Source organism: Miniopterus natalensis, chromosome 3 (genome assembly GCF_054644295.1).
Source record: "Miniopterus natalensis isolate mMinNat1 chromosome 3, mMinNat1.hap1, whole genome shotgun sequence".
Lineage (NCBI taxonomy): Eukaryota > Metazoa > Chordata > Mammalia > Chiroptera > Miniopteridae > Miniopterus > Miniopterus natalensis.
In genome coordinates, this window is record NC_142083.1 from 72,969,081 (window position 1) to 73,088,798 (window position 119,718).

Below are 119,718 nucleotides of genomic sequence, written 5' to 3' on the forward strand. Positions count from 1 at the left end.
GTTTGGCTCAGTGGCTGGAGAATTGGCCATGGACTGAAGGGTCCGGGGTTCAATTCTGGCCAAGGGCACGTACCCGGGTTGTAGGCTCCATCCCTGGCCCTGGTTGGGATGTGTCAGGGTGCCTGTGGGAGGCAACTAATGGATATGTCTCTCTCTCCTCTTCCTCTCTTTCTCTTCCCCCCTCCTCCCTAGAAGTCATTGTCCAATACAATTAGACAGGAAAAAGCAACTAGAAACCTACAATTCTAAGAGGAAAAATAAAACTGGATCTATTATGTACCTAGAAAACCCAAGAGAATTTATAAATAACTACAAACCATAAGATCCAGTAATGTGGCAAGTTATTAAACTAACATACAAAAATCAATAACCTTCCTATATTCAAAATTCTTGTAATTTATAAATGAGACTTCTGGAGTCCATTTTGAATGAGGTTTCCCCTTTTTTCATTTTCACGGTTGTTGTTTAAATAACAGCATTCATGTATTAGAAAAGTAAGTAACTCCAAATAATCTAATTTCAGATAAACACCATTTTTATATTTTTATGTTCAAGTAATAACACATACGTATAATCAACAAATTATGGTTTTTTTGGTCGGGTTTTTCCAGGGTTGGCTAAAAGGTTAGTCACTCTACATTACACTCACAAGAAGAGGTTTTAAAAACACCCAGTTGCTGGAGGGCCCATCCCTAGACATTATGATGCAGGTGGTGTGGAAGGAGTAGGTCTCAGAGAATTTTTAAAGCGCCCCAAGCGATTCTTGCTACAGTTTCAGGGCCGCCGCGGGGCGGGGTCTGGAAGTCTTGTCGATTGGCGCAGCCAGATGCGCCCGGCGCTGGTGGCTTCAGGCAGCTGTACAATCATCTCAACCATAGAGTTGCGAAGCCTCCGCGGTTTCTAGAAGGTACGCAGAAGAGGATGCTCTACCCCGCACGCCCGAGTGGGCGAGGGAGAAGCACGGGAATCTTCCGCTTTAGCACCCTTAGTGGGGGATTAATGGAGGCGCAGACCAGGTCCCGGGGCGGGCCCAGATCCTGGAGAGGGGAGCCCAGCCCACGAGGTCGCTGCCCGTGGACACACAGGCCTGCCTGGGGCAGGCGCCGAGCAGGTTTGGGGAGAAAAAAGCCCGTGTGATGGGAGCGGTGGGTGCCGTGGGGAAGTCCCGGTGGCTCCGCCACGGAAGGTGTCAAGCTCGGGAGTCCCCCGCGCGCCTTCCGGCCTTCCGGGGAAGTCGCAGGGCATTTACCTTCGTCTTCCTGAAGACGGCAGCGTTTGAATATGTTCCGCTCTGTCACTTGTTTAGCATTAAGGAGGAACAGAGTCTGGCGATCGATTGCCTGGTTGATACTGTTGTTTAGTTTGGTTACTTATAGGGGCAAACGAGATGTTAAAAGTTCAGGGGTTCACATTATTGTGAAGTGGCTCTTGAGGTTCTGAGTGCCAGATGTTCAGCGTTCACAGTAGTGAGAAGGTCGAAGTCCCTTCCCCAACCTTGGAGCAGCATCAGGACGTGTGTTGGAGCGCCTCCCTGCTTAAGAGGCAGAGGGTCTTCTTACACGATGTTTTTAGGGAACGTGAACGGTGTGTGAGGGACTTTCTTTAAAATGCACTCACACAAAAAGCAAGGTTCACCGGTAGCCAGAAAAGCACAAGAAAGAAATGAAAATCACGCGTATTCCATCACGTGTGTACACCCTGAGAGTAACAATATTGAACTTATAATGTTAAAGAAAAGCTAAAATGGAGGCCACAGTTTGAGTATAACCCTAGGCCAACCACCCGTAGCTGGGACCCCAAGCTTAAACTGTACTAATTTCCCCCAAAATGCTGACTCTGTCCTTAAATGAAAGTTAAGCTTTCTTCATGCTGGGGTGACCTTGTATCTTCTTAGTCAATCAGCTACAAAGAAGTAAACTTGTACATTACTACTACTCTAAAAGGAATATAAGTTTCTAGTAACCAATCACAGTAGGAAACAAGGTACTTATTCATTCATGTCTATGGGGGAGAAAAAAAATTTTCTCTCCCCTTTCTGAGTTCTTAGCTGAAACCCCTGCAATAAGAGATTAAGACAGGTTTATTAACGTGTACCTCATGAATATACAGGAGATACCCAGGGAAAAATGAGTAACTCCTGGATTGGCTTAGAATTCAGTTCTTTCCCATCTGAATAGGGAAAAGAGATGGAGAATGTAGGCCTCTTAGGAGAGTAAAGTGTTCTTAGGAAAGATGAACGGGCTCTTAGAAAAACAGATGGGAGGTCTAATAGTTTGTGTCTGAGTGTGGTATTGACTTCCAGTCTCATCTCCTGTGATAAGAATCAGTCTTCTCTGGTTGATGAAACTGCCTGGGATTGATTTGTGACAGCTGAGTTCCTTTTGGAGGATCTGTCCTTAGGCAGATAAAGGGGGTTCATAGAAAGCTTCTCTCTGCATTTGCTGTTTTTCAAGTTCCTGCAACTAAAAATAATCAGTATTCCAAAGAAGCATATTTTGGGGTGGTGTATTCTGCTAGCCCACACATGCTTTGTAAGCTGAGCAGTAACTACCGAGAGCCCAGTTTCTTAACACTTTGAGTTTTAAAGTCTCCTTGTTTGCAGTTTGTTTCTTGCTCAATAAAATATCCATATCAAGTAAAGCTGAATTTCTTTTTGACATTAATTGCCTCTTTGTGTATAATATGTTGCCTGAAATCTGATAACTGCCCTAAAATCATTTTTACATTCTCTGAGCTGATTCTGTATGATGTAGAAATAAACAGAGGCCACTCAAATGAGAACAAGCAAGGGCTCTTTATTCAGAGTGTGCTATATCAAGGGAGTCAGCCACCATCACTTGTTTTTGGCAGAGACTCACAGGTAGGGAGGGGAAAGCTTTATAGTGGAAAAAGGGAAAGCTGAAAAAGGTTGTCAGCTTGAGAACCCTGGAGCAGATTAAATGAATAGAAGTGGGACATCCTATGTGATTGGGCAGCGAGAAGCATGTTTGGCTTTCTCTGTTGATCCTTCTCTGTTGAAGAAGGAGCATAAATATTAGGGATAAGGTGGCAATTATTGACCAAGTTCTGATTTGGGGCCTAATGCTCCATTGGTTGGGGTTTGAGTCCTGGGCTGATTTCTGCAGGTTGCAGATCAGAGTGCTATTTTTATAATGAGGTACTACAGAACATGTTCTGGGGAAAAGGGGAGGGCAGGGCCACGGGTTCTTTAGGATATAGCTTTGAAAATGGATCTAGCTTCAGAAATTACTAAAAAGACTATTCTAGTGTCTCCTTTCATTTTATCAGATATTCCAACACCAAACACAGTGGCTTTGTATTAGTTGAGGTTTTTGGTTCTGTTGAAATTGCTTGTCCCAGAGTTGCCTAGTGAGAGAGGTTCAAATTCGGACTGGCCTCTCTCAGTATCTTTTTTTCTCCTTCAGCTTAGCCTGGTGGCCAGGATCCCGCCCCATCTTAGAAACCAGGCTATGGAAGCTGTGTTTCTGACAGCTCCGAAGGTAAGCTGGGTTCTCCTCCGCTTCCTCAGTATAGTCCCTGTGGCTGGGTGATGGCTTTAATGTGACTTTAACATCTTTGTTCAAGTTGAGCGATCTTTATCAATTTGGGGATTTTTCCTTCTTGGAAGGTGATGTAAAGACCTTAAACTCTGGAGCTCAGACAAGTTCAAATCCATGTTCTGTTTTAGATGTGTTACCTTCAGCAAGTTACATAAGCTCTCTGGGCCACTTTTCTTATGTGTAAAATGGGATAATGCTAGTACCTATAGCAAAGAGTTGTGAAGATTAAATGAAATAAGGTATGTGGAGTACTTTGCCTAGTATCTAGTTACATTTTAAGCACTCTGCAAGTTTTAGCTATTGTAACCATAATTTATTGTTTTTGTTAGTGAGCATTATTGTGTATGTACTGCATACTTTATGCTGGGAGATAAACTCTTACCTGAAGGAGCTGATGTTTGTAAAGGTAGATATGTAAAATCTTATAATACAGGGATAAATTCTGTTCTGTTAGTATAAAGGATATAATGGAAGCCTAGTTACGGAATTTGTGACATTATGGCTGGTGATTATAAGAAATTGAGTTTAAGTAAGGGACACGTTGGGAAGCCATTGCAACAATTTTATTTATTTTTTTTGTTAATCTTCATCAGAGAATATTTTTTCCATTGCTTTTCAGAGAGAGTGGAAAGGAGGGAGGGAGGGAAAGAGAGAGAGAGAGAAACATTGATGTGAAAGAGACACATCGACTGGGGGCAGGGAGCGAACCCACAATCCAGATTCGTACCCCTGACCAGGAATTGAACCCATGAACCCTTTGGTGTGCAGACCAACGCTCTAACCACTGAGCAGCGCCAGCCAGCGCAATTGTAACAATTTTAAAAGAACAGTCTTGATCAGGAAGGAGGGAGTTCAAATTGTAGCAGATGGACCATATTGCTCTAGCATGTCTGCATTTTCTAAGGGATTCTGAAACTCTGCCTGTGTTCTCAGCTTTATTTCCAGCCTTTCCCCACAGCCAGAAAATCTGCACACAGGAATGCATAATGGTCTTTTGTTCCTCCATTCTTTTGTATTGTTCTCCCTGTCCACAGGTTAATTCACTTATTCATATTTTAAGAGTCAACTCAAAAATCATCTCTAAAAACTTCTCTGACTTCCTGCATTAACTACTTTACTCTTGCCTGTGTACCCAAGTAGGCACTCATGGGCAGGGTAGGGGGGGGTAGAGGAGGGCAACAAGCTTAGAAAAATAGTTTCAGAGGAGCTGTGGGGGCCTAATCCAGATGGTGGGTTGTGGAGAGATTGCAGGTGAGTGTGTAGTTTTCTTTATAGAAGCTGGTCCAATAAGGGAAAGAGAAAGAATGGAAACCAGAAGGGATGATAGGTTTACTCTTCGGCTCCTCTCCTCTCAGTTGGGGGGTGGAAGAGGTCTGAAAGTTCTAACCCTCTAATCCCATGGTGGTTCTCCCATTTTTAGGGACTTTCTAAAGTTCATCTCGTTAACATACACTCAGGTGTGGTGGAAGAAAGTTATGAGTAACAAGACATTCCTTTCACCTTTATGGCTCTAGAGCTATCTCAAAAATTGAGGACCAAAGACCAGATATTAAAAGATGCTCATTTGTTGTAATTCCTTTAGGAAATTTTGTGCAGGGAACGAAGACCAAATACACATTTTTAAATTTTTTTTTACTGTAAATCACAATATCACAAGGGGAAAGAGGGGAAAGATATAGAAAAAGAAGACTCATCATCTTTGGATTCAGACCCTGGAAGAGACGGGAGAATGGAATTGGTGACAGAGGAGGAGGGATTACTGGAAGGGCACCTCTTCCTCTGAAGGAGAGGGATGAGCAGAAATGTAGGTTAACAACTAGGGGAGTATGAGGGGGGTTAAAGAGCATGTGCCCCATGGGCTGTTTTCTGGGACTTAACGGGCAGTGCCTTCTGAAAGGGAAGGTGAGCTCCCTGTCCTCACAGCCCCCTCTGACCACCTCCCACAGGATATTGACCGCTGGGTCATTACCATGTTGATTTCTCCATCTTCCTTCACTGGATCTTTCACTTCCTGAAGCAGAGACCAGGACTGCGGGGTTGTACAGTTATGCACTTGGCAACTCTAGGGGGCCCCCTCGCACCTCTGTGATGTGAGTGGTGTCCTTAGAGTTGAGCGGTGCACAGACTGAGTTGTAACTTTTACTTTTATTACTGGCCAATAGCATGAAGGTTAACAACTTATTGGTGTTCAGTTGTTTCTTAAAGAAACAAGAGTGATAAATACATAGAGTACCACTGGTGGGGAATATGAGAGTAAGAGTTGCTGAGGATCATTAAGGGCCCAACTGTAAAACCAAATGCACAGAGATAACTCGATGGGAGGTTAAACCATTTCATCCCCTACCACCTGTTAACCTTCACGTAGATGCAGAGAATGCAGACGGCTGAGTTGGTCAAGTTCAGGAGACAGTAAAAGGAGGGACATTCAGGATGGTGGCGAGAGAGAGCTTGAGGAAGTCATGTTCAGTAGGGAGGAAGGAAAGGCCATGTAATTGGGGAGATTCTGATGTCTGTCTCCAAAGGGGAGCTGTGGGAAGCTTCTCAGGATGGGGTTGGTGTTCCCTATTACTGAACACCTTTGTTCTGCACAAATACCCCCTGAATGTCTTATAAGAGAAGGGAGTGTGGTGGGCACACAGCCAGGGCTCTGCTCCAAGAGTTGCAATAGCATATGAATCAGACATTCTGTTCTCTGCCCACATGAGGTGAACACACATTTGCAAATGGGAACTTCTACCGCATACATTGTGCTGAACACTTGATCCCTCTGGATATACTTTCCACCCTTCCCCACCTTGGTCTGTGCTCTGGGAGGCTGGCCTTTATATTTGCTATCAGGGGGCTTCCTTGCCCTCTGGCTTCTGATTGGCTTTTGGCAATGCAGTGGTGGGAATCGGGGGACCAGAGGCTTGAAAGAAATTAATGTCAGGTGCTTTTTCCCACAGCTTCCTTCCTGCTGGGCTATCTGATGACAGTGGTTGCATTTCTCCCAGGACCTGATTTCAGCCTAGTTTCCTCTCCAGCAACTTTTTGGATTCTAATAATCCCTCCTCTGCCTTTCCCTTCAGACCTAGTGGGTAATGATTCCCCAGCAGAGCCAGCCCCTGCACACTTCAGCAGGCCCTGTTGGAAGCCTGTCCATTCTTTTGTGACTAGCCTGCCCACTAAGCTGTCCTCAGTGACCTCATTTGAGTATGCTGTCTCTTCCCTATGTGAACCCAGGCAGAAGAAATATATCATTTGTAAAAGGAAGTGTTGTATAAAGCAGGGTTCGTCAAGCTGACTTGGAACTGGTAGTAAAGCTTGTTTTGAACAGTGATGCCTGTTGTTTTCCATGGCTTTCTTTTGTGCTACTGTAGTAGAGCTGAATAATTGCAGCAGAGACCAAAGGGCCTGAGAAGCCTAAAATATTTACCATCTGGCCTAAAGAAAAAGTTTGTTGACTCTAGCATAGAAAAAAGAACATGTCTGGCTTGAGGGTGATCTACTTACTAATTGAATGGGCTTGGCCAAGTCATTATCTCATCAAACCTGACCTATAGAATAATAATAAGAGCTCACAAAGTGATTGTCAGAATTGAAGCTATAATTAGTCGCTGTGTTTTCAGGAGTCGCTGTCCTTTGAGGATGTGGCTATGTACTTCACCAGAGAAGAGTGGAACAAACTTGACTGGGCTCAAAAGGACCTCTACAGAGATGTGATGCTGGAGAATTACAGAAACATGATTTTGTTGGGTAATTACTTGGCTTAAAGATTTGCCTTTGAGGGCTCTGAGTGTCTACATGAATCCTCAATCCCTTTTCTGCAATCCCAAAATCAGAAAAAGCTCTGGAAACCAGAAATGTTTTCATAACTCATTTGCTACAAGATCCAACTTAAAGTCATCCGGTGGCCGAACCTGACTTCATCCTACAGGAAGCTATTTATCATTCTTATTTTTCCTGTTCAATCTTTGTATCTGTATATTTAGCATTAGAAATATCAGTGTGTTTGATTAAAGGTACAATTCCAAACCTTGTTGGGGCTTGGGGTAGTATACAATAGAAAGTCAGCTTTGTAAAATCTGGAAAAATTCTGAATCCTGAAGCTCATCCGGCTTCAGGGTTTCAGATAAGGGATCAGGAACAAGGAAATTTCCTTTTGTTCTAGAGTTCATTTCCCACCGCCACTGGCTGCCTCTACGTCTGTAAAGCTTTTTGGAGTTGAAAAGATTGTAGCAGATTGAATTCCAAGGCTAGCTTCTTACTCTCGTGAAATGTCTTATTTCTTTTCTCTGGAAATGAGTTCCTTCCTTGTTTGCAACATCACTGGTTGCCCAGGAAATTATTCTTAACCAACTTTATTTCTGAACCTTCACTGCTACTTTCTTCCCAGGAGCCAGCCTTTTTCTTAATCCAATGCTGAATGTCCTATGGTGGAAGTTACCTGTATAAATAGTTCTCTTTCTGGAGACACATTTTTGATCCATTGACAGTCTTGATACACTGTCTGTCACAGCATTATCTACCCACCTCTGGATTTTTTAATGTTTCTTTTTCTTTTAAAAATTACAAGAGCATATTTGAATACATGGACAGTACAGAAAAGCATGAAGGGGAGGGGAAAACATTCAGGGGTAACACTTAATATTTTGAAGTATTTCCTTCCAGCTTTGTTTTTTCCTCTCTGCTTTTAAAAATGTAGCTGAGCGCCCTGGCTGTGTGGCTCAGTTGATTGAGCATTGTCCCATGCACCAAACGGTCGCTGGGCCGTTTCACCCCGGTCAGGGCGCATACAGGAGGTGACCCATCAATGTTTTTCTCTCACATCGATGTTTCCCTCTCTCCCTCTTTCATCTTCTCTAAAATAAATAAAAACATATTTTTAAAAAAATGTAGCTGGGCATATTCTTTGTATAATTCTGTAAGCATATTCTTTGTATAATTCTGTAATCCCTTTAAAACTTAATATTATAGCGCTAGCATTTTCCCTGTGTTATTAAATGCCCCCATAAATATAGTAAATGATCTTAATGTAAATCTATTGTATGATCCATAATATTTACTTATTTTCCCACTTAGGAATGTTAAGCTTGGCTTTGCTTTGTTTGTTGGTTCTCTTGTGTGTTTATCATTTTTTATATGATAATGTTCCAATGAGTATTTCTGACTATAAATCTTTATATGAATTCCTGATTATTCTTCAAGATATATTCCTGGGACTGGAATTTTGGAGTTAAAGGGTATGGTACTTTTAAGTCTCCTAATATATAATTGAATGATTTTTCAATAATAAAGTAGAAAATAAAAGTCATCTGCAGGTGCAGAAATAACTTGTCAACATTTTGGTTTACTTTTTCCTAGTCTTTTCATATATATGTATACTTATGTACATATACACACACATAGTTTTAAAATAAAAAATGTGGATCATACTTTACATGAGTTTTGAATTATACTGTACATGAGTTTTATATTCTGCTTTTAAAATGTACAGGAAACACTTTCTGGTTTTAATAAATATTTTTTGAACACTTGGATTTTTAATATGTGCCTAATACATTTTCCTTTATTATATTAATGTGCTATACTTTAATTATTCCCCTACTAACATTTATTTCCAGTTTTGCATGGTTATAAATCTGCTGAACAGCTCTGGAACATTAATTTTTTCCTTAGGCTGTAATTCTAAAAGTGAATTTACCACATCCAAGGGTGTGAATATCATCAGGCTGTCAATAACGATTGCCAGATTTTCACAAAGATTGTGCAGATTTCTATTTTCAGGAGCCCTTTTTATTATTGTCCTTACCTCCTTGCCACTGTAGACCCAAAGGGGTTAAACTGAGCTCTAGGGCCTCTCTCTGTAACTCACTAACCACCCCGTCCCTTTTACTTCCCCATGAGTAGGTTTCCAGATTCCTAAACCTGAGGTGATCTGTCAGCTGGAGCAGTGGGAAGACCCATGGATCCTGGATCTTCCAAGAGCTGGGACTAGAAAGGCTTCCAGTAGTGCTTGCCCAGGTGGGTGAGAAGATCCAGTGAAGCAGAAACCGTAAAGAGGAAGGGAAGTCACATTAATGAAGCCCCTCTGTGTCCCAAATCCTGAGCCAGGTGTTTAGCATATATTCTCTCACTTCATCCCTACTGCCCCCTGAAGGTAGCGGGAAGACCATCAGTGCAGAGACTGATAGATGAAGATATCACACAGAAGACTGCTCGTTGGGATTTGATTTCCAGTCTGTGAAGCTCATTCTCTTTTGCACTAAAGTACTTCTCTGAAGCAGCTGATCTGGTGTTTTCTGACAGCTTTTATGCCATCCTAGCTACTGCTTTATTCTATCCTTATTACTTATCCTTTCTCTGTATTTTCTCTTGTTCCCTTGCTTTCATTTTGTTTTCATATTACTTGGTTTTTCTTGATGTACCTTCTTTTTCCTACTTACTATGTCCTTTTGCTGCTTCTACCCTTTTCCACATCCCTCTACTCCAAGGTTTCTCAGTTGAGGCACTTTGACATTTTGGCTGGATAATTCTTTGCTGTTGTGGAGCTGTCCTGTGCACTGTAGGATGTTTAGCAGCGCTCTTGGCTTCTACCCACTAGATTCCAGTAGCTCCACACCAGTTGTGACAACTAAAAATGTCTCCAGGAAGTAAAACCACCCCTGGTTGAGAACCACTGCTCTATTTTGTTGGCTTTTGTACCTACTTCTCTCTGGTTCCTTTTCTATTCTATCTTATACTTTCTCCAGTTTTAAGTTCTTTCTCCTAGAATTATTTAAAACATGCTTATCTAGATAGTATAAGATGCTCTCCCGCCTACATTTATGCAACACTACTGAGCACCTACATTAAGTTGCTTTTTCAGTAATGGTGATGGGTTCATTCGGTTCTCACATTCTCTCACACACCCTTGTGCATTTTTTAGTCAGCTGATGTCAAGAACTCTTTCAGTTATAAAATTTGAGAGTCCTATGAAAATCCGAATTTTGGCCTCTTTAGTATGATGATGTAACTGAGCATTTTTTAGCCTCATTTCAATGTCTTATATCACAAACAGCTTCTTTTCTCTTTTTCCTTCTGTGGTGGACAGGTCACTTATATATTTTCTTTTTGTTTCGCTAGGTTCCGAAGCCAGATACCAGATGATAAAGCTAACTCCAAAGCAGAAAATTTCTGAAAATTTAGAATCATGTAAGATAGCGGTGGTAAAGCAGAAGACAGCCACGACACCTTCAGAAAAGTTAGTTAAATTTAACAAATTTGTGGACATTTACAGAGTTGCACTCCCTAGTGTTGATAATGAATGCAACCAGGACTTCCTTCAAAACGTCAACCTTTTTCAAGATCAGAATGCTCAAATAAGTAAGAAGCAGGGCAGATATGAAGAGTATGGTAAACCCTTCAATCAGAGATCATTGTTTTCGAGGCATAAGCAAATTCTTACAAATTCAAAGTCTTATGAGTGCAGTGAATGTGGAAGAGTCTTCAAACGTCAGGCAAATTTTGTTCGACATCAGAGATTTCACACTTCAGAGGATCCCTTTGAGTGCGACATATGTGGGCAAGCCTTCAAACAGAAGTCTGCACTTACTGTTCATAAACAGTGTCACTCTCAAGAAAAGCCATATGAATGTCATGAATGTGGAAAATTTTTCCGTCAGATGGCATATCTTGTTGAACATAAAAGGATCCATACCAAAGAGAAACCCTACAAATGTAGTGAATGTGAAAGAACATTTAGTCAGAATTCAACCCTAATTCGACACCAGGTAATCCACAGTGGAGAAAAAACCCATAAATGCCTTGAATGTGGAAAAGCCTTTGTTCGGAATTCAACGCTTAAAAGCCATCAACAAATTCACAGCAAACCGAATGCTCACAAATGCAGTGAATGTGGAGAATCCTTTGGGCGGAATATAGATCTCGTTCAGCATCAGAGGACCCATACTAAGGGGAAATTATTTGAATGTAGAGATTGTGGGAAAACTTTTAATTTTAAGTCAAATCTTCATCGACATGAGGTCATCCATAATGGAGAGAGACCCTATAGATGTGACAAATGTGGGAAATGTTTCAGTTGGCGCACCAGTTTTATTAAGCATCAGGGTACTCACAGAGAGCAGGTATCTGTGTGACTAATGGGAAAAGCTATAACTTAAAGACCATAGCTTGCCACTATTGCAAGTATGTATCATTAGATTGTTTTATGAAAATTAATAAACAGGAGCCAAGCTTTATTTTTCCGTGAGGCCCTCATTTTGTAGGTGACCTTGCTGTAGTCCAGAATTCATAGAAAATGTGATAGGCTGTTGTGTTCGATTTCCTGTGAGTCCCTATGCCTTCATTCCCCAAGTCAAGTGAAGGCAGAAGGGAGGCCTGGAAGCTTTGCTCTATGGTCCCCAGGCTGGACACCATTTAATAAATTGTGAATGATTTCAGATTCCCTTTCTTGGTTTCACACAGAATAATGACCTGATACTGATGGCTGTTTAAAAGTAAGTGCTACTTGCTAGTAGCTAGTGAGGTATTAAGAATTACTTAAACTTTTTTATAAAATTAAATTAGTGTGCTACTACAGCGATTTTCAACCTTTTTCACCTCATGGCGCACATAAACTAATTACTAAAATTCTGTGGCTTGCCAAAAAATATGTTTTTGCCGATATGACCAAAAAAAAAAAAAAGTATAATTTTGATTCATTTGCACCGGACAGCTATTGTTGTGTTGGCTGTGGTCATTTTTTTTGTTTGACAGTCTAAGGGAAAAGAGGTCAGTGCCCCTGACTAAATAGTCAGGTATTGCATGTTTTAAAAATTCTTTCAGCACACTGGTTGAAAATCGCTGTTTCTACTGAGAGTTTTTCATCAATGTTTATAGCAGATGCTGTTGGTGCCCTGCTCCTGCCCCTCTGGCCTTACCCCTTTTGTGTGTTTTATCTGTCTTGCACTGTCTTCATCTCTTGGTCTGCAGGCTTTTTCTAAAACCATGAAAGGCCACTGCTCTGTGGGGGTAACTAGCACATCCTGGGAGCAGGCCTTATACAATGCTTGATGGGAATTTGATATAAACTAGATCTCCCTCCCCTTGGGTGGAATATCTCTGAAGCATGTGTTGTATACTGGTTTCAGATCTTCCCATGGGATTACACGCATTTACTCACAATGGCAGCTGTGTTATCAGCTGTCTTCCCTTACTTGTGTCTCTTCACTCCCCTACCAGTGTTTCAGCACCTCTACCTGCAAGTAAATGACTTGTACTCAAAAGTGTCGACTATAGTCCTTGAGGAGCCATATCTTTTTTATTCCCACAGTTATTCCAAGCACATTCTTTGTTTGTTTAAAAAAATGGTTTATCGATTCCAAATTGTATAAAGCTCATGGGAGGAACCTAGCCAGTCAGTACACTGTTGCCACATGGAAAGGTACTTTTATCAAACTTCAAGTTTAAGAACGTACACATGTTCCTTTTACCACGTTTATAGTAATTACCTATGCTTTTCCACTTAAATTTTTATTTTTATTTTTTAAATGTTTTTATTGATTTTAGAGAAAGAGGAAGGGAGAGGTAGAGAGAGAGAAACATAGATGAGCCTGGCCGGGCGTGGCTCAGCGGTTAAGCATCGACCTAGGTGATCAGGGTTCGATTCCCAGTCAGGGCACATGCCCGGGTTGTGGGCTGCAGCCGATCAATGACTCTCTCATCATTGATGTTTCTCTCTCCCTCTCCTTTCCTCTCTCTGAAATCAATAAAGATATATTTAAAAAAAAAAAAAGAAACATAGATGAAAGAAACATCAACATCTATCAGCTGCCTCCTGCATGCCCCCTGCTGGGGATCGAACCCGAAACCCGGGCATGTGCCCTGCTGGGGAATTGAACCAGCGACATACTGGTGCATGAGTCAACGCTCAACCACTGAGCCACACCGGCGGGGCTCCATTTTTTAAAAGTCCACATATCCCCATTATTGTTTCTTTCCCATTTACAGTACAATGATGGGAGGAAAGGGTTGGTTAAAACAACTCTCTAAGTTTTCTGTGGCCCCTTCTTTCCAGTCAGAGACTTGTAAATGTGAGGGATACCACCCCCTTCCCCCAGCTGTAGTAGCCTTGAGTCCAACTCATCATCGCTACCTATCGTAAGCTGCAAGTGACGTGGAGTGATCTGCTTTCCTTTGAGATCCTGGGAAGCATTACCTGCCAGCTCCAGCACCTTAGCAGTGAGGTACTCCAGGATTTCAGCACTATACACTGCAATAGTGACACTGACCATTCCCAGGTTTGTGGTGTGAGTCTTCAGATGTCTGTGGATGCAGCCATGGGACACTTTAGTGAGCTCTCAGTGAGTGAGACACTGCCTTAGCTTTGGCCTTCCCACTGTCCTTTCCAGGTTTGCCTCCTTCCATGGTTTCAGCCACTTGTGCCAACCCACCAGCCACCACTGCCTCTGCTGCTCCTGCAGCACCAACCACAAGCACATTCTTATATGCAGGTTATACTGGTTGAGCTGACTGTATTATGTATTACTCTTCCCTATAGCTCACCAATACAAGAAACCCATTTGAAATTATAATATCCAAACACCCTAGATCTGCATTGAAATTCACTGCTGTTTAGACCCTGTCATATTATTCAAGTCCCCTCTAGTTTATTATTTTCTCACACCCACCAATTCCATTATTTCTTACCCAGTATATAAAAACAAAAAGTGCTAATGATACTGAAAAGAAAACAAGTGGCATCCCATAAAATTGAGGAATCTTAAGCCTTGCAGGATGAAAATATTGATTATTGTTAGATTGTATATTGGGTTGAAAAATACCTAATTAATATATTTGTATTGGTCATCATGAATTGGCTAAAAGAAAGGGCTGCCAAATTATTTTTCCCTAAGCAAAATTAAGAAGTTGAGACTTCTGCCCTGGCTGGGAGGCTCAGTTGGTTAGAGCCTTGTCCTGATAAGCCAAGGTTGCAGGTTTGATCCCTGGTCAGGGCACATACAAGAAGCAAGCAATGAATGCGTAAATAAGTGGAACAACAAATCTCCCTCTCCCTTCCTCTCTCTAGAATTGATAAATAAAAATTAAAAACTGATGAGAAAATAAGCCAATAAGAAATAAGTTCCCTTTAACACAACCTTGGGAGATGGGTACCTATTGAAAACCAGATCCAAGCTTGAATACACAAAAGTCTGGCCCAGGCCATTAAGTCTGTTCTGTTCAGATAATGTACAAGCTTCCAGCTTTCCAGAACTAAAGGCTCCAGGGTTAACATGAAACACACCTACAATTGGCCACATCTGTCCCAAAGGGAAGAAAAGATCTGCACTGTTCAATATGGTAACCAGTAGTTACCAAATTAATATTAAAACCCACTGGCGTGGCTCAGTGGTTGAGCATAGACCTTTGATCCAGGAGGTGGCTGTTTGATTCCTGGTTTTGGGCTCGATCCCCAGTAGGGGGCATGCAGGAGGCAACCTATCAATGACTCATCACTGATGTTTCTATCTATCCTCCTCTTCCTTCCCCTCTCTGAAATCATTAAAGACATCTTTAAAAAAACATTAAAACCCATTAAATTCCTCAGTCAAAACCCATATTTCAAGGTCACAGATTTAGAACATTCCCATCATCACAAAGTTTGATTGGACAGCACTATAGAGAGCCTGTAGGACTTCTTATGGAGACACAAAGGAGCTTGTGTTTGGTGCTACTTCCTTCTCTACAATGAAATTGACTTCTTTTCCCTATAAAATGATCCCTGTAAAATGTTTGACTTATGTTTGAAAATATTTTTTTTCAGTCGAATTTCTGGGACAGAAAGTTGAGAGAGATGCTGCTGCTCTGGAAGCCTTGCTGAGCTAATTTGCTTTGGGAGAAAGGAACCCCACACCTCAAGAATGTGAGTGCAAGTTAGGCTTTCTGCCTTCCCCATCAAGCTAGACAGTTTGAAGGCCAAGAACACAATATTAGCAATGTCAGTGTCAGTATATGGTTGTTCTTGTTAACAAGTAAGGCGAGGACTTTAAGCTAGTCCTCCAGAGAAGGTAATGGGGAAGAAATGCTCAAGTTTTGGCTTTCATATTTGGCTAATGGGCTGGGCCCATTGTCCTCCATGCCTCAGTAGACTGAGCAACCCTTGGCTCAATCAATGAAGGTTGGGGAATCTGGCAAGTCTAGACTATTCTACCACACTAGAAAAGGCACATCTTATCTTGAAGATTTTTTCATATTTAAATCAAGGAAAAAAAAATAATAATACAAGTGTTAATTTGCTTACTTTAGCTAAAAATGCTAAACTAAAATTTAAAAAAATAGGGTGTGTTGTCCAGCCGGCATGGCTCAGTGGTTGAGCATCAACCTATGAACCAGGAGGTCACAGTTCAGTTCCCAGTCAGGGCACATGCCTGGGTTGTGGGCTCGATTCCCAGTGGGAGGCATGCAGGAGGCAGCCAGTCAATGACTCTCATCAGTGTTTCTATCTCTCTCCCTCTCCCTCTCTCTGAATAAAGACATATTAAAAAATAAATAAAAGTGTAGTGGTGAGCCTTGGCCAGGTAGCTCAGTTGGTTAGAGCATCGTCCTGATATGCCAATGTTGCAGGTCCAATCCACAGTCAGGGCACATACAAGAAGCAACCAATGAATGCATAAGTAAGTGGTACAACAAATCGATGTTTCTCTCTCATGTCCTTTCTCTCTAAAGTCAATAAATAAAAGTAATGCCATACTGTTTTCTATAATACATGTAACAATTTATACACCCAACAGCAATAGATGAGAGTTCCCACCACTCTATGTGTTTATCAATACTTGGTTCTGACAGATTTTTAAAGATTTTATCATCTGTAAGGAATGAAATAGTATTTAATTGTGGCTTAATGTGCATTTTTATTATTACTAATATAATTGAGCAGCTTTTCATTATCATGGGCTATGCTTTCAATTTTGTCTTTTCCTAGTCTTCATGTGGTTGAATTTATCAGCTTTTTCCTTTATCGATATAGTGCTTTATGAGTCTTGTTTCAGATTGCTACCAATTTTTCAGAAATTTGTTTTTGTTCTTCCTGGCACACGGCTAGATCACATTTCACAGCTTGTATTGTTGTTCAATGTGTCTAGGTGACCGAATCCTAACCAGTGGAGTATGAGTAGAGATGATGTGTGCCGCTTCTTGGCTAGGCCTATGAAAGCTCTCTCACCCCTCCATGCTTTTCTCCCTTCCAATTGACTAGGTTAGAAAACCCCAGGCATCTTGGAAGCCGGGTGTCAAAGACAGCAGGGCTGCCATCAGACTGACAGCTTGGAGGAGAGCCACCCTGCCAGGAATGTATTATGTACCTTAAACTGTTACAAGAGTGAGAAATGAACAACTATACCTCTTGGGGTCTATTTTTTAGAGCTGTTATCGTTAAGCACACTTAATAAATGTTTAAGATACTCTTCACTAATTTGAGATCAGAAAAATACCTTCTATATTTTTCCAACAGATTTGAAGTGTTTCAGTAAAAAATTGAATGAATTATTGAACAAATAACTAAGCTTGGTCTTTTAGCTCTTTCCATTATGGGTTTAGTTGTGTCTTCACCCCAAAAAATGTATATTTTGAAGTCCTAAATCCTAGTACCTTGGAATGTGACTGTATTTGGAGATAGGGCCTTTAGGAAGTGATTAAGTTAAAACGAAGTCACTAGGGTGGGCTGCAATCTAATCTGACTGGTGTCCTTATAAAAAGAGGAAATTTGGATACAGATCTATGCAAAAGGAAGACCGTGTGAAGACATAGGGAGAAGACAGCGATGTATAAGCCAAGGAAAGAGGCCTCAGAACCAACCTTGCCAACATCCTGGAGTTCTAGCCTCGAGAACCCTAAGAAAATAAATTTGTTATTTATTGACCCAATCTGTGGTATTTTTTTATGGCATCAGAGCAAACTAAGACACTTGCCCTTTATAATGATGGCATATACACATTAACTTACTGTAATAGTAGTTTGCATGGTAAACAATAAAACCTACAGATAGTGTTAGTAAAGAAAACGTTTTGGGGTAGGATAATTGAGAAGTAAAAATTTTAAACTGTTTTATGAGTGGAGTTTTTCCTTTGTTATTTGTGATTTAGGGGCTGAAGAAAGGGAGCTGGGATTAAAGCAGAGTAAGCATCTCGACCAAAGGCATATATGTGGGAAATTCAAGTAGTATATGGGTAATAGTAAGTGCCTGTAGAAGGTAGAAGAGGAAAAGAATGGAGGAAAACTAAAATTGGAGAGAGAATAGTCCATTCTAAGTTTGCAGTTACTATAGTAAAAAGAACACTAGGATCGTAACCTTACCAGATTTATACAGGGTGGGGCAAAAGTAGCTTTACACTTGTTCATATGGAAGATAATTCAATAATTAATACATAATACAAGAATAAACTCTGTTCTGCACACTCACAGCTGTAAACCTTCTTTTGCCCCACGCTGTATATGACTATCACTTGCTAGCTGTCTGACCTTGGGCAAATAACCTTGATAAACTTGGAGAAAACACCAGTGTGATACAACTCATGGCCTTCTTAAACTTTTACCATCACTTCACCCTCAGCCCAGTTTTCTTAATACTAAATCTCATTTAAATAAAAGTTAAATGCCCCACACGATACCCCAAAAGTCTGAATGCACCTAGGCCAGCCCTCTCACAGTCCCTCCTGTTGGTTACAAGGAGGGTCAAAGGAAGAAGTACACACTACTATTCTACCATGTCCAAGATAAAGGTGGTGAGTTTTGAAAGGCAAGCAATTGGGTTTTGTTTTTTGTATATTTATAAAAATTAATATGAGGTGAAAGTGGCAAGGCTAAAGTAGAACTCTCATTATAGACTGTAATTGGCTTTTGCTTCAGGGGAAATTGGGAAGGTGCATTAAAAGCCCAAAATAGCTCACACACTCATCAAAGGGAACCTAGCCTTAGATTCTAAAGAACAATCCAAATTATGCTCAAATTGCATTGATATTCACTACAGCCTTGCTTGCAACAATAAAAAATGAGAAATGCCTGAAATTTCCAATAAAAGGAAAATGGCTCAATTGTTACATCCACTTGATGGAATATGATGCAGCCATTGCATAAAGGTTATGAAAATCATGTAAATTCCTTAATAATATTAAAGATATGAAATATAAAAATGATTTTTATTATATAAAAATATGCACACAAAAAATATCAGAAGGGATACCGTTGACCATCGAACAACACAGGTTTAAACTCCGTTCAGTTATATAGATTTTTTTCAATAAATATACAGTCAGCCCTCTATATCCACAGGTTTCACATCTGTGGATACAACCAACCTCGAATGGAAGACAGTGTTTTCAACCTGTGGTTGGAAATCTGCGAACATAGGAGACTGATTGTGTACATTTTTCTGCACCATTTTATATAAGGGACTTGAGCATATGCTGATTTTCGTATCTGAAAGGGTCCTGAAACCAAACCCCATGGATACCTAGGGATGACTTATTGGGGGAGTCAAAAGTTGTATGTGGATTTTTGACTGTGCAGGGTGTAGGCACCCCTAACCCCCATGTAGTTCCAGGGTCAACTGTAAATGCCAGTAACAGATCAAGTGTGGGTGATTTTTTTCCTCTGTTGTTTTCCCAAATATCCAATAATGCGCTTATATTTCCTTAATTAAAAAAAGGTTCATAAAGAATTTAGATGCAATACATGTCACCAATGTGCAGAACTAGAAAAAACTAAGATTTAGGTAGGCTCTAATCCAAGTTTTTAGTTGTGCCTACAATTTAACATAATAGGGAAAGAATGGGAAAGAGGGACTCTGCAAAATTAAAAGTCAAAAATATAAAATGGCTCTTGTATGCACTGAACTATATGTATGAGGTGTTTTGGATGATAAAGTATTTGAAATCCTCTCTACCACCTAAGTAGAAAGACACTTCTAAGTTACTAAAATGAATTCTTGGGGAAGTAATTGGAGTGCGCAAGATCTGGTCCAAGAGCAGCAGAGGTAGGAAGAGTGGAGACAAGGACAGAACTGTTGCATGTCAGCCCTCACCCTTCTCAGAAGTCTCCTCCACAAAACCATCTGGTGGAGGGGCTCCCAACTTACACGTTTCTCCTTCATAGCAATACTCCATGAACATATGTCTTGAGACTAAGTCAGACTGAATCTATCTTGGGTGTGATGCCCAAGGAAATATGATCCACGACTGACTGTAATGCTCCAAAAGCCGGAGAATGTAGTTTCAGGGCAATGGTACAAAGAAAAGAAATAAATAAAACAGCTCACGCAGAAGCATGTCAAAATCATGGGACTTTATTTCTATGGATCCTTTGGTGTCGGATAAGGTGTGGACTCTGTCTAAAGCTTTCCCCACATTCAAGACATTTATAAGGTTTTTCTCCAGTGTGAGTTCTCTGGTGTATGATGAGGGTTGTACTCTGACTGAAGCATTTCCCACAGACAGAACATCCATAAGGCTTCTCCCCGGTGTGGATTCTCTGATGTTTAGAGAGGTCAGAGCACCGTTTGAAGCTCTTCTCACATTCTTCACATGTATAGGGTCTCTCCCCCTTATGAATTCTCTGATGTCTAAAACGGTTGGAAATGCGGCAGGTCTCCCCACATTCGGTACATTTATAGTGTTTCTCTCCTATGTGGATTCGTTGATGCCGATTGAGATGTGAGCTCTGTCTGAAGCTGTCCCCACATTTGGGACATGTGTACGGCTTTTCCCCTGTATGTGTCCGCTGGTGTTTAATGAGGGCAGCACTCTGACTGAAGCTCTTCTCACATTCTTGGCATTTATAGGGTTTCTCCCCAGTGTGGATTCTCTGGTGTTTCAAGAGGTCGGAACGATGTTTGAAACTCTTTTCACAGTTATCACATTTATAAGGTCTTTCTTCACGGAGCTGCCTCTGGGTCTCAAAAAGGCCTGAAGTACAGAAATTTTTCTCACTGTCAATAGATTTATGAGGTTTCACCATTAGAAGTTTCACCATTTCTAACCTCTGTCTGCACTTGTTGCCATGTTCACTGCCATTAACAGACCTCTCTGGTGACAGGCCATGCGGACAAAGAACCAAGTTTGAACTTCTGGCACTGTTCCCAATCTCATTATTTTTGGAGTCTTCCTCTTCTATAGGACCATTCTTGAGATCTGAGATTCTGGTGAGTCCTTGCTCTTCAGGAGAATTTTCAAGTTTCAGCAATGAAGGATTTCCTGAGTGCTTTTCTACAGTCTCCTCGTGGGTATCACCATCCTGGGACAACAGGAGAGCCTTCCCCTGGGACACTTTCTGTAGCTGCATCTGTGGCTCTACTTCTAGAATTTCTTGCTTTGGAATCAACTCTTTGTTCTCTGTTTTGGTTTCCAAACCTGAAATATTAAAATACAAATTGCTGACATTTCATCTTTACAGGAGTGAAAGAAATAAGTGCTAGCAGAAAAACAGCCCCCCCCCATGAACTTTTTAATCTCCATGAAACCACTCCTGAAGTTAAATTGTTTTAGATGTGCTCACATTTTCCTGTATAAACCCTGTTTCTTTGCTTTTATATTTATACCTGCACCCACAAACCCATGTCTTGTCCCTCTGCCCCATTTCACTGTTCTATGAGTCATCATATTATGACAGGCAAATCTGGAAGAGCTGTCATGAGAGGTGGTAGAGCTTTTATCCTATGTCTGAAGTACGGTTTAACAAAAAATTCTATTCTTGTGATGAGTTACAGTATTAGACATACCAGGTGCCTCCAATGTCTGAAGGCAGGGTCAGTGTGGGAGGTAAATCTAGGACTGACTGGAAGTCCATAAAGGAACAGTCAAGACACTGGATTCCACCCCCAATCCAGAATTCTTACAGTTTACTGTCCAGGAAGGCTGAAGCAGATAAATTCTGGATCAGTGACATCAGACCAGCTAAGAACAGGCAACAAGTACTACTACCATATCAGGGCAATCAAGTGAAAATTGACACACTAACTGGTACAACCTCAATGTACTATCCTCTCCTCAGGCTCAAACTATTGGCTCCAAAGCTTATATCCTCCAGGCAGAAATTTTTATAGTGGGAATTTTATAGCCTTATTTCCTATTGTATCCCCATCTAGAATGGCACCTGGCTTACTGCAGACACTCAATAAAATATTTGTTGAATAATCTCTCTACGGTAAAACTTACCAGCCCAGGCCAAAAGACCTAGAGACACTGACAAAAAGGAATTCTCAAGTATAACAGAACCTGATGTCCAACCCTACACTGAAGATCACCACAGTTCACGAGTCCTACCCCGACAGATTCCAGTCAGAATTCTTACATTTATTAAATACAAACAGAAAGTAAAAGACCACCAACATTTCAAGAAAACCTTGAACAGAAATGCTAATGAAACATGCAATGAGATTCCAAGATGGCAGGGACTGAGTGGAAGCTACAGTGACACTCTCCCAGGACCAAACTGAAATTACAACTAAAATATAGAAAAAACATCCTGAATAATCAACTTAAGATGAGCTGGAGAGCACCCTCATACCCAAGGATGTAAAGAGAAGATTGCATAGAGACTGACAGGAAGTGCAGAGGTGCGAGAGGGCTGGCTGGGCTCTGACAGGCAGCAGCTGAAGGTCCAGAGGGATACCTCAGCTGTAGGGGCTTCCCATTGAGGACTCTGGGGCCTAAACCCCAGGCTAGGCTTCTGGGCCAAGAGCACCAGAACTGAGAAAGGTGCCCACATAACATCTGGCTGTGAAAAGCAGCTGGGTTTCTGTCTCCCAGGAAGAGGCAGCTATAAATGCAGGCACCCTCTTAAAGAGCCAAAACACAAAGTTTCATGTGCAGCCACTCCCCTTGGGCTCTGGCAGAGGGAAGGCAGAGTAGACTAGAGCTATATGAGGAGAATCCAGGGTTGCTGGTTTGGGGTATGGAGATCAGAGGGCATCTGGATTTCTGTGCTGATTCATTCTCCCATAAGGCAGAGAACATCTTTCTCAGGCAGACCCTTACCAGCCAGGCACCTTTTGCCTGGGGCGGGGGGGGGAGTCATTCTGTCAGAAAACCTCTTGCCCCACCCTGTGGAGTCTCTACAGCCTGAGGTTCATTAAGAGACTGATAACAATCAGCCACCCCAACCTTGAGCATCCTTACAGTCAGTATTCTGAACTCTATAAAGTCTGAATAACAATCAGCCTCTGGGTGCTTTGCGTATTTGCCTGATTTGCTTCTGGACCTAAGGCTTGGAAAAGCAGACCTTGGTGTACATCCTGGTCCTGTCCAAAAACACTCAGCCCCAGCAGAGAACACCATAAGCTGTGGAGTTCAGAAAACTTCAAACAGGGTATTCAAGGCCAGTTACAAACAGCGTATGATATTGGCCTGTACCAGAGACCATCCAAAAGACTGGGAGTCCTAGCAGATTTACCTAATACATAGAAACAAATTCAAACAGGCAGCCAAAATGGGAAGACAAAAAAACAGAAACAAAAAACAAGCCCCAAATGAAAGAACAAAAGAATTCTTCAGAAGAAGAGCTAAATGAAATGGAGATAAGCAATCTATCAGACATAGAATTCAGAATATTGACTGTAAGGATGCTTAACAGCATGCAAAAAGATGTGAAAACTATGAAGGAAATTAAGAATGACATAGTAGAAATAAAAAAAAAAATCTGAGGGAATAAACAGCAGATTAGGGGAAGCTGAGGACCTGATCAGTGAATCAGAAAGAAAAAAATCACTCAGAAAACCAAAAAGAAATAATTAAAAAACAGGAGGACAGCTTAAGGGAGCTGTGGGACAACATGAAACGTAACAATATTTGCATCACAGGACTGCCAGAAGAGATCAAAAGTAAGCAAGGCTTAGAAAACCTGTTCGAAGAAATAATGGGAGAAGACTTCCCTAACCTGGTGAAGGAAAAAGTCATACAAGTTCAGGAGGCACAGAGAGTCCCAAGCAAGAAGAACCCAAAGAGGCCATAGCCAGACACATCATAATTAAAATTCCAAAAATTCAAGACAAAGAGAGAATCTTAAAGGAAGCGAGAGAAAACCAATCTATTACCTACAAAGGAGCTCCCATAAGGCTGTCAGCTGACTTCTCATCAGAAACTCTACAAGCCAGAAGGGAATGGCATGAAGTATTCAAGGTAATGCAAAACAAGGATCTGAAACCAAGACTACTCTATCCAGCAAGGCTATCATTCAAAATAGATGGTGAAATAAAAAGCTTCCCAGACAAAACAAGGCTAAAGGAGTTTATCACCACCAAACCAGCATTGCAGGAAATGTTAAAGGGACTGCTGTAATAAGAAGTTGAAACAGAAAGGATGAGAAACATAGGCATAAAGAAATAAAATGGCAATAGATAAGCACCTATCAATAACCTTAAATATAAGTGGATTAAATGTCCCAATCAAAAGATAAAGGGTAGCTGAATGGATAAGAAAACATGACTCAAATATATGCTGCCTATAAGAGACTCACCTCAGAACAAAGGACTCACACAGGCTGAAAAACAAAAAAACAAAAAACAAACTTCTGGAGGACTTTAAAGGAGAGATTGATAGTAATACAATCATAGTAGGGGACTTTAACACCTCGCTGACTTTACTGGATAGATCTTCTAGACAAAAAAATCAACAAGGAAACGGTGACTCTAAATGACACACTAGATCAGATGGATTTAACTGACGTTTACAGAACATTTCACCCCAAAGCTGCAGAATATGCATTCTCCTCATGTGCACATGGGACATTCTCAAACATAGACCACATGTTAGGACACAAAACAAGTCTCTAAAAGTTCAAGAAGACTAAAATCATATCAAGCATCTTCTCAGACATTTATACCATGGAATACTATGCAGCTGTAAGAAAGAAGGATTCCCCCCGGCCAAGCATGACTCAGTGGTTGAGCATCGACCTAGGATCCAGGCGATTGGGGTTCTATTCCTGGTCAGGGCACATGCCCGGGTTGTGGGCTTGAGGCAGCCAATCAATGACTCTCTCATCACTGATGTTTCTAGCTCTCCCTCTCCTTTCGTCTCTCTGAAATCAATAAAGATATATTTAAAAAAAAAAAAAAAAAGAAAGAAGGATCCCTTGCCCGGCCAGACATAGCTCAGCAATTGAGCATCAACCTAGGATCCAGGAGATCACGGTTCGATTCCTGGTCAGGGAACGTGCCCAGGTTACAGACTCAATCCCTGGTGGGGGTGGTGCGGGAGGTAGGCGATCAATGACTCTCTCTCATCATTGAAGTTTCTTTCTCTCTCTCTCTCTCCCCCCCGAAATCAATAAAAACACATATTTTTTAAAATAAGTAGATAAATAAAATACTATAAAAAATTCCTTACAACTCAAAGATATTAGTGTCTATATTATAAGGGCCTACCAACCAAGAACAGTGAATGGGGAAAAAACAACTTCACACTAAGCCACATCTATTGTGAAATTTCGTAGTAGCAGGAATAAAGAAAAGTTTCTAAAGGCTTCCACACAGGACCAACAGATTGTACACCAAGGATAAAATATCACAGTGACTTAAGATTTCTCAATAACAACATGGGAAGCTAGCTAGAAAATTCATAGTCTTCAAAATTAAAACATTATTTCTAACACAGAATGCTATGTCCAGCCACACTATAATCCAAATGTAAGAGAAAACTAAAGATATTTTCTGACATTCACAGTTTCAAAAAATTTAGCTCCCAAGTATATGCTCTCTGGAACACACCAGAAGAGTGCTCCATCAAATCAAGGGGGTAAAACCAAGGAAGAAAATGGTATGGGATCCAGGAAAGAAAAAAGGAATTCCCAGAGTAATAATGAAGGAGAGTTCTAGGAGAACAGCTGTGTAACAAGTCTGGAGAAGAAGCCTATTCACACTGGAGCAGAGAGAGCTTCAGGGGAATCTCTCCAAGGGGATATGAAAATGACGGAATATCTGATGTATGTGAATATGCTGAGAGGAGTTTTATATTTCTAACAGAAAGCTTGTGGGTGAACTAGTGTTCACTAGGAGGCGGCACATGCAAAATGAAACATTTTTAATTCCAGGGAAAACTGTAAAAGGAAAGTGTAAAAGCTGTAAAAGAAAAGTTATTCAGTATGTGGGTGAATATAGATAGTATTTTGTTTTTTAGACTCAATTGTTGATAGAGATATGTATTTACTGCCATTGTATTGTTCACATATATATTTTTCTTCTTCTTTCAAAAGGAATACTTGGGCTACTGTGTTAAGACATCATGCCATCAGCTGAACACCAAATGTTGACAAGGAAGTGGAGAAAGAAGAATTCCTGTATACTGCTGGTATCCTTTTGGACAGCAAGATGGGCAAATGTCACTAAGTATATTCTTGTCAGAAACTCCTACACATGACCATAGGGAGAAGGACACAAGAATGTTCAGTGTAATACTGTTTGTAATTGGTGAGAAACTTTCACCAATGTCCACTGACAGGAGAATGGATAAATGAACTTTGGAATATTCTACAATAAATATATGGATGTTAAAATGAATAAACTAGAGCTACATGTATCAACATGGATCATCTAAAAAGTGTAATGTTGGGAAAAAGGCAAGGTGCAAAAGAACCATACAGTAATACAATTTTATATACCATAAAAACATAAAAATAGTATATATATATGTTTTTATATATTTACGTGTTTATACACCTCTTTAGATACACACACACAGAGGGAGAGAGTGTATGTATGTATGTATGTGTGTGTGTGTGTGTGTGTGAATGTGGCTACATGAATATGTAAAAGAACATAAAACACACATGGAAATGATAAATACCACAAGATACTGGTTACCTCTGGAAAAGGAAAGAGGGGAATAGCTTTCAGGGAGGGTACACATACAGCTGTAACATATTTTTATTTAAAAAACATATGGCCCAGCCTGCATGGCTCAGTGGTTGAGCATTAACCTATGAACCAGGAGGTCATGGTTCGATTCCTGGTCAAGGCAGATGCCCAGGTTGCAGGCTCCCCAGTACAGGGAGTGCAGGAGGCAGCTGATCAATGACTCTCTCTCATCATTGATGTTTCTCTCTCTCTCTCTCCCGTCCTCTCTCTGAAATCAATAAAAACATATTTTAAAAAACATTTTTTTAAAATAAAAGTAGAAAAATAAAAAAATATGAAGCCAATATGGCTGATATTACAATTTTATAAACCTGGGTGGTAGATACACAGGTGTCCATTATATTTTTTTACACTTTCTGTATGTATTTTATTAAAAATGAATCGAAACAAGAAGCTGAATCTATCACCTAACAATACAGAAGAGAAAGGTCTTACTTAAGGTCACAAAAGAGACTCTAAGGCTCTCAACCTATGTCTGTGAATGGCAGTCTGGCTCAGGGATCAAACTGAAGCAAGCCCTTCACAAATGACACACAGCCAGATAAATGCAAAGTCATAGCACTTACTTGACAGGACTGTGTTCCCATAATCCTTCAGCGCGCTCTTCCTGTAGAAGTCCCTCTGAACTGGATCCGCATGCTCCCACTGCTCCCAGGTTACAGGCACATCCTTGACCTTCACCAATCTCTAAAACAAAAGATGACCATCCCTCAGCACCTGCTGTCCCAGGATAACCTTACTAGTCTCAGGATGAGGCCAGACTCCAGAGAAGAGTCAGCACTGAGAATGAAGTAACAAATAGCTGTTGCGTTTTTACCAGTGAATCTTATACTGATGGGGGAGTTTCAAAATGACCAAAGACAGAGGCTGCCATTCTCTTGCAATCCTGAAAAGCCCTTCTGTGAACTAATTTGGGGTAAGAGCAAAATATTCATTTGAATTACATCACTATGATTTATCAAAATGGAAATCTGATATAGATTAAAAATGTACAGATAATCACAAAGTCCTAAACTTCTCATGTGTGAAATACAGATATCTGTCTTAAGATAAAGGTATTTCATCAACAGCAGGTACTCAATAAAATTTCCTTTCCCTTCCTTGACCTTTGCACAGTAAGATTACCCAACAAGATGATCTTTTGAGATGGCTTATCTAAATGTAAGTTGACTATTCACAGAAGGTAAAGCCACACTTCCTAGAAAGGGAAGGTTCTAAAACTGGTACAGGGAGATGGTTGTCTCTAGATTCCAGTGATGACACACAAACTGACTCCAAGGATCTCTCACTCAATGACAGGGAAGGGAAATATTTGTTTTTTTAAAATTTTCTTTTATGTTTTGACATCTTTAAAAAAGAAAAAACTTTCTGGCTGGGGGGACTGCCCTTCCTGGGGCCAACCAATTCTTAGAGAGCAAAGGGCTCAGCTGAGACTGGTTAATCCAGAGCCATATCTTTTCTATCTGGCCTGGGTGTACCCCAGGAGGCAAGATTCCTCTGCCTTAATCATCCCAAGGCCAGGTACCAGGCAACTAGGAACCACCACTATAATTTACAGCTGATTCAAATTACTTAACCAATCCTATTGTTTATCCTGCCATGCCTTTCCTTTCCCTCTGAAACTCCAATTTAGGCTCTGACCTAACTTTTCCCTAGCTCCTGTCATCTGCCTCCTGTCCACCTGGTGTCTTTCCCATGAGGTTCTGTGCAGCATGTAATTCCTATGTCCAGGACCTGAGTGTAGTACACCCCGCCCCCAGCCTCTCCTCTGTCTCTGTGTGAAGGAAAACCACACTCCTGTGTGTCTTCTCTACTCTTAATACTCTGAATATTTCATTACAAACTACTTCACTTCTAACACCAGATGTGTGTTTCCACATGTCAAGCAATTCTCCAACAACAGCTGTGTCCTACAGTTTAACTCAATTCTGACACTATGGAGTTGGGCTCAGATTCCACAGGTTAAGGGGTCAGTCCTACAAGACTACCCCCTCCCCAACTGCAGATGCTAAGTGCAGGTCCACAACCTGTTTCTGACCAACCAGCTTTAGAACAGAGGTTCCCTCGACCCCTCTCTTTGGGTTCAAAATTAATTTCCTAGAGCAGCTCCAGAGCTCAGGCAAACAATTTACTTATTAGACTACCAATTTAGTATAAAAGGCTATGACTCAAAAACAGCAAGATAGAAGAGATGCATAGGGCAAGGTCTGGGAGGGTCCCAAGCTCAGAAGTTTCTGTCCCCATGGAGCTGGGGTGTGTTGCTCTCCCACTAAGTGGATGAATTTAATAAACCTGGAAGCTCCCTGAACCCCATACAATTGGGACTTTTATGGAGGCTTCATCACGTAGCTATGATCAATAATTAACTCCACTTCCAGCCTCTCTCTCCTCTCTGGAGTACTATTATCCACTGTGGGAGGAGAGAGTCGCCAAACCCTTAAAAAGTAAAAAAAGATCCTCACATTCAAAGTGGCAGGGAATTGCTGTTCTAGCATCCTGACATCTTTCTTGCCCCAATAATCTAGTTGGACAAAAGGGTGTATCACAATGGGTAAACAATACTCTCCAGTAGGTTTTGTTCTGAGAGATCTCTAACTCAAGGATCATGCCCTGGATGGATTTGTCAGTTTCCTACGAAAAGGAAAAAGTTTGTGTGAACATTCTAAAGTTCACACAAAATGTAATAAAGAAGAAAAATACTTCTGAAATTCATACACCTCCCGGACACCTCCATTCCCCACACTCCTACCACCAGCACACTCACTCCTGACCTGGAGTGAGGTCCCACCAAGCGCTCTCTGAAGAGCCCGCACTACGGCCGCAGCCTGGTCTCCGCTCCTGGGGTAGTGCTTCTGCACGCGGTCCTGGAGCTCCGGGGGCAGGATGGTTAGGAACTGCTCCAACACCAGCAGCTCCAGGATCTGCTCCTTCGAGTGCATCTCAGGCCTCAGCCACCGACGACAAAGTTCCCTGAGCCGGCTCAGCGCCTCTTCGGGCCCAGCCACCTCCTGATAACGGAACCGCCTAAAATACTGTCGACAAGTTTCAGGATCCAGACAGTCCACAGGCAGGTCGGACTCCCGAACTCCGGGTGAGTCGTCTTCCACTTTCACTACCAAGAGTCCATCATGTAGGGGCGGCGTGGCGACCCTGGCCCCTGCAGCCACCATCCAGGCCCCCGCCTCGGCGTCACAGCCTTGACTTACGATCAAGCTCGAACTCATCTTTCTCCAATACGTGCCGACTTTCCCGGAGTTTTGCCTTCAGGTGAGAAGAGAGGAAACCGTACAAAAAGCCGCGGAACTCATCGTCCCTCTTTAAGCAGAGGCGCACCCCACCTGTCCCCCTGCAGGAGTCCTGCCCGCAGCTATTCCACCTAGGACCGGCCTCGTCCGGTGACAAAACATCCACAGAAACTCTTAATCCAGGCCGGAAGTGCGTCACTGACTCCCTGCGAAACACCCTCCCGGCTATTTCCGGGACCTCTCTAGGCGCCGTGGAGGACTGAGATGAATCTTGGTGGTTTGTTGTCCCTCCCTTCCAGGGATACTCTTGTGTACACCTTGTTTTGTGGATATTGTGGATATTATAATCTTTCAGGTTACAGAATTAATCGATACTCTTCTTTTAAAACGTGAATGTCATTCTTTAACCCAGTCTGTGAATAAAGTTTGTCAGTTTTGTTTTAGTAAAAAATCCAACTGTATGAGTCGTAAACACTCATCCATGTGGTATTCATTTATACAAAAAAGGTTTGTAGAGTATCTTCCACATGCCACAGCATCGTGCTTGACACCATAGATACAAAACTGATGATGACATAGTCCTTGTACTCAAGTTGCTCACACTCTCCTGGGACAGACTTTTAAATCCTTACAAGAGAGTGTGGTAAATGCAATACTTTGGAGTGTATACAGTGTACATTTATAGAACCAGAGGTGGACATACACCATCCCTGGTAGGGGAGAGTACAGTGAAAGACATCACAGGGAAGATTAAAGCTTAAAGAGTCCATGTGGACTGAAAACATATTTCAATTCAAACATGGTTTACATTTTTTTAAAAAATGTATCTTTATTGGTTTCAGAGAGAGGAAGGTAGAGAGGGAGAGAGAGAGTTGAAACATCAATGATGAGAGTCGTCACTGATAGCCTGCCTCCTGCACACCCTCAACTGGGGATTGGGCCCATAGCCTGGGCATGTGCCCTGACCGGGAATCCAATCACAATCTCCTGGGTTCTAGGTCAATGCTCAACTGCTGAGCCATGCCCGGTCAGGCTCTCCCCCTTTTTAAAAACGATCAAGTTGAGAACACTCAGGTAGACACCCACAATGCAACCCTGAACAAATGTGCACTTTCTTTCTCCAGTCCTCCTTGGCAACGGGAAGGCCCCCTATTCAGTAGCAGGAGGACACAATCATGGGTCAAGACGTTCTGCTTCATGGGGAAACCTTGTTTGTCGTTTCCACCACTGATTCAAACCACGTAACCCTTCCATTCTTCACCCAGAGTGTCAGCAGCAACTTCTGTGGCCATATGCTTCTCATAAAAGGTAGAAGTTTGTGTTCATCATCCACTTCAATGAATTTCTGGCAGCCAGTGTCTGAGAAAGAAATGTTCAGCTTCATCCCAGAGCAGCTACTGCTTCCAAGGCACCACAAAAAAGAGCTCCCTTTCCTTCACTTTTAAGTATCAGCATGGACTCTGTGATCCCACCCTCTGCCTCCTTTCTATGCTTCAGTGTGTTTCTATTATATTTGTTTTTTAGCCTAAGGTTGAATATACAAATAAATCACTCTCTGAAGAACTTGGAGGTATATACATATGAACCACCTCTTCTTTATCCAATCATCTATTGATGAGTACTTGGTTGCTTCCATATCTTGGCTATTGTAAATAATGCTGCAATGAACATAAAGAGGTATATATGTTTCAAATTAGTGTTCTGGATTTCTTTGGATATATACCCAGAAATGGAACTGCTGGGTCATAAGGTAGTTCTATTTTTAACTTTTCGAGGAACCCCCATATTGTTTTACATAGTGGCTGCACCAAATATGGAATCCCACCAACAGCGTAGGAGGATTCCCTTTTCTACACATCCTCACCAAGACTTGTTTGTTGATTTATTGATGATAGGCATTCTGATAGGTGTGAGGTGATACTCACTGGAGTTTTAATTTGCATTTCTCTGATAATTACTGATGTTGAGCATCTTTTCATGTCTATTGGCCATCTGTATGGCCTCTTTGGAGAAATGTTTATTCAGGTACTCTGCTTATTTTTAAATTTTTATTTTTTAAAAAATATGTTTTTATTGATTTCAGAGAGAGGAAGGGAGAGGGGAGAGAGAGAGAAACATCAATGATGAAAGAGAATCACTGATCGGCTGCTTCCTGCGTGCCCCCAAATGGCGATAAAGTCTGCAACCCAGGCATATGCCCTGACCTGGTTCATGGGTCGACGCTTAAACAATGAGCCATGCCAGCTGAGCCATATTTTTGTTTTTATATATTTATTTTAAAAATTATCTTTATTGTTGAAAGTATTACAGATGTCCCCTTTTTCCCCCCATTGATCTCCTCCACCCCCCATGCACCCCACTCCCAGGCCTTCCCCATAAAGATGTCTGTGTCCATGGGTTATGCTTATAGACATATAAGTTCTTTGATTAATCTCTCTCCTCACACTCCCCCTCCCCACCTTCCTTCTGATATCCCTAAGTCTGTTCCATGCTTCTATGTCTCTGGATCTATTTTGCTCATCAATTTACTTTGTTTATTACATTCCACATATGAGTGAGATCATGTGGTACTTGTCTTTCTCTGACTGGCTTATTTCTCTAAGCATAATACTCTCCAGTTCCCTCCATGCTGTCCCAAAGGATAAGTGATCCTTCTTTTTTTACAGCTGCATAGTATTCCATGGTGTAAATGTACCACAGCTTTTTTATCCACTCATCTACTGATGTGCCCTTGAGAAGAATGTATATTCTGCAGCTTTGGGGTGGAATGTTTTGTTAATGGCAATTAAATCCATCTGATCTAGTGTGTCATTTAGGGTCACTGTTTCCTTGTTGATTTTTTTGTCTGGAAGACCTATCCAGTGAAATCAGTAGTGTGTTAAAATACACTGGTATGACTGTCTTGCTGTCAATCTCTCCCATAAAGTCCTCTAAAAGTTTTTTTATAAATTTAGGTGCTCCTATATTATTGGGTGCATATATATTTATCAGGGTTATATACTGTTGTTGGATTATATCCCCCTTAGTATTATGTAGTGACCTCTCTTGTCTCTTGTTATGATCTTCATTTTGAAGTCTATTTTATCCAGTATGAGTATTGCTACCCCAGCTTTTTTTCCCCATCTCCATTTGCATGGAAACTTTTTTCCCATCCCTTTACTCTCATCTTGTGTGAGTCTTTTGTTTTGACATGGGTCTCTTGTAGACAGCATATATTTCGGTCACGTTTCTTATCCATTCAGCCACCCTATGTCTTTTTATTGGAGCACTTTCTCCATTTATATTTAAGGTTATTATTGATAGATACTTATCTATTGCCATTTTAATTCTTTATGCCTATGTTTCTCTTTCTTTCTATTTCTTCTTCTAATTACAGCAGTCCCTTTAACATTTCCTGCAATGCTAGTTTGATGGTGATAAACTCCTTTAGCCTTGTTTTGTCTGAGAAGTTCTTTATTTCACCACCTATTATGAATGATAGCCTTGCTGGAGAGAGTAGTCTTGGTTTCAGATCCTTGTTTGGTATTACCTTGAATACTTCATGCCATTCCCTTCTGGCCAGTGGAGTCTCTGATGAGAAGTCAGCTGACTGCCTTATGGGAGCTCCTTTGTAGGTAACAGATTGCTTTTCTCTAGCTTCCTTTAAGATTCTCTCTTTGTCTTAAATTTTTGGCATTTTAATTATGACATGTCTGGGCATGGCCTCTTTGGATTCTTCTTGCTTGGGACTCTCTGTGCCTCCTGAACTTGTGTGACTTTTTCCTTTACTAGGTTAGGGAAGTTTTCTTCCATTATTTCCTTGAACAGGTTTTCTAACCCTTGCTTATTTTTGACCTCTTCTGGCAGTCCTATAATGTGAATATTGTTACATTTCATGTTGTGCCACAGCTTCCTTAAACTGTCCTCCTGTTTTTTAATTGTTTTTTTTTTCTTTTTGGATCTCTGATTTTTTTGTACCCTGTCTTCTAGTGCACTGATCATTCTCAGCTTCTCTTAATCTGCTGTTTATTCTTTCCAATGTATTATTTATTTCTGCTATATCATTCTTAATTTCCTTCATAGTTTCCACATCATTTTGCATGCTGTTGAGCATCCTTACAATCAATATTCTGAACTCTATATTTGATAGATTGCTTATCTCCATTTCATTTAGCTCTTTTTCTGGAGACTTCTCTTGTTCTTTCTTTTGGGGCTTGTTTTTTGTTTGTTTGTTTTGTCTTTCCATTTTGGCTGCCTATTTGGGTTTGTTTCTATGTATTAGGTAGGTCTGCTAGGACTCTCAGTCATTTTGGTGGGTCTCTGGTGCAGTCTAATATCAGACACAGTTTGTGATTTGCCCTGAGTACTGTTTGGAGCTATCAACAACCCACAGCTTGAGATCTCCAGGTCTCCTCTCCTAGGGCTGAGTATATTTGGACAGGACCAAGATGCACACCAAAGTCTGCTTTACCAAGGCCTGGGTCCAGAAGCAGACCAGGCAAAGACTCAACGCTCTCTGAGGTCTCCCTCTGCCTGCAGGCTGATTAATCTGATTCTCTTAATGAGCCTCAGGCTGTAGAAACTCCATGGGGTAGGGTGAGAGGTTTTCCAGCAGGGTGGGGCAATTACTGCCCCCGCCTCAAGGCAAAAGCAGTGAATTGTCTGCCTGAGAAAGATGTCCTCTGCAGCATGGGGGAATGACTCAGCACAGGAACCCAGACAGGTGCATTCTGATCTCAATCTCCAGAGCCCACAAACCTAGGTTCTCCTCACATAGCTCTAGTCCACTCTGCCCTCCCTCTGCTGGAGCTCCAGGTGAGTGGCTACACACGAAACTTTGTGTGTTGGCTCTTTAAGAGGATGCCTACATTTCTAGCTGCCTTTTCCTGGCAGACAGAAACCCGGCTGCTTTTCACAGCCAGATGTTATGTGGGCACCTTTCTCAGTTCTGGTGCTCTTGGCTGGGAATTCCAGCCTGGGGTTTAGGTCCTGCAGTCCTCAGTGGGAATCCTCACAGCTGAGATATCCCTCAGGACTCTCAGCTGCTGCCTGTGGGAGCCCAGACACCCCTGTTGCACCTCTGCACTTCCTACCAATGTCTATGCAGTCTCCACTTTCCCCCTTGGTTATGAGGGTGCTCTCCAGCTCGTCTTCAGTTGATTATTCATGATGGCTTTTCTATATTTTGGTTGTAATTCCAGTTTGGTCCCTTGAGAGAGTCTGTAATTTCCACTTAGTCCGCCTCCATCTTTAATCTTGGTAAATTCATTTTTTTTAAAAAAATATATCTTTATTGATTTCAGAGAGAGGAAAGGAGAGGGAGAGAGAGATAGAAACATCAATGATGAGAGAGTCATTGATCAAGTCTGCAACCGGGCATGTGCCCTGACCGGGAATCAAACCCCAATTGCCTAGATCCTAGGTCGACGCTCAACCACTGAGCCACATCTCAGCCGGGTGGTAAATTCATTTTTAAAATTTGTTTATTTAAATGAGTAAAATTACTGTCCTTATTTATGAATGCAAAGTCCCAGGTAGGATAAGAATTCCATATGACATCTCTATGGATTAAAGTTTAAATTATCAATTAATGATTTATGCAAAAGTGCAAAAGCACAGGTAGACAACCCCTACTTTAGGTTTTAGCAGCTAAGTGGTTGTATTAGTTTTTGTGATCTCTTTTGATTAGATATTAGTAAGATATGAAACAAGCCAAGGCAGATTTTTCAGGATTAATTTTTTGACAAATCCACTTCTAGAGAAACAAATTCACTACTCTCAAAGCTCAGATTTGTCATTCTAGAAATTTGGAGCAGCCCTAGCTGGCTTGGCTCAGTGGTTAGAGTATTGGCCCATGGACTAAAGGGTCCCAGGTTCAATTCCGGCCAAGGGAACATACCTCGGTTGTAGGCTTGATCCCCAGCCCAGTGGGGGTTCATGCAGGAGGAAACCAATCAATGTGTCTCTTTCAAATAGATGTTTGTCTCTCTCCCTCCCACTCTCTCTGGAAAGCAATGGAAAAAATACCCTCTGGTGAGACTTAAAAAAAAAAAGAAAAGAAATTTGGAGCAAAATGTAATAATTAATGATATAACTTGTCAAATGTTTATGTCTGATCTCTCCAAGTGTCTTGAAAGTCCCTGGAGGGCAGAAACTTTGCACAAGTCTACTTATTCATCTGTGAAGGAACGCTATCATAATTTGGTAGGAAAAGTTCTTTTCCCTGTGCTGCAGCACAGACTTCAACTAGGTGGGCAAGGAAATTAAAGGCAGGATGCAAATTCATAAGTAACAGAACCCTTTCCAGTACAGGCAAACCTTGCTCCAAAATAGTCTACCTATATAACTAATTACAGATCTAGAAGAGAATACCAAGTACTGAGGGCACTATAAGCCTTTTTCTTTTCCTTCCAGCAAGAGAATCTGCAGGTTCTGTCTACTCACCAGCTGATTATCAGTCTGTCTCCGGGTTGTGTTATGCACTCTAATCATGATATACTGTTTTTCTCAGCTCTTATCTTCCTCTCTCCACTAATGTAACTTTTCCTTTCACCTGCTCTCACTGATATCACGGAATAGCACACTTCTGCTTTCCTAATGCTATTTTTGGTGCTTTGTACACAGAGTTAATTGAATAATGTTAGTTGTCTCACCTTTAAAAATAATTGAGAAAATAATTAAGTGAGAAAAGGAAAATAGGGAGGATAAATAAGATGGATCTGGGGATAAAATGGGATTTGAAATTGCTTCCAGTAAGCTCCTATGTATTGGCAAAACAACAGCCCACAATTTGGCTCTTAAAAGCATCAATAGACAATGCAAGAAAAAAAATCAGTTACATGATTTGTAGGGTATTTTCAGGGGGAAAGTGAACTATTAATAGTGGCTTAGGAGAAATCCAGCTATTCTTGGTACGAAGAGGGAAGAGAAATATCCCTCGAGTGCCCAGGAAAAGGACACTGTAACATAATGGACAATATTTTCGCAAGATCTCCCAAGTAAATAAGATTAATGGATTTTACTGCCCCTTCAATGCTAGCTGATGGGAAGTATCAAAGCATGATTCAAAAAAAATGATTCCGTGATGAAAGAAAAAACTGTGCTTTAATATAAAGACAAAATTTAAAATGACTGGAGCAGCACTTTCCAGACCTTTTGCCATGCATACAGGCTAATGGTTATGTGAAATCCATTCCCATAACTACCTGGATCATCACCTTTTCTCTCTTCTTGAGATAGTATATCTTATTGTGGTTTATTGCAAAAACAGCCACAAAAGTAAAAGAAAAAAGGTAAAATGTTAGGAATACACTTTGTAGTTCCTCCTGTCAAAAAGTTGAGTATTTCCCCATCTTTTGAATTTGGGCTGGCCTTATAACTTGCTTTTATAACGTAATGTGGCAGAAGTGACACTGTCAGTTCTGAGCCTAGGTATTTCTGCTCTCTTGCTCTTGGAACCCATCACCATCAAGTAAGCATGTCTGAGCTAGCCTGCTGGATGATGGGAGGCATGTGACCCAGTTGCCTCCCGTCACTGCAGTTGACAAGCAACCAATGCCCAGCAGAACTGCTTAGCTTACCAGCAGTTGACTATAGACAAAAGAAAGAGCCCAGCAGAAGAGCCACCCAGACATGTCCAGACCAAACTGCCATCAGCTAAATAAATGGTTGTTTTTTTAGGTTACTAAGTTTGGGGATGGTTTGTTATACAACTAAAGTTAACAGATATACTTTGAAAAGCTAGGCCAACCCAATTTACGATATTAACAAAAAGATAAAATACTTAGAACATAGCAAGATATGTGTAAAACCTATATGAAGAAATATTTAAAACACTCCGGAAGGATCCAAAATTAGCCCCCCCCCCCCCCGGAAAGACATACCATATTCTAGGACAGAAAAAATCAACTTTGTAGGGATTTAAATTCTCCCTAATTAATATAAATTAAAAATGACCTCAATACAGATTTCACTCTGGAACTAGAAAAACTGATTCTAATGTTAATTTGAGAAAAAATAAAGAAGCAAGTATATTTTGAAAAAGAAACAATTGGGGGCATTTACCCTAAGATATATTAAAACCAATTATTAATCCTCAATAAATTAAAACAGCATGGTATTATCACATCTGTATACAAACAGACCAATGTCACAGAATAGAAAATCTAGAGACAGACCACAGAACATATGGGAATTTGGTATATGATAAAGAGAGCATTACAAATCAATGGAGGGGGTGAGGGCCGCAAAGAGACTTTTTACCTTGGGTAGTGATTTGGAAAAAAAAAGTTGGATCTATACTTCACATCATACACTAATTTTGAGTGGATCAAATAACTCAATGTTTCAAAGTGAAACTATGCAAAGTACTAAATGTAAATTGGAAGCCCTGCCAGGTTGCTCAGTTGGTTAGAGCGTCCTCCCAGAAAGCCAAGGTTAAGGGCTCGTCCCTGGTCAAGGCACATACGGGAAGCAACCAATGAATGCATAAATAAGTGGAACAACAAATCAGCCTCTCACTCTCCCCACCTCCCTAAATAAATTAAAAATTTAAAACTAAATGTAAGAAGTGAAGCCGTACAAATACTACAAACACCAAACATACCGCAGTGTCAAGTTGAGCCTCTGCAGTTAAAGGTCTCTCTGGAGATAGCAGGGGATTTTTCTTAATTTCTTCATTCCCATCAGGTAGACCACAACGCTAGCAAGTCAGTCTCCAAATGTCATCCCTGATGGCTGAAAACTCATCCCGTACACTAAAAAATAACTCTCCAGGAGTATCCAAATACGTGTGCTTTCTAATTCAGAGTGGAGAGGGCGAGCCTCATTTGGCGACGTATAAGAGTGGCGATAGTGACTCTTGTCTTGCCTGTCAAGCAGCTTTGTAAACGGATACAAAAATGAGAAATTATTAAGGATGGGATCTCGGTGGCTGAAGAAGCCCAGCAGAGATGATTTTCCTACTTCGCAGCGATGAGGGGTTTCGGCAACCACTCTCCGCAACCAGAAGGGCAGCGGACTTCGTCACACACCGCCTTCCAACCCGAGGCGCCGACAGAAACGCTTCCCTGCTCTCCCGCATTCTGATAGGCCCGCGAGACCGAGGCTGAAAAGAAAGCCGCGGCCCTATTGGTTAGCGGGCGTGTTCCGAGAGGCGCTTGCTGGGAGATGTAGTCCTAGTAGCGGCTCGCACCTGGGACTCACGAGTTTAATATCGGAGATTTCAGCCCCTAGAGCTGACTGAGGTGTAAAGAGGTAGGTGTGTCTGGAGATGGGGTGCGGGGAGTGGTGAGGTTTACGGGAAGAAGCCGAAGGGTTCAAAATTAAAGGGAAGTGAGAGTTGTGGGCTCGCAGAAAGGTAAGGACCCTACTTCGAATTGGGGCGCAGGGCGTTGAGGGTGGGCCAGAGCAAGTTCCATGGCAAATCGGATACTAGCAACTGTCGCCTTAGCAACCGCTCCAGACACCTAAGACCCCGCCCTCTGTCCGCATTCCTAGGAAAGAGGGGCAGCCCAGACTGTTTAACTGGCTTCGGGGTTGGGTAGGTAAGGAGAGTGACTCCGTTTCTCCACGGCTCTAGCGACTCTATCCCCGAGGTTTGGTGGGCGTGCAACGCCCCGTTTAGGGATGTAGGATTGGGTTCGCGGTCGGTGCCCCATTTCCCCTCCGATTGGCCCACAGCTCCTCTGGGGCGGGGCCTGGGGTTGGCACTTTCCGCCCGCAGCGAGGCGAGGACCTCCGGGTTTCCTAGAGAGGACTCGGAAGTACTCTCGGGGGTTGGATTTATGGCTCAACACCGTTGGACAGGGAAGGCTTGGACTTCTTTACTTCCGGCGAGGAAGTGTTGCGAAGTGTCGGCTTCTGTTTTCTCTTCGTTTGTGAGAAGAAACCTGTCTTCCCAGCCTCGATTGCGGGAGCTCGGTTTTTCAGGAGAGCTCCCGGAGGCTGGAGCCTTGAGGAAAGGGAATGGGCTTTGTATCCAGACGGGGGCCCAGTCCCTAACCTTGACCGGGCCGTTTTCCGTGTGTACGAGGTCAGGGTCGATTCCAAGAAATCCAGCTCCAAATCTGTACTTACTACCCTGCTTCCTTTCGGGACCAATGAAGTCTCCCGTTGGTCTGTCAGGCCCTTGGGGCTTGAAGGACAGGACCAGTTTTGACCGCTGTAATGTTTTTGACCCCTGTTCTGACTTAAGTTTGACTTAACGGTAGAGAGAAGGAGCTACTGCGTCTGGACTAGTTAGTAAGTCTTACCCTATTATTTATATGAAATTTAATGTTCTTCACCAGTAAAATTGTGTTAGTTGGGCCTGATGTCAGATTTTTGTGGTTCTCGTTTACATTTTTTAAATGTTGGAAATACTGTCTGTTAATATTTTAGGGGTGGAGTGACAGCTGCCTTGTAGTTCATATCTTAAGTGAGTTACTCTGTTGAGTGGTCATCTTTAGTGTAAGTGACTGCTTTGTCACCTCTTTGCTAATAATTTCCAATATGTCAGTAGGTTGCACACTAATGAACGTGTCCTTCAGAAGATCTTAAAAGAACAGAACACATTTTATCAGTGTAAAACAGCTAAACTGGAAAGACATCCCTCTGAGTTTGGAATGATAATGACAGAATCTGGGGAAGTTATAGACTTGGACCCTCCGGCTGAGACTTCACAAGAGCAGGGGGACCTACTAATAGTGAAGGTGGAAGAAGAAGACTGCACCTGGATGCAGGAGTACAACCCACCAGTGTTTGAGACTTTTTACCAACGCTTCAAGCACTTTCAGTACCATGAGGCATCAGGCCCCCGGGAAGCACTCAGCCAGCTCCGAGTGCTCTGCTGTGAGTGGCTGAGGCCTGAGCTGCACACCAAGGAGCAGATCCTGGAGCTGCTGGTGCTGGAGCAGTTCCTGACCATCCTTCCTGAAGAGTTCCAGACTTGGGTGAGAGAGCATCACCCGGAAAATGGAGAAGAAGCTGTGGCTGTGGTAGAAAGTATACAGAGGGAACTAGAGGAACGCAGACAACAGGTGAGTGTAAGAGGAGACATTAGAACAATGAGGAAGGAGAGGAAGAGAGTTAAGGAGCTGCTGAGCAGGGGTGAGATCCTTAGCACTCTGGTGCTTCATTCATATTCTTTTGTTCTCCTGGGATTAGGTACACTGTGGAGATTTCCTGCCACCCCAGCAAAGAGAAGCAGTATCCAGTGTGTTAACCTGGAGAAGACAATCTGCGATTTTATTTATTTTTAAAATTACTGTATTTATTTTTTGAGTGACATGATACAAAATTGAAAAGGTACATAAGGTTGTAATGAAAAGTAAGTTCTCCTCCCACCCCTTGTTCTCCAGATGCTTAGTTCTTCTCACCAGAGGCAGCATTTACATGATACATGCATATCCATACAGAGGTATACTGTATTCTGTATATATAAGCATATATGTGTATGACATGCTTAAAAACACAGATGTTTTGAAATCACTGCCGTACTTATGCCTCTTTCTTTGTGTGTTTTTTTAATATATATTTTTTTACTTCAGAGAGAGGAAGAGAGAGGGAGAGATAGAAACATCAGTGATGAGAGTGAATCATTGATCGGCTGCCTCCTGCATGGGGATTGAGCCTGCAACCTAGGCATGCATGTGCCCTGACTGGGAATCAAACCATGACCTCTTGGTTCATAGGATGATGCTTAACCACTGAGCCATGCTGCTGGGCTTGCTTTTTTTCTTATAGCTTAGTTTGTTTCATGTCAGTGCAAATAGAGTGACCTCACCCTGAAACTGCATTGTGTTCCATTGTATAGATGTACCATAATTGAACTCCTGTTGAAGGCCATTTAAATTGTTCCTTTAGATTCTTCCTGAATTTTAACTATAACCAACTTGCTGCATGACTATCTTTACATACATCATTAATTATAGAATGAATGCTAAGAAGTCCAGTTGTTGGCTCAGAGACCATATGAATTTGTAATATTGACAGTTATTGGTAGATTGCCCTCTATAGAAGTTATACCAATTTGTATTCCTAACAGCAATGTATGAGAGAAATTTTTTTCCTGCAGTCTGATAACACAGTGTTATCCAACTTTTTTATTATTGCCAATATGAAAGATGCAGTATTCCAATTCTGTGCAACTGTAATGCCTTTATCTTAAAGTTTTACAACAGTACATATTTTAAAGGGCTATGCCTATACCCTTTTATTGCAAATGATCTGTTTATATTATTTACTTATTAGAAAAAGTAAGGACTGTGTCTGCCATTGAATTGCAAGTGTTATTTTTCCATGTTGTTTGTCTTTGTTTATGGAGGTTTTTGCTTTTAAGGGTGTTTAAATTTTTATACCATTAGTTTAGATCTTTTAATTTACGTTTTTTGGGTTTTGTGCCATACTTAGAAAGGCCTTCTCCACTACAATATTATAAGAAACTTTTCTCATAGTTTCTTCATTTTTTATTTACACTTTTAAATGATTGGTCCATCTGGAATTCATTTTGATTTAGGGTGTTTGGTATGGTTACCACTTTATTTTATTTATTTATTTATTTATTATTTAATCCTCACCTGAAGCTATTTTTTTCCATTGCTTTTCAGAGAGAGTGGAAGGGGGGGGAGAGAGAGAGAGAGAAAGAGAAACATCGATGTGAGAGAGACACATTGATCGGTTGCCTCCCACATGTGCCCCTACTGGGGCAGGGGATTGAGCCTGCAACTGAGGTATGTGCCCTTGGCTGGAATTGAACCCGGGACCCTTCAGTCTGCTGGCCAGTGCTCTAACCACTGAGCCAAACTGGCTAGGGCTTACCACTTCATTTTTTTCCAGCTATCAGGTTGTCCCAGCAACTTGTAATCTACCTTTTCCCTCTCTGATTAAAATGCCTCTTTATTACATATCAAATTTCTGCATATATTTGGGTCCTTTTGTGGTCTCTTTATTTTATTGATCTCACTGTCTGTTCATGTATTAGTATTTTAATTATTTGAGCTCTATGAAGTGCTTCGGTATATGATAGGACTATCCTTCCTTCCAAATTATGTTTCAGTATTTTCTTATTTCTTATGACCTTTAGAATTACTTATTTTGTTTTCACTACCCCAAAAATGCTGTTAGTATTTTTGTTGATATTGCATTAAATCATATGTTAATCTAGGGAGGATCCATATCCTTATGTTGTTGACATGTACTTTCTTATTCATTTATAATGGGACCTTCTACCTTCCTGTTATTGCTATACTCTCTTAAACTTTAATTCCCTTTTTATAGCAAAGAAACAAAACTCATGTGATTATAGGTCTACAAGAGTTTGAAGCTAGTTAGAGAATTTCCCTCATTCAGACCCATTGCACTTCATTGTAAGGTACCAGTTCATTATTTTTTACCTCTGGGTCAGGGGTATTTCAATGTTCCAGAACATCCTCAGGCTCTTTAGCTGGCTTAGCTCATGCCATGAGGAAAATGGGCAGCAGAGAGAGTTGTTGCTGACCTGTAGTCAGACTGTGCAGCTCTCCTAAATGATTGTCCTACAGATGGGAATGTTCGAACCTTTCTACTGCTCCTTTCAGGACAGGAAGTAAAAGTTCATGTTGACATCTAGGTTTTTTTGTTGTTTTTTTTAATCCTCACCTGAGGATATTTTTTCCATTGCTTTTCAGAGAGAGTAGAAGGGAGGGAGAGAGAGAAAAAAAGAGAGAGAGAGAAACACTGATGTGAAAGAGAGACATTGATTGGTTGCCTCCCACCCTGACCGGGGCTGGGGAGAACCTGCAATGGAGGTATGTGCCCTTGGCTGGAATCGGACCCGGGAACCCTTCAGTCTGCAGGCCGATGCCCTAACCACTGAGCGAAATGGCTAGGGCTAGTTATTACTTTTCAAAACCAAATTTGAGACATTAATGGACAAACTTTTTCCTATTTTTTTAGTAATATTCAAAAGCATGGTTTAAAACAAAAAGCATTTTTAATAGAGGATTTACAGCAGATATTATACATTTATCTTTTTCAGTGTGATATGCAGTACATCTTTGGAAGGGACACAAAAATTATTTCTTAGTGGTAGTCAGGTTTTGAGGCCCAGAGAGGGGATTTCCCATGGGCCTCCATAGTATACTTTGTTTGCCTTTCTCTCTGCCTGCTTCCTGTATCCCTGACATTTTTCCTCAACTTTATCTCCAGGCAGTTCTTGTCTCTGCAAACCTTTTCCCAGGCTTTATCCTTACCCTTTCTCCTTGGTTTCTCCTTCTTAGTCTCAGGGGACATCAAGGGCTGCTTTGGTTCTTTGGTGCCCTGCGACATACTTGGCATCATCTTAACTCTGTTATGAGCAGGTCAACAAGGACGCAAACTTTCATACAGAATGTTTGCCACAGCTGTTTTGCAGCTGCTTCTTAATGTAACTCCTATGCCACATTTTGCCAGTACTAGGAGAGTTAAAAATCTAGTGTTCTGAAACCATAAGGGAGGGAAAGGGGAGTGGTGATTCTATCTCAATGCAAGGTCTTATTACCTGCTAGGCTGCCACTGAGCTAGAACCTTCCAGAATAGGCAGATTCTAGAGACTGGTTGTGGCAGAGTGATTGTGTGTACCCTAGGGTTGAGCAAGAGCCAAGAACAGAAAGACAGGTCTTGTGGCACGCTGGACATGAACTAGGTCCAGTCTTGGTGTTGGTCTGCTGGAGAGCCAGGTGTGACTTGCTGAGTCCTACAATTGACCTTTCCAAACTCCTTTCTCACCTTTCTTCCCTCTTCACTAAACGTGACTCACACTGGCTCACACTGACTCACACTTGGCAGTACCGAGCACCCACTTTCTGCCTGAGTCTTTGCTTATATTGTTCTCTCTGCCTGCAACACTTCTTACTTTCCTCCTAGCTGCTGCTTTAGGTGTTTATTTAAGTGACACTTCCTCAGGAACGCCTTCAGTGGCCACCCAATCTAAAGTAGATCTCATCTGATTTTTCTCATGGCACCTCCTTCTCTTTTCTAACATATAACATAGTTTGTAATTATGTATTTATTTGTGTGTTGAAATGTTGAATGGAGGTCTTCTTCATCTAGACATAAACCATGTTTATTAAGCCACTGTATAATCAGTGCCTGGCTTATGATAGACAGACATGAAATATTTAGTGAAGGAACAAATGAAAGAGTAAGGTGAACTTACTGGATTCTTTAATAGCCTTCTCGGTAATGTACTGATTGGTATGGTTGTGGTTGTTAGATTGTGGCATGTCCTGAAGTCCTTTCTCAGAAGATGGTGCCACCAGGAGCTATGCAGGAGTCCTTCAGTCACCAGCTCCTGTCTCTGGACCCCCAGCCTGAACAAGAGCCACAGAAGCCTCATCTGGAGGAAAATGGTGAGGATCTATGATTCGGTGGAACAGATGTGGCTAGTGAGTGGGCACCCTGGCTATGTGGGTAAGCAGTGTCTGTTAGAGAGCGACTTTGGGCTGGGCAGCCTGCCTGCATTCAACAGAATCTGGAGGTTGGGACAGTTTAGGGACCTAGAATTGAGTCCCTGGTATTAAGAGAGGTCAACTTACAGGCTGGCTCAGAACTGGACCACAGTTCTATTCAAAAGCTCTAATGCTTTCTAGGTACTGTTAAAAAATCTATAAAAACATAATTTTTTTCTGAGAGATTTCCAACTCTGCCTCATAGATTTTGTTTATGCTTATGTTAAAAAAGCTTTTTGGTTCCTAACTGCATTCAGTTCTGAGTGCTCATTCACCTTGAAGTCTTATTTCAAGCAGTGCTTCACCATGATCTTTAGAGCATTTGTTCTCTTTCTTTCTCTTCTTCCCTCCCTCTATTTTATGAATCTGTATTAGATATATCAAGGAAGAAAAGTAAACAGCTTATCTTATTTATAATATATGTCCACAAGTCTATAATCTCTCACCAGAAACTCTTGCTATCAGATATATTTTAGAATTCCAAATTTTTCAGACTTAGTAAGGTAATATGATTTATATACCATATATTACACTACCAACAGGATTTGAGGTGGTACTCCATAATCACGTTAATATTTCAGCAGTGAAATGTATGTGTATTTACAGTAGTCGATTAAATAAAAACTTTGAATAGCTGCACATAAGTTCTGATCAGGTTTTTTTGTCAAAGTAGTTCATGCCTAACTTTTTCACAAAGGTGAAAAAAAACACCTTTGGTATTTAGAGCTTTGGGATTTCAGAATTATGGATTAGAAATTGTGAACCTGTATTTCCTATTTGGCCCCAGGCTTTCTTTTAGCTTCCCCTTAGTGGTCAGGCCTTTCACTTAACATGTCCTATGGCTCTAATCTTTTCCAGCTTTCCTTTCACTGTGGTAATAATAACAAAAGCAGCAGCAGCTATTACTTCTACGGTGCTTACTATGTGTCAGGACCTGTTCTAAGCTTTACTTGTAGGAATTCATTTATTCTTCATTGTACCAGGAAAAGTAGTCTTCACTGTTAGCATCTGGGGCCAGTTCTATTTTTTATATTTAAGTCATTTTATGCATAATATACAGAAGAATCAAAGGATAATAATTTTAAAGAAATTTTAAAAAGAATTAAACTACTTTGTATCAGGTACATTTTGATAATAAAAACATCATAAAAAATGAAAGTACTGTCACATAATATTGTCTCTTTAGCAAAATCAATACTGTCTTTTTAGCAAAATTATATGATCCAGAATCTTGTTGCAAAATATTGCCTGATGAAGTCCTTCTTGTTGAATGACTCACTGGATGAGATTGTCACATTCCTTTTGTGAGATTAAAAGTACAGTGTTTAATATTGATTCTTGAGTGAGAAAATTTGTTTAGAATGTTATCATTTGCAGATTCATTCTAAAATTTCCCTTATACTTTGTTTTATCATTATCATTAGAGAGCTCTCTGCTCTCTGTCACTCTTCATCATCTCATTCACCTAATAATAGTGAAATGTCTTCTGCAGATTTTTTTCTCTTTGCCAGTATGGGTGGAAAATGAAAAATTTTCAACTATGTTCAATGAAAGCTAAAAGCAGGTGTCAACAGTCTTATACCTTCTTGAAGATGATGCAAAACTCTGCATAATGCATTTAATTGTTTGGGAATAGTGAAGAATGATGATGTATTTCACTACTGTGTGATCCTAAATATTCTTTATTCTCTCGTTTCTTATTATTTTAGTCGTCTGTGCTCTCATTGGGAATAATTAATGAATAATGATTAGTAAAAATGAAATAATTCCTGGGATGATGAAATAGAAAAATGTTTCATGATACAGGAAAATTAAGATCACTTAGATCCCAAATGTACTCTAAATTTATAAAATGGTCCAGTGAATCCATATAGAAATTACAAGATAGAATGAGTTTTATTCTATTTTTTTTAATAATTCTAAAATGAATTTTCTTTTTGTTTTTCAAAAGACCTCTAAAGGAACAAAAGTCATATAATTCCAGTCTTTAAACTTAGTTAAAACTGTTTAAAACAGAAATCCAAAATTCTGTCTAATAGGCCTAGTTGGTATACCAAGGGTTAATACTTACCTTAACCCAGTGGAATGAATAGGTATTGCTGTTATCCTCATGTCAGAAATTAAGAAGCTAAGGCTTAAAAAGGTTAAGTAATTTGTTCAAAGTCACAAAGCTATTAAGTGACTGCTGGTATTTTTTACCCCTCTGTATCTACACTTTTACCCCATTTCAAGCTATACTGCCTTTGCTTCACCACCAGGCCCTCCCAAGTGCAGAATCCTGTCTTCCTTAAATCATGTCATCTTCTCTCTACTTGCAGAGCCTCATCAGATCAGGCTGCTCTTTTCTTCTATTCCTAGGTGTGGCTTCTCTTTGCTGCCCTGTTATCCAGACCCTAGCCAGTTTCTTTATTACAACAAAATTACTTTGTTTTTTATTATTTTATACACTGTGGGAGGCTGCATTCCTCATGCCTTTGATAGCACTGAAGGCTGGTTTTCTGCCCCTGGGACTAGTTTGAGCTTGAGAGGGGCAAAATCATGTACTTAAAAGCTGAAGAAACAACAGGTTTCATGGGAACTTCAAAAAATAAGTGGAATTATTTAGAATGTAATTCCTATAATAATTCCAAATATAATTGGAATATAGTCTATACTCAAAATTACTGTTCAAGTATAGACTACATTTATCCCTTTCTTCAAGTCTCCTCTTTTGACTCTTCAGCCACGCTCCTGGTTTCAGACTCTGTCTCTGTTTTTGTCTTTCATCTGTAACCATTATCTCCTTGTGTCATTGCTCATTACTTCCTAGTCCTTGGACACAGGCAAGCTACATATACACATACATTTCCAGGACTGAGGAAACCATAGCAAGGTCTAAACCATCAGGTTATTTTTCAAGTTGGAGCCCACATAGACTGAGATCTGGATGCACCATGAATCTTGACAAAAAATAAGCAGAGGTGACAGCAGAGAATCAAACTGTCACCAACATCTAGAGATCAGACTCTCCAGGCACTGCGCATGGGATTCGCTCCACCTGCAAAGCACCCTGATCCTCGTCCCACCCCACCCCTCCTTCCTACAGAAAGGCTTTGCTGATGCTCCCACCTTCCACGCTCCACTCTGTAGGTGCCCCTGCCTCTCTGCTCCTACAGGGTGAACTTTAAGTATAGTATTTGTAATTTATTCTGGAAGTAGTTAAAGCTTACATGTCTGACCTCCCTGTTAGTGAAGTTTTGGAAGGCAAGAATTATTTTATCTGCCTATTCTTATAACACACTAGTAGGCCTAATAATATATACTAACTGGTTGACTATAAACCAACCACAGTAATCCCTTGAAGGGAGAGCATGTGGACTAAGGCGTTGCTAATCAAAGTGTGGTCCAAGGAGCAGCAGCACCAACACCACTTGGGAGTTTGTTAGAAATGCAAAATGTGTGGGCTACCGCAGATGTACTAAGCCAGAATCTGCCCTATGCCAAGACCCCCAGGTGATTTGTTTGCACAAAGCCTGAGAAGCCCTGGGCTCTAGGCAGTGCTTCAGATCCATGGAAGCTGTGAGACTGGTTATTCTTTGAGATGATTAGGTTCGATCTTGGCAGAGCAGAGTGCATCCTAATAGGGGAATGACACAATCTAAATTCAGCAGCAGGGAATAGCCTGACCAAAGCAGGGAGTCTAGTTTTTTGGGTAGAAAGTTTAATATAGGGTAGGTGTGGGAGGGGCCGGAATACTTAGGGTCTTGAGAGCCAAGCAGAAGAATTTGGCCTTGATGTGGCAGGGCACCATTGTAGATTCTTGACCAAAAGTGGAATATGGTGGCAGTTGGAGCTGGGCAAAGATATTCTCACTGACACCTCTTTTTCTTCCCCCTCAGCCCTTCCTGCTCTCCAGGTCTCTTCCCTTCCCCTGAAGGACAGCCAGGAGATGACAGCCTCACTTCGCTCAGCTGGGTCCCAGGTGAGCTGGTGTCCCTGTGCCTGCAATGAGGACCCATGTCCATTCTTGGAGAAGTGGCTGCCTTAATCCTGAAACTTTATCAGGAGTTCTGTCTCTTTATCTAGAGACCAGGCCCACCTTGGATTCAAACTTTTGGGTTAATGTCTTTTTCTGTTCTACCCAGTACTCCCTCATCCTCTTTGAAGTATAGTTCCTCTTATTTCTTTCTTTAATGCTTGCAGTTCTTTCCCTCACTCCAAATTTGAACACAGGGAATGGGAATTTAGTGGAGATCTCATGTTTCAGAAGTTGGTGAAAATTGAAGATGTGGCTGATGTGGCTGTTTCCTTCATCCTGGAGGAATGGGGACATTTGGACCAGTCCCAGAAGTCTCTCTATAGGGATGACAGGAAGGAGAATTATGAGAGTATTACCTCAATGGGTAAGACTTATTTTGTATACATGGATTAAGACATCTTAATTTTGTTATCTTACAAAGAATATTTCTAGTACATCTTATAAAAGCATGTATGTTTTAATTGCTGACATAGCTTTTTTCCCCCTTTCTGTGAAAGAGTAAATCAACCTTTTCCCCTTTATTCAGCTTATTTTGATTATTTCCATCATAGTAAGGGTATGACTGAAGACTGATAATGCTTGGGGGATAGTATTTGCAAAATACTGTCTTTTACTGCTTTAAAATGAAAGAGCTTAAAACTAACATGTTTGGATTTTAACAAATTATACTAGTTATTGTATTCTATTCCTTGACAGATTGAATAATTCTTAACTGAATAATTCTCATTTCTGAAAGCATCTCAGATTTTGCTAAATAACTTTATTATAATAGTTATTATAATATCTCAGTGGCATTCATTATTTTCCTTTCTTCTAATTCATGGATGGCTAGTTGTTTACTCTGTTACCATTTTCAAATCACTGGTACCTATTTTATGATGTTTGCCCTATTGGCATCTACATTTTAAATGTAATATCCCTTTTTTTAAAAATCTTATTTTTCATTCTATTTACTTTTTTCTTTTCTTTGTCATATCCCTTCTTGAATTTTGCACCACAAATGAGATTTTGAAACTATTTCTAACTAAGCTATGATCCTGAAAACTAATATTTGATTGTGCTATCTGGAGCAATTATAAAAATTTCAGCACTGTGGCAAACATCTTGGAGCTTACAGCTTTTAGCTTCTTTTGAATGAATGAATTTTTTTTTTATAAATATGTTTTTATTCAGAGAGAGGAAAGGAGAGAGAGAGAGATAGAAACACCAATGATGAGACAGTCACTGATCGGCCGCCTCCTGCACGCCCCCGACTGGGGATCGAGCCCGCAACCCGGGCATGTGCCCTGACCAGGAATCGAACCCCAGTCGCCTGGATCCTAGGTTGACGCTCAACTGCTGCGCCACGCCCGGCCGGGCGGGAATATCATCTTCATTAAACAGAATGACTGCTCTCCCAGTCTCATGTGTTTGAACCTTTCTTGCTAGCTCTTTTTTCCTTAACTTGTCTTAGTTTCCTGCTAAAATATTCTTTATCCCAACATGAGCACATGGCTTTGTTAAAATGACTTCTACAAAGTCATGTTTTCTTGGTGGTTTTATATAACTATTCTATGTCCCTTAGTTATTTTCTTTCTTCTAACACAGGAAATAGCTAAATTTTACATTTTTCTTCTATTATTTTAGATTATGAGTCAAAGAATGACAATATGGAACTCATAGTAAAGCAGATTTCTGATGAGGCCAAGTCACACTGGATAACATCAGAAAACACTGAAAGAAATGTTCCCCCAAATCAAGAGTTTGGAGAAGTTAATGACCTTCATGGCATGGTAGAAAGGTGGCAGGTAAACCCCAGTGTGGGGAAGTCAAGGCAGAACCCTTCCCAGAAAAGAGATCTTGGTGCCATCACAGACATTAACCGTAAGCAAAACACAAATGCTGAGAGAGGTCACAAATGTAATGATTGTGGTAAATTTTTCCTTCAAGCCTCAAACTTTATTCAGCATCGGCGAATCCATACTGGAGAAAAACCATTTAAGTGTGGTGAATGTGGGAAAAGCTATAATCAGCGTGTGCATCTTACTCAGCATCAGCGAGTCCACACTGGTGAGAAACCCTATAAATGTCAAGTGTGCGGAAAAGCCTTTCGGGTGAGCTCCCACCTTGTCCAGCATCACAGTGTGCACAGTGGAGAGAAGCCCTACGGATGTACCGAATGTGGGAAAAACTTTGGTCGGCACTCCCATCTGATTGAGCACCTGAAGCGCCACTTCAGAGAGAAATCCCAAAGATGTATGTGTGAAAAGTTTGTATCGGAGAATAAATGGAGGCAAAAGATTTTTTATTAGCTTAGAACAGATGGGTTGTGATAATGGGAGCAGTAGGAAGGGGCAAAGATTACAGTCTTTTATTATTTATACTTTGTCAAATGAGTAGGAAAAACCCTATGCCCTTTCTACTACCTTCATAACTTCCTTTTCCCGGAAGTACTTGCTTTCAGCTGTTTTCTTTCATTAATTCCATATTTTAAATAATTCTGTTGCTTTACTCATCAATTTTAGACATTATCTATTGACTTTCTGTTGTAGTAAATGAGGAGTTGGGCTCTCTTTCTTCCTTCCCCTTTTCAACTTTTTCCAATTTAGTTATCCCACTTATTTTATTTTAAAATGATAGACAAGAAGTTTGGAGGAAAGAAATTGGGAGGGGAAAAAATCCCACATAATCCCACCATCCTAACTAATAGAACTATTACTATGTAGTGTATTTCCTTCTATTGTTTTTCATAGGCTATTTTTATAAAGTTTTACTCATAGGGCACAATTAAACACCCAGCATACACATTTTCCAGTGTTGCGTGACCTTCCTGTTAGTTTTGATAATCTGCCATTGTGTGGAGACGACATAATTTACTCAGGTGTTCCCCACTTGAACTAAAATTTTCACTTTTGTCTTGATAACTGTGCTTATGCCTTTTTTTGTGTTTAGGATTATTTTCTCATAATAGAGGCCCAGAAGTGGCATTAGTGGATGAAAGGCCTAAAACATCTTATGGATCTTGATACATATTGCTCAAGTGCTTTTTATTATTTATTTATTTATTATTTTAGAGAGAGAGGTAAGGAGAGGGAGAGAGAAAAACATCAGTGTGAGAGAAACATTGATCAGTTGCCTCCCATACACACCCCAACTGGGGGGGATCAAACCTGTAGTCTGGGTATGTGCCCTGACCAGGAATCGACCCATGACCCTTCAGTGCATGGGACAGTGCTCCAACAAACTGCGCCACACCGGCCAGGGCTAAATTGCTTTTTAAAACAGTTACACCACATATAAGATTATCAGTTATATTAAATTCCTTCTGGGGTTATCAAAATTTTTTTTAACAAATTGAGTAAGCAGAAGAGAATTCCTTGCTGTTTTTATTTTCATTAATGTGGTTACAAATATGGTTGAATAACTGTCCTATTTGTTTACTTACTTTCTTATCTAAAGTGAATTATAAAAGGATGAGATTACCGTAAACTGTGCTGTTCCGAAAACTCCAAGACTGGCTAAAGTATTTATTTTAAAATTATTCCTTTGATGTCCTCAAGCCCAGCTACTTGTCATTCACATTAACAGTCACTGCCACCTCTTCTGTCATGGAATAGAAGTTTATGTAGTTCATAGTGTCTTTTTTTTTTTTTAAATCCTCACCTAAAGATATGTTTTTCATTGATTCCAAAGAGAGAGAGGAAGGGAGAGAGAGAGAGAAAGAAACACTGACGTAAGAGAGAAACATCAACCAGTTGCCTCCTATACTCGCCGCAACTGGGGATCGAACCCAAAACCTGGGTATGTGCCCTAACTGGGAATAGAACCCATGACTCTTCTGTGCACAGGACAGTGCTCCAACTAACTGAGCCTCACTGGCCAGGGCAGTTCATAGTGTCTTGAAAGTTCTGGGTTGGGCTGAGTTATCTCCTCAGCCAGTTCTATCCCATTCTAGTTGGTGACTGCCTCACTGGGGAAATCCATCCAATAGGTCTCTGGTCTTAGAAAGCAATTGCTTTAAAATAGTGTCTTTATCTTCCCTGCAATTGTTCTTATGACTGGTTTTCTAGTTAATACTCACCTACCTCCCCCCATTTTTTTTTTTTTTTTTGATCAAAGGAGGGATACTTTGTACGCTCAACCCTATTTATTGAGAGCCTCTAGTGCTGGGTGCTTGGGATACAGCAGTAAACAGAACGGATGCAGTTCATGCCCTCGTGGAGCTGATGGTCTGGTGGGAGTAGCAGACATGAAAGGTGATGAGCATTTCCAAAGGAGATATATCAGGTGCTTTGGGAGGGAAACTGAAGCTAGAGTGTTGGCTAAGGGTGAAGAGAGCAGAGATTGATATATTACCTACCCTCCTGACAATATGTTATACGGGCTCATTTCTCCTTTTCCTTAGCTCCTAATCAGGTATTCTAACTCCATATCCCCTTCCTAACCCTTTGCTTTTCATTCTTCCAGTTTTTGTCAGTTCTTACCGTCTAATTTGTGTATTTTTGTTCTGTCTCATTCTGTCTGCCTACCTCATGTTCGGGTCATTACCCCTTCCACATTTTCTGCCTCCTCTCCCGTTTCAGAATTCTTGTCTCTTCTTACCATATAATAAAAGTGTTTTGCTGATTCCTGTGACTGCCTAACTTCAACTATTCTTACTACCCTTCTTAGTAAGCCTCTTCTTTGTGTTGTTCTTTTCACTGGACAATACCAGAAGGTTCTTTTTATTCCTGTTGGCATCAAGTACATACATGCATCCCCTTTGTTACTCCTATTACATCATATTTTCATTTGATTATCCTCTTTTTCCTGACAGTTTATTTTTCTTCTGTAAAAGAACTGATGACATTGGCATTTCCTCTTTATTTTTCAGGCAGTGACAAAAGAAGTAAGAATACAAAATTGAATGTTAAGAAGAAAATTTCAGAATTTTCAGAAGCAGACATGGAACTATCTGGAAGAACCCCAAAAAATGTTTCTCAAGTTCAAGATTTTGGAGAAGGCAAGTTGGATAGAAAGCAGGGAATTCCCATGAAAGAGATACTAGGACAACCCTCTTCAAAGAGGATAAATTTCAGTGAAGTCACCTATGTCCACAAAAAATCCTCCACAGGAGAGAGACCACATAAATGTAATGAATGTGGAAAAAGCTTTATTCAGAGCGCCCATCTTATTCAACATCAGCGAATACACACTGGGGAGAAACCATTTAGGTGTGATGAGTGTGGGAAAAGCTATAATCAGCGTGTACACCTAACTCAACATCAGCGAGTCCACACTGGTGAAAAACCCTATACCTGTCATTTATGTGGGAAAGCATTTAGAGTGAGGTCCCATCTTGTTCAGCATCAGAGTGTGCACAGTGGGGAGAGACCCTTTAAGTGTAATGAGTGTGGGAAGGGCTTTGGGAGGCGTTCACACCTTGCTGGGCATCTGAGACTTCATTCTAGAGAGAAGTCCCATCAGTGTCATGAATGTGGAGAAATCTTTTTTCAGTATGTTAGCCTCATTGAACATCAGGTGCTGCACATGGGTCAGAAAAATGAAAAAAATAGTATTTGTGAGGAAGCATATAGTTGGAATTTAACAGTGATTGAAGATAAGAAGATTGAGTTACAAGAGCCTCCGTATAAGTGTGATATATGTGGCAAAGCCTTTAATTACAGTTCTGACCTTATTCAGCATTACAGAACTCATACTGCAGAGAAAACCTGTAAATGTGATACTTGTAGAGAAAACGTTGGCCAGTGTTCCCACATAAAACGTCAGAAAACCTACTCCAACATGAAATCCCATCAATGCAATGAATGTGGCAGAGGCTTCACTCTGAAGTCACATCTTAATCAACATCAGAGAATCCATACTGGTGAGAAACCCTTTCAATGTAAAGAATGTGGAATGAGTTTCAGTTGGAGTTGTAGCCTCTTCAAACATCTGAGAAGTCATGAGAGGACAGATTCCATAAATACCTTAAGTGTGTAGATGTTTCTGTTGTAGCACAGCTCTTACTCAATTTAGAGAAGCCTTCCTGAAGAGAAACCCTACTCCTATAATGAATGTAGTAAAAACTTCGAGCAATTTCTCCAGCTTAACCATCAAACCTAGATATGTTGAAATCCTTCAGTTAGAATTTAGGAACACTGGAGAACAAGAGATAATGTGTTTCTTTTCCCAAGGAGAAATGCTTTCATTAGCATCTTCATGCTTGAGAATGTAGACAAGAGAACCCATGGATATGTTGGGTGAAGGAAAGAAAACCTTCAGATGGCACTTATTCTTCAGTTGAATCTCAGAACATTGACACTGAGAAAAGCCTCATGAGTACAGTAGAAATAACCTTTATTTGTAGTTTCTGTCTTGTTTGACAGCTTATCTATTCAGGGAAGACTATAAGTAAAGAAAGAGAACTCTTCAGCATGATACCCGTTTTGGTACCTCAGCAGTGAACCTTCCCTAGAAATGATTATCTTAGCCAATAGAAGGCTCCAGTCATTTTTTCCCCCATCATAAGTATTAAATCCTTTGAAAAAATTGATTTAAGGTATTTATATTTTGGCAAAATTGGGGTTCAGAGGCTGAATGGTATGTGTTTCTTGATGTCTTACTCAATGTACAACTTCTCCATGAAACACTACTTTTTTGTTTTGTTTTGATTCTACTAGCATCTGGTTAGCTATTAGAAAGAGGAGTTAACTTTATCAATTCAGGAGAAACTGTGCTGGCTAGTCATGTCTTAAGGAGAGGGGAGTGGGACCTTGGGAATAAAAAGAAGACAGGCCAAACGATGGACTCCTTTTTTTTCTTCCTATTACCCACAAGAATGAGGGCAGCTACGTCCATAGAAGGAAATGGAACAACTTGAATTAAGAGTGGTCCAAGCAGTATGTGTACTAGTTCCCAGTTGCTCTGGAGATAGATCTCCCTTCCCCGTAGCTTAATGGCGTGTAGAATAAGTTTCAGTTTACACTGCAGCTGGATTTGAAAGTAAACAGTAATTAGGAGCAGGGAGGTCATGGTCTGGGTAGGAGTTGTGAGGAAAAGAAAACGGAAAAAAAGGGTTAACCTGAGCCTGTTTGCTAGAGAAAGGGAAAGAGCTTTTGGCACTGCTGAAGTCCTGCTACTGCTGACTGCCTAGCATACAATAAACACCAAATAAAAACTTGTTTGTGTTATATACTGGTGTCCTGGGTAGATTCCCTTAGGCAGGCTGGCATACCTACCCCCTAAGCTGCTCAGGGTTTTGGCTGCTGAATGCTCACAGCTCTTCCTTTCTGCAGAGACTCTGGAGGCTTGGCCTCAGATGGTAGGAGCTGCTGCATCCAGGAGTTAATCTGCCCTCCCCAGTCCAGCCACTGACTGACTGACTGATCTAGGGGTACAAAAGGTTGATTCACTTGCCTAAAGCAGGGGAAAACTAGTCTAGTCTTTGCTCCCCAACCCACACTTTGAGGATCAGCCTAAGGCTAGACTTTGCGACTCCATGCTTGGCTCTTGCCCTCTTGATCCTGTTTCATTCCCTCCTGTAAACATTTTTCCTGAAGAACATACCCTCAACCAATCATGTGGCTCTGAATCCCTGTGTCAGGCTCTCCTGTAGGGAACCTGATTTTTAAGACATTTGGTGCTGTGAGCTGTCCTAGGAGGTTGACTCTTAGAGTGAGTTTTGGAGTTGGCCACTGACCGTGAGGCAATGGGAACCCCCCCCTCACTGATGGTGGGTGAAGTATTGGTAGCCCCTGGTGTGTAGTGGTTCAGTTGTGAGACAGTCACTGTGGTAAACTGGGATGGTATATAGGTGGAAAAGTATGTACTGATTCGGGCAAGGTTTGGCAGAAAAAAATACAAATTATGGAATTCTTGCTGAAAGTCACTGATTGCTTAAAGAGGAAATGACACACTTGGGACAAATAACCACTAACAATGCAAAGTGTGAGTGTCAAAATCCTTCTCAGGAGCATTAAGGAGACTCTTGTCTCCTGCAGTTAGAAACACAGAACTAAAGGTCAGGTATAAGACTTGAGAATGACAACCTCAGTAAAGCCTAGTGTTAACGTTTATTGAGTATCATGTTCTAAACAGGCTAAGTGCTTTATGTAGATCGTCAATCTTCACAACATTATGAGGTAGTTTCACTTATTAGGACTCACTTTACAGTTGGGAAAAACAGGTTCAGAATAGTTAATTCACTTGCCCAAAGTCACACAGCTCTCTGTGGCAGAACTAGCATTTGAACCCAGATCACTTTCCCTCTAAAAGCTAAGCTTGTAAGCACTATATACTGTCTCACATCAAACATTACAAAGTGGTGAAACTGTTCTTATCACCTGTGTGAAAAAGTTTTGATCCAAGATATGATAAAATCATACAATTATAGAATCTTAGAATGGGTCTCATGGGAGTACCAAAACCTGCCTCCCACCCAGTGGAAGAATCCTCATTCAATATGTAGACATGTGCATGCAACAAGTGCTTAACAACTGTTGAACTGGAGAAAGCATTTCCTGGCAACTGACCAGTTTCTGCATGAAATCCTATCGATGATGGGCAGTTCACTGCCTCCCAAGGCAGCCGCCTCCATTGTAAAACAGCTCTGATTTCCAGAAACTTGTTTCTGAGTCAATACTATGTTGATCTGTAGTCTTACATCTTTCCTTGCTCCTAGTTGCAGAAAAATTTAAGATTTGAACATTTGACTGAAAAATATTTTGCTTTCATGCAGTCACCATATTTATCACAGCCTTCCCTTCCAAACCTCCTAAAGGAGAGGGAAACAAAACATTAGGGTTGCATATTTTGTTTGGTCAGGTTTAGACAAGTTAGAACAGGATTTGTTTGTTCAAGATGTATTTCCTTATCCTTTTTAACATGAAAATGTTGGGACTGACTGAAGACAAAAAGGAACCGAACAGTACAACCTGCATTGCAATCACATCAGTAAGTGGGTGCACCCGAGCATGTTGGTTGAATTCTATAGAAATGTTTGCTAAGGCACTGGGGCAGGGAGGAAGCCTGTGACTGATTCTATCTAAAAAATTGTGTTGTTTTTACAAAAGTACCAGAGCCACCTGAGTACTTCCAGGTCCCAGTCATTAGCTTGGTGTCCTTTCCTTGCAGAAGGAACAATTAGAAACATAACCATGCACTAGTTCTCAAATTTTGTGACTTGCACCTTTTACCCAGGAGGCTAGATTCCCCAACAGCTCCTCTCTTTCTCATCGGTGAGGAGCTGCTTCTTGACCTTGGTCTTATCCGTAGACTGAGATTAGATCCCCCTAGATTTATAGAGGAAGGCTCAGGGAACACCAAGACCATGAGACCTGCAGGATTCACACCGATGGGGTGGAGCTCTGGGAATGGGACACACTTCCGTCAGGCTTTGTGGGACTTGTTCTGTTTGTCCTGAAGGTCCTGTGCTCTGCTTGAAGTCCCTCTTCAGGACCAGTCATGTGTGTCTGATTTCCCAGCCGCAGGTGGTGGAGGGGATGCAAACCACTTAGCCACTGCCCCCCAGCATCTGGCCCCAGAAGGATGTGAAGAAACCCTCTCCCACATGTCCCTCCCTCTTCCCAGACCAGCTTTATGCTTTGACTTTACCTAAACAACCACCTCCATTAGGAAAGGCACTGGAGATAAAACATAAGATATCAGCACTTTTCTGCCCTTGTATAGAATCATAGGATGACTTCACCATAAAGTGCAGCTCTTCTGGTTTGGACCAAAGGAAAAAGAACAGAACTTAGAGGAATTCCAGAAAAAGGAAACTGCAAAACTTAGGGTGATGATAGATTTGAACCTCCTAAGTCACAGGTAGTAGAACTAAGAGACAATCCTTGAAATCAGAATTATAAGAGAAAAATTAACAAGCACTCTTGCTCCATGGGTAGTAAACTAATGATGTACCCACAGAGATACAGAAAATATAGCAGATTAAAATACTAGGGAAATTCAAGGGTGAATACCAAAATAGAGGAACTGTTGTTTTGGAATTGATGTCAATGACAATTTTAACTCTTCACAACAGATCTGTCTCTTGGCACCTCTGACAGGCAAAATGATGAGCGTGACAAATCATGAGTTCGATGCAGTATGGCAGCACATTGTTTTAACCTTGGCTGGAAATACTACAAATATCACTGATCATGAGGACAACCAGGAGAGAATAGGACTGGATTAGCACAAACCCATCACTAGGACTACATAAATAACCTTAACAAACCATTGGGACAATAATCTGGTTTCTAAGAGAAAAAAAGGTTATATATATTGTACACCTGATAATATGGTTATTTCTGTGCTAAGTACCTTACATGGTGTGTTAGTCTGCTCTGGCTGCCGTGACAAAATGCCACAGACTGGGTGGCTTAAATAATAAAATTTATTTTCTCACCATTCTGGAGGCTGGAAATCAGAGATCAAGATGCCCACAGGGTTGGTTTTTACTGAGCCTCTCTCCTTGGCTTGCAGAGAGCTGCCTTCTCACTGTGTCCTCATATGGCCTTTCCTCTGAGCATGTGCACTCCTGGTGTCTGTTCCTCTTCTTTCTTATCCAGTTCTGTCCATGAGGGCCCTACCCTTATGACCTCATTTAACCTTAATTACCTCCTTAGAGGTCCTGCCTCCAAATACAGCCACACAGGATGTTAGGACTTCAATGTATGAACTGGGGGCTAGGGGGCGGGGGCTACACAATTCAGTCCATAACACGTAGCTTACCAGGTATTTATAATAATTGCTTAGGAGTCACCCCAATTTTACAGTTGAGCAATCTGAGCCTCAGGAAATTAATAGATTGTCCATGGTCAGATAGGTAGTGAGAGTTGGAGTCAGGATTGAAACCCTGATGTACCCATCTCAGAAGCCTGAGTTCTTTCTCTGCAGCATGTGGAATATCTTTTTCTTATGTATTTTTATGAGTATTTATATTCTATGTTTATATAGTGCTTTAAATTTTCAAAGCATTGTCATCTGATCTTCAAAAGCTCTGCAGGGAAAGCAAACAGTATAGTCCGATTTTACAGATGAAGAAATGGAGCACAATGATATTATGGCTTGACTGTAACTCTGAAATGGAACCTGAAGCCTCAGCTCTCCTACATCCTAACGCAGATATAGTGTTTTACACTACAATGAGAGAAAAGAAGGTCTGTATCTGATGTTTTCACAGCTTTCTAATTCTCCCTTTCTGATAACATATTACTCAGGCTTCCCTCCCCATACCACCTTTTCAGAGGAGGGCTGACTGGGATATGAAGATGGGCTGTTTCCTAGCATGTTCTCAGCCTTACAAGAAGGCTTTTAGTTGGCATGGGTGTTTGCCCCAAAAGGGAGCCATATCTCTCCCTTAAGAGAGCAATATGTTGAGAGACTGTCTTCCATTCTGAGACCCTAGCCAGTCTTAGTCCAGGAATGAGAATCCTGGAGCATGCCCTTAAACAATTTATAACAGCTTCCCAGAATCATCTATGAGGCCCTCTGAGCAAACCAGGGCAGGAGCAGCTGTGAAAGTGGATTGTTGGTGCATCCTTTCTATCCTCTAGGGTCATGGAACAGCTTTTTCTTTCCTAATATTGTTTCTCACCTTCGACATTCTTTTTTTTTGGGAAAGAGATAATACTAATTGGGAGTCCTTATGCTTTGAAGGATTATTTGCCTGTTCGTTTGTTTGTTTTTTGCAGTCCCAAAACCTGAATAGCAAGGATAAGAATTCAGCTTATCACGTAATTAGTTATATTCTTATAATATTCATTTGCTTCTAATTCTTTCTGTGCACTTGTAGCTCAGTAGGGAAGTTCCACTTTGCTATATATTAAGAGTATTGGCGGTTTAAATGATTCTAAAGTGCTTTAGAATTCACTGTCTCACTTTAAATTTGCAGTTTCCCTGTAAGCAAGATGGAGCAGGTATTATAAAATAGATCCAGAAAAGTTCAGTAACTTATCCAAGATGTTAGCAGAGCTGGAACTAAAAAACTAATCTCAACACCACTGTAGTGATCTAAAATAGGAAAATAGGCACCCCTAAGTGGAATAGTGAAGAAACTCAGTCTGCCCTGGTATCTCCATCATTAGGCTTTATGATAAGGAGGAATGTGTTTTGGACTGTGCACTAGGGATTAGTTATTTCTAGCTCTGGCTCTCCTACTATTAACTGTGACCCTGAGCAGGTCACTGCTTTCTCTTGGGCCTTGTTTTTTCTTGCATGAAAGGTGAGGTGGTTGAATTAAACAGTCTTTAAGGGCCCTTCCATCTCTAACACTGTATTTCTGTTACCTTTCAAAGTCAGATAGGAATGGGAAAAAGAGACCCTGATTCACTTATCATTGTATTTAACAAGTATCTGTTGAAGACCTTCTATGGTTTAAAAATCCCAGAGATGGAAGGGAGAATATAGGCTGTGAAGTTCATCTTGGATGATACTAGGAACACTAGTTCCTTAGATACAGAAGGAAAAGGACAGGAAGTGAAACTGCTGAAGTGGAGGAGATATAAATTAAGGACAGTCTCCTCTGATGTCCTCCTGCTGTCTTTGAAGAAGGGAGAGTGAGAGAGGCAGCGATGGACATGGATGTCATTTCAAAAGTAGAGGAAAGTGGATTTTGGCTTATCCTTCAGGAAAGGGGCCACCTAGCAAGACAGAAAACTTTTAGACAACAACCACTACTCCAGTTCAACACCACTACTCCAGTTCAACACCACACAAAAAACTATGGCCCCACTCCTATTCCCATCAGCAAAGGCTGAGTGGGCTCACTAGGCTGGTATCAGTGGAGACCAAGTGGGTAACCTGAACTTCCAGCCTCACCCCATGGTAGCAAGGCTTCCCCTCTTCTTTTCTACATACACGAGCATGTTTATAAAGAGAAAGATTCAATGGAAAGGAGGATATTCAAACTAGAAGATGATTTGGTGGGATCAGATCCTAGAGATGGAACGGAGAATATAGGCTGTGAAGTTCCTCTTGGATGATACTAGGAACACTAGTTCCTTAGATACAGAAGGAAAAGAAAGGGCAGGAAGTAAAACTGCTGAAGTGGAGGAGATATAAATTAAGGACAGTCTCCTCTGATGTCCTCCTGCTGTCTTTGAAGAAGGGAGAGTGAGAGAGGCAGCGATGGACATAGATGTCCCTTCCATTGATTCCTTCTCTTTATAAACATAATCATATTTTCCCTATACTTAAAAACAAAAAAATACGTTCCTCCCTCAAAATCACATCTCATTTCTCTTCTTGTTTCCAGGCAAACTTCTAAATATTTGCGGTAGTCTTCCTATCCCAGTCTCTGTTTAAAGTGCCCTTGCTAGTTACCAGTGAACTGAACAGCACACACCTTTGACTTCTAGCAGTCAAGGCCTTTTACCATCAGTTCCCCATCTACTCCCTTTGAGAACTCTATGTCATTCCCACAGCACACCACAAACCTTCTGCCTTTGACCACGCTGTTCTCTTTGGCTGGAATACCCTTCTACCCACTCCCCTTCTAGGCCCAGTTTTTAAATGTGACTTCTTCTATGAAGTCTTTTTCATCCTTCAAGTCCTCTCTTCTGAGGGCCTACAGAAACTTTTTTCTCACCTGTATTTTAGCACTTTATTCTTCCTGCTTACATTTTAGTTGGTTGTCATCCCCAAGTTTGTCTTCCTCAAAAGGTTTCCCTTTAGTAGGGGACAAAGACCATGGTTTGGTCCCCTTTTATTGCCCCTGCAGCATTTAACACAGCTTGCCATTAGCAGCTTCCAGGCATCTCATACTGATGCTGGGACTTATTTGGGACTTTGGAGGTTCTCTGCTCTTCACCAACTGTCCCACCCCATCTCTACCTGCCCACACGCTCCATGTTTAGGAAAAGAAAGAAAGCAAGAGCTAGGAAGGAACATTAAGAATGACAATAGGTGGTAGGTGAGAGATGCCAGTGGAAGGTCAGAGGTGTTGTGGCCTCCTAGCACGTAAAAAGTATGCCCTTTCAAGTTAATTAGTGCTCATAGTTGACTTACAAAGAGCTATTGTCTCTACTTCCTGTCCTTTATTAGAAGCCAGGCACTCTAAGGGCTATGCTTGGATGTATGCCTGCAGAGTAAAATGTTGATAGTGCCAACTGTTGGGTGCTGCTGAAAAAAGCTATTGGCTCAATTATCCCTAAAAATGGTGGATAAGCCAAAATCTATTTTCCTCTACTTTTGGAAGATATTTTTAACCACAGATTTTCCTTCTTAATTATATTAAGTCTAATATTAAAATGATACTACTGTAACATAGAGGGGAAAACATGGGAAGCATTCAAGACCAGGAGTTCTAATACTGACTGGTGAGTCAGTTTTCTCACCTGCAAAATGAAAAAATTCAACATGATCATTTTAACATCCTATAAAGCTTTCTAGTTCCCTGGGCCCACACTAACTGGAGTGGGGACAGCCAGGGAAAGCCACATGGGGCTAGAAACCGGTCTCCTAACCCTGGGATCCAATGCTTGGGCTGTAGACCCACCTCTGCATCACCCCTTTGACACCAACCATAATGGTAAGAACTGTAAGGGTCTGCACACATAGTAGACCCACCCCCAGGATGGAGTGTCTGGTGTTAACAATAAACATTACTCCTGATAATGTATAGGGACTGTTTGCAAAACACCCTTATACAAAAAAGGACAGCCTCATAGCAAACCTGGGCCAGTCCACTTAGGGAGTGACAGGTCCACGACTGGACTTGGGCTGGATTCCTGTCTGTGGGACAGACCTCCTGCCATCATACGTCTTTTATCTCTCGTCAAAAATCCTCAATTTCAGTGTTTCCAGGCCAGGGCCCTGGTGCCCCATTGCCAGTTTTGCATGAGTAGAGCGTTCCTGACAATGCTGGCCCAGATGGGGTGTAGGCAAGATAGCTTTGGCTGCACTGCAGACTCCTCTCCTGAAAGCCACTGGGCAGGGCTCTCTGACTCTCGGGCCCTGGTGGGAAAGGGGGAGGGACACGGCACATTGGATTCACTGTCCCCATTTGCTTGGTTCAGACTTGTCTCAGAACTGCAGAGTGGTGACATAAAGCCTGCAGACTGACTGCTCCAGTGAGGTCCCTGAGGTGGGGGTGGGGGAACTGGCTGTCTTCCCCAGAACTACTCACTTTCTGGGCCCTGGCTTGTCCTCAAGGACACAAAATTAAGACTTGGTCTCTCTTGCCTCTGCCTTGGTCAATCTGAATTCTATTTTACAGGGCCCAAGCTGTTTCCAAACTTTACCACAAACCCCTAAAACTTCCCCTCTATCGAAGTGTGCAAACTCCTCTTGGTTTCAGTTGCTTTTCTCAATACAGCTCACTGTAATTTTGCATGAATACCTGTTGATTACTGTGCAGCTCTCGGGTCTTTTAGGTGTTTCTTGCCTCTCTGCTTCCTTTTACACACTGGCTGGAGACTTATATTAGTTTTGTAACTGTAGGTGGTAACCTGTTGCCTGGTTTTGTTGTAGATGCTGTCCTTGGGTTTCAGTTTTGTTATCCTAGTTGCTGTGTTTTTAAGGAGGGATTTGGGGAGATTCATAAACTATGCCATAATCATCACTATCTTTTCTATTGTGTCCCTTTCTGGGAGAAAGAGAAACCTTCACAGATATATCCTCATAGACAGCCATACACACCTCATTAGCTGGAATGATAACTCATTCCCTTGCTTACAGAAACCCAGTGACAAGGAGGATGGTATTAAGTCACAAATGGCATCAAGATTCACTACCTAGAACTAGCACAAAAAGGGAAGAGCACATAGGGACAAGTATGGTGAGTAACTGAACCTGAATGGGGCTCTCCTTCAAAGGAAGGAGCAAGGCAGCAATAATGGACAGGGGGACAGATCTGAGTATAAATTGCCAAGAGCACTAATTTTCAAAATTGACAGTAATTCATAAGAACTATATTTTACAGTGTTATCCTGTATACACACACATACATGTAATTGACACAAGTTTCAAGAAACAATCCTTACTGTTACTATATAGGAAAAGAAACCTAGGAAATTCCAAATGTAATTTTATTAATATTTAAATACAATATACCAAAAAATGCCTAAAAATGTACAAAACCAACATTTTGTAAAGATTGTATTTAATGTGATAGGTGTGCTTGCCTGTTCATTAGTTCATTCCAGTCAGGGCCACAAGCAGATAAGGCTACACGCATGTCAGGTGCACTGTTGAGCCTATTTCTTTTCTTTGTTTTTAATAATGTCAAGATTGAAAATCCTAGTTCACACAAATGGGTAGTTGTGAATGGTAATAATAGCGATATACTCTTCCTGCTTAGCAATAGAAACTCATCTTTAAGCTTAATCCAAAATGCTGAAAAACTTAATGTCTTACAATAATTCCTCAGTGTGAATGATGAATTGAGCTGCAATAATTCATTCTCTTCTTCAGGCACCAAGTTTAACTCAATTATTGATTCTGGGGTTTGAAAAGCAAATGGATCTTTCATCCAAATATTTTCCTTTAACAATTTAAATTTCTCTTCTGGAAAGTAATGACTAAAGAGCTAAGATAAAGAAGTGAGATGCAACAATATTTCTAATGTTATTTCTTTTAAGCAGTCTTCATTAATAATGTTCTCTTCAATGTGTTGTAACAATGTTGGGAACATATAGTAGCTAGGGTGATTACTTTTAAGTCTTGCTTGCCACAAGGGTAATGTCTTTTGGAATCCTAGGATATGTTCAAGATATTGAAATAGATCATTGTTTTCCCCCTGTATTTTCAAATTTAACTCATTAAGAATGCCAAAAATATCACTTAGATATGCTAATTTTGTTACCCAAATGTCATCTTCAAAAACAGTTGCCAAATGAGATTGCTTTTCAATGAGAAAAATGTAAATCTCATTTCTGAGTTCATATACTCTGCTCAATACTTTTCCTTGAGACAACCAACGAACTTCTGTATGAAACAGTAAGTGGGTATGGTTAACTCCAATCTCTGAACAAAGTATTTCAAGAAGTTGGCTGTTCAATGAACTTCCTTTAATAAAATTAACAATTTTCACTGCATTTTTCAATACATCCATTAGACTCAGTGGAATTTCTTTGGATACCAAAGCTTCTAGATGAATAAAACAGTGATTCCAAAGAGCACTGTTATGGGTTGCTTCTAACAGTTTTTCAATAACTATGCTTTGTTTTCCAGTTACATTTGCTGCTCCATCACTGGAAATTCCCTTACAGGTTTTCCAGTTTAATTTATATTGACCAACAATACATTTTTCTAATTCAGTAAATAAATCTAATCCAGTTATGTGTGAATTCAAATTTAAACAACACAACAGATCCTCTATAAAATCATCTTGCCACACATATCTCACATAAACCAAGAGTGTTGGACAACTTACAATATCAGTGCTCTCATTAAGTTGGATAGCAAAATCTATACCAGACTGTAGCCTTGAAATAAACATTGCTTCTAAATGTTTTGCAATAGTACAGATTCGACGAGATATTGTAGTGTCACTAAGAGGTATAGTTTTTAATTTATCAGCAGATATATCATCAAAAATTGTACGTACCATATCCATACATGCCGGAAGAATAATTTTTTCAGCAGCTGTGTGAGCCATTTCCTCTTTTGCCACTCGATATGCAACTAAATATGATGATAATAAGGCTTTCTCATTCATAGTTGTGGAACGACTAAGAAATTGTGGTGATAACTCTATTTCTTTCTCTTTGAAAATGGCCTTTCCCATCCTCTTCATCTTCCTCCACCACTTTCACTATCACTATGCCTTCCATTTCCTGGGTAGCCTGAGGAAACAGATCTGTAGTATCCCTTAATTCAGCAGTCATTATTCAGGTTCAAGGAACTGGCTCACTTGAGCCAAACAGGGTCTGTTTGCAGGACTGTTCTTTCTGTCCTAGATGTTTTATGAGATTGGTTTTTACAATCCTGCAAGGTAGAAAAATTTAATAAGTATTAAAAGGTAACACTGAATTGCTATGCTGCTAATACTTCATACAAGTACTCATGAAACCAATTCACTAAATCCAATGGTTGACATGGTAAATGCCATTTATGTTAGCTGTGTGCCAGGTATATTTGGTACATTACATACTCAGTCATTTAATACCCATGGAAACCTAATGAAGTACATATGATTATTATTCCTATTTTATCGATGAAAAAGAGAAGCTCAGAAAGATTAACATATAGGTAGTGCAGTACTCAAACCCAAGTCTGAAGCCCAGGGCCCTGACAATGTTGTTACACTGTCATCTAGTCACTCTAAAAAAGTGATCTGGTCACTCTTAAAAAGTGACCACCAAAGCAGGGTGTACAAGATAATCCACTGGGACACAAGGGGGAAAAATAGAACTTGTATTTATATTTTTAAAATATTGAAAACCATTTAACCTTTCCTGATAAGCCCTTTTCGTACCTCATCTTACAGCATTAATATTGTCACCATTTGTGTTACCCTTCTTGTGTTCGCCTTCCAACTATTATATTTTCTTTGCTCAGATCCCTTCATTTTTAGTGATATATCTTCCGAAAATTCCATTCTGTCTTAGGTATTTTAAGAAGGTTGAGGAAAAGTAATCTTGGTTTTTGACATCTGGGTCAAAGTTTTAAAGGTGGGGAGGGGGGATAACACATTCCTAGAGGCCCTCCCCCAGAGGGGTAGTATGAATCAAAATGAAGGGACTCCAAGGGCATGAAACTCAAAGATGCAGGACTGAGGTCAGGAGCATAGTCAACTCCTCTTTGACCAGGAAAGGCCCTCTTGGATCTTTTCCTGCTTATATTCTGGCCAAGTAGCAGTAGAAAGGCTGGATTTTATTTTACATTTCTTAAATGATCCCAGCACCAAGTCATCTCTTTTATTTTTATTTTTTATTGATTTCAGAGAGAGAGGAAGGGAAAGGGAGAGGTAGAAACATCAATGATGAGAGAGTCATTGATGAGCTGCCTCCTGCAAGCCCCCTGTTGGGGATGGAACCTGCATGTGTCCTGACCGGGAATCCAACCATGATCTTCTGGATCACAGGTCAATGCTCAACTGCTGAGCCATCCTAGTAATCAGTGGGAGAAAGACTCCTGGTCATTTGTCTCCTAATCGCCCAACACACTTCCTACTACCCTGCCCATAAACTCCCTTCACTACTCACCGCACCAAGTCAAGCTCAGCTACCACAACTGAAAAACCAAACTAATGTCTGAAATCATACATTTAGAAAACATTCAGAAAATAAGGAAATGGGAAATGTATATAATCTTTTCCTACTGCACCCAAATCACATTTTCCACTAGGCTTCAAACACTCTTTAATCACCACCATTAATGGTACTGGGCTGGGGGTGAGCAGATGATGTACACACACTTGAGGCTTAAACTTGTCCCCTATTTAAACACGCGCACGCACGCACGCACGCACGCACGCACGCACGCCCGCCCGCCCGCCCGTGGAGCTCGGTAGCTTCAAGAGCCTGCCTCATTTTACACGTTGGTGTCCCAAGAAAAAAGCACTCACCAGAAGGGCAGCATATGGAATGCTTCCGTGGAGAGCACAGAAATTAAACTAGGGTTACTTTTATCTTCGACACCTTGGGGCGAACACCGAGGACGAGACTGCCTCTTCCCAGCTCCAGAGACAGCTCATCCTAGAGCGGAAACGAGACGTCCGTCCCTTGCTGCTGGGGCGCAGGACAGAGAGTGGAGCCGCCTCCCCTGCGTCCAGGCGGGCGGCGGGGCGGGGCTGCGCAGCACAGACGCGCACAGCGGCTTCTAGTCCTGCCCGTCCTCCCCCGCCCGACCCACGCCTCAGCCGGAACCCCGGAGAACTCTGGGGGTGCTGGGATACAAAAGGGAGGCGACTCTGGGGAAGGGGAGGCAGCGGCCTTGGTACCAGACTCTCCGCTCGCCCAAACCCAGAACACTGCGCGCGCGCGTCACAGTCACGGAAACCTGAAGCGCGCCAACCTCTGCCAACCTCTGCCTTCCCCGGCTGGACTGCGGCTCAGCGTCCTCCCGAGGAACCCCAGAGGACTTGGAGTCCCTGTTCCCCAATCGCTGGGTTTGGCTTTGGGGAGGGAATTAATCCTCAGCTTAACTTTAACCCTACGGAAAAAGGGGGCTTACGTTTCCCTCCATACCGGCCTGTTCAGATACGCATACGTTTCTCCTGCTTTTTCTTATTGATGGCAGTAATCGTAATTATTCTAGTTATTATCAAACAATACTACTACTTAGTGATAGTGTGTCTGTGGCAGAGGAACTGCACAGAGGAAGATCAAAGTAAAGAATTAATGGTTTCCATGACCTAACGCTTCATACCCACTAGGATGCCTACAATAAAAAAGTCAGATAATACGTGTTGGCAAAGATGTGCGGAAGTTGGACCCTCAGTACACTGTCGTGGTAAACATTCAGACTAGTGCAGTCACTTTGGAAAACAGTCTGGCATTTCCTCAAATTGTTAAGAGTTACCGTATGTCCCAATAATTCCATTCTTAGATATATACCCAAGAGAAATGAAAACATACATGAATGTTTACAGCTGTATAATCCATAATAGTAAAAAAGTAGAAACCCAAATATCCAGCAAATGATGAATAAACAAAATGTAGTGTGTCCACAGAATGAATTATTATTGGGTCATACAAAGGAATGGAGTACTGATACGTCTAGCAACGTGAATGAACCTTGAAAATATGCTAAGAAACTAGTAATAAAAGATTATATATTGTGTGATTCCATTTATATGAAATGCCCAGAGTAGGCAAATCCATAGACAACAAATTACTGGTTGCTCAGAGCTGGGGGAAGAATAGGAAGAGACTGCTAAGGCCTTTTTCTTTTTTTTAATCCTCACCTGAGGATATTTTTTTCATTGTTTTTTCAGAGAGAGTGGGAGAGAGAGAGAGAAACATTGATGTGACAGAAACACATTGATTGGTTGCCTCCTGCATGTGCCCCAATCTGGGCCAGGGATCTAGACCTCGGCCTTGGTAGTGCTCTTGACCAAAATCGAACCTGGGACCCTTCAGTCTGAGGGCTGGTGCTCTAACCACTAAGCCAAACAGGGTAGGGCTTAGGTATGGCTATTTTTGAGGGTGATAAAAATGTTCTAGCCCAGTTGGGCGTGGCTCAGTGGTTGAGCGTGGATCTAGTATCCAGGAGATCCAGGTTCGATTCCTGATCAGGGCACATGCCGGGGTTTCAGGCTCCATCCCCAGTAGGGGGCATGCAGGAGACAGCTGATCAATGACTCTCTCATCATTGGTGTTTCTATCTCTCTCTCTCCCTTCCTCTCTCTGAAATCAATAAAGATATATTTAAAAACAAAAACAAACAAACAAAAATGTTCTACAACTGATTGTGATGACGGTTGCACCATTTGTGAGCATACTAAATATCACTGACTTGTATACTTCGCATGAATGGTATGGCATTTGAATTATATCTCAAAAATGTTTTTAATACAAATAATTATATTTCAAGAAGAATGGATAGTTTTATAAAACCAAAGTAGTTGTTTCTCTGGGGACCCTGATTATGCATTGCCACTTGAATGGGCAGTATTTTCAAATACTTGATCTATGGGCAACAGACATTCTTTCCAATGCTGAAGTTATAAGATTCTGAGCTTGGCTAATGTTACCAGTAAGTTTCCAGAACAATAATGGAATTACTATAGTAAGTCAAATTTAAGACATTTTTTGCTGTCAAAATGTTATCAGAATAATTATGACTTTTACTATTACTTCCTAAGTAGATCAAGAAACTTCATCTTTTATAAAACAGTAACTGATACTTTGAATGGCTGTGACACCACTCTAAGTTCCAAGCAATGGAAAGTCCACAAAAGGAACAGACACCTGCTGCAGAAGCTACCAATGACTAGATGATATTCTGAATAACCGTCTAAGCCCTGAAAAATGTTCCATTCCCTATGATGTTTGACCTTGCTGTAGTTGCCATTACTTTCTCTTTCTACTTCCCCACGGCTCTTCAATAATCCACTTGAGCAGGTCTTTGCTCCTTACCACTGGCTGGCTCATTAACTTATAGTCCTCCTTGAAGACATCATATTCCCAGAGCTTTTTCCTCCAGATACTTCCTCATATTTCTGTCCAGTGTTCCAAGTCATCTCTAAGAGACATTACATTATTATGTATCGTGTTTTTCTTCTTTGTGTAAACCTACCCTCTTCCCTCTACCTCCACCTCTATTTTTACATTAATGTGATTGAAGGTAGGTTATTGGATGCAGCTGGCTGGGAATGTTTTTCCATTTATGTAGTGTGTGTGGCAGGGACTTTGAGGACATTTATAACTCCATTCTTTGCCTACTGATATACTGGCACAAAGAACCCAAAGTGGCCTGGTGGTATTCTCAGTTTCTAGTTCAGTGGAACAAAGGGTATCTCCTAAAAGAAATGTTCTTTAGATAATCTGGATCATAACACAGCAGACTCTAGGCCTGGAGATAGGAAGCACAAATTCCACAAATGGATTACTGGGTGACAGTAATAGGGGCCACTAATGTTTTGACCCCTTGGTTCCTGTACTCATGTAGTCTTTCTATTGGAGACAGAATACCATATATATATTATTGGCTCAATGCATATCAATGCATAAACTGTGTCCCCAACTATGAAAGGTGCTGTATCTTATATTAGCAATTCAGCTGAGTCTTCAATACATGCCTTTCAACAGTTGTCAGGCTAGCTGCTTCTAAATGAGTAAGCACCATGAACTATGTGGTTACAAGTTCATTGTTACACTTCCTTGACTATAAAATGGGGTTCTTAGTTTAAGGTATGTCCAATGCATAAGGCATTCTGTAAGCTCTCAGATGACGGTGCTGGTGGCGCCAAAGCAGTCAGGGAAGACAAACCCATATTTAGAGCATGTATCAATTCTGGTGTGATATTTTACTTCTTTTGTATTGATCCACGCCTAGTGCAATGGTGGGCATAAAGGAAAAATTAATGAAGTGCTCAGTTGTTCGTACATTTTGTTTAAAGCTATACAGTTTAAACTAAAAATCACAAAATTCATGAGTTGATTCCACTGAAAATTTTGCTCAGAAGCCAAGTAGTAGCTATTATTTCTTACCACGCTTTGTTAGGGATTGATGCTATTGATACTCAAGGAGTAAATAAGGGGAAGGTATATCAGAATCTCTGAAGCTGACGTAGTTTACAAAAACATATAGACTGCCACACTTTTGGTTTTTCTTATATTTAATTTGATGTCAAATAGCATTAAAGGATAACATTTGATTTGTGAGCTTAAACAAAGGAGTGATATCTAAATCCGTTCTAAATCACCTTTTTGATTAAGAGAATGGCCAGTCCCCAGCAGATCTAGTTTCACAAGACCCCACATTCTCTCAGGATCCAAGAGATCATAATGCCCTAGGGGCTTCCGCTCCAGCACTCGGGCCGCCGGCCTCAGTGCCCCGCGCTTTACCTAGCCTTGTTTCCGCAGTCCAGTCCGTCCCCCAGGGACGTGGCTCTCCCATTCTCGGTTTCTCTCTTCCACTCCAGTTTGCTCAATGCCCCTTCCTTCCCCCAAGAACCTTAGTAGGTTCCGATCCTCGATTTTCTGTGTATCTCCTAAACCCAAAGGACCTTCAATCCTCTCTTTAATCAGTGTATTCTGTACCCTTGTGGTAGCTCCCCACCGGCTGCCTCAGGGAAGTCCGACCCTTAGGTGTGTCATTCCTCCTCACCTCCAGGGAGTCTCGAGGGTTGGCTGAAGCAGGGAAGGGCCCGCCGGGGCGCTTTCCCAAGTCCGGGCCCGTCACAGTCATTACTGGTGTACTGGCTACAAAGGCGGCCCGCGGGGTTGGCGGGGAAGGAGAGGAAAAGGCACGCCGACCAGCCTCCGCGGTTCCCACACCTCATCCCGGCCTACACCCAGGGCCGTCATCCGGGGCCTGCCCTCCGCACCCCGCCGCCGGACTCCGCCCCCGGAAGTGCCACCGAGAAGCACCGCCCTCCAAACGGCGTAGAGCGACCCCCAAAAGGCAGGGGTGGCCTCGCGAGCAGAGGTGTCTGCTACGGGACGGCAGCCTGGCCCGCCGCTGCGCTCTGGTGAGCCCCCGGAAGCCGTTCTGGTGTCGCGGTGGGGACGGCCCCTTGTTTTTGCCTCCCGGGGAGGAGGGGGAGGCGCAGGCGGCGGGTCCGGCCGACGGCGGTTTCTGTTCCAGGGAACGCGCGGGGCTGGTGGTGCGAGGGCCTGTTTCTCCTCAGTCCGGGTTTGCCCGGCGGACTGAGGACCCGGTTGTCAGGACCCGGCGACCGTGCCTTGGTGTGAGCTGGGTGTCGGTGGCTTGCCTCGCCCTTTTGGAACCGTGTTTTCGCCTAACAGGGAAGTGGGAGGAGGGCAGCGCCGGGAGAGGCCTCCAGAAGACCCGACGCGAGGGCCCTGAGGGTTGCGGAAGGGAGACAGAACCCGTGTCGCGTCCTTGGGTTTGAAGGACACTAGTCAAACCTGTTTGAATCGCAGCTCTTCCCTGAGTTACTGTCAGGATTGTGGGACGAGGCCTGGCTGCCTAGTCTGAGTTAGAGAAGGGTCTGATGACAAAAGTGGGATTTCGTTATTAGTCAGGACCATTTAGTAATTGAAAGTGGGCTGTCACAGTGTTTGCCAAGTAATTCCTAAGCGGCCTGCTCTTAAAAAAATAATGAGTAATCATAACTAGCATAGTTCTTTGGGTACAGACTTGAGCCTTAAAAGAAATTTGTAAATCTCAAATGTTTTAAACTTTCCACAGAAATCTTTACTATATTAAATTGTCCTTTCTTGATATATATTTTTTAAATACCACAAATTCTGTTTAATTTAGGTGCTTAATCATTATCAACTACTTTTATTGAGTATCTACAGTGTGTAAGGTACTTTGCTAAGTCCTGTGGATATGAAATTACAGGCTGTTTTAACTTACTACAATAATTTCTCCTAATCTCACCCCACAGTGATGGTCATTGTCCACAACAGAGATGGAGGAAATATCGATCCAGGAAGCAGCAGGATCACCAAGGGTCCAATTTCAGTCTTTGGAGACCCACTCTGAAGGTCTGTCCCCAGAGCCTCAGTTCCTGCAGGACACAGACATGGAACAGGCACTCACTGGGGGTAAGGCAGAGAGAGCACTTACATCCAGGAAAATGGGAGTGTAGAGGGGCTTCTGGGCCTGGTATGAGAGAGGCCAGGGACTTCAATAAGAAGATGATCCCCAGAGAGAGGCCTGGAAGGGAGGGGCACATGTGACTTAGTTCAGTCCTGGTCTGGGCCCCTCTGTTAAGGACAGTCCATCTTTCCTTAATAGGCAGAGTGGTAGTCACTCACTCTGCTCCAGCTGTTTTTTGTTTATACAACCTTTGCTTCATCCAAGTTACCACATCCACAATAATTTCTAAGATATGCTATTTTTGCTGCATCTCACAATCCTTGCCTGGCTTCATTTCCTCTTAGGTTTAGGGCCTATCCCTCCGCCTCTTCCCTTCACTTAGTGTCTTCCCTCCTTGTTGACCTTTCATGCTTTGCCACCTGCCACTCTGTTGAAACTCCAGTGTTTGTGACTAATTTAATTTTGGTCAAGAAAGCACCCATTTAATTCCTTAGTTGAGCACAATGCCTGTGTGAATGTATAGATGTCTCATATTGACTATACAATAACATTTTTATGTATTGTATAGATAGATCTGTCTTATACTTCTTTTGTTTTGTAAGAATCTTATCTTTAGAATAGTTGTGGCCAACTGCTGTGAAATAACTTGTGTGTCAGCAACACTGATTAAGTGCCACAGTATGTAGAGTGCTGTGGGGTATTGCAGGAGTGTGGAAAGGATTGTGAGGAAACAGATTGTCATTCCTTATTCTTAGGCATCTTACACACTGGTTGCAGAGACAGTGCCCATTCACAAGAGAAAGGCTTAGTGATGTTTATAGAACTGTTTGGGAAAAGGTCAGAAGTCTGCTAGGTAACCATGGCCCTTTACAAGTCACTGCAAGTTCTTATGCTTTGCTTTGCCCATCTGCAAAACAGGTATCATGCTTAAAATCCTGTATCATGGGTCTAAACATTTGTAAGTAGGGCATGCAGGTGCCTAGAAGAAGCAGATTAGACACTCGGTACCTGATAAATGTCCATTGGTTTTACTAGAATGTTGATGGGAAAAAGGGTCCTACTGACTCTCTTCTGTAAGGGAGCCCTGGGGAAGGGCTGCTCTCACTCTTGGCTCCTTTCTCCTCCCTTAGCTCCACCTGTTCCTCAGGTGCCTGCTCTTCCCCACGAGGGAAGCCCAGGAGACCAGGCAGCTGCACTCCTGACAGCCAGGTACCAGGTGAGCTGAGGAACCTTTTTTTCCTCAGGGACTGTTGCTGCTGATTGAGTGTGGCCCTTCCCTCACCCCATCCATAAACCTTGCCTAGAATTTTTTTCAGTAGCAGACTCCAGTTTCGGCACTGATCCTCTTCAGAGACCTGGACTTCACACAAACCACCTCCCCATCTTCCCAACACCACCAGCAAACACTGTTTCTTTTTTATCCCTAGTGTTTTGATGGGCGCTTGTTAGATGTTAAAGGGTTATGGAACTTATTCCCTAGATTCTAATCTGTTCTCCTCCCCAACACACTGGAGACTGTATCATCTCCTTCATTCTGGCCATGATGCTGTAGTGGCCTCATTCTTGAGAGCAGCCAGGCTGTGTTATTTCAGGAGTTTGTGACATTCGAGGATGTGACTGTGCACCTTACTCGAGAGGAATGGGGATGCCTGGACCCTGTTCAGAGGGATCTCTACAGAGAAGTGATGTTAGAGAATTATGGGAACGTGGTCTCACTGGGTAAGGACTGTCTTTTTATTCATTCAGTTGACCTATTGGGATTTCTTTACTGAGTAGATGTGAGGTCTCTGAGAAGGTAAAGTTTGGCTCAGATTCTAGGTCTTAGAACCTCTGAATCCTCTATCTTTAAGGTCATCTCCTCTGGGAGTGGTTTTCCTTTGGGGGTTTCAAGACAGTACATTCTATTCCTTATCCTGAGTTAATGGTTCCTGCTTTTATGGAGTATCTGTTCCTTGTTAGAAAAGGGAAACTTGCTGTGCTTTGCCTAAGTTCTCACCTTCCCTATCTTTTTTTTTTTTTTTTTAATGAGAGGGACTCTAGGACCTCCCAACCCCACAACCAGACACTTTCCTCCCTGGTTAATTCAGTGCCCCTGTATCTGAATTTCCCATTTTCTTTGGAAGAAGAGATGCCTTTTTAAAAGATAGGCTTAAATCCTTCTTGTTGAGTAATCTCTCACCTCTTAAGATCCCTAAATTCATCTCCAAGCAGGCAGAATTTGAGAGACTTCATTTAAAGGCATGATTCACTGTGAGTACATTTCAGTGAGTCACCCAGATGGTAATCCTAAGTAACCTCATTCCAAGCAGCAGAAGTTTTAGATTTAAAACTAAGCTCTCCTTTGTCATTTGGGTGGTACAATAGGCAGCTGAGATTAGGCAACCTGTAGTGCTGTGGAGAAGCATCAGTGGGAGTTGCTCGCAGCCCCCTTGATATGAGCATTGCTCCTTTTCCTCTTTTTTTTTTTGCCTGTCTCTGCTTTTGTTCTCTTTATTTATGTGTGTATTTAATCACAGTTTTTCCTCTCTCTCTCTCTCTCTCTCTCTCTCTCTCTCTCTCTCTCTGCTTTGCCTATGCTGGTGGCATCCAGGGTTGTTGCTTTGTCTCCTTGATTACACTCAGGATTAAAGAGGTCTTCTTGTCTGTGGGGAGGCAGCCTGCCCACTGGGAAGGTTTTAGCGTGTTTTCCATTCCTGGCTCTTTGATCTTTGTAGGCATACTTCTCCGTCTTCCCACCTCCCGGATTCATAGTGTGAATTCCTGCCCGGCCCTGAGTCATACCCAGGCAAGTGCTTTCTCTGGAGAAACACTTGCAGTTCTTTCAGCAGGAATCTCCAAGAGATGGCCCAGGTATCGGCTTCCCATCGATATTGCTCGTCCCTGCTCGGAAACTCCTTTTCCACGATTATAAGATATTACACTTGATTGATGGAATAGATGATCCCAGGATGCCACCACTATGTAAAATTGCAGCTCCTCAAAAGACCTTTGTTAAATTTCTAAAGGGCCAAAGAAGCCCTCCGTTGCAACCAGATGCATTTTGTATCCTGAATTTTGAATTCATTCAGAAGCCATGGTTGGTGGTCATCTGCTTGTGTTCTGAGAAACCACAAAGTTCAACTCCAGCTCTTCAGTTATGATCTTTTCATGTTATTTTAGAATGTGGAACGTTTGCTGTGCACCCCTCCTTTTCTGTAGTGAACAGGATCTGCCCCTCCTAATGCCTAACTCTCCTGTGACCCCTGGGCTTTCCTCATATTTAACATTCTAGTCTTCATTCTTTAAGTCCCTGTGGCTGCCTCCAAGGTCCTGCCTTTGTCCCCTTTATTCTTTGTTGCTAAACAGATTGATGCATTTACATGACCTTTTTTGATTAAGTGTTCCTTACCTCTGTCCTTGGTGGAGGGGAAGTGGGAGGGCAAAAGAGTTCAATTTCATTATTTCAGGGCATCAAATTGAATGTATATTTAACAACTTTGTATACTGTAAAGTGATGTGTAATTGTAAGATACTGTAAATTTTATCTAATAATTACATAATTTCCAACAGTTGACCTGTCTACTTTTTGGAGTAAAAAAAACTTCTTAGCAGCTTAATCAGCCTAATAGTACAGCATGCTATTCAACTGAATTTCATTCCATTTCCTCTCATTTCTTCACACACACACAGGACACGCATACACACTTACACACACTGGGCACAAATGCCTACAAGAAATCCTTCTACTCAATTTGCTTTTATAACAAAGTCAGGAGCATCTCCTTAGTAATTATTTTCTATGGTCCTTGGAAAGACCTTTCATATTTGTGGGTTCAGCAAACTCCATGTGAATTTTAAAGTTATACACTTAATTAGCTTACTGTTGATGTTATAAAATAAGGATTTATATAATTTAGCCCTTGATTTAGCAGCCCTACTTTCCAGTTCATATCTTTTTCCCCATGGCAGTAGCTCTGTGTTGTGTTTGTCACAGACATCAGAACTTTGGTCCTTTGGTTAAGTGCTTTGACTATATCGTAGTAAATATACAGAGTATGAACAGCTGAGTAAAAGAGTGAAAAAGTTGGTAAAAAGCTATAACTTTTATTACCAAATCTAAAAAGAAGCATATTCTATTGACAGTGTATATGAATTACCCAAAGGGAGGATCATACCCAAAGGGTAGTTATCTGTGACTTAGTGCTTAAAGTTAAGATTAAGTACTGGAGATTAGGACTGGGAAAGACGCCTGGATTGCATTGCAAATGGGGCAGAATGGCAGGTGCCTGATTAGATGACAACATCAGAAACATGTTTATCAAAATTCTAGTTGATGATAAGTGAGTTGGTAAACCAGGATGTTAGGGGGTACCCTTAATGTTAGGGGTACCCTAACTTTTTGAAGTTAATGTCCTGAGGACAAAAATGATTTTGTATAGAATGTCTTTTACTGCCGCAGCTATTTACTATTTCTTGAGCAACCAATATGTTCTTAGGTACTATATATATATTCCTTACAGTAACCCTGTGAGCTGGTATTACTCTATTTTATACCTGAGGAAACTGAGGTTCAGAGAAGTTAAGTGATTCATACAGGGTCAGAGCTAGGCTTAGGACTCAAATCTGACTCTCAAACCCATGCTCTTTTTCACTATTTTGTGCCTTAGAACAATTGGCCAAACCACATAGGGTATTTTTTTATTTTCATGGCTCTGTACTCTGATGACAGTTAAAAATGGCTATGATAAATTGAACAGATAGGCATAAGGTTGCATAGTTTGGGAGCAGAAAGGACACATTCAAGAAGAAGTAAAATTGTCTAGGAATATATTCCATTCTAATAAGTATATACACAAGAACAGGATTGCTAAGGAGAGATTTTGTGTATTGGTTAAGGACCAGGAAGAAAGGCATGAAGCTTCCAAGTGGCTAAATCTAGTACAGCTCTGGTACAGGTATATTTATATTTATTTTTAATATTTTTGCTGTATCCCTTCACCTTTGAATACTGAGGTATATTTTTAAAAACCATATTAAGTAAAAATACATCTAATTAGAAAATAGTCAAGGTTTAAATTTTAAAAATTAAAAGGTTTTAATAAAAAATAAGTAATTTTAGATAAGAGGCTTGAGCTAGGAAAAAATTTTAAGCAAAGGCTTATTTTGAAAGCACAGAATTTTGACTTAAACTTAGGAAAAGGCATTTATTTATTTATATATTTTTATTGATTTTAGAGAAGGATAGAGAGAAAAAAAGAGAAACATTGATTTGTTGTTCCGCTTATTTATGCATTCATTGGTTGCATCTTGTATGTGCCCTGACCAGAGATCAAACTCGCAACCTTGGCATATCAGGACCACGCTCTAATTGACAGAGCTACCCAGCCAGGGCAGGAAAAGGCATTTAGACCAATGGCAATAAACCTGTCGTAATGCTTTCTGTGACCCTTACTGTGGTAGAGTAGAAAGAATATAAACTGTGGAATTAAACTTGGATTCCAGTTATCAGCTGTGATACATTGAGCAAATATTTATTTGTTTATTTTTTAAATATATCTTTATTGATTTCAGAGAGAGAAAGGGAGAGGGAGCGAGAGAGAGAGAAACATCAATGATGAGAGAGTCATTGATCGGCTGCAGCCCGCAACCTGGGCATGTGCCCTGACTGGGAATCGAACCCTGATCGCCTGGATCCTAGGTCGACACTCAACTGCTGAGGCATGCCCGGCTGGGTGACATTGAGCAAATATTTAAACTGACACTCATTTTCTTCATCTATAAAAATGAAAAATAATATCTCCCTTTCTGGTTTGTGCCAAGGATTAAATTAGATTATGTTTGTAAGTACCTAGCTCATAGTAGTTACTCAAATGTTTGTTTGAAAAAGACAAGTGATATGAGCTATAGACCAGATTTTTTTAATTCGAACATTCATTTTAGGAGAGTGTTCAAATTATTTCTTTATAGTGGAATTTCCTCAAATTGAATATTGCTCTGACTGTGCCTAGGGTTTGGATTTTATTATAAAGAGATTTTCATTTCTTTGACACTAGTGATCTCTTCCATCCCTTTTAATTAAAACATTTATGACTCCAAATCTGTTGGATCCTGGCTCTCCAATCACTATTTCTCTGTTCTTTTTATTATGTTTACCTTTTATTCCATTATTAATATATTGGTCTTCTCTCCTCTTTCTATACATATTTTGGAGGAAGGGGTGGATTTCATTCACAATCATTTTTTTTAACTAGTAGATTATTTAAAAGCCAGGTCCCGAAATAAGATGGTTTGTGCCCTAGCTTAACCACTTATGTCCTTGGGCAAGTTAATTAACCTCTTTGAATCTTAGTTTTCCTATTTGTAAAATGGGCACAATAATGGTGACTACCTCATAAAGGTATGGTGAGTATTAAGCGAGTTAAAGCTTGTATAGCTCTTGGTATAGTACTTTGTACCTACCACCTGCTTAGTAAACTATACCTTAATATTTTGATGATACAGGTGACTATATCTTGAACTCTGCTCTCTTTTGAACTTCAGTCTTGTATTTCTAACTGCCTGCTAAGCATTTTCTCTTTTACCTTTCTGTGTCGCCTTAAACACAAGTCCAAAATCAAACCCCTCATTCCACATCTAGCTGATCTTTTATGTTGTGCATATATGACTTAAGTGTAGATATAAATAACCAAAATTTCAGTTATCAAATACTTAGAAACACCTTAATAAATATCTTAAAATTAAAAGTTGAAAATTATGTTATCGGAATTCTGGGCAGAATAGTTGCTGCTTCATGCCACACTTTTAACATTTTTGGTTTTTTAACTTGCAAACTTTTTCATTTGACACAGAGAGCCTTAACTAAACACGTGTCCAAAAGGACTCTATTAATGCCCAGCAGGAATTCAGAAACACAGTAAATAAAGGTCTTTTTTATATCTGTTCTGACCTCTCTGCTCTTAGACTCTCACATGGAATCCCAAGAGGGCAACTGTTGGCTGATCATATTTTCCAAGCCCAATGTTTTAAAAATATTGGTTATTTGTTATATGTTGACACTTGGGCACAAAATTGGCACTCAGTGAGTAGCTCTTAAGTAAATGAATCAAAAGAAGCCCAAGAAACAAGATACATGGTCCCTGCCTTCAAGTAATTTATAAATTAGTAGGGATGATGATACCTGAAACCAATTAAAAAATATAAATTCCATTATATAGTGACATGTCAGAATAAGGGGAACAAATAATAAATTTTCTAGACATTCAGTAAGTGAAGAGAAAGGCTTGTGGAGATGAGAGGCTTGAGCTAAGACCTTGTATGTGTGCTGCTAGAAGCTTTCTGGGCTGAACATGTATAAAAAAGGCCCCTTTGATACTATAATAGTTCTGCCCCTTCAGAAGTAGATTGCCTCTTACTTTCACTTTAAAAGAGATTAGATCCTAGCAGTCCATTATGCAAGCCAGAGAAAGAGCATTTTATGTGAAGACGCACTTGTATTGCACTTTCCTCACTATATATTATAGTTAGTTGTTTATATCTGTCTCTGCAGTTAAGAGTGTAAGGTCCTTGAGGGAATGGACCTTATCTGCTTGAGCCCTTTATCCCCTACATTCTTTGCATATAGGGGGTACCCCATAAATGTTTGTTGAGTAAATAAGAGTGTAAACTCGTAATGGGTGAGGATGTGTCATATTTTTCTTTGTTTCCTCGTTTGAATTGAAATGAATTGTTTCTTGAGATTGGTCCTAGGAATATTCAGTCTTCACTGATTCTGTTGCTACAGTTCATCTCACCATGCAACAGGTGCTTGAATATTCACCTTTCTCCATTCCAGCAAGGTTATATTTTGATGACCTCAATTTTTACCAGGTCTAATACTGTAGACCAGGTCTAACACAAGATTGATCTAGAGGCAGCAGGTAAGGAGTGATAATGATAATTTCTGTGAAATTATCCCATGCACAAATTCCCTTATTTGAGTAATATTTAAATAAATAGTATTGCTCCCAAAAGTCATAAAGTTGCTCCTTAACACTCCTTAGCACACCTCTTTATAGAGCACAAATAGGAGATCCTTATAGAGGATCTTTGCCACTCTCACTCTCCAGGCCTTCCTAATGTTTTGTAAGAATTTACTTTCTCCATTAACCATTAGTTAAGAGAAAAAGTGGCTAGTATGGTATCTGGGGATAAATTGCCACATCCCATTTCCTTCTCTATGAGCAGGATTTCCAATTTCCAAGCCTGATGGGATCTCTCAGCTGGAACAAGATCTACAGGTCTTTGATCTGGAAACTAAGAATAGAGAAGTCTTAAGAGATGACTGCTCAGGTGAGTAAGGCAGAATTAATCTGATGGAGTTTGTCCTGTTGTTGAGCCAAGTTGTAGCTGCTTTGGCAATCAGAATGAAGAGCTCTGTCTATATTCCAGAATGCAGAACGCTTTCCTTTTCCCTTTAGTTTTTTTTTTTTTTAATTGATTTTTAAAAAATATATTTTTATTGATTTTAAAGAGAGAAGAAGGGAGAGGGATAGAGAGATAGAAACATCAATGAGAGAGAGACATTGATGGGCTGCCTCGTGCATGCTCCCCTACTGGGGATCAGGCCTGCAACTCGAGCATGTGCCCTTACTGAGTATCGAACCAGTGACTTCTTGGTTCATGGGCCAATGCTCAGCCACTGAGCCACACCAGCTGGGCGTTTTTTAAAAAATTGATTTTTAGAGAAAAAGGAAGGGAGAAGGAGAGAGAAACATCAATGTGAGAGCAAAACATTGATCAGCTGCCTCCTGCATACCTCTTCCAGGGGATCAAGACTGAAACCCGGGCATGTGCCCTGACCAGGAATGGAACCTGTAGCCTTTTGGTGCATGAGCCACACCTGCCAGGGCTTCCCTTCAGTTTTAATGAACTCTCTGCATTTATTTTGTCCCTTATCGTCCACAAGTTGTACTAGGTCCCTATTCAAATTGCTTATCTATAATTCTTTTGAACTATTTCCATATTTTCAACTTGAAACACCTTAATTGTTTGTCTTCTTACTCTGCTGAAAGTACCTTCTGTTTCTACCACACCCTGAATGATTTAGATTCTACCTCACTGTTCCTATTCATACCCTTATATCTGGTGATGAGATTTTGTGCCTGTGTTTCAGAGTAAATAAGCTTTTTTTATACTGATAGATACTATTTAGTTTTCTCCTCTCTGACTTTTCTTTTTCTAAGCATAGGGTACAGATTACATTTGCATTTTCTATTTATATATTGAATCAGATGGAGAAACCAGAGAAGAGAACAAGCTGTTGATTCCTAAGCAGAAAATGTCAGAAGTACATTCATGCAAAATGAGAGTAGGAAGACTCAAAAAGGATGTCACCCAAGTTCCTGAGACTAGAGAAGTGTATAAACCTGAGGACAGATTAGAAAGGCTTCAGGAAATCCTAAGGAAATTTCTGTTCCTGGAGAGAGAGTTTAGGCAAATAACAATCAGCAAGAAAACTTTCACCAGTGAGAAGAACAATGAATGTAATGAACCTGAAAAAAGTTTCACTCTGGAATCTACCCTTGATACAGACCAGAGAGATCTTAGAATACAGAACATTGATGACATTGATAAGTATGACATTAGCCTCAACCAGAATTCAGCTGCTGAGAAACATGAACAAGTAAATCTAACACAGGATTTTCAGAGTAGTGAATATAAAGAAAGCTTAATGGATCTTTCCCACCTTAGTAAGTGTGAGAGCATTCCCACCACTGAGAAATCCTATAAATGTGATGCATGTGAGAAAGTCTTCCATCAGAGCTCAGCCCTTTCTAGACATCAAAGAATTCATACTAGAGAGAAACCCTACAAATGTAAAGAATGTGAAAAATCTTTCAGTCAGAGCTCAAGTCTAAGTCGACATAAAAGAATACATACAAGAGAAAAACCCTATAAATGTGAAGCATCTGATAAGTCATGTGAATTATCTGATAAGTCCTCTAGTCAGAGCTCAGGCATAATGAAGCATAAGAGGATTCACACTAGAACAAAATCTTATAAGTGTAGCAATTGTGAAAGAGTATTTAGTCGTAGTGTACACCTTACTCAACATCAGAGAATTCATAGAGACATGCCCTGTAAGTGTACTGTATGTGGCAGTGACTTCTATCATACCTCATATCTTGCTGAACATCAGAAGGTTCACTGTGAAGAGAAAGCATATGAATACAATGAGTGTGGGATGACCTTTACTAAACATCAAGCAGTTCGTCTCAGAGAAAAGCCCTATACGTGTAATGAATGTGGAAAAGACTTCAGATTGAATTCCCATCTTATTCAGCATCAAAGAATTCACACAGGAGAGAAACCACATGAATGTAATGAGTGTGGAAAAGCTTTCAGTCAAACCTCATGCCTTATTCAGCATCACAAAATTCACAGGAAAGAGAAATCCTCTGAGTATAATGATTATGAGGAAAGTTTTAATCGTAGCTCAGATCTTGTTCTGCAAGGAGAAGTCCTCTCCAGAGAAGAAGCCTTTGATTGTGATGCATGGGAAAAGAATCTCATTCAGAGAACACAACTTGTTCAGCATCAAAGAATTCATACCAAAGAGAAACCTTATGAATGTAATGAACATGGGAAGATATTTAGTCAGGTTCAGGCCTCATTCAACATCTGAGGGTTCACACCAGGGAGAAATTGTGTGTACTGAATGTGGTAAAAACCTTCAGTCAGCTCAACCTTTATTCAGCATCGGAGAATCCACACCAGAGAGAAACCCTCTGAATGTGATGAATGTAGGAAAGCTATTAGTTAGTGTTAAACTCTTAATTGATGCCTGCAAACCCAAACCAATGAGAAAACCTACAAATATATTGAATGTGGTAAATGCTTCATGTTATGTTCATACCTTAGTCATCATTGGAGAAGTCATACAGGAATAAAATCCCATCACTGTAAGGAATGTGAAGAAGCCTTCAGTCAAAGAAGCTACCTTGTACAGCATCAAATTTATTCCATGCAGAAAGCCTGTGAATGTAATAAATGTGTGTGTGAAGATTCAGTCATATTTCAGTCCTCATTCTGCATCAAAGAATACATACCCAAGAGAAGCCATTGAGTATAGGAGTTCAAGTCTTTTTCATCATCAGAATATCTACACCAGACCAGAATCTGATATAACTCAAATGGAAAAAATTTACTGCCACATTTCAGGCTTTAGTCAACATCAAAATATTGGAGAGAAAATTGTCGATTATTTGCATATGAAATCGTTAATATATAGTCCCAATCTTTTTCATTGCAGAAGAATCTAGCCTGAGGAGTAACATGGTGAATGCAGTGCTGTTTTCTCATGGCATTCTTTAATATAATAGGTGTTGTAAGTAACTATGTATACTTTATTTATGGAATTCATTTAAGCTATTTTTATTTTAATATGGCTTATAAACATTTTTATTTTTCCTGAAATTGGTACTTATTGTTCACAGCTTCCCTAAGATACTGTTATTACACCAATGTTAAAACATTTTAGCATCTGGAAAGTAGCTCTTAGCTTTCTCTGCTGTTCTCAGCCCAAGTTTTCTCCAAAACAGACTGTTAGGCCTGCTCTTTTCTGGGAACCCTAATTCCTATTTGTTTCCAGCCACAACACTTGGATTCCTGTTGATTTCTCCATTCTCTTAAGCGCCTTCAAATGATGGTTTCCTAGTTTTAAGGTTTTCACCAGCAGGTATGCCATCACTACTTGATGTTGCTGTTGTGGTGTCTTCTTTCCTAAAGTGAAGCATCTTCCTTTAAAAGAATTGGATTTCCACATCTTGTTCACCCATGAGTATGAAGAATTCTGTCTCCCCTGAGTTTGTGAAAGGCAGCTAAACATTTTCAAGCGATGCCCAAGTTCTTTGCTGCCTTATTTGCATCCACAGCCCACTAAAAGAGATGATAAGGACATCAAGGAGCCAAAAAGACTTCTAGTGGTGTAGCTACATTCATTCAGCGTCTACTCTGCATGTTTAAGTTTAGAAATACTTTATATACTTCCATTGAAGGCCAGGCAAAATGCTTGGGTCTGCTTTTGATAGGGCAAAACATAAAGAATATATACTAAAAGATCAGAGAGCTTCATAAGGCAGAGAGCTCAGCCTTCCAACAAAGATATTATTGGAGTATTTCAAGAGAGTTGGCAGTTCTGTTCCTGGAAAAATTTTAACCATTACGATTGTTTATTTATTTATTTGGATTTCCACCCCCAATCTCCCCTCATCAATCTAGGACAGTATTTGAAGTGTGGCATTGTGTATAATTATGTATTCATTCATTGTCGCATTTTTGGTATTTTACTAGAGTCTACAGGCCATATAAAAGAACATGATTGATAAAAGTGATCACAGATGTTGACTCCAGAGTTCAGGGTCACCATCATAACACTTAGCAACAGTTTATGGTTCTTTAGATGATGTCAAAGCATTTTGTTATATTTTTCCATCTTAAGCTCCATAATATTTTGTGAATGTTATTTTAAATTCTAGTCATTCCAGCAATTGAGGCCTTCATAGTTCAGATGTTATAATATTCAAGAAGGATCCTCAACAAATATATAAAAATGTATTGCTTGCTTTATAAGCATTTTATGGCTAACCTCTAGGATAGTTATACCAGTTATTTTACCTCTTAGCCATCAGCAAGCATAGGATCTAATCAGGGCAAGGTAGGGATCTAAATGTAAAATCAAATGAAAATGCATGTTTTTTTTCTGTCAATGAATGTGTATACTCTTATGTATAGAGACTAATAGTCACCTTTGGTGATTATGAAACAGAGGACTAAGTAATCCCTAAATAGCAGGATATATAAACATCACATGTATGCATTTGGTTTAGGAATGTGCTTTTTACCTCCACTTGAGTAAAGGTATGTTTGATACTCTGAGAATCTGTTTCAAATAAAATCTGAAAGCCTTAGCTGAAAGTATTTGGAAATCTTAGAATCACCTTTCTGGCTGCAACTCAGTTCCTCCAGAAACCTGCTTTATAACAATAGTAGATCATTCCCCGGTGTACAGATACTTGCTCTTTCACAGAACTCTTGAGGAATAAAGTCTGAATGTTTAGGATTTAAAGGGTTATTCTATTGGGATGTTGTCAGTACATAAAATATGAGTAAATTGAGGTTTCAGTTGAACTAGGAGAATATGCTTTAAAAAAGAAAAAAACATTAAAAAAATGAGAAGCCAGTTATCCTTGAGGGCAAGTAACTTGCCACTTTAAGCTTGCTGATATTTAATTGGTTCACTATAATATGAATTTGTGTTCTTAGTTTTTTTAGTCTTGATGTTGGAGAAGGAAGAGAAGAAATCTAATAGTTGAGGGACACCTAGTTTTATCTATCTTCTATCTGTCCACCTACCTACATGTACATGCGTGTACTTGTATATTCAGACTTAATCCTCACAACTCTGCAAGGGAACTAGCTTCATTTTACAGAAGAACTAAAGTATAGAGAATTAAAGGACTTGTTAGGGTTACACAGCAAGTTCAAAGTCAGGTGTGTTTGGCTCCAAAACTTTCCATCATCATGAAGTTGGTATTATACACCAACCAGAGAAATTTTCTTTGATCACTCGCTCTTCATTCCCTGTTACACCCCATTGACTTGCTGTTACCAGTTTGCAACTGATCCTGAATGCTCCCAGAGCTCTCTGGGATACTTGGAGAAAATATCCCAGTCTCTTTTGGGAGCTAGTCAGAGACACACCTCCCTCCCACCTTGAAACAGGCTTGGACAGTTTTGACAGTGACAGGTCACAAATCAAAGCTCCCAAGTTCCTTTCTCCCGCCAAGCCACCTCCACTCCCATCACTAGATTTACATTTACATTTTTCAATGTCCAAATGTGCTGTTAATTTTTTTTTTTTTAAACCCTCACCTGGGGATATTTTTTCCATTGCTTTTCAGAGAGAGTGGAAGGGGGGGAGAGAGAAACATAGATATGAGAGAGAGGAGAGACATCAGTCGGTTACCTCCTGCATACACCCAACTGGAGCCAGGGATCAAACCTGCAACTAAGGTACATGCCCTTAGCCAGAATCGAACCCTGGACCCCTCAGTCCCTGGGCCGGTGCTCTTACCATTGAGCTTAATTGGCCAGGGCTGTGCTGTTAAATTTTGCTAACTAGAAATTGCTGATGGACATGTATTCTTACCAAGATTTACTATCACTTCTGGTTATGTTACAGCAGTGGAGCAAAGCAGGTATTGGGAAAACCAAGTTTGATCCCTAGGTTCTGGCTTGAGCAAAAGAGTATCTGGATAGAGGTAGACTGGAGAGAGATGGGGTATGCTGGAAGAGGAGCAAGGAGAGTATTTCATGCTAGAGAGCATGTTAGAAGGCCTTCAAATGAGAGTATGGCATTTTCAGGGTAATATATGAACTTTATGGAGAAATGCCTCACCCTAAGAAATAGTATGAGGGTAACTGATGAAGTTAAAGAACAAAGTTTAAAAGAGACTCCTGGGGTGTCATCTCAGCAAAGCATAATGGGATTCCCACAACTAGAATTTTAACTTTATCAATCCCTTCATTCAGTAATACAATTGCCAGACACTATGATGTTCAGTTAACCTAATCGAATGAAACCATCCACTGAGCAAAGACAGACTAGTTGTCAAAGCATTAGCTTTGGAATTAGACACGTATGTTTAGATTTTGCTGTTTACTAGCTGTGTGACTTTGGAAATTTTACTTAGCCTCTTTAGTTTTCTTGTTTATACAACATGGTTAACAGCATGAAAATTAAAGAGGTAATGTAAAAGCTACTGGTCATATAGTAAGTGCCAAAAACTTGTTAATATAAATACTAATATAAAAACCAGTAAAAATAGAAGACAGCTATTTATATAGAAGAGAGGTAAAATCGAAAGTGGGAGTTATTGAGCAAGCATTTAACAGTCCAGGACTAGCATTGTGCAGGGTGGGATGCCCTGGGTTTATAGAACTTAAATATGACTAGAGAAAACATCAGGCATCCTGGGCTGTGGTAGGAACTTTCTCCTGGTGGGCACTCCCTGTTGGTGTCAGCAAACTGACATAGGTCTCTTCTAAAATTTGTATCATATGAGTTCACATTTTCAAAATATGAGTGCATGAAGGAACCATTATTTAATCCAAGACTGTAAGAGTGATTTCAATCAGAAATCAGATGGTGCCCTGTACAAATCAATAAGAGAATAATGCTGGAATTTTTTATTTTGTTGATGCATCCTATTCTCTTCACTTTTAGAAAATGGTTAACCTCTTGTATTTGTATTTCATTCATGTTTATAAATTTACAACTTGGGCATAATTACAAGTGTCTTGTCTTTTTTTTTTCTGCGGCCGCTCATACTACAAATCTCCATCCAGTCTTTCTTCATTGTACTTCCCGGGTGCAGTTAGACACCAGGTTCTGATTTGAACAGACCAGGGTTAAAATGCTGCCTCTCATTGCTTACTAACTGCAGCTTCTGGCATGTAAGATAGTAAAAAGTACCAACTTCATGGGATTGTTGTTAGGATTAATAAGATAATGTCAGTTTAAATGCTCTACAACTGGTAGCTGTTATTTCTGAGTTTAGCAGGAATCTACCCTTATCATAACTCATTTCCTTTACCCCTTTTCCTGCTTCAATATATCAAATGTGCCTCTTACAAATTTGTACTGCAGGTGCAGTAGAGTCTTTGGATCTTGACCTCTCTAAGGCTTTTCTTCTTCATACTGATACTGGTACCAATATGTTCCTCCTACTTTTTATACTCCAGGCAAAACCGGGAGGGGCTTGGTTGAAGCGACAAAGGGAAAGGAGGACAGGGTGGACTGAGGGCGTAGATAACCTGAATTTGGGCCCAGCAGGTCAACTTGACCTGTGGTTTTGAAGGAGATTCTGAGATGAGATGGTTGGTAAAACAAGGCAGGAGTCCAGCGGAGGAGGCAAATGGGGTGCACACAGGGTTAGAGGGGATGAAGAAGAAGGAAACCACCAATTTAGATTCTCGGTCCACTTAGGATACAGGGCAAATGGAGAAATCTAAATCTGTTCCATCCTCCTACAAACCTTACTGGGGGAAGGACAGACACCGAAGGAGGTCCCTACCCCACGCCGTTCTGGACTCAGCTCCCCAGCGGTCCTTAGAGAACCTGCAATGGAGATTAGGCCTCCAAGCTGCCTAGATGGGACCCAGAAGTGCACGCCGAGGACTCCGAGTTTCCAGTCTTCCCCCCGGAGGCCGACGTCGCCAACACTGAGGAGCTAATGGGTCTAGCTGTACAAGTGAGTAGGGGATCGGCGGCCGGGGCACCGGGAGGAGACTGGGGTGCCCCATCGCAAGCTGGACTACGGCAGTGGGCTGGGGGTGAGAGGGAGCGGGGACTCCCATTAAATTGGTGTGGGGCCACAGGAACCTGCTGGGTCCCTGCCCAGCCGCCCTGGAGAGGGAATGAAGCTTCTAACGCCTCCTGGGCTGGGAGTCTCTCCTGGAAAAGCTTCACGTACTGTTTTCCCTATATCTGACCTCTCCTCCCACCCTTTTCTGAAGTGACTGTGTCGTGTTCTGAAGAATTTTTAGAGAAGATCTTGGCCTTGGAGCAGCACTGGGGATTGGACCCAGCCCTTGAAGAAGCTGCCTGAGCAGATGTCCCCAGAGCCCCTATTTACAGCAGGAGCCTTGAAAGAGCAAGGGTGAGGAGCTAGCCTGACTTTGTTTGTTTGTCCTAACCACAGCCTCAGATCAGGTGGATACGATTAACCTTACACTTAGAATTGTCCTGATGCAAGACTGCTGTTTTGTTTTTGTTTTTAATTACCTAATGCTCTACTGCATGTAAATAAAGCCTGTAACTAATGTCTCCTCTCTGTGTTGAACAAACCTGCAGGAGCACTATCATAGCACTAAGTCTTGAGCTATCATTCCAGCACCTGCTAACTTGCTTGTTCCTTGGAGAAGCTCAGTGAAATGTCATGTGGATAAATAAATGAATGGACCCAGCAAAGTATGTCCCATACCCCAAGTACCAGGAAAAGAGTGGACTCCTCCCTCATTCTACCCAAGCTCTCTTTCACCATTAGGGAAGATACATTTTCCACTCAAGGTATAAATTGCAAGAGGGTGCCTACCTATGGAGTACAGTAGACAAGCCAGCCACCTGCTGATGGAAAATGAAGTTAAACTCTTAAGTGTCCACATTTGAATTTCAATCTCCCATCTCACTATTATCTGGCATATATGTCTGGCTATTAAAAAAAAGTGGACTTGATTATTTAATTAGGGTACAAAGGCTTAGATAGTGCACATCATGGACTTTGAGATGGCTTATGTTTGGGGAGATTTTCTTTCACACATATAGCCTTCTAATGGTGTTTTCAGGCTAATATTTTATTCAACAAGTATTTATCGAATTGTTATTTATGAGGCATTGAAACTAAGTTGAAAGAAAACCTAACCCCTACCCACCCATGAGCTTAGAGTTGAGTTGGAATAGCTAACTATGAGAGGCTATAGGACAATAAACAATGTAGAAGTTCACAGGAGGAGATGCCTGTGAACTTGGTGTGAGCCCAGGAAGCCTTAGAAAGTCATGAGTTTGGCCTTGGAAGAATTTGGAGTAAGAAAGGAGTCATGCCCTGGCCGGTTTGGCTCAGTGATTAGTGTGTCAGCCTGCAGACCGAAGGGTCCCGGGTTTGATTCCCTGTCAAGGGCATGTACTTGGGTTGCAGGTTCCCGGTCCTGGTCTGAGCACATGCGGGAAGCAACCAGTTGATGTTCCTCTCTCACATCGATGTTTCTCTCTCTCCCCCCACCTCTCTTCCTTCCACTCTCTCTAGAAATCGATGGAGAAAATGCCCTTGGGTGAGGATTTAAAAAAGGAAAAGAAAGGAGTCAGGTTTTAGATGATAGAGGGTAGAATAGGCCCTTGCCACAGGTTCCTTGCTGCTAGTCTTAGAGGCCAAGTGCCCATATTCACCTTCCTGAAGTACTCATTCATATTTTGAGTCCATACTGCATAAGCTGGCACGGAGTCCTCTACAGTGGCCTCTACCCAACTTAAAAGTCTTACCTCAGTGTTTCCTAAGACAGACCCAGAAGGAGTGGTGTGTCTACACAACATAGCACAGAGGACACTTTGTGCTACCCACTGTTGTACACTTGTGTCCTTTTATTCAAATGCATTGTTGTTTCCTACATTCTCTGCTTATCCAGACCCCACACATCTCAAATGCCGTGAGAGACTCAGGGACTGTAGGAAAGACACCACTTCCAGCTGGGGGCTGGAGTTGGGTAAATTTCACAAAGGAGGCTGCATCTGAGCTGGGTCTTGAAGGATGAATAGGATTTTGAGGTTGAAAGGGAGGCTTTTCCAGGTGGAGGGAGAAGGTTGAGAGGAGAAGGAAATGCCTGGGGATAAATGTTCAGGAGACATTAGTTCATATTAACTGGAGCATAGAGAAGATACGATAGGGCATGAGACTGTAAAGGCGGAGTGGAGTAAGATTGTGGAAAATGAATGCCAGGCCAAAGGGTTTAGATTTTGTTTGGCAGAGATACTGAGGTATGTTAGCTTTTTACAGCTGAGTGTTGTCTATCAAGATAGAGCATCTGATTTGTTTAGGGAGGTGAGGAGAACTTAGGATCTGACTTTAGGACATTAAAAGAGATAATAGGAAGGCAGGGACAAAAGAAGTATATTATAGGTAGAAGCAGCAGTACTGTTTACTGAGTGGATGTGGATCAGAGAAGGGAGTCCTTGATCATTGTTGCCCCTCCCCTTTTTTATTTTGAAAAATGTTAAAGTTACAGGAGAGTTACAAGAATATTATACCAGCCCAACTGGCGTGGCTCAGCAGTTGGGCATCGACCTATGATCCAGGAGATCAAGGTTCAATTCCTGGTCAGGGCACATGCTCGGGTTGTGGGCTTTATCCCCAGTAGGGGCCCTGCAGGAGGCAGGGGATTGATGATTCTCTCTCATTGATGTTTCCCTCCCTCTCTCTCTCTCCCTTCCTCACTCTGAAATCAATAAAGACATATTAAAAAAAAAAAGAATATTTTACCAACTATGCATACACCAGTAGGAGGGGCAGGTTTGGGACTGGTATGAGAGCAACATGGAAATGTCTTTCTAGATTATTGAGGTGCTGAAGCTGGTTTACAAATACCCCCATCTCAGTAGATAGAAGCATCACCCTTCTAGCTCCTCAACCCAGAGGGAAACCTTTGTTTCTCCATATCCATTAGTCAGTAATCCTGTTGAGACCATCAACATTTTGCCAGAATCCAAGTATTTTTTACTAGCTCCTCTGCCACTATATCAGTCCAAGTCACCATCATCTCTCTCACAGGGATTATTACAATAGCCTCCTGACTGGTTGTCATCCCTCTGCTGTTGCCTCCCTACAGCTTGTGTCCAACATAGCAACCAGTGTGATCCTGTTGAAATGTGAGATTTTGTTTTCCTCTGGTTAGAACCCTCCAGGGTTCTTCCAGTCTCATTCAGTGAAGGCAAACCTCTTAGAGTGGCCCACAGGGTCCTATGTTCGCTGATCCTCTTTCAATTTCTCTGACCTCATTTCTTACTACTCTCCCCCTTGCTCATTCTGTTCCAGTTACACTTGCCTCCTTGAACATCCAGGGCCTTTGCACTGCTGTTTCTTTTGTGTGTAATACTTCTTCCCAGATACCCTTACCTACTCCAAGTCTTTCCTTACATGTCTTTTTCTTAGTCTTTCTTTGACAATAGTATTTAAAATTGCAATCCTTCTGCCCACTCACTCCCCCTGGCACTGTAATCCTTGTTCCTTGCTTTTTTCCTCTATAGCACTTTTATCACCTTCTAATATAGTATGTAATTGACATCATTTATCCATCTTCCTTACTAAAATGAAAGATTTAGAGGGTGGGATTTTTGTTCGTTTTGTTCACTGATGTATCTCAGAGCCTGGAACTGTATGTGGCATGTTGTTGGTGCTCAGTAAAATATACTGAATGAATGTGAATGAGTGAAGTGCCATATGACTTGTAAAGATGAGAAGTATTTCAGGAGTTATAGGAGAAAGATCACTTTCAGCTTCATGGAGGAGGTGATATGGAACAGGGCCTAGAAGCCATAGGAATGACATTCTTGAATATGTCCAGTAGGCTGTCAAATTTCTGGCGGTGGGCCAAGTAAAAGGCACATCCTCTGGAATGTCTAAGTCATTGCATGGCTCCTAGCTGCAACAAGACATAACAGAGCAGGAATTCTCTGTAATCACTGGGCCCCAATCTCTCAGATTCTATGTATTTGCTATGGGGTATAGCCTAGAAATTGGGATTTTGTAAGTTCCCAGATAATTTTAATGTGTAATGAGAACCTCTACAATAGAAGATAACAAGGCTTCACAGGTGCTGAGAGGACACAGAGACTACATAGGATCTGGTGGCTTAGTCATTGAGGGCTTGCAAGAGGGCTGGACTGGGAGTATAGAGAGCATCCGAGACCAATGTGGAAGGAGAGAGGGTGTTCCAGGCTAGAAGGAAGGAGCAGTGGGAGGGGGCCATTGCACTGGGTGGATTCCCTGAGGGCAATAAGCTGGGACTCACAGGGGCAGGGGCCTGCGTATTTCCTAATTCTATTACGCAGTGAAACTCCAGTTTGGGCAACTCTGGGCTCTAGCACCAAGGACCGAGGGCAGATTTAGAGGTCTGGACTAGGGAAGCACAGAGGCTGCGGGAAGTCAGAACCCTAGAGACTCTAACACCAGTTCATGGGCACTCCACCCCTTTTCCAGCAGGCAGTTTCCTCTTCCATGGCCTGGGAAAATATGAAAATGCTTCCAGAGGAGGCTATAACTTAAACTTGTACACACATTCTAAAATGTCCAGTCCTAGGAGGGGCTGGCCTGCCAGTCCCTAGGTGTAACTCAGATATAGCCTTGCACCCACCTGGGTGAGAGGTGTCTCTTATGCTCTGTCTAAAGAGGTTGGAGTTTTGGAACAAAGGGGCTATATAGGAGGAGGGAGACGAATTTTAGCCTGGCACCCAAATGTGACTGCTTTAATCCCATTAAAGGCCTCTCACGGCTCTCAGGATGAATTCCTACAAGACCCTTCACACCCTAGTTCTGTCCACTGACTTCTCCAGCCCTCTTGTGGTCATTCCTCCCAGTTATTTTGAAATCCCTTGGTTCCTTGAACACAGTATTTTTCAACAGTAGGAAAAAAGACAGTAGTGGGCTAAAAAGTTAATTTATTGTAATGAGTTGCAACCAGCACTAAGGGTAAAAGAAAAAAGGAGGGCTAGAATAGAATAAAAACCATCTGTGTGCATTGCACATAACAAAGGTGAGCCCGGCCGGGCGTGGCTCAGCGGTTGAGTGTCGACCTAGGATCCAGGCGATCGGGGTTCGATTCCTGGTCAGGGCACATGCCCGGGTTGCTGGCTGCAGCCGATCAATGACACTCATCATTGATGTTTCTGTCTGTCTCCCTCTCCTTTCCTCTCTCTGAAGTCAATAAAGATATATTTAAAAAAACACCAAAAAAAAAACAACCCAAAAAAAACACAGAGATGAGACTTGTCCTGTGTGGGTGCACTTGCATGTACAGTATTTCTTGCTGTAGAGCGAGTGAAAACCTCTGTACAGTGCAGTCCCTTTTGGGAATAAGATTCTGTTTAAATGGTGCCTTCTTGGCAGTCAGCGAACTAAATTGTTGCTCTGCAAATTCCTATCACATGCTATCGTTCCTTTGTGCACTGATCACACTTTTATTTTATTTGTTTGTTAAAAAAATACTTTTATTGATTTTTGAGAAAGAGAGGAAGAGAGAAAGAGAAACATTGATCAGCTGCCTCCTGCACGCCTTCATGTGTCGTGACTGGGAATCAAAGCAGCAACCCTTTGGTGTATGGGATTATGCTCAACCAACTGAGTTACAATGACCACTTTAAAAAAGAAGATTTATTCAGTTGCCTGTTTTCTGTGCAGATTGCAAGCTCCATGGGGGCAGGGACTGTGTGCACCTAACGTTGTATCTGTCACTAGAGAAAACTCTTATATTGAATGGCTGAATGATAAACCTGAATTTAGGTTCCAGCTGTGTTGAAATTCTTAGAAAAGTTCTCTTTATTTTTTCCAACTTTTTATCTGAAAGATTTCAATATACAGAAAAGTTGAAAGAATAGTATTATAATACCCTATATATCCTCCACTTAGATGAACTATTAACATTCTTCCATAATTGCTTTTTATCTATCATCTATCTATCTATCTATCTATCTATCTATCTATCTATCTATCTATCTATCTATCTATCTATCATCTATCTATCTATCATCTATCTATCATCTACCATTTTTTTGAATCATTTGAAAGTAAGCTTGGATGTAACCTTCATACTATGGCATGCTTCTAAGGATATGGTTATTCTCCTACATAATAACAATACTATTAACATACCTAAGAAAAAGAATATAATTCCATGATACCACCTAAAGTGTAGTCTATATTTATGTTTTTCCCAGCTGCCCCAAGAATGTGCTTTATAGCTACTTTATTTCAAGTCAGAATAAAATCAAAGGTCACATATTGCATTTAATTTTGTGTCTCTTTAGTTTCTTTTAATCTAGAATGGTTCTTTTGTCTTTTTTTTTTAATGACATCGACTTTTGGAGAAGTCAAGAACAGTTATCCTTCGTAATTTTCCACAAAATTGATTTCTGTTTTCCTATGGTGGTGGTTCCTCCTGAACCTCTGTATCTCCTCTAAACTGGAACAAGCTTTTTAGAGGATTGATTAAACATTTTTGGCAAGAATATCTCTTCATTCTGCATCACCTCCAGAAGCACATGATGTCAATCATTCCACCTTAAGTAGTGCTGTTTTTTAACTTGTTTAAGATCTATCCTATGTAAAGATATGTTTTCTTTTTGCCATTAGTAAGTAATTTGTGAGGATAATAAACTCCAGCACCATGTGAAGAATCTATTCCTCTGCAGCCTAATGTTTTTAGCAATCATCCATGACCTTTTAGCAACCATCCGTGATCACTTGGGCAAGTTCTTTACCTGAGACTCAGTTTCTTAATCTTCAATATGGTGATAATAATGTCTGTCATTTTGGGATTTGATATGTATGGCATTTAAAAGTGATGTATAAAATTGCCTATGAAAATGCTGTCATGGTCTGCCATAATTTTTCCCTTTCTCTGAGAACACTGTCCCTCTTCCTTTAAGAAACTTCTCCCTGCCATGGCTGTTGTGGCTTAGTTTGTTTAGTGTCCTCCCATGCACCTAGAGGTCACCAGTTCCATTCCCAGTCAGGTCACATGCCTGGGTTGCATGCAGGAGGCAGCTGATCAATGTTTCTCATCACTGATGTTTCTATCTCTCTCTCCCTCTCCCTTCCTCTATCTGAAATCAATAAAAACAAAGAAGCTTCTCCCTACTCTGCTCCAAATATGTGGTCCAAATTGCTGGCTTCTTAGATGACCCTATCTGCCTGGCCACTGTGGGCACAGCTAACTCATCTTCTTTGGCCAGAGTAGGAGTGGGAATAGGGTGAGGAAAACATTCATATTCAGGGTGACTAAATATGAGGATGTGGCTCTGTAAGTGGACTGTTTCTCCTGGACAATGAAAACTTATGAGGTGGAAGAGATCAGAGCTACCTTTCTGAAATCAGGGCAGAGAGTCATCCGGGGTGTTCCTGGCCTGGCTCCAGTCCTCACCAGCCGTACCTATGCCCTGACCCAGCTAAGCCAATAAAGGCCCCCTCTTGCCTGAACACTTACAAATTGGGTTGTAAACTTTGTGACAGAATCTGAATAGCACAAGGTCTATCATATAATTCTCACATAGATGACTCAAATTACTGTGGTCCATGTCCCTCATCCCTTCCTGTTGTCTTTGAATATGTACATACTGGCTAGTGGAGAGGTGTAAAGGGGTGTTAGTCATGGTCCTGATCCTGAATTTTAAAATCTTATGAGTTGTAAATGCATTTTCTTGGTGAGTGCAGGCGTGCGGGGGTGGGAGGGGTTGTACCTGGGGCTGGTGACTTATCCAGCTCCAACTGTGGCTGCTTTTGCCACTAGAACCAGCTCCCCACCCAGATCCCCAGGGCTGGAAGCGAGTCCTGCCTCCACTGAGTGCCCTGTCTTTGAAGAGTGAAAAACCAGCCAGGGTGATGAGAACTGCAGTCTTACTCTGGGAGGGCAGAGGAGGGAAATGAATGTGAGATCCAGGAAGGCCCGAGGGAGATCAGGGCGCATGCGCAAAACAAAGGCTGGCGGAGAGCCTGGGAGCGAGTCTTGGGGAAGGCGAGTGAATTGACAGGGCCCTGGGGAGTCAGAAAACTCAGGGTTTCTTCCAGGTTCCTGGTCCAGGCTGCTATTTGTGCAGCTCTATCTCTTTGCGGGGGTAGGGGGGGTGGAGAGGGTGGAGAGGGGGTGTCAATTGTGACGTCTTTTCCAGCCACTTTTCATTGGATCATTTCTGTCATCCAACAGGAGTTACTATTATTAATCCCCTTTCACATACGAGAAAACTGACGCCCAGGAAAGAAAAGTAACTTACTCAAGGCCACCCTGCTGATAATAGTGTTGGAATTCGAATTCAGATCCGGCGGACTCCAGCTTGCTCCAGCCCCCATCCCGTTCTGCCCACTGGTGAGCAAGGCTGGACCGTGGACAACCCTGGAGGCAAGGTTCCCCTCACCGAGGGCCAGGTGAGCGGCCGGACGGCTGATCCCAGGGTGAGCCCCGGCCTTCGGCCGCGGGGTCCCGGGGCTCGGGAACTCTGCCCGGAGACCAAGCGTACCTGCGCGGGCCTCTGGGCCAACGGAAGCCTGGACCTCGAGCAGAAGGGGCCGACGAGAGGGGCGGGGCAAGGGCTCACCCCAGCTCCATGGGGCATCCCGCAGGGAATCCCTGCGCTGGAGACCGGGAGAAGAGACCCTGACTGTGGCCCGGAAGAGAGAAGGGGAGACGGGTGGAAGGTGAGTGGAGGTGGCTCCACGGGTCAGGAGGGGGAGGGCATGGAGAAGGCCGCCCCCCGCCCTCCGTCCCCCACCCACCACCTGCCTAAACATAACCGGTTGAGCTATTGAGACCCACAGGGTGGTGACTGGGGGTGGATGGCCGGGTTGGGACCCATCGTTGCGTCTGGAAAACGTCACTGACTTTGGGGCCACGGAAGGTCTGGGCAGAAGAAGGTTGCCAGTGGGAGGAATGTCCTTCTCCCTGGCAGCCCTCCTGGTCTCTTCCCTGTTCCAACCCAGGTGTACTTTATGTCGCCCACCTCTTTATCCCCCATACAGTTTCCAGGTGTTGCCGGGGTGCATAGGGCCTGGGGAGGTGACAGGGCTGCTCTCAGGCTGTTGCAGGGTGGCTCAGGGAGACTGTCCCAGAGGGAACCCGGATTGAGGACCCTCCACCCAAGCTGGTGGTTCTCAGGTGCTGTTCCTGGCCCCATAGAGGAGTTCGCAGATCTTCTGCTTTCTAGTGTCTGAGGTCCTTTTAAAATAATTAAGTCCAGCCGGCTTGGCTCAGTGGTTGAGCAGCAACCTGAGACCCAGGAGATCTTGGTTCCATTCCTGGGCACATGCCTGGGTCATGCTTATAGGCTCAACCCCTGGTGGGGGATGTGCAGGGGGCAGCCAATCAATGACTCTCATCATTGATGTTTCTATCTCTCTCTCTCCCTCTCCTTTTCTCTCTCTGAAATCAATAAAGACATATTTTTAAAATAATAATAATAATAATAATAATAATAATTAAAACAGTCAATGATAGTAGATGACAGTTTTTTTGTTTTGTATGCCCTTGGCAAAATAAAAAGTTGGCAATCTTACCTTCCTCCATTCTCCTCTCCCTTTCTCACATATGCACATGAATATACCTATTAGAAAAAAGTCACAGGTTCCACTAAATTTCACATTTGGAAATCACTGAGTTAAACTGGCCAGTAGGGGCTGGTGAGGTGGGAGGGACAGCCACATGGTTTTCTGGTCCCTGGCCCCCACTGACTGACTGACTGTGATCCTGGACCAATGGAGCTTTCTCTCCTGCTCTCTGTTTCTTCATCAATATAAAGGGATCTACAAATCCTCTTTATATTAAAATGTCAGTAGTCCTTTGAGTCTGGCCTATAGTGCATTCCTCAAATTGCATATTCATCCAGTCCCAGAACTAAGGGCTGTTCCATGCAGAACCCTGGCCTATCCTCAGAGAAAGGCCAACAAGGTCCACCTCACTGCAGAGCAGGGTTGGGGGTAGAGGTGGGGAGTGCAGACAGGAGGTGGTACACTGGGAGGCCCCACGTGGTAAACCCAGGCTGGGGAGGGGAAAGCACTGTATCAATATGATGTGTTTATTTGTCTCTCTTTGCAGTAGTTACCAAGAGCCTGCAAATTCCTGTCTTTTTTTTGGTCCCTGAATTGTCCCCATTGGCCTAAACCTGGCATGGGGCGTCCAGTAAGTACACAGTTAATTTTTGTCGAGGGAATGGATAATGGTTAGTGTCTGGGAGGTCTACATGGAGTGGACAGGATCAAGCTGAGCTTTCCAGAAGAGATGGGATTTAAAAGATCTGGAAGAGCAGAGAGGGCACCCCCAGGGAAGGACCCCAAGCATGGAAGCTGCAGATGCTTGGGATCACTGTGGTAGTCCAGGACATGGGGGATGTGGGTGCAGGAAGGGTGCATGGTTGGGAAACTTCGTGAAGACTGAGATGAGGAAGGCTGATGAGCTGGACGCATGGGAGAAGGGGAGAAGACAGCATGAGCTCCTGGCTACAGTGTGGGTGATGGAGAGAATGACTGAAATAGGGATGACACTCAGGTCAGTTTTAGACAAATTGAGATTGCAGGAGATAGACAGGAAGGGGTACAGACCATCAGATGAAAATGTCTAGGGTACTGCATCCCATCCAGAGCATGGGGATCCATATGTAGTCATGACTCCTACCTGGAGAGTTTTACAGCTGGGACTCAACACTCTCTGGTCCCACCTCCTTCATCATTTTAGAGTGAAGGAAAGTGAGGCCCTGAAGTTCAGGTGACTCATCAGTCGGCCTGGAGGGTGGAGGGGAGATCGAAGGGTTACTTTGGAGAGAGGGAAGGATCCAATTTTTCAGGTGGGAAGAAGAGAAACTAGTGAGCGACAGAAAGGAGAAAGCACGTTAGAATGTTTCCAGAGCATTCTAACAGCGTTCAAAGAGGAGCAGTGGTTTAACCATTTATAAACAGCATAGTTGGGTGGGAGGACCAAGAGAGCACCCACACCTGTGCCCTCTGCCATTGTGCCTGTTCTGCTATAGTGATCAACAGTTCTCAAAGCCTCAAAGACACTCCTTGTCTCCAGCTGCAGTGAGGGGGAGGATCTGCATTGGGGACCAAGGAGAGGCCCTAATGCCTGGGCATGAGCAAGGGTGTTTGCAAAGGGTGCAGAGAGGTAAGAGCAGCACCTTCACTCTGCACAGCTTGAATCCTTAGTGCTGCCAAGCACAGCCCTATTTATACAGGAGTCTCCAGGCCTGACTTTGGGCATGACTTGGAAAGAAGGGCTGTTCTGTTGTCTTAGGGTGCCCCTCACCTCCCTTATCATGTGCCCCCCTTCTGCACTGCCAGGGTCATCACAGTGCCACCCGGATGCACTCCAATCAGGACTGCCCTCCCCACACCACCCCAGGCTCCTACTCAACTCCTCTCCTTTCTCCACTAGTTCCTCTCTGCCTTGGGGAAAACTCATTCCTCAGGGCTGCCAGGCTTGGCAAAGGCAGAGGAAAGCAGATGAGTTGAATAAATTTGCCCTTAGATTGTAAATGGCCACTAGCCCCTTTTCCCACAGGAATATTTGAATTTTAGGGGTTCATCCCCTCAGCCCCCCCACCCCCAACTTTAACCGAGCACTTGAGTCCCAGCACTCTGCTTGACTCTTTAGTATGCAGTATTTCATTTGGCCCTCCCAATGACTCCCTCGGCTAGTGTTATATCTCCCTCTTCCAAATGGGGGGCCCAAACTCCTGAGAGTTTTAGCAAGCTTCCCAAGGTTACACAGCTAGCAAGCGATTAAGCTGGGATGACAGTCGAGGGCTTCTAAAGCCAAGTTCAGCCAGATCTTCTACATCTCAGGTGCTCATTCAAAAGAAGGTATCTTTAATGACAGACACTGGTGAAGGAGAAGATATGAGGGATCCTTAACTAAGGGCTTGACCTCTAGGCCTAGAGGGTACCTGGGGCTTCAGGAAATTCTATGAAACTCTAAAACTATTTTCAAAACTTCCTCTGTGCATATGATCTGCTCATTTTTTCAGTAGAGGGCTCCCCCTGGCGAGGTGGACTTGTCTCCATCTAAACCCAGTGTCCTGAGTCAAGAGGGCCAGTCACTGAGTAAGGGCACTTCAGAGCCTGGGCTTATCTCCCCCTGGTCCTCATTCTGAATTCTCAAAAGGCAAATAGCTGACTGAAAGAGGGTGTTGGAGAGGCTCTTCTGTGGCCAGTGGGTGGTTGATAACAGAATTGAATGTTTAGAACTTTAGAGCTGGAGGAGGTTGGGGACAGCCTAGTCCAACCTCCTCATTTTACGGAAGTGGAAATTGGGACTCAGAGAAGGGACCCCACATGCCCAAGATCACCCAGTGAGTTAGTGGCAGAAAATGTCTTATGTGTTTCTTAGGTCCACTGAAGAGGTCTGTAAGGCTGTCAAGTTTATTGAGGCAAAGAAGCCAACATTTACTGAGCCTCACCTATGTGCTAGCATTTGTGCAGGCCACCTCTTGTGCCACACGAGAATTGGGAGTAGGCGCCCCACCTCTTGCCCTCACTTTTCGCTTACACAGGTGATGCTGACTTTAGAGGACAAGGAAATAAAGGGCTTCACATGGGTCATAGCCCCGGCCTTGACCTCCCTGGGCTACCTGCTCATATTGCTGGTTGCCATCTTCCCCTTCTGGGTGCGACTTGTGAATGAAGAGTCCGGCGAAGTGTTTTTCAGTGGCCTGTTTGAGAACTGCTTTCATATCAAGTGCTGGAAGCCTCGACCCTTATCCCGTAAGGAGGGATGGAGGCAGGGACTGGGGAGACAGATGGCTGGTGCAGGGACTGGGGAGTGGCAGAGGACAGGATTTAATAAGCCTGTAAGGGTATTTTCGCTGAGTCTCCACTCTCTTGGGGTTAAGAGGAATGTAGGCGGCTGGGAAGGGGTTAATAATGTCAGGCTGACACCAGAGTCAGCAACAAAGCTTATTTCTGGGGAAAGAGTGGCTCCACCTGGGATGAGGGAGGGGATCTTGCCCTATTCTGAGAGGCTTCCCTACCTCTCAGGGCTGCTGTTAGCCTATCCAGACAGCACCCTAGGGCTCCTAGCTCTACTGGGATTTCAGCTTCTGTTTCTCCCTTTGGTCACACACCTGTCCAAGTCTGGGTGGCAACTCTGCTGATAATGTGCTCAGGCCTGGGTACCACATTATCAAGGAGGCACTCAAGACCATGTTTTACAAGGAACTTGGAAAGTTCATGATGGTATCTGTCTTGGAAAAGAGGTGACTTCAGGAGACCTAGGGGTTACCTCCTGGTGATAGGAAAGAAGAGCCACTTTGGAGAAGAGAGGTCAGACTGGGCGAGCTCTTTGATCCAGAGTTCCTCAACCTTAGCACTTCTGACATTTTGAGTTGAGTAATCTTTGTTGTGGGGGTTCCCCTCTTTCTTACAGGTTAATAGCACCCCTGCCCTCTTCTACCCACTAGATACCAGTAGAACCCTCCCTCCATTAGTGGTGACAAACAGTTACTTCAAATATCCCCTGTGGGGGGAAAATTGTCTCTGGCTAAGAAGCACTGTTTTAACCCCAGGGTAGGTTCTAGAACTCCGGGTCTTCAACAATACCTTTGGCTCTTTGCTCCACCCCCAGCTGTCCATTTCGGCATGCTTAGGAGCATATACCAACTCATTTTATCATGGGTGTGAATCATGCCAACAGTAGGAGAATAAATCACCCTGTTCTTAAGACTCTGGCTCTGCTATCTTGGGCCTGTTTCATTACCTCTGTTTACCAGGATAATTATAGGGGTTCCCCGCAGAGTTCAGAACATCTTGATTTTCCACTTATTTCAGTGTGACCAATACAAGGATTGTTTCCTCATGTAACAAATTTTATCACTAGGTGTTTATTTTATGTTGTTTTTAAAGCCACCATTTGTCCATCTAATTTTCGTTGTTGTTTACATCCATGTCATGGGGAACAAAATAGGGCCAGAGCATTCTTGGGGCCAAAGTGGGAGGGTCGGAACCTTGGTCCCAGGCTACATATTGGGGCCTGAGGTGGCGGAGCTACAAGTGCCATCCCTGCCCAGGATCTGTGGGCTGTGTGGGCTCTGCCCTTTGGGGTTAGGGTGCCCAGCACAGCCTGCTCTCCCTCCTTGCAGTTTACATCATCCTTGGCCGTGTTTTCCTGCTGTCTGCTGTCGTCTTGTCTTTCCTCACCACCCTCATCATGGTGTCTTTTGCATCTCAGCTCTTCCCAAGGACCTGGAAGTACAATATTTTATCGGCCTTCATCAGCTTCCTCACAGGTGTGGAGCAGGCAGGCAGGCCTTGGGGAGGGCCTGGGGAGGGGTCCAAAGGGGTGTGGGGAGGAAGGGGGGTGGTCTTTGTGATGTCGAGAGAGGATTTTAAGGCCTCTCTTTTCTGTTGGCTTCTCTATGAAGTAGCCCACCCCCATATACACCCCCTCAGTATTTATGACCCCTCTTCTTTGGGGCTTTTCAGTACTTACACTTCCAGCTAGCACAGTCCTCACCACATTGGTTGGTGTCATTTCTTTTGTGGTCTTTTTACCATAATCTATCCCAGTGACTGACAGAGTGTCTGGAATAGAATTCTAATATAATTGAAATATATGATATAAATGAAATATAAATGTTTTTTGGATGAATGAATAGAAGAGACCATCTCTGCCCTTTGGAACCTCTGACTTTTAAAGGTTGACCAAGGTGCTCTACTGCCATGAGGTGGAGAGCTGGAAGGGTCATGGTGGGAGAATCAGGTTGTGTTTCATCTAAAGCATCACACCCAGAGGGCCTAGGCTAGAGTCAGCTTAGGTCATAACACAGAGGGTACCCAGGAAAGAGATTTCTGATTAGGGGGCCCCTGGGAGGTGAGACACATGGCCTTTGGGCTGGGAAAGAGGGCAAGAAAGGCATGTGGGGTGGAAGTTATTGGCTATGAGAGGGCAAGGTGTGCCATCAGGAGAAAGGAGCCTCCATGCAGGAGTCACATAGGCTGTAGGCCATGTGGCTCTGTCTGATTAAGTCTGAGAAAGGCTGGAGTGAAGGCAGACCCAGAGAAGGAGAGCAAGTGTGCTTCTCTGTGACCCTGCAGGGGCTTGTGCTTTCCTCGCTTTGTTGCTGCATGCCCTGGAGATCCAGAGTCTGAGGATGAAGCCCAGCCCTTCCCAATTCGCCGTGCAGTGGCCTTATTACGTCCTGGGCTTCGGCATCCTTCTATTCATAGTGGCTGGTGAGTGTCCTGGGACTGGTGCCCCTCTCGTTGCCCTCTGTCTGGATTCAGAAGCCATGGACCCTCTAGAGCTGCACTGTTCAAGACTGCAGTCACTAGCTACATGTGGCTATTTAACTTTAATTAATAAAATGAAATAAAGTTAAAAATTCAGTGCCTCAGTCACACTAGACACATTATAAATGTTCCATAACCACATTATTACGTGTCTAGTGGTTACCATGTTGGGTGGTACAGATATAGAAATTTCCATGGTTGTAGAAAGTTCTACTGGACAGCACTGCTCTACCCCCAGTCATTGTCCTTCCCAATTCTTATCCTACTTGACTTGAGAACCAGACTCTTCCAACTTTTCATACTCTCCCTTTACCATCCTGGTTCCTCAGACTTTCTGGTCCTCTCTCTGTCTTTATCTTGAAATCTAAGATCTTATTCCTCACTCTACCCCCTTTACCTTTACCTAACATCACCATGTAAGTTCATAATCCTATCTAATTTTGTCCCTAATCCTCTCCCTGCTACATTAACCTGACTCGTGATTATAATGCTTTTTTAAAAATATGTTTTTGCCTGGCCAGGTGTGGCTCAGCGGTTGAGCATCGACCTAGGATCCAGGCGATCGGGGTTCGATTCCCGGTCAGGGCACATGCCCGGGTTGCGGGCTCTATCCCCAGTTGGGGTTGTGCAGGAGGCAGCTGATCAATGATGACTCTCTCATCATTGATGTTTCTGTCTCTCTCTCTCCCTCTCCTTTCCTCTCTCTGAAATCAATAAAGATATATTTAAGAAAAATAAAAATAAAAAATATGTTTTTATTGATTTGAGGAGGGGGCGGAGAGAGACAGAAACATCAATGGTGAGAGAATCATTGATCAGCTGCCTCCTGCAAGCCCCACACTGGGGATCTAGCCCACAACCTGGGCATGTGCCCTGACCGGGAATCAAACTGCGATCTCCTAGATCATAGTTTGATGCTCAACTGCTGAACCACACCATCCGGGCAGAACCATTTATTCTGAAACTTATGCTAACTGTATTTACTATAAACATATATATTCTTAAATAACATATTATTTAGTTTGCATGCTTTAAAGCTTTATATAAGTGTGCCAGGCTGGAGTGGCTAAGTGGTTGAGTGTCAACCTATGAACCAGGCGGTCACAGCTGGATTGCCAGTCAGGGCACATGCCTGGGATTTGGGCTCAATCCCCATTCGGCGGGCGTGCAGGAGGCAGCCGACTGATGATTCTCTCTCATCATTGATGTTTCTATCTGTCTCTCCCTCTCCCTTCCTCTCTTTGAAATCAATAAAAAAAAAAAATACAAAGATTGGCAAAAAATATATTAAAAGAAAAAGCTTTATGTAAATGTAATTGTACGGTGCTTATTCTTCTGGAACTTTCTAATTTGATCAACATTATAACCTTGAGATTCCTCCATGTAATACAAGGAACTGAGGTTCATTTACTTTTACAACCTTAAGTATTTACTTCAGTAACTTATCCACAATTTATCCATTGGATATTGGATTGTTTCCAGTTAATTTTATTTATTACCAACAACACTGCCATGAACTTTCTTGTGTATGTCTCCTGATGCACATGTGTAAGAGGGTCTCCAAGATGCCAAATACTGGAATTTCTGGATCCAGATTATGCATATTTCCAGGTTTCCTAGATGGTGCCCAATAGGTTTCCCAAAAGATAGTAATAATTTGCACTCCTACTGTCAGGAAAAGGATCCCTGTTGCTTCACCTCCTTGTCAACATTTGCAATTGTCAGACTTTTAAAGCTTTGCCAATTTAATTGGTTTAAGATAGCACCTCACACCCAGCTGGACATGGCTCAGTGGTTGAGCATCAACCTAGGATCCAGGAGATCACGGTTTGATTCCCAGTCAGGGCACATGCCCGGGTTGCAGGCTCAATCCCCAGTTGGGGGCATGCAGGAGGCAGCTGACCAATTGATGTTTCTGTCTCTCTCCCTCTCTCCCTTTCACTTTCTCTCTCTGAAATCAATAAAGATATATATATATATAAAAGATAGCATCTCATGCTATTAAAATGCATTTCCTTAATCAATCAATAAAATGCATTTCCTTAATTAATAAACAGGAAGAACATGTTTTCATATGATTAGTGGCCATTTGTGTTTCCTCTTCTAAGGAATTCTTATTTAGTATTTTTCCTATTTTTTGTCCCTTCAAAGTGATTTGTAGTTTTTTATATATTTTATATACTATTTGATTAGTGTAGGTATTGCAAATATCTTCTACTTTAGGGATTGGCCTTTTACTTCTTATACAGGGTCCTTTGAGGAACAGAAATTAATTTTACTGCAGTTAAACTTATTGATATTTCCCTTTAAGCGGTTTATTTCCTTTATGTATTATTTAAGAAATCTTTCCTTTTTGAGGTCTTAAGGATATTTTCTTTAGTATCTTCTAAAGTTTTGTAGTTTTACTTTCTATATTTAGCTTTCTAGTCCATCTTTAAAAAAAAATAATTTTATTGGTTTCAGAGAGGAAAGGGGAGGGAGAGAGAGATAGAAACATCAATGATGAGAGAGCCATTGATTGGCTGCCTCCTGTACGCCCCCTGCTGGGGATTGAGCCTGAAACCTGGGGATGTGCTCTGGCCAGGAATTGAACCACAATCTACTGGATCATAAGTTGATGCCCAACCACTGAGCCATGCCAGCTGGGCTCTTTAGTCCATCTTGACTTGACTAATGGTGTGAGGTAGGGATCACTTTCATTATGTTTTTCAAATGAATATCAAGTTGTTGTAGTGGCAGTTATTGACTAGTCTGCACTGATCTAGAGTGCCATTTCTGTTATTAATAAAATTTCCATATTCTAGTAATTTATCTATTCTAGTGCACAAACCATACTTTCATAGTTTCTGTAGCTTTATGATATCTTGATATTATATATTTTGATATCTGGTAGGAAAAATCCTCCCACTAGTTCTTTTTTTTTAAAAAAAATTTATCTTTATTGTTGAGATTATTACAGGTGTCTCATTTTTCTCCCCAATTGACCCCCTCCACTTCACTCCCACCCCCTCCCCAGGCCTTCACCTCTGGGAATCAGGGGGTGGGGCCAAAGGTGTGAGTCAGGTGCTGTTGATTCAAATATGGCGCCTGCCTACCGGCTGTGTGCGGGGAGGACTCACCAAAGGAGCAATGGCCTCCACCAGCTCTTTTGCCTGGGAGAAAGCTGCCCCTCCATCTCTCACCCGGATTTCAGGCAGGTTAGTTCCTCCCCAAGTGTCCCAGGTTCCTTTTAAGCTGATACCCGGCGCTGGGCTCAGAGGGAGCGCGCCTGAGTGAGTCCATGCCGGGCCCTTTAAGAGGAGCTGCTGGGGCTCCTGCAGCCTCCGCAACCCTCAGCGACAGTTCCCACTGGTTTCACAGCCTGGAGTTGTGGGGATTTCTCTTCCCGGCCCTGGAGCCCTGGGCTGGGGGCTGGGGGGCTGGGACCCCTCACTCCTCCAGAAAACCTCTGCCCCGAGATTCCCTCCGGGGTTTAAACCGGGGCACCAGGTGTGGGCCGGAGGCCATGTCTGGGCGATTCATCCCTGATCTGCCCGCGTCCCCGCCCCTCCTACCAGCCTTGATGCTTCTTTAGCTCCCTGGTTGTAGGGCTTCTGTTCAGCTAGGTTTCAGGAGGCTCTGAGTGATGGTGGTTCTGCATTTTAGTTGTAATTTTGATGTGGTTGTGGGAGGCCGTGGGTACAGCTGCTACCTGCGCCGCCATCTTGTTTCTCTCCCCCACTAGTTCTTTATCAGAGGTACCTTAGCTATTTTGGCCTTTTTTCTTAGGTATACAAAAATCTTTTACATATATATATTACATATAAGAAATCTTTCATTACATTTCATAGAAAAAAATCTGTTGAAATTTGTTTGGAATTACTGAATATATGGTCAACTTAGGGAGAACTTATTTAAAAAACTGGATCTTCCTATCCACAAACATGATATTTTGTTTGCATTTCCATAGGTCTTCTTTAATGGCTGTTTAAAAGTTTTATAATTTTATCCTTTTATTTGATTCCCCTCCCAGATATATGTACCTGCAATACAATGATAATTAGGTAGTAATGGGATGTTTTATTAGAAACTGTTGTGTTTATTTTTAAATATTTTAGGTAGACAGTATTTGTCATATTAAGGAAGTTAACTTCTAGTTGCAGTTTGCAAAGATTTGTGTTTTCTTTGTAATCATGAATGGATGTTAAGTTTTATTGGATGCCTTTTCTTTTTGTATGTATTGAGATCATTAAGTTTTCTCCTTTAACCCATTAATGTGGTATATAACATTAGAAATTCATCCATTATGTAATATCTTTTTTGTTATTGCTAACTTTTATTGTAATATTTTCTTTAGGACTTTGCATTCATGTTATGAGATTGGTTTTTAAAATTTCTTTTCTTGTATTGTCCTTTTCTGATTTTGATATCATGGCTTTACAGGCTTTATAAAATGAGTGAGTGTGTTCTTTCTCTAATTTCTGAATTTATGTTTAGAATTATTTGTTTTTTTTCTGTCTAAGCTTGCCTGTAAAAGGAGCTTGGTATTTCTTTATGGAAGAATTTTAAGTTCATGATTCAGTTTCTTTAAGGATTATAGGACTATTCCAGTATTTTATTTCTTCTTCAGTCAATTTTGGTAATTTATATATTTCCATAAATTTATACATTTTTAGCTAAGTTTTAAAATTTATTGACATAAAATTATTCAAAATGTTTGAAATACATTTTAAAAAAAAATAAATATATCTTTATTGATTTCAGAGAGAGGAAAAGAGAGAGAGATAGAAACATCAATGATGAGAGAGTCATTGATCGAGCCCACAACCCGGGCATGTGCCCTGACCGGGAATCGAACCCTGATTGCCTGGATCCTAGGTTGATGCTCAACTGCTGAGCCACGCCCAGCCAGGCTAAAATACATTCTTTATAATGTTTTTTAATGATAGTCAGTTAGAGATACACTCTCTCATATTTTATTTGTATGAAATTATCTTTCATTTTTGTTCATTCAAGTTAGTTTTGCTGAACACACATTTTAAGTTGACAGTTATTCTCTGAGCATTCAAGATATTATTCTCACTTCCATTGTTGTTGAGAAGTTGGGTCTCTATAAAATATTCTTTTTAATGCAGCTTTTCTTTTCTCTTGTCCTTATATTTTTAATTTATTCTCTAAATATATTTGCATTATACATGTTAAACATACTTATTGTACATATTGTACCTTCTGTGTCTTATAAGTTTAGCAACCAAATTATTTTCAGGTCTGAGTCTATTGGCTCCTGTTTATGCAGGCTCTTGGTTGTGGTGTCTTATTTCTTAGTATGTTTTATGTTTTTTGACAGTGAATTCGTTTTCCTTGGAATTTTTTTTTTCTTCCAGAAATTCTTTGAGGCTTGTATTTAAAGTGTTTCCTCAAAAAAGGATTTGTATTTGCTTCTTCCTGGCACACAGGTACCCAACTAGCCTGGGATCACAAACAAAATACATAGGTGTTGTGAATTTAGCTGCATAAGCACATAACAGCTAGCCTATGTTTATGAATTCTTGGTTAACACAGGTAACTGTGAAGTTCCAGTTTCATATGGTATTAGATTCTCCTCTTGAGAAGGCCCTGGGCTTTTTTTGTTATTTTTTGTGCTCCAAATGGCCAACAGAATGGACAATCAGAGTCACCTAGGTTGAGTGTGTCTCCAAGGTGAAAGCTAATTGTAGGCTTGCTTAACACTCTAATTCTTGTTTTCATTTTGGTTTTGGCTTCTAAGAATATCTTCCTCTGATGCCAGCTTAATGATGCATTTACAAATAAGTTTTTGAAGAAATATTTTATTTAGAATTTTTGTTGTTTTTAGTGGGAGAGTATCTAGTCTGCTATAGGCTGAAAATAAAAGTTTTCCTTTATCTTTGTGTTAACATTAATACAGCATTTACCATTCACTTAAGGTATCTTCATTTGTTCTTATGAACATCAATTCTCTTTTCCCTTCCTTTTACTTTACTAAGGGTCTTGAGTTGGGCATCAAGAGGCCTGGGTTTTGTGTTTGACCTTCCTCTCTTAAACCTTGTTTTCTCACCTATTAATGGTTAGACACTTACTAATTCCAGTGCTGGCCATGGTTCTTTGAGTTTATCCATCTGTTTGTATGCCTTGTCTTCTGGTGCATTCTGTTTCCCCTTCTGTGTCTATAATACTCTGTGTTGAAGGGGAGTATTAGGAAGGGTATGTATAGAACAGAAGGAGTTGTTTTAGTGGAGGGATTCCTGACTTCTAGGGCATGAAGCATGATAGTCTCTCTAACCTGAGCCAAACTTTTGCTGTTACCTAGGTGCCATTTGCCTCTTTCAAGAAACAGCCTGCCTGAGGTGCCATTTATTAGCCATTTCTCGGAGTATTGAGGAGACCCAAGAGATCCCGCATTTGGAGAATCTGGAGAGTTTTGGAGGAGGACTGACCTCAATACAAAGGGAGACTCTGCTGAAGGAAGAGACAGTTATCTAGTCCAGGCGAGTCTGTCCTCTACCCTTCATCAAGCTATGTGAGTGCATGTGTGTGGGTGGCACTCCCTTCTCTGCCAGTCTCTGCTACTTTTAATAAGCTTCTTGAGTGTCAAAAGTTAATGCTCCACTTCCCTATACAGTGATTCTACTTTGCTCATATTTGAATTTCTTTTTTTTGGTATTTGAAATTTGTTAAAAGTTTTTTGAATTCTTCTGAATTTCCTGAGTGACTTATCTCCCTCCCTCCCTCCCCCCTCCCTCCCTCCCTCCCCCCTTCCCTCCCCCCCCTTCCTTCTTTCCTTCCCTTTTTTTTTTTTTTTTGCAGATGTTTTCAATAAAAGAAGGACTACTGTCTGTTAATCCATACCTCAAAAACCTGGCTTGGAGGGCAGGAGGGGAGGAAGGGATATTACAAAATGATTAAGTGAAGTGAACTTTCATAAGGCAAAAACCAAATAGACTGCAACCATGAAGGTGTTTGAGTCAGTCATATTTTTAAAAAAAAGTAATCTCCCCATACAAAAGTCTGACTTGGTACAGAAAACTTTTCTTCAGTATGTATTGGGAGGAAGGATTCGGGGTGGTTAAAGGTGAAAGCATCCCCAAGATTGAGTTCCCAGGTCTGGAAGCCTGAGCCTAATGAGTCTATGCCCTGGCGAAAGCATAAAGCAAGTTAGCCAGCATGTATTGGCATTCCATCCTTCCACTAGAGTCAGAAGCCTCCTGAGTGCACCTCTAAAGTGCCCTGTTCACATTCTTGATGGGGTGCTTATAGACTGGGGAGTGCCCAGCCTCCCAGCTAGGATGGGATTAACTGAGAAGTACAAATGCTTTGGGTCAATGGCCAGAACAGTGATCCAAGACCCTTCATCTCAACAATACCAAGGAACAATGCCTCCCCATTTCTCTCTCTAAAGAACACCATATATGGAAAAAACTCTTAGAACTTATGCAGTGTAATTGCAAAAACAAGTACAGGGATCCCTGTATGTCTTTCTGGAGAGGAGATGTTATGGACATGGCTAGAGTCATGTGGGCTCTGTTGTGACTCTTACTATTCATAAAAGGTTGACCTTGTATAGTGCACCATGGGTACACAGAGGTGTCAGAATCAGTTCCTGTTCTTCAGAGGCTTATACCCAAGCAGAGGAGCTAAGACATATACACCTGAAAAACAGCCACCAGGCATTTTAATTATATATTTTTAGTTTCTTGTACTTCTCTCCAAAAGGTATCTTGGGAATTTCTTATAGGGATATGGTGACAGCCTAGTTCTAGTTGTCTCATTTGTCGTCCTTAAAAAATCCATATAGGAAACTATTATTATCAGTGAAACTAGGAATAAAGGAAATTTACAAACTAAAATATGTAATTTTGGCCCAAACCACCCTAAACCAGCAGAATCAATATGGGAAGCCACAACTGGAGCACTGGCATGGTGGGCACAGTGGGTTGGTTCAGAAAATATATAGGGGTTGTAATGGTGGCAAATTCCAAAACTTATTAGCAAATATTAACCTTCAGATGTCTGAAAAGGACCCACTTTGAGAGGGAATGGCTATGAAGAGGACAAAGGAGAGACATGGGGCATGTGTGTTGTGGAGACAGAGAAGGCACACAAAGTGTATGGAAGTCTATAAAGGGAAAATTTTAAGAAGCACCCCTTGCAAAAGAGAGGAGACCACCTTGGAAGGCAGATGACAGTGTCCTTTGATAACAATGACTGATGAAGAATAGAAGGAAGGAAATGAGTGGTAGTACAAGCCGCTTTGAACTGTTAGGATATAAGAATCAGAGGGCCCGGCCGGGCGTGGCTCAGCGGTTGAGCGTCGACCTAGGATCCAGGCGATCAGGGTTCAATTCCCGGTCAGGGCACATGCCCCGGTTGTGGGCTGCAGCCGATCAATGACTCTCTCATCATTGATGTTTCTATCTCTCTCTCTCCCTCTCCTTTCCTCTCTCTAAAATCAATGGGGATATATTTAAAAAAAGAAAAAGAAAAAGAATCAGAGGAATCCTGGCACATGGGAACTATATATTAAAGAAAGTATCCTTCGATGTAGCAATGGAAGAAAAAGCCCTCACACTGAGAAACTGGGAATCTTCTGCTTACCTGACACTCTTTCCACAGTATCCATCTGCAAATAGCTGATCCAGGAAAATCAAACTCATTTAAATAAAAGAGTAAAACAGTAGTATCAATACAAGAGTATTATAGGACAAAGCAGAAAGAGAAGCAAAAGTCTGGATATGAAGAAAACTCATCAGAAATGTGTTGTCACAAAGTAGAGGAAAATGAAATCCAACATTCCAAGATAAATTAAAACTCAGTGAAGCAGATTGGCTGGTGTGGCTCAGTTGGTTGAGTGTCATCCCATGCATGAAAGGTCACAAGTTCAATTCCCTGTCAGGGCACATGCCCAGGTTTTGGGTTTAGTCCCTGTTTGGAGTGCATGCAGGAGGCAACTGATCGATGTTTCTCTCTCCCTCCCTTTCCCTTTCCCTCTCTCTGAAATCAATAAAAACATATTTTAAAAAAACTCAATGAAGCAATGACAGCTGGGAAAAACAGCCCACAAATCAGAATTATAGGAACTTAGAGAAGAAACGTCCTGACTACAGAAGATGACCAAATAACAGGGATATGAAACAGGAACTGATAGAATTCGAGAAAGAACTGGAGGGAGTCAGAAATGAAGATTAAATTACAAGAGGCACCAGGGAGAACAGACACTAGGACAGTAAGAGACATCAAGTATTAAGAATAATAAAAGTAAAGAAAATGAAAGGATTAGAAAGAGAAAGAGAAAGTGACAATAGGTAAAGGAGATCCAACATATGTAAAACTGGAGTCCCTGAGGAAGAAAACTGAAATAAAGGGACAGAACCAATATTTAAAACTAAAATTCAAGAAAATTTCACTGAAATACAGTTCCTTTCTATTTAAAAGGAGTAACACTTACTTGGGAAAATTCATGCAAAAAGTGTGTTTTTTTTTAATCCTCACCAGGATATTTTTTCTATTGCTTTTCAGAGAGAGTGGGAGGGGGGGGAGAGAAACATCAATGTGAGAAAAAAACATCGATTGGTTGCCTCCTATACCCATCCTGATCAGGTACAGGGAGTGAACCCATAACCCAGGTACATGCCCTTGACCGGAATTCGAACCCACGACCCTTTGATCCACAGGCTGATGCTCTTAACTACTGAGCCACACCAGCCAGGGCAGAAGTGCTTTGTTTTCTAATGTAATAGACACTTTGGAACAAAGCACTGCCCCATCATGGAAGGCCTGGAGCCTTTTTAATTCCTTTATGCACAAACACTGGCATACAAAGCAAAATTACTAGACATGCAAAAATGTGACTGACAAGAAAAAATAACCAACAGAAGCAATGATGATCCCAATATTGGGGTTAGCAAACACAAATTTTAAAATATTGTTATTGTGTTAAAAAAGAAAAGAAATGCAAAATTTTCAAGAAATGGAGACAACTATACTGAAATTCTATTTCTATGAGATATTCTAAAGGCAAAAGTTTGATGCAATACATTCTGTTGGCCAAACTGTGGGGAAACAGGCACTGTCATATGTTGTGGATAGAAGTGCAAAATGGTATAACCTGTATTGAAAGGACTCTGGAAATATGCACAAAACTATGGAAGCATTAATGCTTTAACCCAACATTCTCTATTTAAGAATTTATCTGACAGATATGCCTGCACATAAATTTTAGTATGACATAGGTATAAGGTATTATTTGCTGCAGCATTTGTAATAACAAATGATTAGAAGCAACTCAAATGTCCATCAATAGGGAACATTTTAGATAAATTGTTATGTATACACCAGTTTTTAATAAAAAGAATAAAAAAGGTCTCTATGTACTGATGTGGAACACTTTTTAGGACATATTACATGAGAAAAAATGAGATATCTAGTCCACTTTTGTGTAAGAAAGAGGGAGAAGATAGGGAAAATATATGAATATTAGTATTTGCAAATAAACACTTGAAGGTCATACAAAAAAGTAATAAATCTTTAGAGATGGGGTAGATTAGGGAATTGGGCAGGTGATGTGGGCAGAGGTAGGAACAATAATTCTCTAACTTTTTATGTGATTTTGACTCTTGAATCATGTAAATAGACCTATTCAAAAATTCATATTAAACCTTAAAGGCTAAGTTGGGTAATGTAAGTCAAATATCCAAACTTTCCATATCAGTATTTTGAACTCTTATAACCTTCATTTCTGTAGTTAATGGTAAAACAACTTTTACATCTACCATTTTACCTTGTCCTGCTAAAGATAGGCCAGATATAATTCTACCAATATTGTTAATAAAGAACCAGACAGCCCTGTCTGGTGTGGCTCAGTTGGTTGGGCGTTGTCTTGTGCACCAAAAGGTTTTGGGCTCCATCCCGGGTAGGGGGTGTGCAGCCAATTGATGTTTTGCTCTCCCATCAATGTTTCTCTCTCTCCCTCTCACTCTACAACTCAATAAAAATATATTTTTTAAAAAGAACCAGAACCAGAGAGGTAAAGTATTTACTCCAATGCCAAGCCTGACAGCCCAGGCCTACTAATGTTCAGTACAGGTTTTTAAATATATATTTTTAAGTAAACTATGCTGCCTTTTCTATTTCCTCTCCATGGTAATGACAACTTCCCTCCCTCTCATCCCCATTTCTGTGTTACATCCAATACCCTAATTTCATTTCTCTTTTGTTAGATACCCCCACCCCTGTCCCTCTTTCCCCCTTCTTTCTTCTCAGGCCCTCACAATGCCCTCAATTCATTCAGTACCATGTTCTCTGCTAGGAAAAAAAAAAAAAAAGATTTCATTTGCTCACCTTCTCTGAAATATTTTCTTTTGGATAACGCCATTTCTCTTAGTTGTAGTCTGATCTCTCGAGGCCAGGAGCATGAGGTCAGATGTGTGTGGTTTCTTTTGCAGTTTTCAGACATGTTTTTAATTTTTCTTCAAAAATCTCCTCTTTAAACCATGGGAAAGAAGAGCCAGTGTGTAGCAGAGCTTTCAAATATAAATATTATAAAAACAGCAGTAATTAGCCCCGGACGGGCGTGGCTCAGCGGTTGAGCGTTGACCTGGGATCCAGGTGATCAGGGTTCGATTCCTGGTCAAGGCACATGCCTGGGTTGTGGGCCTGGGTTGATGACTCTCTCATCATTGATGTTTCTATCTCTCTCTCTCCCTCTCCTTTCCTCTCTCTGAAATCACTAAAGATATATTAAAAAAAACACAAAACAGCAGTAATTAAAACAATTTGTCAGGCCCTGACACAGGATACAGATAGATTACAGAATAGAATAAGAGTCCAAACATAAAGCCAACTTTACATAGTAATCTAATACTTGATAAAATTGGGTTTTTAAGTCAATAAGGAAAAATATATCCTTCAATGAATAATGTTGAGGAAAGCTTCCTAGCCATTTGAAAAAAAAGGAGGGGGGTAGGGAGGCTGGATTTCTATTATTTTTTTCTTTGACCAGATATATTTCGGACAGAAATAAGATTTCAGCTTAAAAATAAAACCATAAATATAGGGTATCCCCAAAAAGGTATATACACACTTTGAATAATTATAAAGGCAGTGTTTATTAAAATACATTTATTTAAAAATTGAGCTATCAGCTGTTGGAGTGTGTATGCATTTTTGGGACACCCTGTATACTGGAAGGGCATATGGGAGATTCAAAAAATCATCTTGGAGGATGGTAGGCACAAAACACAGAAGATTTTAAAAACGGAAAGATGGATTTGAATCCATAAAACAATCTTGCAATGCATGAAGGTCCATTAAGAAAAAGACAAAATACGAAAATATTTGCAAAACATTTGAAAAAGGGCAAATTCCCTTAATGCCCAAATCCATTATATCAATAAGATATAAATAACCCAACAGAAACAGAGAAAAGGATAAAAATAGCCAGTTCATAGAAAAAGAAATACAAGTAACTAACAAAAGTAGGAATAATGATTGACTTCATTCATAATTAAGAAATACAAATTAAAAAAAAAAAGAATAAAAACAGAAACAAAGAAAAAGTAAAATGAACAAGAAATACAAATAAAAATTTGGGCACATTTCACTTAGGAGACTGGTAAAGATGAAAAGTTTGATAATATCCAGTATTGATGAGATTGTGGGGAAATGAACATTGTCCTCCACTGTTTTGGGGAGTGGAAATTGGTGCAGTCTCTTTGCAGGATAATTTGGCCACAATAGCTAACAAAATTCAAAATGCACATAACTTTTAGACCTAGCAACTCTATGTATAGGAATTCACCCTTTAGATTTGCAAAAAGTGCACAAGGAATTATGTACAACAATGTTCATTCCAGAATTCTGTTAAATCCTAATGTTGGAAACAACCTAAATGTCCAATAAGCTTCATAAATCATGGGAAATACATGCATCAAAATACCGAGAAGCTGGTAAAAAGAATGAGATAGGATCAATATGTGTAGATTTGGAAAGATATATTGTTCACTGAATAAAAGCAAAGTACAGAACAGAATATAGCATAATTCTGTTTATGGAAAACAGACAGGACACACATTTTACACTTAGTTTGTCAAACATTTCTGGAAAAATCCCTGAAACCTGCTTCATGGCCTTGTCCAAACCTCTGATTTCTCATCTTCTCCTTGTTTTTCTTGTTGGTTTCCAACACTCTCTGCTTAGCTTGGACTCCACACTCACTCAATACAACCTTCTCCCAGCAGAGCCCTCTTTTTCTCTCACTTGGCATTTCTGTAATCATCGTGACAAGTCTGAATACTTGATTAATCTAGCTGTTTGTTTTCTCAAGATCTGCCCCCAGGTTGCACAAACAGTTGTGTAGACTGATTCTGTCACTTGTTTTCAATTCCACTGGGGTGTTCAGTGTTGCTTGACAATCTTTCCATTCACCCTACACTTTTTTCCTATATCATTCCTCACAGCAGATATTCCAACTTTTGCTCCATTATTTAGGCTCCAAGCCTATCACTGTTCTTTGCACTCTCAGCAGATAGCATCACTGAGAAAAGCGGCCAAGAATGAACTCCTTATACATCTCTTTAGAATAAGTTTAAAATAGTCTACTTCAGGAGTTAGCAAACTACAGACCTTGTGTCAAATCCAGCCCTGGCTGTGAGCTAAAAATGTTGTTTACATCTTTGAAATAAAGATGGTTGTCTTCCAAAATACCTAGTTTAACCGTCTGCTCCAGTAGCTCTGATGGTGTGGGAATGACGTTAATTCCTCCCCACTTGCTGGGCCCGTCGTGCTCCCTCTGCTGGGCACACTATTACCTCATTTTTGGTCCACCTTTCAAATCCGAGCTCAGGTCCTGCCTCCTCCAGTAAGCCTTCTCTGACTACCCTGCCCCAACTACCGGGTCGAGACCCTTCTTATGTGAACCTATAATATTCAGTTCTTTCCTCCGACACTCTCGGCCCCTTCGCCTGGCATAAAGCACCCGGGCACGC

At 41.5% G+C, this 119,718-nt stretch overlaps 5 protein-coding genes, 1 non-coding gene and 1 pseudogene across 15 annotated transcripts; 4 read left to right on the forward strand and 3 right to left on the reverse strand.

Moving 5' to 3' along the window:
• The first annotated feature begins 1,027 nt into the window (after positions 1-1,027).
• On the forward strand, positions 1,028-13,061 carry ZNF789 (zinc finger protein 789). Its single transcript, XM_016217860.2, has 5 exons — positions 1,028-1,111; positions 3,426-3,500; positions 7,169-7,295; positions 9,450-9,563; positions 10,665-13,061. Exons 2-5 carry the CDS (start codon positions 3,471-3,473, stop codon positions 11,675-11,677), a joined length of 1,284 nt encoding a protein of 427 aa, XP_016073346.2. The 5' UTR covers positions 1,028-1,111; positions 3,426-3,470; the 3' UTR covers positions 11,678-13,061.
• A 340-nt stretch (positions 13,062-13,401) lies between these two features.
• On the reverse strand, positions 13,402-13,946 carry LOC107540963 (histone H2A.V pseudogene; annotated as a pseudogene).
• Positions 13,947-19,621: 5,675 nt separating this feature from the next.
• On the reverse strand, positions 19,622-29,819 carry ZNF394 (zinc finger protein 394). The gene is made up of 3 exons (XM_016217706.2): positions 29,193-29,819; positions 26,988-27,108; positions 19,622-20,920 (listed from the first exon to the last, which is right to left on the reverse strand). The coding sequence occupies exons 1-3, from the start codon at positions 29,643-29,645 to the stop codon at positions 19,848-19,850; spliced, it is 1,647 nt and encodes a 548-aa protein (XP_016073192.1). The 5' UTR covers positions 29,646-29,819; the 3' UTR covers positions 19,622-19,847.
• A 9,613-nt stretch (positions 29,820-39,432) lies between these two features.
• ZKSCAN5 (zinc finger with KRAB and SCAN domains 5) lies at positions 39,433-55,623 on the forward strand. Of its 4 annotated transcripts, none has more exons than XM_087815539.1 (7): positions 39,433-39,887; positions 40,144-40,663; positions 44,857-44,992; positions 48,970-49,052; positions 49,338-49,473; positions 50,736-51,344; positions 53,962-55,623. In XM_087815539.1, the coding sequence occupies exons 2-7, from the start codon at positions 40,250-40,252 to the stop codon at positions 55,068-55,070; spliced, it is 2,487 nt and encodes an 828-aa protein (XP_087671665.1). In that variant the 5' UTR covers positions 39,433-39,887; positions 40,144-40,249; the 3' UTR covers positions 55,071-55,623. The 4 variants fall into 4 exon arrangements, with proteins under 4 accessions (XP_087671665.1, XP_087671668.1, XP_087671666.1 ...); XM_087815542.1 differs by having other exon boundaries at positions 49,341-49,473; XM_087815540.1 differs by having other exon boundaries at positions 40,147-40,663.
• ZBED8L (ZBED8 like) lies at positions 48,987-68,763 on the reverse strand. 2 transcript variants are annotated; one of them, XR_015714263.1, is made up of 4 exons: positions 68,581-68,763; positions 66,619-66,998; positions 57,602-57,746; positions 48,987-49,426 (listed from the first exon to the last, which is right to left on the reverse strand). It is a non-coding gene; the product is annotated as a ZBED8 like (transcript). The 2 variants fall into 2 exon arrangements; XR_015714264.1 differs by lacking the exon at positions 48,987-49,426 and having other exon boundaries at positions 57,124-57,746; positions 68,581-68,759.
• Positions 68,764-73,095: 4,332 nt separating this feature from the next.
• ZNF655 (zinc finger protein 655) lies at positions 73,096-89,499 on the forward strand. 5 transcript variants are annotated; one of them, XM_016217714.2, is made up of 5 exons: positions 73,474-74,197; positions 75,323-75,408; positions 75,785-75,911; positions 82,395-82,499; positions 83,441-89,499. In XM_016217714.2, the coding sequence occupies exons 1-5, from the start codon at positions 74,062-74,064 to the stop codon at positions 84,832-84,834; spliced, it is 1,848 nt and encodes a 615-aa protein (XP_016073200.2). In that variant the 5' UTR covers positions 73,474-74,061; the 3' UTR covers positions 84,835-89,499. The 5 variants fall into 5 exon arrangements, with proteins under 5 accessions (XP_016073197.2, XP_087671671.1, XP_087671672.1 ...); XM_016217711.2 differs by lacking the exons at positions 75,323-75,408; positions 75,785-75,911 and adding an exon at positions 73,096-73,152 and having other exon boundaries at positions 74,038-74,197; XM_087815545.1 differs by lacking the exons at positions 75,323-75,408; positions 75,785-75,911 and adding an exon at positions 73,308-73,369 and having other exon boundaries at positions 74,038-74,197.
• Positions 89,500-98,628: 9,129 nt separating this feature from the next.
• TMEM225B (transmembrane protein 225B) lies at positions 98,629-112,435 on the forward strand. 2 transcript variants are annotated; one of them, XM_087815553.1, is made up of 7 exons: positions 98,629-98,893; positions 99,089-99,163; positions 100,557-100,640; positions 103,006-103,216; positions 104,590-104,736; positions 105,545-105,682; positions 112,047-112,435. In XM_087815553.1, exons 3-7 carry the CDS (start codon positions 100,629-100,631, stop codon positions 112,217-112,219), a joined length of 681 nt encoding a protein of 226 aa, XP_087671679.1. In that variant the 5' UTR covers positions 98,629-98,893; positions 99,089-99,163; positions 100,557-100,628; the 3' UTR covers positions 112,220-112,435. The 2 variants fall into 2 exon arrangements, with proteins under 2 accessions (XP_087671679.1, XP_016073223.2); XM_016217737.2 differs by lacking the exons at positions 99,089-99,163; positions 100,557-100,640 and having other exon boundaries at positions 98,629-99,084.
• The last annotated feature ends 7,283 nt before the right edge of the window (positions 112,436-119,718 follow it).

What these genes read in the sequence shown, in the direction of transcription:
- ZNF789 (XM_016217860.2), top strand. Translation starts at nt 3,471, where the DNA reads ATGGAAGCTGTGTTTCTGACAGCTCCGAAG. An exon ending in TGTTTCTGACAGCTCCGAAG is followed by an intron (nt 3,501 to 7,168) that starts GTAAGCTGGGTT and finishes CTGTGTTTTCAG; the next exon opens with GAGTCGCTGTCCTTTGAGGA. An exon ending in CAGAAACATGATTTTGTTGG is followed by an intron (nt 7,296 to 9,449) that starts GTAATTACTTGG and finishes CCCCATGAGTAG; the next exon opens with GTTTCCAGATTCCTAAACCT.
- ZNF394 (XM_016217706.2), bottom strand. Translation starts at nt 29,645, where the DNA reads ATGAGTTCGAGCTTGATCGTAAGTCAAGGCTGTGACGCCGAGGCGGGG. An exon ending in TTGGTGGGACCTCACTCCAG is followed by an intron (nt 27,109 to 29,192) that starts GTCAGGAGTGAG and finishes CTTTTGTTTTAG; the next exon opens with AGATTGGTGAAGGTCAAGGA. An exon ending in TGGGAACACAGTCCTGTCAA is followed by an intron (nt 20,921 to 26,987) that starts GTAAGTGCTATG and finishes TTAATATTTCAG; the next exon opens with GTTTGGAAACCAAAACAGAG.
- ZKSCAN5 (XM_087815539.1), top strand. Translation starts at nt 40,250, where the DNA reads ATGATAATGACAGAATCTGGGGAAGTTATAGACTTGGACCCTCCGGCT. An exon ending in GCCTCATCTGGAGGAAAATG is followed by an intron (nt 44,993 to 48,969) that starts GTGAGGATCTAT and finishes CTTCCCCCTCAG; the next exon opens with CCCTTCCTGCTCTCCAGGTC. An exon ending in TTCGCTCAGCTGGGTCCCAG is followed by an intron (nt 49,053 to 49,337) that starts GTGAGCTGGTGT and finishes CTCATGTTTCAG; the next exon opens with AAGTTGGTGAAAATTGAAGA.
- ZNF655 (XM_016217714.2), top strand. Translation starts at nt 74,062, where the DNA reads ATGGAGGAAATATCGATCCAGGAAGCAGCAGGATCACCAAGGGTCCAA. An exon ending in TCCTGACAGCCAGGTACCAG is followed by an intron (nt 75,409 to 75,784) that starts GTGAGCTGAGGA and finishes GTGTTATTTCAG; the next exon opens with GAGTTTGTGACATTCGAGGA. An exon ending in TGGGAACGTGGTCTCACTGG is followed by an intron (nt 75,912 to 82,394) that starts GTAAGGACTGTC and finishes CTCTATGAGCAG; the next exon opens with GATTTCCAATTTCCAAGCCT.
- TMEM225B (XM_016217737.2), top strand. An exon ending in GAAGCCTCGACCCTTATCCC is followed by an intron (nt 103,217 to 104,589) that starts GTAAGGAGGGAT and finishes CCCTCCTTGCAG; the next exon opens with TTTACATCATCCTTGGCCGT. An exon ending in CTTCATCAGCTTCCTCACAG is followed by an intron (nt 104,737 to 105,544) that starts GTGTGGAGCAGG and finishes GTGACCCTGCAG; the next exon opens with GGGCTTGTGCTTTCCTCGCT.